General features: G+C 38.9%; 2 protein-coding genes across 11 annotated transcripts; one reads left to right on the forward strand and one right to left on the reverse strand.

Annotated features, from left to right (window-relative positions):
- Positions 1-5,073: 5,073 nt before the first annotated feature.
- On the forward strand, positions 5,074-103,039 carry GAS2 (growth arrest specific 2). 10 transcript variants are annotated; one of them, XM_063331522.1, is made up of 9 exons: positions 5,668-5,993; positions 15,176-15,211; positions 15,478-15,639; positions 23,820-23,944; positions 44,057-44,198; positions 54,211-54,274; positions 59,046-59,190; positions 62,561-62,668; positions 101,673-103,038. In XM_063331522.1, the coding sequence occupies exons 3-9, from the start codon at positions 15,498-15,500 to the stop codon at positions 101,889-101,891; spliced, it is 945 nt and encodes a 314-aa protein (XP_063187592.1). In that variant the 5' UTR covers positions 5,668-5,993; positions 15,176-15,211; positions 15,478-15,497; the 3' UTR covers positions 101,892-103,038. The 10 variants fall into 10 exon arrangements, with proteins under 10 accessions (XP_063187591.1, XP_063187593.1, XP_063187590.1 ...); XM_063331521.1 differs by lacking the exons at positions 5,668-5,993; positions 15,176-15,211 and adding an exon at positions 5,074-5,206; XM_063331523.1 differs by lacking the exons at positions 5,668-5,993; positions 15,176-15,211 and adding an exon at positions 5,230-5,501.
- A 4,479-nt stretch (positions 103,040-107,518) lies between these two features.
- Positions 107,519-114,252, reverse strand: SVIP (small VCP interacting protein). The gene is made up of 4 exons (XM_063331531.1): positions 114,055-114,252; positions 112,476-112,526; positions 109,854-109,967; positions 107,519-109,046 (listed from the first exon to the last, which is right to left on the reverse strand). The coding sequence occupies exons 1-4, from the start codon at positions 114,238-114,240 to the stop codon at positions 109,032-109,034; spliced, it is 366 nt and encodes a 121-aa protein (XP_063187601.1). The 5' UTR covers positions 114,241-114,252; the 3' UTR covers positions 107,519-109,031.
- Between the last annotated feature and the right edge of the window lie 7,571 nt (positions 114,253-121,823).

The following is a 121,823-nucleotide window of genomic DNA, read 5'->3' on the forward strand; positions in this document are numbered from 1 at the left end:
TCTGATGCTTCTATGTGATCTTAGATAGCATCTTATTTAATGACTTTTCCATCCCAATTAGAAATCAAGCACAAAATCTGGGGGTCTTGCAAAATAAAAGGAACAGGAACAGAGATAAATAAACAGATATGCATTTTTCCCATCACTTTATTTACATTTGGGCTAGTTCTGGCAGGTATTTGAGTTAGTTTCAGTTGCTATATGGTCTCCTGAGTCACTTTCAGTTGCTACATTGTCTGGTGGAGAAGGCAGTGCAGTATGAGTTATAGTTAGACAATTCTGAGTTCTTTAAGTATCACTGATTTCACTTGAAGAAGGAAGGAAGGTGTCTTGAGGCCGATCAGACCTATGTAGGCATTTAAATGATCTTTACTAATGTAGTATCTGAGATCCTCATATTTAAGAAACAAATAATAATAACATTCTGCCGTGTTAATGTTTAAGGCACCGGTTTGTTTAGAGACAGACCATTACACTTTAATTATCAAACAGAACATAGACTTTGCCCTGCTAATCATTGTGTCAACTCCAGTATTTTTCTTGTCATGTCAACTGCATGCTCTGTATCCATAAATGAACTATTATGACACTCAGCCAAAAAATTGCTTTCTACATAAATCAGAATTGTGATCACTTCGTGCCAGTGGTGCATATTTCATAATATATGTCCCAGTGATGCACGTACTATACACCTGTAGCTTCTGGGCAGTCTATATATGCTGGTGCATAGTAAGTCAATTCAAGTATGTGTACTCCATGATGATAGAAAACTGTCTGTTATTGGGTCAGGTTTCATCCAGGTGTTTTCGCTGACACTGAGGAAGATTACTACAAAAGATTAGAAGTAGATGTGTTTTAGTAAATATGATGCAAAAGAAACAGTTAACTTCTATATAGGCTTACAATGATGAAAACTTGTGGGTCTTTTTTCAGAGTACAGCAGTTAGTTTCACATTTAAGATTAAAACCAAAAAAAGTTTCATGAAAACTGTGATTATTTTAAGTCATGTACAATTATATGAATAAAAGTAAATTTCTGGCATAGTAAGTTTACAACGTGGAAAGACAAACCATACTACTTTTATGGTGAAGGAATTGTTTGCAATTTATTAGTAGAGCTTTAAAATAGGTATTCCACTGCAGGTCTGGTAAAAGTTCAATTGATTGCAAAATCATTGTATGCATTGAACTGAATTATCAGATGATGTAACTAACTTACAACATGCCTTATCTTCATGGTAATTAAAATAGAAAATCATGCATGACTGCATTAATTTTGTTTTACCCATTCATGCTTTTCCCACATATTCTTCAAATTGCCAAACACGGGACACATTGTAACTGTGATTTATATATTATATTCCAACTGTTTTAGCAAAACTGTAAAATTAGGTGGTATCTGCCACCTGTCAGTGAGCTCCACAAGGATATATTTATCGATCATGGGCCCATAGGGCAGACATGGAAATCTTTTTGCAAAGGAAGTAGTATAATATTGGGACAATGCTAGGTCATTTATGAAACACGTTCTGTGCTCGTTGTGGCTGCTCCATAGAGTTTTCATGTTCTAGCAAGAAAATCAACAGGTATGACATTCTCTACTCAATTTACACTATTCATCATTTCTGCTACTCACCTCAGTTGTTCTCTCCCACTTCTGTTCTCTTAGCTGACCAAGGTATGTCCTGTTTAATGGCCATATGTGCTTTAAGAGTTGATGTATAATTGGGATGCCAGTCATGAATTACATTGTATCCATTATATTTCACTCCTATTATAATGGTCAGTTGTGACACTAATTACATACTGAAGAAAGGAGTATTTGGGGAATTTGGAAAATCACCAGGGAAACATGACCTAGAGATACACCAAACCAGATACCTGTGTCTCTGCCCACTGAGAACTTCAACCTCCTCTCTACATTCTCCCTCTCCTGCTCTCTTTTCTTCCTCCCCTTTAATGACTGTTGCTTCAGCTCCCCGTGCATTGACAACCCTTCTAGGTAATTTTCTCTCCACATTTGTAAGTCACCTGCAAGCCACCTTCTTAAGAAAATCCTGATAATGCCACAGAATGATATAGCATCCGCAAATCACGAGAGATGGTGATTATAAGACAGTTTTCTTAGAAAAGAGCTAAGGAATTTCATGGTTAAAAATGGGCCATTGTGATCATCCTTGCTGACCTCATGCTCCAGAATTTAATCTCTAATTATCTATGCATTGGGATTTATAATGTGTAACCAAGTTAGAGTAAATCTTTCAGAATCATTAATCCTGAACTGTTGTCACAAATCATAGAAAGTTTATGACATCCCTAGATCTTTAGATCTTTGCTGCATCTCAGCCAACTAGACACATAGAATCATAGGGTTGGAAAGAACCCTCTTCTATTTATTTTGAGAGTTAATATTCCCTTCCTATTGTTAAAATTATTTAAATGACAATGTGTAGAACCATTTTGTCCTAGTCATGGTAATAATTTTGCTCAGGCTCCCTGCACGTGCATATGACTCCCAGACAAGCTTTACCTTCCTCACTGTAACTCCTCACTCCCTTTCTCTCTTCTCTTTCCCATGTCTGTCTTCAAATCATCATTTATTCCTATGCCACTCATCCTCTTATCTGTTTGGAAGTAGGCTGTGTCAAAAATATTATCAGAACACATGGACAGTGGAAGTTGGAAGTGTGGGGAGCTAAGATTGTGTGTGTAGAGGAATAGTGAAGAAATTGATAGCATTACACAAGGAAACTTTTGTGTATTTACGTTACAAAGTTTAGCAAGGATGTTATTGAAATAACCTTATGTAGAAAATTTATTTGTGCTGTGGCTCCGAAGTTACTGCGTCAAATTTGAAAGCCACATTCTAATGTTTAAGTGTGAAACAGAAAAGTAGTCCTGCTTGAAGTGTGAATCTCAGTGCATTCATAACTGTGGCGTCACTACTGAAACTTCCACAGCATTTATATAATGTACATTTCAGACGCACACTTGGCACTGTGTTCCACTCAGTCTTGCTTGTATAGGATTTGATATAACATTCAGGTTTTTGTTTTGCTTAACTGTTGTACTGGGTGTTGCATATTGCTAGTCTACTGTCAATTCTTTACGAAGTGATGGTAATAAACTGATGACTGAAATAATAAAAGGCAGGACATGTATCTATGAATGCATGCTCTTCTACTACCAGTTGATGTTAGATTATTCTTTGTTACAAACTGACCGTATCGAGGAGTGCACAACCAACTTTGTCTTCAAAATCTTCCAACTGTTTTTTCAGCCCTTCCATGTAAATGCACATACAAGATTTATTGCATGACACCTGGAAAAGCCTCAGCTTAACTCCCTATGTAGAGTTGCTCCTAAACTTCGTAGGAATCTTGTAACTTCAAGAGTACACGTGAACCTTGAGAAGCTTTTACTGGAGATGTAACTGCTGCTTAGGGGAATGTTTTCCAACTCCTCTATGGAGTGCCAGGACTTTTAAATATAGAAGATGCCTTAATAGAATTGGTCTTCTCATATCAAGCTGTTTTTTGTACTGAGGTGACACAGAAATTGGGTTTAAATAGCTGCTCATTAGTGAAAGGTCAGACAAACCCTCTGTAAGATAATTAAGTGCATACAGGAATCTGCTTATCTGTTCCACACCAGTGTTTTTTAGGACACTTGAGGGCTTTTTTCTTCAATTTCTTGTTCAGAAAAAAAAATGAGCCAAAGAAAACCATCATTCCCAGGGGCATTCAAATGTTGCTAACCATTGATGCTAACCATAGGAGTTCCTTTAAATCTGTACTGTTACTCACATAGTACATGGCTAGAGCTCATCATACTTAAATACATCAGCGTGCTGATGAAATGCTCTCATTTAAGTAGCACTCATCACAGCAGTTAATAGGCCATCAGAACAGCATAATATGAGTATAGGAATACAATAAATTACAAAATATGTGTGTATTCTGATTGGCCAGAAATGAACATCTGCTACTCAGAGAACAGGAATTTGCTTACAGTGCAATTATTGAGGAATAGCCCGGCATTAATGGTGCAAATCAAGTTTTCCCAGCAGATCAGAGTACAAAGAAATTAATGTAAATAAAAAATACGGGTCAGTTTGATGTGTGTTTCAGCAATCAGGTTAAAACAATTCTTTCAGTATAATTATATGTAATGTTCTTCGGCTAGAACAATTTAATTAAGTGGATCTACACTGTGAAAGAAAAAAATAAGTGTGCTGTTTGACTGGAGTGCTCTTATGGAAAGTGATAACATGATACCATTAGGAAACTCAACAAGACAATCTACATCCATGCATTAAGAGAAGCAGAAGTCTGAACATCTGTTTCCCGCTATTGAATTCACGAAAGGGGCTTCTCTGTGCAGGGAATAAGCGAATAAACAACAGTTGGAGAAGGTTATCTCTGACATTTAACAAAATGTTGAAATGTCATGAAAATGAAATAAGGTGAGAATGAAATGACTGAAATGAAGGTGTGCTAAGAGTTAGCTTGGCAAACGAAGCACAGACGTACAAGAGCAAACAAAACCTCTACCCACCACTCTTCTAGAAGTGTAACGTAAGAATGATTAATTTATGAACAGCATACTTTTTTGTTCAAAATAGACTGCAAGGTGGCATCAAATCGTCTTGGAGAAATATGTGATAAAGCAAAGCTCCCTAAGAAGTTCCTTTAGCCAGAAAAAAAAAAGTGACAATTAAAAGAAGTGCTATTAAGTATTAAAAGATTCCAGAGACAACTAGTCAAATTAAAGAAAAAGAGAGTTTTATCTTGCATGTGAAATTTTCCCCCCCTTTTTTTTTTCTTTTTCCATAATCAAGAGTCTTGGAAAGGAGTAATGATAATAAAAGAGAAACGGACCCAAGCACCAACTTGCTGCCAAGGGCTGTAATACAATATCTCAGCATTTCAAGGGTAAATCAGTGTGAACTGCGTTTGCCGTCCCTCTGAAAAAAAGTAAGTATTTAACTTCCGTTCAGTCTGTGCGGACTGCTGAAATATAGGAAATAGGTTTCGGAGAGGAAAAAAAAAAATTGAAAAAAAAAAAAAAAAAAAAAAAAAGAAGGGTTTCCCAAAGAGAGCAGGGAGCGGAGCGGACAGAAGTATGAAGAGCAGCAGCGCGGCTGCTGCTGGTCTGCTCAGCTCAGCGCGGGGGGACGGCGGCGGCTGCCGGAGGCGGGGGGACGGTGAGTGCACCCCGGGAGCCCTGCCTGCCCCGGGGGAGGGGGACCCCTGCCTGCCTCGGCGACGGGGGGAGCCCTGCCGGGAGCCCTGGCTGACTCCCTGCTCGTCCCGGCGGCGGGGGGAGCCCTGCCTGCCCAGCGGGGCTCGCTGCCGACCCCACGGCGGAGCCCGCAGCCCGGGCTCCTTTAAATTGAGAGCGTTTCTTGCGTCTCGCCGGCTGCCTTCGAGTTTAAAGCGCAAGGGGCCGGGGAGAGAAGCGGGAAAGGTGAGCTTCGCTCGGCGGCTCCTTGCTGTGGAGTAGGTGCTTTTGTTTCTTTCTCACCCGCCCCGTGTCCCCCGGGCGGCGGTGGGGGTCCCGCGGGGGAAGCGGCAGGGCTCGGTGGCGGGCACCGCGCTGCGGGGGCCGGGGGTGTGTGTGTGTTCTTTCTGCTTGTGGGGTTTTGTGTTTGGTTTTATTACTTTTTTTTTCCTCCCGCTCTGTCTGTCTGGAGTTTGAAAGCATCGCGGAGACGGAATGAGAGCGTGCGTGGGTGTGTGGTGCAGCTCTATGAGCGGTTCACCGGGGGCTCGCCGCGGTTAGCCCGGGGCTTGCTTGGCTGGACCGCCCCGGGCTATCCCGCCGAGGGGCCGGGGGCCGTGGCGGGTTTGCTTGGTCCTGCCCCCGAGGGGCAGACCTGGGAGCAGCGCTTCCAGCACTCATGGCAAAGCCATTAGCTCAGCCTTGCCGTGGAGGGGCCCCGAGGAGGACAAACGCATCCCGACGCAGCGCAGAGCCGGGCTCCGCGGCGGGTGAGAGCGGGGGAGGGGGGCACGGCTGCCGGGCGCTCGGAGCGATGCGGGCAAAACGAGGGGGGATTCCCCTTGCGAGGCGGCGTCGCGTTTCCAGCCCGTCTTTGGGGTAGTTCCTACTCGCTGTGTGCTTCGCCCCCCTCAACAACTGGCTTATCTTTCGGGCCGCTCCGCGTAGCCGCGGGTTGGTTGCTGGCTGGAGGAGAGGGAGAGGAGGACGGGGTTTGTACGTTTTGCAGCTCTCGTGGGAAATGCGAGCGCCCGCATCGGAGGCTGCGGCAAGTGGTGGGTGGGAGGCGGCCAAAGCCCTGCCGCCGGGTGGGTGGCTGCTCTGGGGCGCTCCAGGCCTGCCCCCTCCGCTGCCCCAAAGGGCAGGAGGGATGAGACCTCTGTTATTCCAAAAATCCATCCTTCCAGGTTCTTGCTTTCCTCTTCAGGCTCTAGATTCAAATCTCAGGAGGGCAAAGTTTGACTTTAAGAGGGCTCTGTTTTTTTACTAGCGCTTTACTTATAAGAAATGAAGGTTGATGTCTTCCTTATCTAGGATTGCTGTCAGCATCCTGCTGCAGTGGTGTGTGTCAGCTGAGCCTGCTGGCTTTACTGGTTTTGCGTGCTCCTAGGGGAGAAGGGCTCGTGGGGCATCAGGAAGGATGCACTGTGGGCTCCCCAGTGCAGTTCCAGCACAGTTCTGACATAACTCTGAAATTAAAAATGAACAAAAGAAGTATTCTTCAGTTTCTATGTATACTAAATTATGAATGGTTTCTTCACTATGGAGTAGATGCTGGGCCAAGTGTAATGGTTTTATGATGGTTTTGTGATTTAATAGGAAATTAGCTGACATTCCTAAATTCGTATCATATGGTACCATAGGCCATCTGATCAGTATTATACCATGGTACCCTAGTTGTAACCGCAACCAAACCAAATCTAGATGGAGGTGGTGAGGTGAGGAGGAGTCAGTATTATCCTCAAGTTTCTGGCTCTTACTCACTTTAGGCTACTGACTTATTTGGTCACTTTATTTATTTTACCTTCAGTCTTATTTAAATTGGCACTCTTACTATCCAAAATACCTCTTTGACTCCACTTCGCACCCCTCAGTTAAGCTTCACGCTAATTTCAGGAGAGGATTTGGAAATGGAACTTCCTAATTAAAAGCAAAGCTGATGATTGGGAGTCAGCTTGTAATACCGTGTGCATAGTGTGCTTGCAGCAAGAGACACGCTTATACTCCTCGTAACATGTGATATGTCAGTTTAAATATGTATTTCCTTTTCTAGTTGGTGGAGGTTGAAACTTATTTTGTATTAATTTTTAGTGTCTATTTTGCTTAGACAAGCAGAAAAACATGCAGTAAGAGCCAGGCAAAGAGAAATCAACTTGAAAGTTTTTGGGCTGTGTTAGGAATCGGGCTCAGTTTCCAGAAGTTATAATTTTATGAGCAAGTAGATATTGAACATTCCTAAAGTTTTGTTTTGGTCTGTGTGAGAAGGATTCTTTGCTTTCCTTTTGGTAGAGGAGACATTATCAAGGCAACAAAATTGTTTCTCCTAGGCATAGTCCTGAAAACGTCTAGGCTTCCAATGATTAGCTCAGATTTTTAAGTGCGGTTAACTTCATTCTGGTCTGGCTTCAGACCAAGGGCCTTACAGGTCTAAAGTATCGGTAAGCTGTTGTGCCAGGTTCTCTATCCTCCACTCAAAGTACTGCACACATTTGTAACAAGTATATTCATAACGTAAAGGACAAAGGCTTCTTGTGATTAAAGTTTACTTTATCAGTGTAGATCACATTTTGATGTAAGCCCTTAAAAATTCTAATTGATTAATGAGTTTCAGATGGTGGTTCCCCTCCAGTGCCCCTCCCCCTGCTCCTAACATGTACAGTATGCTCCAAGTTAATCTGGGAAAGCTCCAGAAACCTTGGGCTAAATTGGTTGTGGTATAGTTTATAAGGATAATAAAATAACTAGAAAAATTGAATTTCCTTACAAAAATATGCTTGCTGCATTTGTGAGCTTATGCTTTATCTGCTTGTTTATGGTAGTGAGAAAACTAAGATTACAGCTATAGGTATCTAGGATGATGCAGACAAGAATGACCTGGTGTTTCTTACAGAAGGGAGAGCTCTATAATAGCACTTGAAGAGAAGCAATGTGATGTAGTAGCAGAATCACTTTAAGAGTGATTGTGTTTGTTTTTACATTGGCATGGGGCGAAATGAGTGTGATTACTGTTTTGTAGCAAACTGGAAATTGCAGATGGTAAAGATTGACTGAGTAACTACCAGTGAGTGACAGGTCTCTGGTTTTTTTTTTCTATTGCTTCTTTTAGTCGATTTTAAGGATTTCAAGTAGGGGAGCTTTCATGGTTTCACTTGGGGAAATTATTCCACTGTCTAGCAGGTCTCACCATAGGGAACAGTTTCCTGACAGTAAAAATATCAATTACAGAAATTGTTAGTTACCTCTGTGGCTCTCAAAGGAAGACATTCATATATCTTCCCCCCCCCCCCCCCCCCTTTCTGCGTATGTGTGTGTGTATACACATATGTATGTACATGGGTGAGTGGGTGGAAAAACAAGAGCAGCCTTTAGCCTGTCAACTAACGATATACTCTCCAAACCTGAAAAATACACCAACACCGAGGGAGGAAAAACTGCAATCAGTTTTCAAATGTGAACATATTTATGCTCGGATGTGCTATGTGTGTAAAACTGGCACTTGCTTATGTGAAAGTGGTGATTGCAGATATAAGTCTCAAATTGTGGGCAGCCTCACTTCTGCTTGCACAAATGTGCATTTTGTTGCTGCAACTTAATCTGTTTATGAACATTGACTGTTTTATTTAAGCCTCTTTTGCACCCAACTTGTAGTTACAGTAAGTGAATGCTTTGCACAGTCCACTTAAACTCCAGTAAAGTTTCAAAAGTTCTGTTCTTTTCCATCTGCTTGAGGTGATTAGAACTAGCAGGGAGATCCAGCAGAGACCCTTGCCAGATACTCATGAGCTCTGTTCTGGCTTTTGATCCTCTGTCTCCTCTCTTTCCAGGATGGCTGCTTTCCAATAGCATTACCTTCTCTCTAAGACAGCAGGAGATTGTCTGCAGTTATAGCCGATACCCCTCTGTCAAAGCCAATGTGCAGTCTAGTGCTCAAGTTCCAGTTCCTTCAGAGGAAACTATTGCTGCTCTTGTCTAAGTTGCTGTCTGCTCTCTCTGCTGCTGACAGTAAAGCTATTGCACATTTGTGTGCGTGAAGTTTTGTTTCTTCTACAACTGATAGCTAACGTGCTTCCTCAATCATATTACAAGAGACCTCATTTCACAAGCTTAAAGCCAGCATATTTAATTATATGAGGATTTTATGAAATAGTCTTTGAATCCAGCATCCAAGGCAGAGTTATGCCATCTTCTGTTCCAGTTGTTCCAGCTTTGTAGAGCAACTGGGCCACCGAATTGGCATATGTGCAAATCTTGAGTCCTGGATGACTCTGTTTTAACTGCCAACAGAACAGAGCCAGTCAATTAGCTCGCCTGCTAGGCAATGGTACCTGGGTGGGCCAAAACAGATATCTGTTGCCCAGTGTCACAGTCAAGCTGGTATGATACAAAGGGGACATCGTATATGACCTTTGCATCAGAAATTCTTTGACTGGTGTCTAAACACAGTTCTGTATTTGCTTCATAGTTGTTTTTTTTTTCCCCTCCATAGACACTTTTAATATATTTTTATTCTTTTCTAACTGAATACACATAGAAGGAAAAATGCTTCTGTTGCTGGATACTGAATTTCTATGCTAATTCTTAAGCCTAGTCATAAAGAGCAAGTGACTGAGCAAGTCTTCTTCATCCCTGACCTGGAAGTATTGAATCCAGGAGCAAGTTGAAAGGGGTGGTCCAAGCCTCCTTTTGTTTGAGAATTAATGCATGTGTTGTAAGTAGGAATAAGGCTGAAGCGACAATGAAACTAGGGTAATATAGAGAGGACTGCATAACCAGGAACCACTCAGTATAAGCCATTATGTATATATGCTGGAACTGTCTGGGTAATTTGGAGTAAAAATTTACTGGTTTGTATCATTAATTCATAGGGTGGAGCATGTGTATTTTCTGTGTATGTATATCTGTGCATACATGCACACATTTGTATACACATTTTCACTATCTAGAATAATTTTTTCCTCCTGATTATACTTGCCTTTGGTTGAAGACTACCATTATCACAATTTTACAGGTAAGGAAGGTGGTTGGAATAGGAAATGGAATTGAATCCAGGGATCTGCAACTGTGAGTGCCTAATTGTGTGGCCAGTTTTACTTTCTGGATCAAACAGTCTTTGCCTCCTGTGTGTTTTAAGTATAGAGTCTATAATTCTTGAATCCTTTTGTTCTACCAGTTAATCCCAACAAAAGCCAGTGGAATTACAGAAGATTACTTGTTTGATTCTCATTGCTTTCACCTGATGATCACTGACAACAGTCAGCAGGTAGTGTAAGTTACACTGCTGGCAAAATACAAGCAGTGAGCTACAATACACCGAAAACTAAATGTACTACTGTAAAGCAAAATAAAAACTTCACTGTTTGGTAGAAGGATGCAGAGAGAAGAATAACCTTTCAGTGTGTTGAATCTGTTACATGTCACTGAGCGTACTGTAAACTATCCCACACTGAATTCTTGAGCTAGACAATAAGTCTAAGAATTTGAGATGTCGTCCTCTTTTTGAGAGAGGTGGAAAAAAAGGCTGTGCTGCATAAATATGACCTGTAACAAAACAGAATGAAAAGTAGTTAAAGACCTTTCCTTGTCTGCCTTCAGAATAGTAGGGAGAAGAAGTAACTTTTTGAGGAACAAAGCATTTAGAGGTAAGTTTTGAAAATGCTTGTGCATATCTCAAGTCAGACTCAATCGTTTATAGAGAAGTGTAACATTCTATAAAATATTTGACATGTTTGTGTTGGCTAGTTTTAAAGAGCTATATATATGATGATTTGATGTTGCTGTTAGAAAGCAGTGAGATTAGGAAAACCAATATTTTTTTGGCTACTTTGTTCATACTTTACATCTGCCAAAAGGAAAGGATGAAATAGTTGTTGGAGCCAAAGAGGCTTGCCTCAGCTGTGGTGATGTATCCTTCAATGCTACTGTCTATCTCTGTGGCAAGTTAGTCCATTTCTCTGACCAAATTCCTCACTGCTAAATTGCCAATAAACTTTTCTCCAGCTCCCCAGAAAATAAATAATGTTAAGACATTTTAAGGGGGTGAGTTGATGAATAAGCGAAGAATCAAGAGCCTGGCCTTGACTGCAGGTAGAATCTTCAAAGGGGTCTTGAAGGAGATCAGGACTCAACTGCTCTCGCCTTCACCGAACTATCTTAGTTCAGCTTCTTCACAGAGCCCAGCCAGTGTGTGATAAAGTTTTAATAGTTACTGTATAGTCTATTACAATTAATGAAGTAGATGAATATTTTAATGAAGCTTAGGTACTTCAGCACTGAAGTATCGTGGAGGCTTAAGTTAAACTTGGAAGTTCAGTTTGTGGTCAGTGTTCGCGTAAAGAATGATTAAGAGTTTGATAGCTTTTGGTGCTTGCAGTTTGATAACTGACCCACAATATCACTTGTAGAATTTGTGACAGTAGCTACAGGTAATAAATTGTGCTCTGCTCCTTGAAGGCTGGTTTTGATTGTGTTTTGTTTTTGTTTGTTTTGTTTTGTTTTTTAATTTTAAAAATCCAAGGTAGAAATTTTCTTGCTCTGATTCTAACAAAAAAGTATTTTACTGAAGTGTAGGACGTGTTTTCAGAGTAGTGGGGAAGGGGAAAATTCTTTCTTATCAGAAGTGAAATTAAAGAAAATTTACGCAGAGGTAAGGTTGGATTGTATGTGATTCATCTGTGATTCTTCAGGGTTCTTCCCAGTGGAGACTCTTCATCAGTGTTAACTTTCTCAATCCTTGCTTTGCATGCCTGCTTCACAAATTAACGCAGACATTATTGTTAATTCAGGGCTACTATATCAAGCAAACCTAGTCCCGGTACAGAGATGCCTGAGTCCTTTTCATCTTCTAGGGATTTTTGTCACCTGTCTATCTGACTTTCCTTGTCATTCCTAGTTTTCTGTTCTGAAAACCTGTGTCCTATTAAAACTACCTTAAACTCAGAATACCTTTCTTGTCTCTGGATCTTCTCTGTTTTTACCACCACAGTTACTACCAAACTAAAGCACCCATGCATCCTCTGAAATCCGAGCTCTTTATTCTCCCAGTTTTCTTCTTTCAGTGAGTCTCAAAAATTCCTTGAGACCTTTGCACAGTCTGGTTGCTGAGTTTTATGAAACAAGAGGTAGGTCAGTATGGAATATATTTCAAGACAGCCCTGTATGTAAGAGCCAAACTGAAGTAACATCTCAAATCCCCCAATTCTCTGTCTGTGTCTCCACAGAGATTAGCGTGAAGCATAAACAGACTGCAGTACTAGTTTCACAGACTGATGGGGAAACCCAGGCTGCCTCCATGTAGCTGCTCCAGAAGCCTTTCCTCTTCTTTTTTATTTTTTTTTTTCCCCCTCTAGTCTTAAAGAAATGCAACTTTCAGACCTTAGAATTACTTCAGCTCCATTGGTGGCAGCACCCTGTATCATATCTGGCTGGCTGTCAGGTGTATTAGAATGTTGTTGGTTATTTATTAGCTTCAGGCTTCACAGGGCACTTCGTATACGCGGTCTGGGCAGTGACAAGGTAGGTGGACCTTTCCTGAGATGAGAGAGAAGGATGTTGTCTCTATAGTTTTCCTGTGAACCCAGCTCAGCGTGTGTGCCATGTCTTATACTCCTAGCAGGGCAGAGCCCACTTATGGTCCCAGGATGAATGTTGCTGTGTGCATCCTTGAAATATAAAATTACAGAATAATTTAGGTTGGAAGGAACCTCTGGGGGTCATCTAGTTTAACCACTTTCTCAAAGCATGTATGAACTGTGAAATTATTTCCAGTGAAGAGGTGTAGTGTCAAAGTGCTTCCTTTAGTACAGTAGTGCTTCTTTGTTCAGGTAGATTTTTCCAATCTGTGTATCAAAAGAAACAAATTGCAGGATTTTGTTTTCTAAATATTTAGATACATAGGTATTAATAAACTGTAAAAATGATGCCAAAAAATGGTGTATTTCAACTTTGCTTTATTTGCATATTGTATATGAAGTGAACATCCAGGAATGAGAAACTTTTTTTTTATTACTTTTTACCGACATAATTTCAGAGGTAATTCAAGAAAATAAACTAGTTTCAGTTCTGGTTCTTGCCTTATCAATAGAGTTTATAGACTCCAGAAATCAGTCAAAAAATTATTTTAATGCTTTTTCCTGGAAATAAAGTACATGACAGAGATATTTATATCTGATTTTTTCCCATACAATCTTTGAAGACATGGTGGTGTCAATTATCTTTCTTGCTTCTGTTTCCATTTGTCCAAAATAAAGCAGTGATATGAAGCACCAAATTGTGTGGTTCAGAGAGACTTGAAGCAACTTTAAGCGTACTGTCATTGTAACTCCTTAGCTGTTACTATCATCTAGTCCAAAGGAATCTATTTAGAAAGTGACATTCCAGATTGATTTTTTTGCAGAGCTAATAGCCTAATTCTTCTCCTTCCATGCCCTTACAGCCCGCCCCAAATTAACAGGTATGATTTGGATTTAATCAACCAGGAAACCATAAATCCAAGCTGACATTTTTACAAAGTCAGTTTTCAGAACAGAGCTGTGCTTAAATTACATACTTTAGTCTATCTTAAACTCTGCTTCCAAAGGAACTTTCATACGTAAGGATCTCTTTTGTTAGAAAAACCGTAAAATCTACTGATAATTCAGAAATGTGTATTTATGCAAGGGAGTAGAGTCTTTTTACATCTATTTTCCCCCCTCCCCAACTGAAAAAAATCATCTAATTTCAGTAAGAAGTATATTTGTGGTGAAAGCTGTGTCTTTCTCGAGGGCAAGTTGAACTTCAGGATTTGGAGTGAGGTACTCTCAACAAGAGCTTAAGCATATCTTTTTGCAAACAAGTTTAGTTACCCAGGGTATGGTTAAAAAAATGCCGGAGTATTTTAATGTAAGCATTAAAATATCCCAAATAGCACTTCATATATTTTGAAATGTCAGTTACCGCACAATTTTATGGAAAGGCAATTGCTTTTTACATTCAGTAAACATTTTCCTTTTTTTGGCAAAGGTATTGGTTTTAGTATTCTTGTTATTCCAGGCCACAATGGAACAGTATAACAAATTGTTCTTTTTTGCTGTTGTTTTCGAGGTCACTATTACCTCTTACTGGACTTGAAAGGTATGCAAAGGACAGAAAGAAACAGCGTTTTTTGGAATCTACTATGAGCTGAAGCCAGCTGACAGGTGTAACCACGCCTGGTGTGGATCAGCTGGTTGACAATAGGCAAAGAACTTTTCCTTAGGGACCTCCCATCCCAGTTAATGTCTGTCTAGTGCCACCTGTGTAAGACCTTGTGAGTGCTAGTTGGTGTGACTGGGCCTTCAGCAGGCTACAGCCTGCCAGGTGAGAAAATAACTCAGCTCATTGGTACAAGCAATGGGGTGCAGATCTGACTTTCTTTTCAGAGAGAAAAATAACCTCCTTTCCTTAGCACAATTACACCACAGATGGAGGAATTAGTCCTTCAGGAGCAGAGATATAGGTCCAGTGGGCCTAACGTCTCTGACTGCTGCAAAAGTCACAACACTTAACTAATATTTAACACATGACGTATTGTCTTACCTGAAACTAAAGTTTCAGTAAGTTGTCACTGGAGCAGAGGAGTATTTGTATAAAAGGTGCAACTGGGAAGTGTGGGTGACCAGCACTAGCTGTTGTGCTGCTTTCTGAAGAAATAATGCTATTCGGTAAATATATTTGGTGTGGTTTTTTTTTTTTCTCTTTAATTATTGTAAAGCTGTAGAATAGACCGATTCTGTTTGGTAACTGCATTTGTTACTTGTTAATAAGTTTGCTGTAGTAGCATAACTCAGTTGTTTCTGTGTTTTTCTTGGGCCTGATCCAAAAATTTTTGAAGCTTTCCATTTATTTTGAATGGATTTTGGATCAGGCACCTTAGCGAGTTGTTATCTTTATGTAAAATGTTTATTTATTTTGATTTGATTTTAATCATTCCTTGCAGAATATTTGGTTATGTGTTGGCAACAAGTGTAGCTTGGTGAGTACAAATGAAGTTGACGTTTATCTATGATTTAATCACTTGCAGTGTGATCCATTAACAAAACAAAACTTCAGTCATCGATGTTGTATTCGTGTGTTAGATCCACATCTGTTTGTCTGACATCTGATTTCTTAGAATCATGGTTACTGTTCTCTTCTACAATTCTAAAAAGAGAATTTGTGAAACTCGATTTGGTATATATGAAGTACTTATTTTTTCTTTTTTTTTCTTTCTTTTTTTTTTAATCTTATATAATAAAACAGGTCCAACAAGCGGATAAGCAATGTGCACTGCTCTGAGCCCGAAGGCACGTGGGCCCGGCCTCTCTGATATGCATCAATACAGTCAGTGGCTTGCAAGTAGACATGAGGCCAACTTGCTGCCGATGAAAGAGGATTTGGCCCTGTGGCTCACAAACCTCCTGGGTAAGATACAATAAGGTAAAATAAAGATACTGGACAGTAAGAGAACTCTGTATGCTCTTAGCTGGGTACTCAGTCCTTCAGACTTTTTTGAGTTTCAAAAATAAAGGTAGTTTTGTTTAGGTAGCTACCTCCATATAGGGCAACTGTTAGCAAGGTCAGAAAAGCTAATAAGTAGTTTGCCTCCGCAGCATTCTTGGGAGTTGCATCATTGAACTTTATTATTCATTTTGTGTTTATTTTTCCTCAAATTTCCTTTTAAATGTTCTTTTGCCCATGTTGTCTGTATTAATACCGTTAAGCTGAATGGTGCTAATTACTGCCATTACCTCCTCCATTTTTATTGGTAGGCCTCCTAAAGAGTATGGTGTACTGATTGTTTTGAACGGAAGGAGCCATTAAATAGCTCTTTGCTGAGCAAGCAGCCTAGTGATTGATGATTGCCGCTCAAGGTGATGCCTGCTAAGACTTGTGGAAGTCTGTGCATAGAGGGGTCTGATCTAGTGGCTGCAGCTGGGACCTGGGGATTTACTGGTTGCAGCTGTGTGTCTTGGTGTGCAAAGCTGAAACATGTCGTTGATGAAAAAGGATGCAAACCAAAAGTCAAGAAAAAACAGGTAGATGTGAAAAGAAAATGAGAGTAGGTCCCTGGCAGGAAGGAAAGAAATGGTTCTTTGGGATATACCACTCATTCAAGAAGGCAGCATTTAGAAACTATGAGCCAGGAAATAGTATGTTGTTTGCTGAGAGCATTCAGGGAAAATGGCTTTTGTGTGATCTCTGTAAGTCAAAAGGATTCTACCAAAGAAATACTTGACTTACACAATACCTCATCCTAAGGGAAACGCGCCAGTAATTAAACAAAGAAGAGAAAATACTTTAGAGGAGGTGATGTTTACATTAAACTTTTGCTGATGTTATTTTGGAGGAAAACTTTGAGCATTTTTAAGTGTGTGGTTTTTGGGGTCTTGTGGGTTTTTTTTTGTTGTTGTTGTTTGTTTGTTTGTTTTTTTCTGGAAGTCTGTTCTGGTGAACAGTCCCTTCCAGCACAGGAGAGACATGGACCTGTTGGAGCAGGTCCAGAGAAGGGCCACAAAAATGATCAGAGGGCTGGAGCACCTCTGCTATGAGGACAGGCTGAGAGAGTTGGGGTTCTTCAGCCTGGAGGGGTTCAGCCTGGAAGGCTCTGGGGGGACCTTATTGTGGCCTTTCAGTACTTAAAGGGGGCTTACAGGAAAGATGGGGACAGACTTTTTAGCAGGGCCTGTTGCAATAGGACAAGGCGTAATGTTTTTAAACTAAAGGAGGGTAGATTTAGACTAGATATAAGGAAGAAATTTTTTTACAATGAGGGTAAACAAAATCCAGAAATCCTGACTCTGCATTCCAGTTACCACAAGACAACAATCCAAAGGACTATTTTTTGAATCATAAGAAGCACGTTCCATTAAGGATTTAATATATTGTTTAAATGTTTTAAACAATGAAGTTTTAGTGAGGCACGCTAAAACAAATAGAAGCTTGTTTGCAGTTCATAACAGAGTTCTCACAGTGACAAGTTTAGGAATGAGGTCACTTTTTTAGCAAGAAAGTAGCAACCAGCAGGAGGTTCTGAAATGCCAACTATAATTAAAAATCTGATTTTTCATATGGACACCAAATTCTGCAGTGCAGAACTAAACGGGCACAACCTTCTTTTAATTAAGCAGCATACACAGTTCATTTGCTTAATGCATTCCCCCACACCTTCTCACACCAAGCTCTGCTTTTCTCAGAGTTTGTCCTGAAGAACTGAAATGATAGTGATTTGTTAAACTGCTTTGAATTCCTTTGTAGACATTGTTATTCAAATTAATAATTCCATTAAGTTAAAATTCATATTCAAAATAAAGTGTAAATGAATTAAAGTAATTAATTTATATAAATATATTAACTCAGAATTCAAATTTTGTTTAATTACTGTATAATTTAGGTTAATTTTTAATGAGAGGAGGGACATGTGACAATGTTGCAGTAAGATAAAATAGGTATGAATTTATAGCATGCTGTTACCTTGTTTGTATTCTCTCACTTTTCAGCATCCAAGAGGATATGCAGGACTCTTGTTTGTTTGTTTTGTTGTGGTATTTTTTGTTGTTTTTTTCCTCCATGGGAGAAAATATGTACTTTGCATTAATGGTCAGTAGATTTTCATGTACATGGATGTGTAGATAACACTGAGCAGATAAGATTCTGTGTATCTACACCCTAGTTTGCTCTGTGCTATAATTCGTTTGGCCTCCATGGTGAGTGTCTTTATGCCAGTTTTAATGCAATAGGATTTCTCAATTTATAAAGAAAATTAGTATGCATTTAATTTAACTTTTGCCGTGTTGGATTGTGTTTTGTTTCATCTGTATTTTGTTCATTCATTTGTACTATGACTCAACAAGGATACATGAACTGTTCAAATAAATGTAGATTTTTTTATTTTTTATTTTTAAAAATCATAGAAAGTATTTTAGGCAAGAATAGAGCCGAACATCTCTGAGGCAGTTTGATCAAGTGATGGTATTTTTGGAAAGTTTTGTGGAGAGGCAAATAGGTCCTACACAGTGCTACTGGAAGTTAAAATGGTGACAGTTTTGCAGCAGCAAAGCCTGGTATGGGTTCGAAATTACAAACTAGAAAACACTAGAAGGATATTGCGCTTTATAATATGAATGAAGGGTTTTGATATTAGATGGAAATTAGGCATAGCTAGAATCTGAGAATCTGACCTTAACCTGAGTGACAAATTGGAATACTGAGACGCATGGTGCAGCTGAAAAATAATGCTGTAAGAATTTTTAACCCTGAGACTTTGGACATTTTATTCTAATTTAGCATGGACATTGTCGTGGGTTTTTTTTGTTTTTTTTTTTTTTTTTTTAGTAATAACTAGTACTTTTGTAGGCATTTTGCTCGTTATTTTTGCAACCATGTCAGAGAAACTCGGAACTTCTGAGAGGACAATTTGTCATTACAGCTCCATTGCTGAATAGATTTTATCTGCCTGTGTTCTGGGGGCTGGAAAAAGGACATTGCAGATGAAATCAATGCATCAGATGGGATTGACTCATACAATACTGTACATTATAGCACCCTCAAAGTAGGACATGTTAGCATTGCAGAGGTGGGGGGGTTGTATGCTGGAGAGGACAATTTGAGCTATGGATGTTGTATCTCTTCCCCTCATTTCGCTCAGCTGAGCTCTGGTGGCTCAGTTGAGAAATCCTTGCAGTGGCAAAGTTAAGGAGATGTGTTGACCCAGCTGTCTTGCAAATCATGATCATCTCTCAGCCTTGTTTTTATTATGTATAGAGCCAGCAAAACACTCAGCAATGCTTTCACTGCTGGGACACTCCAAATTTGCGAGATGATGTATACGCTTATTTTAGTAGAATGCTCTTGTGGATACCGAAAACTTCACATGGGAATTAGCACAGTTGACACAGTTGGGCCATAGTAATCTTCTAGCAGAGGCAAAATGGCAATTTGAAAGCAAATAGGGTTTGCTTGACTGCTGTACTCTTCAGTGCTGTCTTGTTTTCTCTTGTGTGTCTGCAGAGGGGAAAGGGCTGGCATCAGGAAGAGTGGGCCTCATCACCGGTCTGTAGTTTAGGACAGGTAAAGGGGGATGGTTTCTCTGTTTCCCCTTTGGCTATTGTGTAGAGCGCTGATCTTTTTTCACGTTCTCAGAGCCCATTTACCAGCTGCAGAGGCTTATGATATTGCTGCTTATTCCATCCAACTTCATTTAGCACATGGGACGTGTAAGATGTGCCCTAGGCACATGTCTGGACTCCAAGGTTGCAGTGTTGAGGCCTCTTCCTAACAGAGCTTTCTGGGCTTCAGAAGCTCATAGGTAAGGAGCCGGAGAATGCAAGATGCTGAGGAATTGGACATGTAAACATTGAATGCTGCATGAGGCATGTAAAAGTTGCTTGGGTGCGAAAGTGAAGTAGGCTTGGAGAAACGGAACAGAGAGGTAAGGATGTCAGGAGAGGCACTGAGCTGAAGACCAGGTGTGGCATTTAAAGGCATGTTGAAGGAGAAGAAAAGTTTGGGGGCGATGAAGGGTGGGAAGTCTTCTCCAAGAAAACTGTCGTTCTTAGATTCTGAATTAAAGCAAAACCTGCTTCAGCTCAGTGTTCTTGCTCGTTTTGCTGTTTAAGAGGATTCCGTAGCAGCGCCTTTATTTTCAACATCAGTGTGTTCAGCTCAAGCCAGTGGGAAACGCAGAATTTAAATATCCGAATATCAATACATTCATGATACTTCTACTAATTCTGCTGTCAGTGATGCAGTTTATTATTTGAGGCTTTATAATTTTCTTTATAACTTTCTCTTCTTCAGTTGAGAGGCTTTATAATTTTCTTTAATATCAGCATGCCTTTGAGATTGTTTATATGTCCAATTTCAAGAAAGTGATAATGTCTCAATGCTATCAAAACTATTTCTTTTGCTGTCAGCTAATGAAGGAAACAGAGTAGCCTTATCAGAAAAGAACCAGTTTTGCATGTGCATAAAATCACTGGCCTTTGTTTTCTGTATTTTTATTGTGTTTTGTTATTGTGGGTTTAAATACCACACAATTTGAGAGGATCAGGAGGTTGTTGCACTGGTGCCTCAGTGTTATAGAAGCTCATCCTTCTGCTGATGTGTTTCAGAGATTTACAAGTGAGATATTTCTATTTGTAAACTAGTAGTTTTGTGTTACCACTTTAGCAAACAATTAAAATAGTCCATCAGCTAGGTGAGAGGCTGGAGTCGGTGTCTTGCATTGTAGTTATTAAACTAAGTGTGGAAGAACCCACTGTAATAATACAGGAATCAACCAGATTTTTGGGACTTTGTTTTAGTCTTTGAGTCCCTCCTCCTTGTCCTGAAGGTTGTCTGAGACGGCCCTTAAGGAATGCTTTACCTTTGGCCTCTTGGGCTCGTGCGCTGGGCATGGGCTCTTTTTAGTTGTTCTTTCATTCACCTCCCAGTCTGGTGTCATTAGGGCCCCCAGGAATAGGTGGCCTTAGAGATAGCTGCCCACAGTTTCCAAGTCGTAGGTGTTCAGGTCAAACAGTTTGTCTTCTTAAGGGGCATCTGGCAATTGTGGTAAAAGAGAGGGTAAGCAATGCTTGGAGGTTTGAGACAGCCTTCATACTCCTGGGTTTTTTTTTTTCATACTTTTAGTGTTGTTTTTTTATTATACTTAATGTTATTACCATTCTATAAAAACATTGCAACTGCTTTCTTGTAATTGTAGGGGGAGTTATACATTTTTAATGGAGTTTAATGTTTTTCCCATACAAATATACAGAGCCATTTTTTTCCTCAGGCTATGAACATTACTCTCATTTGAATCAATACATTTCAACTGTTAAATATGTCAGAGTGTCTGTTTTAGCAAAGAAATGCCACCTTTTGGAGCCATAAAATACAGTGAATTGAAAGCTGACACCTAATATATTTTTCATTGGATACAGATGTTCAATGCAAAACTCATTCTTTCAGCTTTCATAAAAGTGAACAGAACTAAAATACTCTGGCTTAGTGTACAATACGCAGTGACCAAACTGCTAATGCAATTCAGCATTTAAAATAATATAAATGTATTGTTAAATAGCATAAGAAGATAGAAGAATTTTTCCATGCTGTGTAATGAGAAAAATGCCTCTAAATAGGTTTTGGGGTGGGGGGGTTAATGCTTGACCAGTGAAATAATTAATCTATAAATCATAGGACACAATAGATACGTAGAATATGATTTTTCTTTTACCTGTATGTAAAAAAAAAACAACAAAAAACCAAAAATAAAACCAAAAAAACCTATAAACAACCTTTCCAAAACAAAATAAAAATGTTGACTAGGCTAAAAATATTTGAAATACAATAAATTATAAAATGCAATACTGTATTAAAAATAAAGCATTTCCTATAACATAGTCATTTTTCAATTTTAGCTTTCTAATGGCTTTATAGCTTTTTGCCAAAAATGCTGATGGGGCAAATGGGAAGATATCTAGGTTTGAATGGTAACGAAGGTTTTTGAGGTGCTGAGATGGTCAATTTTTCTGTCTGTGGGCTATTATAGTTTCAGTCCTGGCTTCAGCTGAGCTGGAGGCACCGCTGAAATGTTGTCAGTTAATGCACAAGCTACCACTGAATGTCTGCAGTGCTGCTACTGCTCTTTGGCCTGGAGAAGTCATTTAGGTATGCAGGAACTATAAAGCGGCCTATATGGCAGAGAGAATTAAGGAGGAATAAAAAGGGGAAAAAAACCCCCTTCATGTTAAACAGGTATGTCTGAAGTAGAAATGTGTTAGAAAAAAAAATTTAACTTCAACTAAAAGTACTGTTGTACCTGAAGATGATGTCCTGCAAAGATATCATCTTAGTCTTTGATTTTAACTGATGAAACTGAAAAGACTCACAGTTTTTTTGCTGAAAGCTTGCTGAAGTATTTAAAAGTTTTCAGGCAAGAGCTTAGAGAAATCAACCTTCCTTTAGCATATTTGTAATCGTATTGCTTTATAATACTGCTGTCTTTAGTGTTATAAGTGACATTGGCTATCAGACTACAATGTATGAGTGAAATAATGCAAAAGTAAAATGTTCATTTTTTTATTATCTACTTCATTTTTGTTACTTTTGAGTGTTAGTTTTCCCCTGTCTTCTGAATGAAAAGGTACAGAAAAGCTTTACTTCGCTCTTTAAAATACTCTTTTCCTAGCGTTTTTTGACAAAAAACGTTCTGAATGTGTTCTAAGCAGATTAATGTTTTCAGTTTCCAGGCATCTCATGGGAAATAAATTTCTTCAAACTAATTGGAAAAACAAAAAAAGCCCTAAAACGTTCTAGTCAAGCAGCTGCATGTTGGTCAAAAATCTGTGGCAAAAACCCCCAACCAGCAGTGGGCAGCCTTCTACCTGCTGTCCTGCTGCAAACAAGCCACATCTGGATGGGATGAAGAACTGCTCTCACTTCAGATTTCTTTTTTTTTTTTAAATTTTATTATTTTTTGGCATGGTAGAGAACTGTTACTGATGATTGCTGTCTAAAAGCCAATGAAAAATGAGTTGATACTGTTATTCCCATTCCCAAATGGTATATGTAATTACTATCTTAGTAGGAAGAGCAAGAATTAGTCCTTGATGCTCTCTTGATATTGGTAGAAGTTGAGAGAGCTGAAGAATACAGCTGCTGGGTCAAAAAAGTGTCCAAGGAGAAGGCAAATTTTCCAATACAAATGTGAAAATGGAAACCTTTCAATAAGAAATAGGAATATTTTTACCTGGAAATGATGTTAAGATGCTGGAAGTTTAGTTTAGGGTGGTAAATGATTCTTTTTTCATCTGGCCTGTCCAGCCTGGTCAGAATGCACATCTCATCGTGGGACTCATGATCTCCTCTGCCAGGAGGATGTGTAATGGCAGGTCATCTGGTCTGCTGTAGCCAGCGAGGGCAATCTGTGGCAGCTGAAGTACAGCATCATATAGGAAGATAATAATTGATGTATTATGAAATAAAGTGTTTTGGTTTTGTTCTTTGGGTGAAAATTTTAATCTGTGTGGCAAGTAGACACATGACATGACATTTCACTCTCTCGCTTTTTTTAGTGTACCTAACTTTATTTCTGAAAAAGCTCTTTCAAAGGAGCATTGCAGTCACTGTACTATCGTGTCATCTTCTTGCAGGATCTCATCTTAAAGTCTTTAAAAAAAAAATACAGTCCTTTCTTTCTTGACGTGGTTTTCTACTTCTGTTACAAACTAAGCTGCAGTAGCGTTAGCAACTCTTACGCTATAGCTACCCAGGCACGCTGATGCAAACCACTTGCCTGCTGCACTCTGTCTTTTAAAGCACTATGTTAAAAGCACTGGAATTTCATAAATAAAATGAGATATGTGGAGTCTGATATGCTAGAATTATTTTTGAAATAGTGCATGCCTTCCCAAAGCAAGCCTGTTATTTTTGAATAATTTGCCGTATGTCTACCAGTAAAGTAGTAGTGAGGTTATTCACTAAATATTCAAAGCAATGCAAGTTTTTCAGTTAAAGCATATTTCAAATTGTTGTCAAGATTTCTGTTGATTTCTCTCTTTACATAGATGCAGTCTATACTATTGCATGCTTTCTGCCATGTTAACTTTCTGTTTGCTGTTCAGGTAGAGAAATAACAGCAGAAACCTTTATGGAGAAATTGGATAACGGTGCCTTGCTTTGTCGGTTAGCCGAGACCCTGCAGGAGAAATTTAAAGAAAACAGCTTTGATGCAAACAAGCCTGGCAAAGTAAGTGTCGGTAAATGTTCTAGCATGTATTATCAGTATCTGACTGGTTTGGTACTGAACTTTTTTGGGCAGTTAAGAGATTTAATTTGTGGAGGTTCTGCAAATGGGCAGGGAGGTAATTGCACTGCGTAGAAAAATTACAATATAGAATTGGGGAGTTAATACTTCTTGGGTAATTATTGAGGTAACTATGAGAGGCAGTTACTCAAAAAATGACTTGTAACATGAGGATAAGACATAGAACAACATCCAGCAGTGTGATGTGGTAGCTAATAGAGAAAATGTGATCCTTGTATTTATTTGCAAGGGGAATATTAAGTAGCTGTGGGAGGTGCCTTTTCCTCTATAAACGGCTCTAGGGAGGCCAATGATAAAATTCTATAGTTTGTTTTGGTGCCTTGAGTTTAAAGGTCCTGTTGATGTACTGGAAGACATTCAGTAAAGAGTTGCAGGGATGATGTGGAAAATGTGAATATTCAGAAGACACTGAATAGCTTTGCAAAAATCAGATTAAGATTTTGCTTGACTAGAACCTCCCTTTAATTTAAATTAATTTCATAGGACAATCTTATTGGGAGAAATTAAAGAGTGCAGCAAGTTTCTTTCTGGGAGAAGTTAAATTAAGTGGTTGACATATACATTAATGCTTTTACTGTGAAACTGTTTTTATTTTTCTTGTTGAATTCAGATACATCTTCCTTGACAGCTAAAACAGGTAAAAAAAAAAAGCCTAAGAGGTGAAATCACATAATGCATCTTCTATTCTTTATGTTTTCATAACTAGTCTGTAGCAGAAATTAGGGCACAGCATAAATTTTATCGTCAGTTCTGAGAACTGACAGCCTTGTGTCAGCTGCAGCTGCGTAAGTTTTTCTTGGTTCCAAGCTCATAATTGTTGTTGCAGAAGAACTTGTGGGGACTAAGGCAGGCTTTATTTAATTATTTTTAACCTGCTGTGGGCTGAGGGGAATGAGCGAGCAGGGGGTGTTGTTTGCTTGCTTTGTTGTTTCTTTTGTTTGTTTGTTTGTTTTTTTTTCCCTAAAGAGAAAGGAAGAGATAGCTGGGAAGAAAGATAAGTAAAGTAGAGAAGGAAGGAAGCCTTCCTCCACAAAGGAAGAAAAGACAGCTGGAACTCATATTTCATATTTCAAATTATAATCAGGGTTTGGTTAGTAGAAGTACTGGATGACTTCCGAGTTCCTCTTTATAATACAGTCCAGCTTGTCTTCACTTAAGTGGTGGCCTGTTAGTGTCACGTAGCTTCCAAGTTAAGAAAACACTTATCTCAGTCTTTTTGATTGAGCCTAGGAACTAGCTAGGCAGAAAAAAGGGTTGCTTGTTTTTTGTTTTTTATTTTTTGTTTTTTTTAATCCTTACCAAACAAATAAACTAAAGGTACTATTATTGATAAAAACTACTAAAAGCTACAGTGAATACCCAAAAGGTAAACTTGACTACATAGTTATAAAACATTCCCTTTTCATATCTTGTTCAGATGGCATACTAGAAAATCAATTAAATCACAAAGTGTAAAGCATTATTTTTTTTTTTTTTTTACACACTGACATCTCAGAAAGCCTTGTCTGTTTAATATAAAATTCTCAGGAAAATAGTCATAAATTCTACTATGAAGTTCTAATGAATATTCAGAAATTCAAACAGTATGTTTTTGTTAGATATCTAACTAATGCTTTCTGGGGTTTTGGTTGTTTTGTTTGTTCTGTTTTTGTTTTTGTTTTTTTTTTAAATAATCAGACTTTTGTCTGACAGTGGCGCATTTGGAGAGAGCTACCATTTGGAAAGCTAACCCAGAAATGTACCAAAGTTTGGTACTTCTGTGTTTTGCCACTGAAAAGAGGTAGAGGTCCTTTCTTGTATTAACTTCCTCATCTGAGAATATGACCTTCCTTACTTCAATTAGCTGATTCCCTTTTTCTTTTTGAATCTAACTTACATTAGAAGCCAATTAGACATCTGTAACCCCATATGGTGTAATTACTTGTTGGTCTTTTATTTGACAAACTGGTATAACAGGCAATGCAATTAAAGGGAAAACATTCTGCTCCACTGCTATTTTCTCAATGTATATTATTTCATACTTAGTACAGTAAGACTTCAAAGAAATGGCAGACTAATAGATTTGTGTCATTCTAGACTATTAGGGAGTTGTTAATCCTTTCAGATCTTATTTCCCTGTGTAGCAGTCCTAGTCTACACATTGGAATATCTGACTTGTGGTGCCAAGGAAATTAGTAAGTAGATTATACTATATGAAATTTAGCATAGTAAGAATTCCACAATCCTCCCCTACATCATTATTATGTATTCTGTTAATAATACATGTGGAATTTTGAAGCCAGTTGGCCATTTCTCTGTGCACAGCAAAACAGAAATATTATGGTCTTTCACCCAGGTGCCCTGGTGACTTCCTTGGCAGCTGGAAGAAGCTGCTGACTTCTATAGAGTTTAGCCTCTAGCAAAGTAGATAACATGCTTTTCTATCCATATATGTAACTTTTCCTTTTTTCAGATAGAAGCAGACTGATATAAAATGAGTGGCTGCCAGAAGGATCAGCTTGCAGGCAGCACCAGGTTGCAGCTGAGTGAGGGAGACAGGATAAGGCTATAGATAATGGGGGGGTGTGCGTTACTAAGTCTCTCCAGAAACTTGAAGATTTGGTCCGTTTTCATAAGTGAAGTTTTTCCTTGTATATGAACTGCTTCCTAGATGGCAAAGCTCCATAAAATATTTTGGGTTTAGTTTTTGTCTTAGAGGAAGATGATATATCCTGTTCTGCTTGATATTTACTACTGATCATGAATTAACTTGTGCAGCTCTTTGGGGCTGTCTGGCCAGTTTAGCAGCTGTAGCAACGCATGTAAGAAGACATTAAAAAAAACCCTAATATTGCATAGAGTGACTCATCAGTTGTTTGCCATAATTCCTTAAGATTATATTGCAATACTCTACAAAATGGCAGAGGTTAAATCCTGCTGCTTGTGCAATATGTTTCTACTCACTGTAAGTTTTGCCCTTTGTTTCTTACCAGAACTGTATCATCCCCTTTCTTATTAGGGAGGACTGAACTGACCCCCTGGATCAGCCTCAGCCTTTTTGAGTGTGGAACAAATCAGGAAAGCATAAACCAAAAGAGTTGTTTTCCAGATCTGGAAGGAAGGTGGTGGCATTGATGTAAACACTCCCTTTTGTGTCATGTGGAGACACCTGTGCATACTGGGAGCATTTTCAAAAGGGTTAGGAAACTACTGGTAATAGGACTTGGGAATACAGCTTTAAGGAACTGAAAAGGAGATTAAAAGTGTGCAATGCAGAAGTAAAGTCTTCTTTCCTTAAGATTCAGAGGAAGGCAATGAAGGAGTGACTTTTTTGTGAGTGAAGGAGATCAATGGAGTAGCTTTTTATGAGTGACTGAGTAGGTTAGGAGTCTTCAGTGGGGAAAGAGGTAGCCTGGGCGCATATAATGGAACCTGCAAAATCAGGAATGGAATGGTAGATGTTCAGTCTTTTCTGTACAAAAACTATGGGACATCAAATGAAGCTAGTAGGAACCAACCAAACAAAAGGGGGTCCTTGTTTACAAACAGGGGTTGGAAATTTCTTGCCAATGAGTGTTAAAGTTTACCTGGGTTCAAGAAAACACTGAATAAGGTAATGGAAGAGAGAGCTCTTGGAACGCTGAATACACAGGAACCCCATACAGATGAGGAAGTCCCCGGAGCTGAAAACGGTTGGAGCTTGGGAAAAGTATTGAGAGGTGTAACATGTTTGCTATGGTCTTGGTCTTCCCTAGATATTTACGGACAGTCTGTATCTGTGTTAGATGAAGCTTTAGCTGACCCAGTAGGGTCACTCTTATGTTCCGTGCGTTATTGCTTCTTGGGGCTGAATACCTTGCTGCTTGTGCAGGTGGACATGGGCAAATCTATCCTTTCTCAAGGGTCAAACTTCAAAAGAATTATTTTAAATTAAATCTGTACTTTTTCTTTCTATATAAAGATACCTCTTTAGGACTGAATCCCTACAGCTAAAAATAGCAGTCGAGTTGTGCTCTGCTTTGGTATTTGTTATCCAGGGGAGTAATGTGTGATTGAGAGCACTGGAGGCTGGCAGCCTCTGGTGCCATTTACACAGTCTCTGCTCATTGCCCTTCTGAGCTTAATGTCATAATAGGCACTTTTGGATATCATAATAGATACTCTGAATGCATCTTCCACAAGTCTAGCTCCCTAGCCTTGTGGTGTTTCATTTGTTAATCATTCAGTAATAAGTTATTAAAAGCATTTCAGTTTCTAAAGATGAAGCACTTGACAGTTGCTCATTTCAAAGTTGTTAGGTGCTAGGTTCTTTTGCAAGTCCCAGAAGACAATATTCTTTATTGTTAAGCAGCTAAACCATGCTTCAAAACCTGATGATTCTGAAAACATCAGTGTTGTATCCGATCCTTTCTACAGACAGGTAAAACTTTGTGAGTTTTAAATGAAAATGGAAACTTTAAACAGGGAGGGCAGTATTAGACTGGTGTGACTGTATGCTGTATTTTTTAAAGAAGTAATTTTTTCCCCTTTTTGGAGATTTCACAGTCATAAATAAATCTAATCATGTATATTTATAAAGTGACAAGGAGATGACTGATATCAATCTTAATAAATGCTCAAGATTTGTATGGTAGTTAGTTGTTGGAACTACCTGTGCTGCTGCTGCTAATGATCTACTGTCTAGAAACTACAGACTTATTATTATAGCAGGAGTTATTCCGTAAAAGTGATTCATGTCACAGGATGCCATTTTGTAATTTTCTCCCATTGGCTTGGATTTCATCTCCATGCTCTCCTGGCTGTATTTTACTTTTCCTGACAGATAGTTAATTTGAGAATTTCACAGCTGTGTAAACAAATTCAAAGCATCAAGGCATGTGCAGTATGCACAGAGCCCATATTTGCTTGGGCTTAGTTTAGTAAGCCCATTAATTAAGATTTTAAAATAAACATAAATAAATTGTGTTAATAGTTATCACCATTTTAATAGGCAGGGCATAACAGTCTGCCCACCATCCTTGAAGCTGCCTATGTATTTATGAACATTCCACTGAAAACAACGTTCTCATGGCAAATGAATGAAAACAGTTTGAAGCTGGATCATCTTTTTTTCTCTGAGCTCTCAGAGATTAATCAGATAAATCTCAACTCAAATCTCTCTTAGAAATACTTTTGAATAATGAACTGGAATCTAAAATTGAACCTCATTTTCAGGAAGCTGGGATCTAGGTTTGATTTGGCCTATAAAAGAAATAGAAGTAAGTACAAAAAAAAATCCAGATGCAAATATTTCTTAAGTCCTAGAATGTTTACTTCAAATATGCATTTAATTTTATTCTTCCAATGGGAGCAGATTTAATAACATTAAACCAAATGTGCACGGAAATAAAGCTATTGTGTAGAAAATAGTGAGCATTTTGTCCTTGGATGTTGATGTGCACTTCCATTGAAACTGTATATGAAACCAGTAACTTATGCATACACACATTATGTATGTCCTAAGACTAAGAGATTCTGTCCACATCTTACCCATAGTCCTAGTATTTGAAGTGTGTTTTGCAGTTGTTCCGTATCCAAAGCTTTCATTTGCTCCTGGGAAATATTACTTAGTGAATCTGATAGTTGGTGGGTGTAGATCACTGGGGCAGCATTGGCTTCTCAGAGTCATGCAGGTTTGTGTGAGATTTTTGGCCTAGTGAGAGAATTTTGAGAGTCACATCATGCATTTTGAGAGTTACAATTAAGAGAACCAAACAGCTTTGGGACGGAAGTTTTTTTGCCCTTAATTAAGCTCTAATGTTGAAGTTGGATCTCAGAGGCAAAAAAATTCAGCAGTTCCACAAAAAAACCCAACCAAACAAATTTAAAACAAACTCACAATTTGTTTTAAATTTCAAGATGTTTATGTTTCTAAAGAGAATGATGTATCTGTGGAAGTAGAGGCAGAATCTTGTAAACTAAAGGACTTGAAAATCCAGGGAATTGACTTGAATTCTGTCAATATTGAAAGAAGGTGCCGGTGGTAAAAGAACAAGATTATAAACTGATGGCCAAGTTAATTTCCCGTCTCCGCTGTAAGCGTATTGTTTGCTTTTGGGAGAATACATCTCTGTGCATTCATTTTCCCCATCTGTAACCTGGGAATAGTGTTCACTGTACAGTAGTGGCTTGATTTGTGAACATTGTAAAGTGCTTTGAGCACTTTGAGTATGGCTGCCCCCTTTGGTGAGCTGTGGTTAGCATTAGGTAGTTCCCATTACGAAAACAAATTTATATTTGACTTTGCTCATTTACAAGAAACGTGGGAACTCATGATTCTCTAAATGTAGATAGGAGATGGAACTTTGCTTGTGAAACTACTCCTTCAAAGAGCTTTGTGTCTGCTCTGCAACGGGACCACAAGCAAATGTAGGGAACCTAGTCCTCCTAAAGTAGAGAATCTGGACAGAATCCCCAACCACTGAAAGCTGGGATTGAGTAACAGCTCTGTGATTGCTCTAACAGTTTCTAAGAACAAAAGATATGTTTAAGCTTGTTCTTTCTTTTCAGTCATTCCTTTGTATAAAGGGAATTACGTGAATGGAGAAATTATCAGAATCCTGGAGATTCACAAATGGAGGAGTAACATATGCCTCTGAGTCTTCAAGGCAAGCATCATCAAAGAAAGCAAAGTGTCTGGCGGCAGTTTAGAAATGGGGAAATTTGTTTTTAGAAAAAAATCTTATGTATCTTCATACGGATATATTATCACATAGGTTAAATGACAAATGAATATGCTACTGTAACCCTCATTTGTAAGTAATTCAGGAAGACCAGTTCAAGTCTTGGGCAAGGTGAGACACTTGTACAGATACTGTATGGTTAAATTGTTGGTTTTGTTTACAGAAGACCATACATATCTGACAAACTGTAGAAGATATAATAGATCATGTTAGTATATTTTCACCGAAACTGATGAAATATCAAACCAGGAAGAGAACTGAGAAAATATTTAATAATTTCCCAAGGCAGCTACCTTGCCTGGTGGACAGGAGGACAGGCGGTGCTTGGCATAATTCAAAGGCTCAGTAGTCGGTTTGAGATCTAACTAAACCTGAATAAAGTATTAAAGACCACAGTATTTTTGAAGGGCTCTTGAAAATGAGAAGGCTAGTAAAAAATTCTTTGGGCTAGATATTATGTTTTATAAAATCAACATCAAAGGTCTTTGAGCTTCCCTTACTGGAATTGTCAAAAAGTGGGTGTGCATCAAAATTATTCAGGATATTAAAATGCAAAAAATATGCCAAAACACATAACTTTCTTTTTCTTCTTCAAGTAGAAAGGGTCCTGCCCTAAGGAAAGCTTCCTCTCGACAAATGAGTGAGGTGCTGCACAAGGAAAATCAGTAACTTCCTTTCATTTGGTCTTTCTGAAATATAATAATACTTTTTGAACTTACTGCATCAAAGTATTCTCAATTAAGAATAAGATTAACAGATTCCTAAACAGAATCAGATATGTGTGATTGCTGTGAGAGCATCCATAGGTACAATAGAGTTGCTTCAATGTCTTTTTAAATTTGGAACACGTATAAATTTTCATGCCTGAAGGTGTAATTCAAGTTCAAATGGAAACAACTAAGAATAAATTTTCTCTCTGGACAGTCTCTTCTATTTTTTATCTGCTTTGAAGTATTTTCCTTTGAAGCATGTGGATCTTGCTCTTCTTAGACCCTGGATGGCCAAGCTGAAAGTCTGATCTAATCAATATGGTGGTTTTATTTTTACTGTGGGCTTCAATTTCTCAAGGTTATCCGTGCCCCATAATGGTGTGGATTCCCAGCAATACGGTGTTCCGTAAGCTGGATGCCTTGAGCCTGTCTGCCCAGTGTAAAGAGTCCTCAGCTATAGCAGAGCCATACTCAGGTGCTCTCTGTAAGTTATAAATCTGACTCTCCAGTTGAGAATTGCATGAATGTGGTTAGGCTATGAACAGATTCTTTGTGGTCTGGGGCAGCAATTTGCTTGTCTGCACACTTGTACTTTCTGGAGACTTTTGTTTTGCAGTGAAAGCTCATGGAGACAATTTCTAATTGTATACAATATAGATATGTCCCTCAGTTAGTTGAGAGGGAAAAAAAACACAACAGCATTGTCTTTTTCTGTATTAATCATTATAGTGACAGACTGATGTGGATATGAGAGGAAAAGAATAATCTTGCGAAATGACTCACAAGTGCTGACCCATCTGGAAGGAATCATTTCCACAAGACTGTAAAGCTGTTTGTTAGAGAATTCCTTGTACCTTTCTCAGACATGCCAATAGCTTGCTGAGCTCATGTTCAACTAGATTGCTACCAGGTTTCTTGCAGATACTCTAAGATTTGCCTGCAACAGGTCACGTGGACAAACCCTATATGCCTCAGCAAATAATTCTTACAACTAAGGCTATTCTGCTTGCAGGAGGATTGCATGGTAGGATAGAGTTCTGTTTCTCACCAGACCATAAAAGGAGATTTCTGAAATAAATTTAGGATATTCTGTGGTTGTCTGCTTGGCACCTTCCAGGTGAATACATTGAAGAACTTTTCATAAGCTTTTAGGTACACTCGAAGCCACGCACTGTGGTGGGGGCAGAGCTACACAATCCTGGAAGGAGCACTGAGACATCATGTCTCTCCAGATCCTTCTTCATGCTGATACTTCTCATCCTTGGGAAAGCCGGGTTTGTTCCCTCACTTGGCTGGAGCACGTTTGTCTGTGTGAACTGGCCTTGCTCTTGTCAGTGAACGTGAGGTAGGGATTCCCCTGCGTACCCCTCCCTCCGCTCCTATTTGACATTGCAGAAATAATCAGAATCTGCATCTCAAGGCAGTTGTCATGGAAATGCAGTCCAGATTTAAGCAGTTAACTGCCTGTTAGATCCTGCTTTGGAAAATGTCCTTGTGATTCAGACTGCAATTCAAGTCAAGAGGAGAACCAAACTGTGATTTCTAATAATATCATTTAACTAGAAGACATCTCAAGACTTTTTAATTAACATTGGTTTTGTAGGGAATAGTAATACTTAAACACTTCATAAAATTTGTATTAAAACTAGAAGTTTTCATTACATTTTTACCATTACTTCAGTCCAGGTATTGCAAATAGGGATGGCATATTTTCTGAGAGAAATAGAGAAATGTATAAACTGCCATTTTTAGATTTGCTGCATTTTGCCTTTTATGTGAAATGCGTTGTAACAATCCTATTATTTATTTTGTTAAGTCTTCAAAGCAAACTGTAAAAATCTTTGTAACAGATCTTTCTATGGGGCTTTTTATTTAGATTATTAGGAATAGTCTGGAACAGTAAATGTAAGATTAGGGACTTGAATGGAAATTAACATATATTTTTTTAAAGGCTTGAGGAAATATATTTGAGACCAACTATCTTCAGCTTAATTGTGTAATTCTAAGGTCAAACTTAGGGTTAGTAGTTTTTAGGGAATAATGAATAAGAAAGAATTATGGAATTTGCTCCATTTACCAAAAGCAAGTCTTGAATTTAAAATAATGAGCCAAATTTTCTGAAACAATGGGAATACTGAATATACAACCGTAAGTGATGACTGCAATGCAGAAGGAGAAAACACAAGTAACTTGCAGGCATAGTCACCAATTTATAGATATCATAATTATGTCTAATTTTTTTATTTAAATAAACATTATTCCCATTTGGGCTTGTATATGTAAATTGGCCCCAAATGCCTCAAGTATACAGTAAAGCTTTGTTCGCAACTTTAGAGGCTGATTTAAGGCTGGTTTGGAAATTTGGCTGTATAGATTAACATTCCAACATGTTTTTCAAATCATGGACACTTTTAAATTCTACGCCAGCTTAGAATTCCCAGGGCTCTAGCAGTTTCCTTGTGGTTTCTAATTGGAAAACTCACAGAAAATCAGATTCTTTATCATAAAGGCAAAGATGCAATTTTTCTTAAAAAATGAACATACAGGCCTTTGGAGAATCAGACTTACCTGCAGTGAGCTACATGTGAAATTCTTTCTGAAAGTTTTCAGCATCTGCATAAAGATTGTATCTTTGTTAAACATCTGGAAATCCAAGAAGCGAACAGATAAAGCATGTGAAAAAATTCTGTCTTCCTTTAGGCTGTGTAGACCTTTATCACAGTCTTCCTTGACACTTGGCTCATGTTAGGTAAAGCACCATTTGGAACTAATCTTACAGAAAGGGCTGGGAACCCCCCACCCCGCCTGACACTTCTAAAGGTCACCAAGTGTGAGATTCATCACTGAGAGAAGAACAGGAGGAAAAGGAAGAGGAGGCATGACTGTCATACAGCAGTATACCCAGTGTTATTACATCAAGGTATTTGAATGACTTCTTAAATTTGTTATTCAGACTGCCAGGGAAACGTTATCCGCTATAATTCCATAGATCAAAGAAATATGTTGGTTATTTGAACTATATTACACCACACTGTAAGTGAAATTATGGAAATATCTTTCAATATGAAATTTTAGACCCTACAACGTCTCTTGATGGAGTTCAGCTATTCTGACTGAAATTTTCTAAGCATTGTCCTTAGCTTGGGTTCCTCTGGAATGATTAAGGGGAAAAAGTGATTTTGAAATTTCTGAGACTAAAATGAGTTGTTTTTGCCAAAATTTAATATTTTTCATCTTTAACTTTATTTTGAGAGAATCATATCCCTTTCAAGAATGTGATGTTTGATAAGACACGATCTTAATAAGATGCTTTTTGAAATATGTCCTGTGAAAAGCCACTCAAATTTGACCAGTTGATATCTCATGGAAAAATTGCTGCTTATGCATGTAGTTGCCGTGTTCATTCACAGCTCCTGCTGTGTTACAATGAAATAGCCAAAACCAACTTACTCAAATGCAATCCTCCTACTTGTTTCATTAAATTATGATATAAATCGGGGAAATTCAGAAACTAGGATTCTTCAATACGTTAATCCAGCTCTGGCTTCAGTGGTTGTGGTAGGGAAAAGCTCACAATCACGTAACAAAGATAAGATGTAATTATCCTCTGAAAGGGCAACTGTGAGAATTGCCTCGTTCTGTTCTAATCAGATATTATCTAAGAAACCTATTATGAAATGCCAATTTCAAAAATCCCCATCGAAATGTAGATTCTGAAAACCAGAAGTCTAAAGACAGAGCATTTACTGAATGCGATCGAACTTTGGAATCCCAGGCTTTGCCCCTTGTGTTTGTTTTCAGGAACGCTGCAAGGAGGTCTTTGCTGTGACTTATCTTAGTGTCCCTGTCTTAGTTTCTCTGTTTATAAAATTTTAAGAAACTTCTTTTCCTCTTTATTTTGATTCTAGTCTCTCTCTTTAATGCTATTTAATGGTAATCTCTCTCCTTAATGCTATTACAGCATTAGAAAAAAAACAAGCCACCTTTAATTTTTGTATTTGTCCGGGTAGCATTTTAAGATTGTAGATAAGTAGAAGTAATGGCTTTTAATTTGTGGTGCATACATGCCTGGAGTTTGTAAATTACTTTCAAGATATCTGAAAGACTATTAATAAAAGTGAATTTGTCAGTAGGCATAGATATGTTATACAGTTAGGGGTCCAGAAATTTTGAAAGTCAATTTGTAGATCTCTACCAGACTTTAGACTATAGTGACTTAACCCCATCCTCAATTACACAAATAGAGTGGGCAGGAATAGGGTCTGACATCTGTTTAAATGGGTTCTTTGTTGTCAGCTTCCATTAATTGTGCCTCACCTACTCTCTGATGGAAGGTTTCTGGTTGTTAGTCTCTGTGTTACCCACCTGCGCGATAGCCAGCCTCTCATAGGTGGTCTTCTGATTCAGTCACGACTTGTCCTGCAGGTTTCTTCCTCTAGTTTCTCTTTCCAGACATTTTCAGGTAATTCAGTTGCCAAATATCAGTTGAACCTTAACAGAAGTTAATCACATGTCATATTTTATGGAGGCTTTTGCTTTCAGTTAGATATATGTCACTTATTCTGGCAAACATCGTGATTTTGCCTCCACATGTTGAAATGGACAAGTCCCTTGGCTGCATTTGAATTAGTTATTAGTCAAATAATCAAATGTGTTTAAGCTGGTGAAGGAAGCTTCTGCCTCGCCAATTTTTGAAATTATTTACTTCTGGGTATCCCAGTTGCCTGGTGCATTGATGTGAATTGAATCATCTCTTGTATTCCTTGGCTTTCTAACACACTGCTAGAAGTAGGAGTTGCAGTGTTACTGTTAAATTAGTTTTTCAGAACTATTTATTAACCCCATCTTTTTTGGAATGATAATTAATGTTTTCATCTTTTGCTGTGTGACCAGCAAGCTGTGTCTTAGAGCACGTAGACGAACAAAACCATGAACAAAATCTTAACTTTTAAAACTACATTGTTGTTAAATTAAGCTTATTCTCCCACCTATGCTTACTCTTAAGAAGTTAAAACTAATGCTACGTGGAAGAACAGGGAGAATGTATTCTACTTTGACAGTAATAGCATAGCTAAACCATTCGCTTAGTTTTGTATTTATTTTAACATTATAGTCTGTATGTTGATATAAAGCCTTGATGATGTTAATTATTTTTATTGGCAAATCATAAATCTGTTACGTATTCCAAAGTGATCACAAATGCTCTCTTAGAATCTAGGAAGTTGATAATGAGTGATTTTTGGCTTTTGATGATCTCTGCAGTGATTACACAGGGTAAAAATCTGGTCAACACATGAACTTTAGCATGAAATCCAACCTGTTATTCTGTTAAAATGACATCTCTCTACAGTACTTAATATGACAGTGCAAAGACTGTATTTCACTGAAGGACAATATTTTGCCAATTGTTAAGTGAATTGCTCAGGGATGCTTTCTTTGTTGTAAGTGCAATGTCATTTTTCATCAATCTGGAAGCTGTTCCTGGTGCTGTGACTGTTGAAAAGTTTGGCAATTTTTACTGATGTCTCCTAAGCCTTCAAAATTTCCATGTTGAGTTTTTGTTTTTTAAATTTTCCTGGATTTTAACTTCTATTGCAGCTTTGGGAGGGATGTGTTTGGTTTTTTGTTTTTTGTTTTGCTTTTTTTTCCCCTTAGGATTTGTCTTTTTGCAGTGGGAAGTGCTTAATTTTAAATTCTATGTAAGTATTTCCATATTCAGAGTTCCTTCTATCCATTTTGCATATGCATTTAGCACATTCTTTTGATTGTTGGTCCAGTTGTTGTATTTGGAAAGTGTTCTCTCCCATAATAAATCAGGTAGGGGGAAAACAAAACTGTGCCCACCTTGACAAGGAGTATTTATTTTACCTTGTAGTTATTACAGTTTCATTTATTTAATGTCTACTTCGTCCTTGTCAATACTTTATCACTACTCACTAAACCTGAATTCTGGCACTGCAAAGCAGTCTAAGGTAAACTTCATTTTCCTTTGCTGAATTGATCGTCTGGGGCACCAATGCTGTGATTTATAAATGGGATCTGAAGCATTTTATGTTTGAGTTCCTGAAGAATTCGGAATAGCAACTGGATACATGATGGTTGGCAAGGGGTATTGTCATTCTGGTGAGGTGAATTGTAACAGCTCAATAAGAGTAAGTTCTTGTAGCAATGAGCTTCAGTTCACCTATGTTTAACAAATTAATACAAGGCAAGGAGAAAAATAGTATTTACAGAGAAGATTGTGGCAGAACTTCTCTTTTGTATTCCCTGTTCTAAAGAGCTAATTCAGATTCTACAAGGGGAAGGAAGTTCCCCTTTTGCATAGGAAGTTCCACCTAAACATGAGGAACTTCTTTCCTTTGAGGGTGGCAGAGCCCTGGCACAGGCTGCCCAGAGAGGTGGTGGAGTCTCCAACTCTGGAGATATTTAAAACCCACCTGGACGCGTTCCTGTGTAACCTGCTCTGGGTGACCCTGCTCTGGCAGGGGGTTGGACTAGATGATCTCCAGAGGTCCCTTCCAACCCTATGATTCTAAGGAGGGCTTTCCTGAGAATACCTGAGCAAAATGAGTGAAGAATTTAAGGAGGAGAAGAATATCTCTGTGGCCAGTAGCAAAGTTAAAGGCAAAATTGTTAGAAGTTCTAGAATAGATGCATGTTCTGTCTAGCTGATATACTCAAATTTCAGTATGAATTTATGTTGACGTAACACTAGTTACACGAGAGACACCACTGTAGTCTCCAGAGTGTAATTCCCCTCCCCCTTTTTGGTTAATGTAGGTCATCAGGCGATAAAATAAATTTTTTCCTATGAGTGCCTGGCTAACTGTAACCCTCTTCCATAACAAACAAAATTGCTAATCTTTTTCCTTTTATTCAATTGCGAGTGACAGTTCAAAAAATTATGAAATCATCTATTCAAAGAGCGGGGTATGATTAGGGATCTTCAGAAAGTGGCTCAAGTGTGCGATAAAAAAATTGGTGTTTCTAACATATATTTGTGGACCCTCATTTTGTAAAAACAGTACAAAAAAAAAATACATTTTTCCATGTGACTTCAGAGCATCGGTGTAAGAGAGTCCCTTTTGGGTTTAGAAGTGAACCTGACAGCATTTTTCCAGGATTGCATCATATGTTTCACTCACACTTTCACATCCTGCATTAAACCACATGCATGCACATCAACAAGACAAGATTGTAAAAGGAGTGTAACTGGGGAACTGTTTTCATGATATTTGATAGGAGTAATTGCGGCCACTGCTGTTTCAAAGCAACTGCGGTTATACTATACTGTGTCAACAAAAGTCACTTTTGCCATATGGAAAGCTAATTACTTCAGAATGATCTGTTAGAAAGCACTTTTGAGATAGTCAGGCCATTCATACAAATCAGTAAAAAATACTTGTGCATGAAACCTTTCTTAAATAAGAGCTTTCATGTGTTACAGGTTGAACATTACAGTGATAGCTTTGGAAATATTAAAAGAAGTGGACTTCTATTTAAAAGGTGGTAGGGAAATTTATGAGGTGATAAGAAAATATGAGTATTTCCCTATGATTTCTGTGATAAACCTGATTGTGCTATTGCTGAATGGAGAGGAGGTTGTTTTGCTGTTCTCTTCAGCAAGACCCTAATATTGTGGGAAATGGGATGAAATATGGAATGCTATGTTTCAGTGAGATCATGTGATGCCAGGGGTATTTATCTATGTAGTATTTGTTCCATAAAAATGGCTTAAAGTTTTGTTTTTTGTTTTACTTCCTCTCCTTCAATAATGTAGGGTTTTTTCCCTTCTGTAGTCCAGGACATGCCTTGTTTTTACATTTGGGTGTTTGTCACTTCTGAGCTATTTAGGGCACCCGTTAGTCAGACGTATTTTTTCTGTCACTATGAAACTAGAGAATATCACAAGTTTGATTAGTTAAGTGTGATAGTTCTGTACCTAGACTCCCATTATTTGGTGTCAGTAGCTGTTACTACAAAAATGTACTTCTAAAAGACACTGTAATCTTTATAATTGTAAAAGAAATGTTGCGAGCTCCATGAATGTCTGAGTTTCACAGTGGAGCTAGGTTGACTGATGTGTTTAAATGTCTGTCTTAGTTGTCAAGGCATAGAAGTGTAATTTATGGATAGTCTGTTACGTACATGAAGTTTTAGATGGTTTATTTGCTGACTCTAACTGCATAGATTTCTGACACATAAACCATCTGTTCTGAATTTCTTTTCTTGAAAGCATTTCTATATTCAGTCATTATGTTCTACCTAAATCAGAAGACATAAAATATTTTAGAAGCAGATTTATTCATGTGTTGTTAGTACTGGGGAGCAGCAGCGACTCAAGGGAAAACTGGAGTTCTCTGCATTCCTGCCAGGCATTGCAGTGCCTTCCCAACAGCCCCTTATAAGAAAGGCAGGGTAGGTTCTCCTGGCTATCTCCTTGCTTCTAGCTGCTTTTGTACTGCTGAGGGCATCTGTGCCAAGGAGCAGCTCCTGCCCTCCAGGACCAGTGCTGTAGACTTGCTCATGCCCTCTGGGCTCAGGGCCGAGGAGAGCAGATTGGTCGTGCCCGCACTGGGTCCAAGTCTCCTCTGATTGCCAGATGGCAACCACCAGCTATATAGCACAATATTTCTCTTTTTTGTGTGTGGGTTTTTTTTTTTCCCTAGTTCAAATTTCCTGAAATAATACAAGGGTTTTATCACAGACTTCAAGAAATTGTTTAATACCCTTAGCATGACATGAAAGAATATAGGCTGGTTATTGGGGAATGTGGCAGGACAAAGTAGTTTAAAGGCAGAAAATCTGCTGGGCTGGAGTTGGAGAACTGAGTGGAAGGAAACAAACCTGGTATGATTCCACCTGTAATGCCCCTCTGAGCTGTTCCTGGAGTTATTATTATCTCCTCCTTCTTCCTCAGAGAAGACTCGCAAGTTTTCTGCAAAGGAAAGCTTGGGAGCAAAGTAACGGATAGGCACTGTGGAAAATCCAGAGATAAGAACTGAGGAGTGAACATGATTTGACACTGCAAGGCTGCTTTCAGACAAAATGTAACTGTAGCTTTATCTCCTTTCCATGTTCTCTGCAGTAGCTTATGCACAAGTCTGCAAGTGCCAAGAACACTGGAGCTGGCTTCTTGTCATCTTGTTCCTGTCACAGTGCTGCTATCTGTTATATGGTCATCCAGGATTTGTGCTTTAAAATGTGACAGTCATTCAGAAATTCCAAAGTCAGATATTATATTAACCTGTTAACTATGTTGGTTCATCACAGAATCATAGAATGGTTTGGGTTGGAAGGGACATTAAAAATCATCTAGTTTGCACCGCCCTGTGATGGGCAGGGACACCTCCCACTAGACCAGGCTGCTCAAAGCTCCATCCAGCCTGGCCTTGAACACTTCCATGCATCACTGCCTTGAGCATCACGCTTCCTTGAACATCCATGCATCACTTCAGATACTCTGGTCCAAGGTACTATGGGAAAAGAATTCAGTTCTGTTTGATTTTAATGGTGTTAAACCAATTTATAGTTGCTGGTAATTTGGTGAGAATATGATCAAGTTTGTTGTATGTACAATGGATTTTTTTTAATGTAATCAGATTAACATACAAATGCTGCATTACTTCTTCCTAAAGGCTGGAAGTCACAAGGGGAAATTCGTTGTGTGAAGCAGTCTGTAGAGTATAATGAGAATTTGCCTCAGGGCACAGATACGCATTTTCATTCAAGTCTAGAAATGTGTCTAGCGCTAATAGCTTTTGTGGTTTGTTTTTTTTTTTTTTTTTTTTTTTTTGTGGGGGGGGGAGGTGCTCCCCACCCTTTCTTTTTTGTTTGTTTTGAAGAAAAAAGAAAGCCCTGGTCTGTGAGGAACTGAGCACTTTTATCTTTTTTTTTTTTCCCCACAGAAGAATGGAAAGGGATTTAAAATAATGGTTAACAACTTCCTTGTGCTCTGGTCTGTAAGGTTGTTCCATATCTAGAGCCCCTTGGAAGAATTCAGGTTTGGGGTATTTATTTATTTATTTATTCTGGCTTTAGTGAATAGTTGTCTTCCCTGCTTTCTTCCTCTTCCTCTTCTCTTGTTCCAGGATGGCCTAGGAGGTGATGTGGTATCTATGACACAAGATTTACTTGGATTTCTCTTTAAAATATCATGTAAAACTGGTCCGTGTTTTCTGCTAATACAATATAGACAAGTATTCATAGAATCATCACAGAGTCATAGAATGGTTTGGGTTGGAAGGGGCCTTAAAGATCATCCAGTTCCAACCCCCCTGCCCTGGGCAGGGACACCTCCCACCAGCCCAGGTTGCTCAAAGCCCCATCCAGCCTGGCCTTGAACACCTCCAGGGATGGGGCAGCCACAGCTTCTCTGGGCAACCTGTTCCGGTGTCTCACCACCCTCACAGGAAAGGATTTCTTCCCAATATCCAATCTAAATCTCCCCTCTTTCAGTTTAAAACTGTTACCACTTGTCCTATTGCTACACGCCCTCATAAAGAGTCCCTCCCTATCCTTCCTGTAGGTACCCTTTAGGGACTGGAAGGGGCTATATATAAGGTCTCCCCGAAGCCTTCTCTTCTCCAGGTTGAGCAACCCCAACTCTCTCAGCCTGTCCTCATAGGAGAGGTGCTCCAGCCCTCTGATCATCTTAGTGGCCCTCCTCTGGACCTGTTCCAACAGGTCCATGTCCTTCTTGTGTTGGGGGCCCCAGAGCTGCATGCATTTGCGGTGGGGTCTCACCATAGCGGAGTAGAGGGGCAGAATCACCTCCCTCGACCTGCTGGCCACGCTGCTTTTGATGCAGCCCAGGATGTGGTTGGCTTTCTGGGCTGCACGTGCACATTGACGGCTCGTGTTAAGCTTCTCATGAACCAGCACCCTTAAGTCCTTCTCCTCAGGGCTGCTCTCAATCCATTCCCTGCCCAGCCTGTAGTTGTGTTTGGGATTGCCCCGACCAGCATGCAGGACCTTGCACTTGGTCTTGTTGAACTTCATGAGGTTCACATGGGCCCACCTCTCAAGCCTGCCCAGGTCCCTCTGGATGGCATCGCTTCCCTACAGCGTGTTGACTGCACCACACAGCTTGGTGTTGTCGACAAACTTGCTGAGGGTGCACTCCATCCCACTGTCCATGTGGCCGGCAAAGATGTTAAACAGCGCTGGTCCCAATACTGACCTCTGAGGGATGCTGCTTGTCACTGGTCTCCACTTGGACATCAAGCCATTGACTGCAACTGTTTGAGTGAGATTAATATTGTAAATACTAATGTAGTAAAATATAAAAATATAATACATATTTTTATATAAAATATAAAAATTAATAATAATAAAATTAATATCGTAAATATTTTGAAACGTAAGCATAATTTTTGCAGAACAAGGAAATGTAAAAAAAGTGCAGTTGGAGTAAGAATCATGGGTGAATGAGAGCTAGATGGTGATCTGAGGAATAGGTGTTGCTGTGTTTATGTCTAAGACAATTTGTAAACTCCCGTTGACATATTGATGAAATAAATAGATGGTGTTTACCTCTGTAGCCATTCTCTTTGCAGTTTATTTGGTTTATCAGCTATATAGAGGGTGAGTAGTTCTGTGTAAGTATATTTATTTTCCAATTACATTATTGATATCATACCTCTAACATAAAATCACATCTCATCGCTTTCTAAACTGCCTTTAAATACTGGTATTAGTATTCTACCAGCAGCTGTTATAAGGATAAACCTACTCTGGTGTCGTCTTTTCCCTCCCCACACTTCCTCCATGAATTTCTCCATGATTTGGAGATTTCTAAACTTATGTAATAACAATGTTTCAGTCTTTCTTCATTTTGCCGCGAACAACATCTATTTTTCATTTGAGGAACAGAAACCTTAAATAAGAACTAAATGCTTTTTTATATATATAAAAATTTTTTTTTGTGTCTCGCTAAATGTAGCAATACAAGCAAAAAGCTTGCTGTGGTAATTACTCTGCTTCAGATATTGATATGTCGTATCAGCAGCATCTCCTCTGATATTGAAATCCTGTAAATGGAACTACTCTGGTACAATGAGAGCGTGGCTGTGTGTTAGACCTTGGTCTTGTAGTTTCTAGATTACATTTGCTGTGGACAGGGTGCTTCCATGTGTTGTTAAGGGGATACAGTGGTGTTTCTAAAGTATTTACGGTCTTTAGTCCTCAAGACCTATTGCTTTATACTATAATTGCCTCCTAACATAGACCTGAAACTAACTGACCCTTAATTTTGCAAAAGTTCAGTTCTGGTTTAAAGTCTGTCTTTATAAATATTTTTTTTTTCCATGATCTGTACCAAACACTAAATCCCAAAATTGTAGTTGCTAATATTGCTGAAAAGTTACTAACACTGATTCAGCTCTGAACTTCACATCCGCGTAGCCGATCATGATTCTTTGAAAAGACTTTGTGGTTGATAACTTTGTGCCATCAAATTTACTTCTCATTCTCCTCTGTCTGGAATTCTTTAATGGACAAGGAAATATGTTGGTGGCTCTGTAGTCATCCATCTATGCAAAACTTGCATATTGACTTAGGAGCACTTAAGTACTTATGCTTGTAGGTATCATTTATCTAAATAGACAACTTCTGTTTTTCAGACCTTACCAGTACGGAAGATTCCATGCAAAGCCAATGCTCCTTCAGGGTCTTTTTTTGCACGGGACAACACAGCAAATTTCTTATCCTGGTGCAGAGATGTGGGGGTGGATGATACCTGCCTGTTTGAGTCAGAAGGTTTGGGTATGTATTTATTTATATAACAGTTGGTAATTTTAAATAACTTTCCTATTTTGCCTTGAAAGACAGAATGGCTCTCAATAGATCCTGCCTCTAAATCTGACCTGTGTCTGGTTGTTAGTTCTGTCCCTTATCTGAAGCATGAACAAATCAAGTACGCATCACTTAAAATTCATTTAAGTCAATTTTAAGAGGAGCTTAAATGAGACCAAAATCTTGCTATGATTTCTTGCACACTGATGTTTTTTCACCCTACACACACTTTGTTGACCATGGAATGCTGTTCCTTAGTTTGATGTATAAAATGGTGCTTTTCTGTTTCAGGAGAGTAGGATACAAGTGCATACTCAGTTTTGGCTGCAGACATTTAGTTATTTGTGCAGATTCAAAGGGTTGCTCAGGACGCAAGAAAAATGAAATTTTTCTCTGCGTCCTATACTGACCTTTTTTGCAGCTGATTCAAAAGGATTGGACTGCTTAGGAAATCACTGTTCCAATAGCACGTGTTCTTCATTATTTTAACTCTTCTCTCTTCGAAGGAAAAGCTATGAATCTTACCTCGAGAGTTTGTTTCAGCCAAATATCATCAAATGAAGAGAATCAAGTGTTTGTTATCTGAACTCAGATAAAAGTGTAAAGCAGTTGTGATGATAGACAGCTCGGTTTCTATGGAAGGCAAATGAACACATGGTACTGAATCAAGAGACTTCTTTGTTCTGTTGCTCAAAAGGCCTTTGACTGCCCAGTTGAAGTTCTTATCTGTGTTGCAACTGATCTATTCCCCTTCTTTTACAGCCTTGCTCTTCTAGCACAACTATTTCTGAAGCAATTTTTTTCATTTATCTGTTCTTTTATCTTGTGAGGTTTTTTTAATTAAACTAAATAATTTTATATTCCCAGGAGAAAATGCTTGGCAGAGAAGAAATTAGTATCACAAAGGTGACAAATAGTAAGGAAGATATATGTATTGTCTCTGTTTTTGTTAATTAAATCCTCAACATGAAATTTTTATTGGATGTGGTAAATCATGTGGAAGATGAACAATAATTGTATTTCCAAAGATTTGAACTGATTGAGAAGTTGGACATTACCTAGGACAAAAAAACTTGCAAACACAAGTAGGAAGGAGACACAGACCTCCAGTGTCTCACATAAGCAGAAGAACCTGTGGTTAATCCAATGCTTAAATTAATTTAGACTTTGTACTGCTGTGGTAAACTAAGCAATTTACCATTTTTCCAATAATACGTTAACTGTGTAATTGAGAGCATGTTTATAAGGAATTTTCTTGTGCATTGTTAAAGAAAAAGAAAACAGATCTTGTTTAGAGATTAAATTGGCATAGCTGAAATACTGACATTCCCCGGATAAGTTAATTTTTATATGTTCACAGTGCTTTGCCTGCCACAGTATAACACTGGGTGCAAACACACCTGGAAAGTTGATGTTCCTCACCACTTCCTTGCTTGGAAAAGAGAAATGAGTTATGCCCAGATACACAGTGCACAATGTATATGACTATATTGGATTTGTTTGATTAGTGACTGATTTTGCTTCACTGAAAATTAGGTTCTGGTTTTTTCCTTCTCTGGGTGTTACTGTTTATAGATGCGCATATTGAAAAAACTTATGGTGCTGGAAACAGGATGAGGACTTGATAATATTTTGACCTATTTTTCTGAACTTGAGAGTGGGGTAGTGATCATGACATTTCTAAAAAAAAGATAAAAATAGAGGCTACTATTCTGCCTCAGTTTGAGCTAGAACTCTTAAAGGTTTTGATTTCATTTGAGGTTTTACTAATGCATTAGAAATAACGCTGAATCATAACAGTTGCCAATCTAAAGCTTTTATGTTCCTCTGTCACCCATAAATCACTTCTTCACTGCTTAGGAAATAAAAACTCATCAAAAGTAAGGAATATCAAAGGCTTCTATTCAAAGTGATGAGAAACGTGTGTGAATGACATCTAAGTGTTTGCGCTACCTCATGGAAGTCTGCTGTATTTTTGATAATAAATAATTGTGATGAAATGATGATTACAGAGGTATCTGACTTTTATGTTTTCTTGTGTTTTTTTCCTCCATGGCTAGTAAACTGTATTGATATGTAAATTGCTAGTGATAAAACACCTATTTTCTCTCTATAGTGATGAGCCTTACTATGTTAATGTTCTTCATTGATTTGATTTTTATCCTCCCTTTTTACTGTATTCTGTCTGCCTTATTGTATACAAACACTTTATTATTTAATTAGATGCACACAGTGATATTTTCTTCATGTTATTGTATCACATAAAACGTTCCTGAGGCTTTATTTCTCGTAGATTTCTGTTCTAACATTGTAAGAGTAATTTTTAAGATTTATCGCACTGAAACATTTGATGGATTTATGACACTATTGATTTAAAAAAAAAAAAAGTCTGAAGTCTGTTCGGAGATCAGCAAAATTAGATACATATTAGCTAAGAAATTATTAATTACTTAAAAATATGTTCTCACGCTGATGAGTTTTGAACTCTTTGAAATCTTGCAAGTATAACTGCACACCGATGCATCCGACACTTGTTTAGCACTCAGATTAAAGTCATACGGAGGTATTCCTCGCTGGGATGGAACTGTGTCAAACAGACTTTGTAGCAGATAGGTGCAGTCCATGCCTGAGGAGTGTGGAGGCAAGTGATATTAATGGGAATCTTGAGTGTTCCTAGGAGCTTGGTTCTGCAAAGGTTTAACATTCTAGGGCTGATCCAGATGAGCAAGTGAGTAGACCTACTCATGTCACTTCCATGTCCTTGTTCATCAGTTGTGGACTAATTTAATTATTTAAAGTTAAGTCTGGGTTCAGTTGCTTTGTTGGATTTGGGCTATCCAGCTGAGCTAAACAAGGAAACAGGATCAAAACCTTTCTTCAAAATAAATAGAAGAAAAAACCCTGGTATTTTTTATGCTGGTAGATATGATTATGCCTTCTGATCCATAGAGTTACTTTAAAGATCCTTGAAAGAGATAGCTCAGAAGTTTGAAAACAATGCACTTGTACTACTAACTAGTTATTAGTAGTCTATAATATGATGTGTTTTGTTCTGCTGAATGTTATGATGTTTAACATATTGGAAATTGGAAATACAGTTTTCTGTAAAGACTTATAATACAGCCAGAGCTGACTGGTAGCAATTGATATGTATTTTTCCTTTGCACTTATCTTAATGCAGAGACGTGGCAGTAAAGTCTCAGAATTAATGCCTCTGCGAAGAAAAGGTGGATCCTGTGCCTGCAGAAAAAACATTAGCATCTCTAACAAATATAGCAACACGTTACGTAGGGATAATCCTGAACGCTGCAAGATAGATGGTTACTCTGTATGCTCCCTGCACGTATTGACCAATTTAGCATGCTTTTCTTAATTGTTACTTTTATAGTTAGTGTATTATTTTTGTTGATACCCAAAACTATGATCTGAAGTCCAGACTTTCATTATCTGGGCAAATCTTGAAGCATGCTGTCTTTGAATGGGTTTCTTAGATATATCAGAAGTCAAAATTCGTCTCATATCTAGGGCTTGGAACATAAAGCGCTAGCTCTTTTCAGTCTAAGAAAAGTGATACTGTCTGTAACTACTCTGTTCCCATGATATGTATATTTTGTAAGTTCCCCTTTGTAGGTTTTAGGGCAGCAGATCCACACAGCTGTGGTAGTTCTATTTGTAGAAGCATTCTTGATGGAGAAATTTGTAATTATGGTGCTCAAGCCTGAAGAGTGTAATACTTGAAAAAAACTCTTCTTGGCCAAATAGTAAGAATGGTAAGACTTTCTATGATTGCTTTAGTGAAGTGAATTTAAACATAAGTTATGAACTCTTTGTTGGTAATGTAGTGTTGTTGGATGATTATAGGATTTGGAACCAATGAATATTCTGCATCTCTTCTGTGATAAAGACTCCACCCAGCGAGGAAATGGTTTGCCACCAAGTGTGCCAGCATGCCAACGTGTGTTGTTTGTTTTGGGAGTTGTTGGATGATATTGTTGCATTAATGTTTTGTGCTTGTATATTCTGTAACCGTGCGTGTGTACACACAATATATGACATGGACTTCTTTTGATGCAACTTATTGATTATAGAGTTTAATGGACAGATTCCCTAAACAAAGGCCTCTAGTGTTTTAGTGGAAATAATTAGACTTAAACACCTCTGATCTCTATTCTAATGTGGGTTTTTAAAGTTTGTTTGTTTTTTTTTTTTTAAGAAAAAACAAACACTCAAATGTTGATTGCTTGTTGAAAATATTTTATGCATGGGGCAAATGATTTTTTTAATTAATACTCTAATTTATGTAATTTCATGTTACAAGACAGAAGTACACTTTTCACTGTTCTTTCACAGTGACACATTTACAGCTTGTGATAGCGTGTTAAATTTTCCATGTAGTTGCATCAGAAGAAGGCTTTGTCCTGTGTTTCACAACATTTTACTAAACAACTCATACTATTGTTGAATATGTCTTGTTTTGAGGACTATAAAAGCATCCTGGACACTGTGTTATTACTGTTGGATTAGCATCTTAAATTAATGAATTCCAGTAAATTATTAGTGTTTAGGTGATTTCTGTATTCATTCTAGATTAATGCTTTACTATTCATAGATCTACTGTGTTTGAAACGTTAATTGTGTTGAGACTTCCGTAAGTGATAGTGCTGAAACTGGGTGGGGGGGGGTGGAACACAGCTCCTTGATTTAAATATGTCATAGTATAACTCTTTGATGCAGAAACAAGGATATGTTTGGGATAAGTTGAACAGAGTAAGTGTTGTCAAAGCAACTTTACAAAAGAAAAAAAAAAAGACTACTGCAGGATCAGAAGAAAAAGTACTAAAAGAGAAAGTGAAAGACAATAGAAAGAAGGATCAAAGGATCAACCTTCTGAAAAACCTTCCTTAAACATATGTGAATTCTAATGGCAATTGGAAGGCTATGGTAAAAAATACTTAACCCCTTTAGAAAAATCTCTTGGTTTCTAGTGAGTAAAAAAAATGCTTTAGAAGCAGAAATTGTATTCACTTTTTTGATTTTGTTATGCCTGAGATCTTTAAAAGTTTACATTCAGAAGAAAAACTGACTCCACTAATAATAGTTTATAAAAATGTTAGGAGCCAAGGCTTGAAACTTGGCAGGGAGGTGTAAGAACCCCGCCCTCACATTTCTTATTGTGAACACTCTCAGTTTAAATGTGCTTGGCAGACACATGCTTTCCATGTGCAGGGTGCATTCTGTCACCTCGCAGCCCCAGGGGCTGATCAGCACGGAAAGCAGAAGCTGTTCCTCCTCTGCTTCTCCTGGTAGCATCCAGGCACTGGGGAAGGGCGCGGTGAAGGATGCAGAAATGTGAAGAAAAGTAGGTAGGGAAGAAATAAAGTTACAAGGAAGGGGAACAAGCGGTGAGTGATCAGGAGAGGAGGACCTGAATGTAAAAGGAGAAAGGGGCGGCAACAAGATGGAAGCAGTGTGGAGAAAGAAGTTATAGGCAAAGAGGAGCAGGGGTAAAAGCTTGCTAGGAGCTAGAAAGGAAGTACTGTTAAAAAAGAGTGGCTGGAAGTAGCTTGAAAAGATGCAGGCAAAGAGGACAGCAAATAAGAAGGATTTGAAATGAATGAGATGGAAAGCAAAAGGGTCTGTAACTGACACCTAAAATAAACTGGACTTACATGCACTATTTCTAAATCTTCACGTTGCTTTCTTGTCAAGCAAAATCATCAGTGAGATTCTCTGGCAAGGTGGATATTTCCATTCATCTTTTGCAGTAGATCTGTGTAGCGTATGTGTCTTCTACATTTACGAATTGCTACTTGCTTATAATCACCTACACGGATAATTGACCTTGCTAATGTTTGATAGGGGAGGACTCACCAATGATTCTCCAGGAATATTGTTTTCTTCTATATATGAAAGCATGAAGAATTACAGGAAACTGCATATAGAAAACGTATTGGTGCTGCAAAGTGAAGTACTTAAGGTATAATTAAGGCTGGCTGTACTACCTTAGTTAAACTGTTTAATTGTTATGATACACCTATGAACTTTTCATGTGCTCATGAGCTACTTTTTCCCCTGGAAGAGCTGTGTTCTCTTTAGGATGGACCTTGCTCTGACGCTATCGTGGTATGGTATGGTTCATGAAGTAAAGAAACTCTTATTGCTATGTTATTTTCTCCTCACGCCTCATTTGTTGCAAAAATCCGAAGATGTCTGGAGAATGATGCAAGCTGCTATTTTGATGTTGCTACTGAATGGCGTAGGCAGAAGTGACTATGGCTCTATCACATAGCTCCTACATGCAGCAGGAGGATCCGTATGAGACTGTAACAGGTCACTTGTTCTGTTGGCTTTCATTTCATACAAAATGTAGGATTAGGAAACTCAAAAGTACCCTGGAGATCAGGCAGTAAGTATTTTAGAATAGCACCTAGACAAGTGTACTTCTTTGTATGTAGTACCTATACCTTAATTCCATGCATGGCATGGGGATAATAATACTCCTTACCTCATAGAAGTGTTAGAAAAATCTTCATTTTTGCTTTTTCTTTGAATCCTTTATAGCATACAGTAGCACTGTTGTGGCTGCGGACTTTAAACGATGTGGAGTGAATTATGTATGTGGCTGTAGATAGAATGAAGATGGTTTCTCAAAATCATTTTTCAGCTTCCCCTCCTCACCAAGTCTAACTGCACATAAATTGCTACAATTACAGAAAATGCGTTGCTTAGCAAATGTCTGTTTGCCATATAGGATAGATATCTGGGATTAAGTAACTGGTCAGGTCAAAAAGTTGAGGTGGTGCCTATTACTGAAATGCGACTATTAATACAGATTATAGTAAGTAATTCAGGGAATGGTAGATGTAGTTCTCACAGGATACAACAGAGTACCGTGGGCACAGGTGTTGTAGTTGAACCGGAGCTTGTAACCAATCACTTCAGAAGGAATTGCTTGTAGTCCTCAAATGATTAGTTATTACCGTGTGTGTGCGTGTACGATTACATGTTTATAAAACCGCTTACATGTATGTAGTGTAGTTAGCCAGGAACTGCAGTACAGTCAGTACTGTAAATGTGAATTTAAATTTACACTACAGTGAGAGATTGAAGTGTGAATTATAAGGACTTCTACCAATTTTCTGTTTTAGTGGCATACTTATTTTAAATAATGAAATAAGTGATTTTGGTGCTGTGTAGAGCGTTTGAAATAGTTTTTGCCATCTCTTCTATCAGATGTCTTGAAGTGCTTCAAAATTATTGATTGACTCAACTTCTATAAGTAAAACTAAGAAAGGAAATATAAGAAATGTTTCTCTTTCTGTACCTCTAGATGGAAAAGGTACCTTTTTTTTTTTTTGAAAAGGCTTAGGAGGCAGCCTTTTGAAAGTGACTGTAAATATCTAGTTATTTCAGTTATTGTGGAATATCACGAAACAAAAAGTATCTCAAAATAAGTACTCAAAAATCAGGGCACTTAAAAGTGCTACTTGTTCCAAAAGGCAATGGTCTTATTTGCTTGCTCAAAGTTATACTGAATGTTTGAGACTAAGATAGGTGTGGAGATGCAGTCTTGTGCCTCTGTGGCTTTTGCTGTAACTCCTGACCGTTCTCTTGAGAGGTGGTAGCTCATTAAACAGCTGTGCTTTTGGGGAAAAAAAATAATGAAAATTTTGGTTTGAGAATCTAAGTTATTTGCAGTGGGTATTGCAGTATACAAAATAACATTTGTTTGTCTCTGAAGTTCCCGAATACGTATGCTGGTATAGTCCTCAGGAATGCTAACATTTTCGTGTCAGAAGCACTGTGTCACCGTCCTCTTATCAGATGACAAGATGTTTGTTTTCGTGGCTGCTTATTGCCTGCACAGCTCTTCATCCTCTAACAATGATTTCACTGTGTCACGTTGTTCGATGTGAAATGCATGAAATGTCTAGATTATGTTGGGTCAGATTTGCTAAAGGACTTTGAATTTTCTTTGGGTAGAGGAGCTTTAAGCGTCGACAGAAAAACATTTTACCTTTCTTAATCAAATCCTCTTCCAATTCTACGTATGGATCTTTTTGCACGTCATATTACTTGAGCCTTTGTTTTCCTCCTCCCTTCCACAAGTAATTCAGAAGTGTACATGTGTGAATTGCAATTTAGAAATATTGGCCTCCCTTTGTCTATTCCAAAACTAGTTTATTCCATTTTTATTTTGGAGGATGCCTTATTTCTTAAAATCAAGTTTTATTTTGGGGCAGTCCCAACTGCTTTAGAACCAAAGCAACAGAATACATTTCTAGAGTCATGAATGTAGCACTTTAAAAATTATGATTACTAGTGAAGATTAAATGTTTCATAAAATTACTGTTCTGTGGCCAGGAAGAATACTGAGAATAACTAAATGTCCAAGTCTGCATCTTATCGTCCTAATAACAGGCGGCTGAAGGATAAAAAATACTTTTCATAGAGCGGTGCCATTTTAGTTTTCATGCTCTGCAGTTTCACTTCCGGAAATATATTTGGATGAGAAGAATGCATACATCTCAAAGTGCTACAGCTAGTACAAGATGCCTAGTAAAAGTTATTGGGATGAGCATTCAACTCACACAATTTACCATACACTTATTCTAGTCAGTGGAGCTGGAAGATGAAGTTGCAGAAGCTGAAGATCTGCCCCGGTAGGCATTAGTTATGTTTAAGCCTGTGGATTCCCATTCTGGGTCTCATACGTACAGTATAGGACAAAGCAATCGCTTTCAGAGTTTTAACTAGACATTGAAATATCTTTTTCAGGTATGGTATTTTTTTCTTCATGCATTTGAGTTACGTGAGTCTTTAGATAACCAAAATGTTTATACAGCAGGCGTATTCACCTTAACTCATTAAAAACAAATCAATTTTGTTGCTGTTTTTATTTTTCTGATTTAGACAAATATTCACACAATTATTTTTTGGTGTCAATTCAATCTGAATTATAAGGTACAAATCTTATGATTGTTGTGGAAATTTCTAAACCCTGAGTTTTATCCACAACACGAGGATTTTACTGCAATAGGTATTTCTGGAGAGAAGATGGCAATGCATTCATAATTCCTTTTTTCCTTTTTCTTCTTTTTTTCCTTTCTTTTTTGGACTTTTTGGGAGTTGATTATGCAAACAGCCACAGGCCTACCTTCATCTATTGATTTTGGATTTTGCTTATATATTTTGATGGATTTCTCTACAGAACATTACCTATCTGAATTGTGGGGAAAAGAGAATTGTCTCGGATTGTGGTGGTATTTCTTACTGAGAAGTTCATGCTGTGTTACAGCTGCTTCTGAAGCTTAAAAACTACAGGTCTTGTGTGGAATCCAGGCATAAAAACTTGCATATATATGTGTATATATACAGAAGACAAGTTTTTTGTTTGGTTGAATTTTGTTTTATGATGAGCTGAATTCCTAAATTATTCAAGTTTCATATTTGTTTTAAGAGTAGATGTACAACAAATTCAGGACCAAATTTATAATGAGATATATCTTTGTGAGTGCAATTTTGTTATTTTTGTGATTTAAATAGGCAAGGAAAATAGTGATCTAAAGGACAGGAATTCTCCTAGTTTGTAGAAAGAAAAGCATTACTTCAATATTATTAATTTATTTTTCATATTCTACTAGTTTAGTGTTCTGTCAGAGCTCTTGATTATTTTTAAATAGTTGTGGACTGCTTGTGGGTTACCAAATAGCCCAAATAATTACTCAGTGATTTAGATTTAGAATGGTATTTTCAAAGGAACTAAAGGATAACTAAATGGGAACTTCCTAAATCATCTGCACTCTGAGAACCACTCCTCAATCCCATCCTTTTTATTCCAGTAAAACTCCACTACAAGCCAAAGAAAAACACGTTTTATCTGAGTCAAGATTTACAAATGTTGATTAGGTTCCATTCATCACTAAGTTCTTTAAAATACTTTTATTTATAAATGTTTTCTGTCTTCATTTTGCTCTTCCAGTTCTCCACAAGCAGCCAAGAGAAGTGTGCCTTTGTCTGCTGGAACTTGGAAGGATTGCAGCAAGGTAGGTGAAAATATTTAAAGAATGAAGAAATATTTACATTCTTGACAGCGGTGGCTATTGAGAGACTTGTTAAATCAGCACATCTCAAGCGAACTTTTATGCTCGTTAGGTTCAAGGAGAACGCTTGTCTTGATGTCACTCAAGAATATCTTGTGGGCAGTTGTGACGGTACAAAAATCTTATTATATTTGTTAACCTCAATGAAGGTATTTGTTGGCTACCCTCATATTTAGGAGGAAGAGGAGTTGAGAATTTTTTTCTAAATAAAGCTTTGAGCTGTTTCTCCTTCAACAGTCAGGTCTCTTTATAAACAACTGAGACTTCATTAACTTTACTGATAATAAATTGATCTTCAGATGACATAAATCTGACTGAAGCAACACTGATGCTTATCTTATTTATTTAAATGATTTTATCTCTGGTTTTCACCAACAGAAACAATACAAGAATTGAGTTAACAGTCTGTGTTCTGTCTCTGTCAGATGATTCTAGACAGGTTGGACCTTCAATACATTGCAGCTTGATCTTTGATGTCAAGACAACAGTGACTTTTGCTAGACAATCAAAACGACAGGAATTAGAATGTGATGTTTTCCCGTTTTTGCAGATGCAGATTTCACCAGCTTAGCGCACAAGATTTGCTACAAAATACACAAATAGCAGTGCTGCTGCCCAGTCTTGCATGTAAATTGCAGTTGCATTCATCCATGTGTGTCAAATTGAAGTGCCTTGCTATTCAAATAGTTTCATTAATTTCAGAAGAATTCCTTGTGGTTATAATCAATGCAAAGGACACCTCTGTTTATTCCTAGCTTAAGGACTAGTATTTTCATGTTATAATTGCGTTATGGATATTTTGTGAATCCAACTCACTTGAGAAGCTGCTTGACTAGAAATTTATCTGTTGGTCAAGCTTCAGAAAAGCCCTGGCTGTCAGTGGAAGCTTGCATAGGAATAGCATTGGACAGACAAAGAGTTTATTTCCAGTTTCCAGGAATGTTCTTACCGTCAAAACTTGGGTTCAGTCCAACATGGACCAAAAAAAAAAAAAAAAAAAGGGAAAAAATTAACTTTCCATGAATAAGAAAGTATTCTGATCTGTAAGTGCTCAATGAAATTGATTTTCATTAAAATCTTAAAAATCTTAATTTACCTGAGCAAACAAATAGTGCTTTCAGAGCTTGGAGATAGTCCTTCCATCATCCAAAGGACCCTACACCCAGGGCGTATCTGTCAGGAATGTCTGTCCCAGTTTGATTATTAGTAGTAACCAGCTTCCTCAGGGAATGCAGGTCAGTGGTTAGGCAGTGTTGGATTCTGCTACAGTTGGTTGAGTTAGATGAATCTCATTTTGCAATGAGATTTGATTTCTCAACAGATCTACATGGGAATTAAGGTAGAATCTGACCCTTCATATTTTTTGTCTTAAGCTTCAATGTCTCAGATGTTCTGTGTAACAGGCATGAAAACAAATACTGAACCAATAAATGAACCATGTTTTCATTTATCATGCATATCTATCCCTTTGCCTTTAAAATATTTTTATTTTTTATCTATAATACATGTATATACAGTAGTATACACTGATACAGCCAAGTACCAGTAATATATATTATATTTATGTTACCGTATTTTAGTTTATAGCTTAGGAGTCAAATAATGTATGTCTGCCTACTTGTTCCTACTCTAGTATCTCTTAAAAAACAGACAAAAACCCATTTATAACCTTGTAAGTGTCCAAAGTGCACAAAAACTGCAAGGGGAACATCAGGTTAATGTAAGTGAAAAGCAAATATGTGATGCCAATTTTGCCTGACATGTGCTACACTAGAACTATATGGAAAGGGAGAATAGGTAGTTACTTCCACTAAGCATAGGAAAGAGCACATCAAAGTGACCTTGTTTTTGTGCTGCTTTAAAATGGAGATATCAGTTGTATGCTTGCTTTGTAAAGCAAACTGGGTCTGTTGACAGTCTTAGGGGCCTGCTTTCCAGAACAGGAGCTGCAGAGATCTTTGAAAAGGTGCCTCAGTATGTTTTTAAAGAAAGAAAAGAGTAAGAGACGCTGCATAACATTACTTTTCTTTTGCTTTTCTGTTTTAGAAGCAGAAAGATATGTTCAAAGTGGTTTAGTCATCACAAGCAGCCAGCTACTGGCACACTTTGCCCGGCTAGATTACTGTTAGTCGTCAGGGTCTGTAATTCCCATAAATCAGCCTAGGTCTTCTTAAGGAAATAGGCTTGGGATTGAGGCACCAGTGAGTGGGAAGGGGGATTGTTTCAGGTGGAGATAGAATTGAGCTCTGCCCTACTAAACTTGAACCCATTCAACACATACTCTGTGGATGAAGGGAAAAAGTTGATAATTTACTTATGCTTTAGCATATTCTCCCCGAGTGTTCTTTTAGCCAAATTAGAGAGAGATGGAGTGGATGGATGGACTACACAGTGAGCGGAAGACTGGTGTGACCAGTTGGCTCAGACTGGCAATTTAAAGCTCAGGTACTAATAAAAACAGAATAGCCTGATAAACTATCCTGGATTTCAGTTGTTCAGGTAATCTGTGAAATTTCAATAGCTAAAATAAACCACTGTGTACACCAGCAGATGTCATGAGAACGTTTATGAGAGAGGGAAGTGTCCTACAGGATGAAACTGAGCCTTAACAATACACAGGGCTGTGGCAGTGGCTTGCACAGCTCCAACATTCTCCCAAAGTGTTTTAACGTCAGAGCGAATCATTTGAAATAAAGTGATGTGAGGACAGAATCGATCACTGTGTAATCTTCGTAATCAAGACATCACGGAAAATGTAATTATTTGCAAATATATGTATGTGTGCTGTCTGTGTGTATGTTTAAAGAGAGATTATACAATGGAAAACAGCCAAATTATCTTTTCTGCAGAAAGAATGAAGTTCTTGGCTAACTATTAAACTCTGGAGAGTTAAACAACCCCCACAGGTCTTTTGAATTTACTCTTGGGCAATATCAAGATCTTTCTGCTATTGTACTCAATTTTTCCTTGGTAAAAATGGGAAGTGGTGCTCTAAGAAGTCTAGTGGAGATCAGGTTACAGTCCAATGCTGCTTCATTTGTAGTTATGAGAAGGCAGGCTAGAAAAGAGCAGAAAAGGAAATTCTCAGCATACCTTCCAGACTAGAGTTTGCACCTCTACCCCTCCCAGAAAAGATGTGGGTTTTACCATTTCAGCTTTGCAGCAACTTTACTGCAGGTTGATGCAATATGTGGAAAAAACTGTGTATATGTTTGTTCATTCGTTTTATTTTTCAACTCCGCATCAGAGGAATTAAAAATACTGGAAATACAGGGAACTTTAAAAGTCTGTCACAATGACAAAAATTGGAGATTATGAAAAGCAGTAGAAGCAACATTGCTTAGAGTGGAAGAGTTTTATTTGATGAGTAAGGCTGCATGCAGGTGTAGGCTTAGACCCCAGTGGGAATTTAATGATTTACAGCCTGTCGGCACCTGCAGACAGACAGGAAGTAAATGGATTGTATATAAGTGCTTGCTTCAATGTTGGATGACTTTTCATTAGGCAGACTGCACCAGTTAGAAGCCAATACAAGCACAGATTTGGTTCTTGGTTTTCTTTATATTAATTTTCTAGGTGGTAGTGTGATTAAATTAAAAGTTATCATAAAAATACAAAAGAGTATATGCGCTTTTGCACTTTCTCTGTACACTTTTAATATTATTATGGTATTTAGCTTAGATTTTCATAATATATTTGTTGCTGCTCAATATTTTACTGTCCAGATCTTTGCCTAGATAAGTCAGCATAGTTCTGCATCTGGGCTATGGACTCTTCTACTACAAAAGAAAATATGGTTTCATTTATACAAGTAGTTTGCTAGGAGAAGCCTACCTGGCATAATAACTTTTCCAAGTTGAAGTTCTTCTCTGAAAAAGGAAATCTTTCTATTCTTCTGGGTTTTGTTCAGTGCTGGCAAAGAAAAAAAAAAACAGAGGGGAATTATCAGTGATCAGGAAAATGGGATGGGCTCTTAGACTTCTGACATCTGTCCAAGCTCTGCTGCTTGCTGTGAGATACTGACTTAATCACTTGCCATAAAGCTTTCAAAAGCAGGCATTGTTTTAAAGAACCTCACTCTCCAAGTGCTGTGTTTGACGTGCTCCATGCCAAAGTTGCATGTATTTTGTTTTAGTTGGAGCTACAAGTGTTTTGCCACTGGAAACAGAGATCTGAAGATTGGATGTCAAAAATTGGTTAGAAAGAGCATTAGCCACTTCTGAAAAAATATGGGCCATGTGTCAATTTTTTTATCTATAAATTCAGCGCAATATTTGAGACCAGGATAAGCTTTAATCCCTTTTCATATGGATTTCTTTGGAAAGTACTAACACAAAATAAAAGTTGTCAAGTAATTTGAAAGGATCTCGTTTGAGGAGTGGTGGTGGGGAAGTGAATCTCTCCTGCATGGTGTAGCCTAGTGTCGTTCATAAATTAGTCATTCACCAACATACATGTTACCAGAGAAGTTGAGAACAACCTGTACTTCCTGTAAATTTGGTCAACTGAGAGATTTCATCTAAATTAATTTTTTGTATTAATTTGGAATGATGACATTAATGATGGCTATATTTTATACATGCTTACTAATGTCTGTAGCATTCTATTATTGCACAATAGTGCAATACAGAAAGTATACATTCTTGCCACTGTTTTCTTTTAAAATACATAATACTGTAGAAGGACTTGTAATTTGTTTGCATGTTTCCAAAAGGTTTGGGGTGGAGCCTCCTGGGTTAATAAAGCTGGAAAAAGAGATTGAACAAGAGGAAACGCTCTCAGCCCCCCTTCCATCTCCTTCACCGTCACCAACGAAGTCTCCTGGGAAAAAGAGCACAGGGAAACTGTTGGATGATGCTGTAAGTTGAGGGAGGAAGCTTCTTCCTTTCTGACCTGTTTTGGTATGCACTTACTTGCAAAGCACACAGAAGCCTGAGTTTAGCATCTCACTGTATTTTAAAGATTTGCAGACTGATAGAGTCAATTTATTTTTGACCACAATTATTTATGCCTGAAGTTTGGAAAAAATGTCGCACTGTGTAGGAGATCTGCAGTTTAGCCTAGCTTTGTGCTTAGGGCCAAGTTCCCTTCTTATTACTCTGTTTTCTTTTTCTGTTCACTTTTTATTCATCAACTCCCACTTAGTGTTTTGTCTGAGAAAGGACTGAGTCAGGAGTAGGAGATTTGGCCCATACTGACTTGTACAGATTGTTAACAAACACTTTCAAGTTATCTCAGCCTAATTTTTATGCTGCTATTCTGCATGTTTATCATGTGGTAAAAAAGCAAGCATTTTTCCCTCATTGTTAGAAAGAAAGTATCTTGCTTTGAATTTCATTAAACTCTTTGCGCTATACTGTAGTGTTCATTTCTCTGTTGGAAACCCTACAGGGGTTCATTTGAAACAGCTGGAATCAGATGAAAAGGACACGTTTTGAGACAATGAAGAGGTTAAACTTGAAAAGTACAAATATATTCTATAAAAAGAAGGAGTTGCTATAGTAACCACTATATTACAAGGTAGATGTGCCACCTGGGAGTTACAAAGCACTTCTTGAAAAATCCATGTGCCACTTTTTTGTTACAAATAGCAGATGGAATATAATGTTCATTCATTTTATTGAAATAGCTTGTACTATTTGATGCAAATAATTACATTTAAGTTTTTTTACATTTTGTATTTCTTTCTTAGCTTTGCAAAACCACCCACTTATGTTTCAACAGAATTAAGAAAGAACAGTTATGTGTAGAAGGAGAGTGGTGACTGCATATCTTGTAGGAACAGAAGAGAGTATGAAGGTTGTCTCTAACCACCTCCTTTAATTTAGAAAGTAGTAAGGATAGAAACAGAATGGAATTCATCCAGCTAGATTCCTGACCCACACTGCCCCAGACACTCACACCATAAAATAACAGCAGTGCTCATATAGTCCAGACACAAAATAAAATAGGATATAATTCTTCCCTCTGCTTCCTTATTTGATTTCCAAATTCCACTCAATAACACTTCTGTGTCCTTTGGGGTAGTAAGGTAATGGAAGCCTTCAATAGCAGGATCAGCAGTGAAGGTCTCATTATCCTGTTTTACACCAGTATAAGTCTGTTGGCTTTCATTCTCCACAGGACTATGAGGGCTCCATTTTGCTTACACTGTTCAAAACAACCTTGAAACTGTAAGGTCCGACTGCTCTGGGTTTCTGCTTGCTTAGATGAACCCTAGTAGATGCAGCTAATAAGGCATAGTTCACATTATCCGTTTTCAGCTTTGAATTTCAAGAGTGTCTCCAGGGGTGATAACTGCCACAGGTTATTATGTCAGAAACTGCTGATTATTGGTCAATGTTCAGAGAGCCATTGCCAAATAGTCCTCTAAGCACAATCCCAGTCTTAGTACCACATTCCAAGAGATACAGGAATGCACCTTTTGCATCCTCAGCAACCTGCACTTGGATTTAAGTCATTCACCATTGACTTTATTCTTATTGTACACTAACTATCTAAATAGTTTGATTCTCCAGAAATGGAGGCGAACACTCAGCCATTTGTTCATAAAAATCACTGGAATAATTAATGTTGAAATAATTCAGTGATTCAAACTGAGGACAACTCATCTAATACACACAAAGTGTTTCTCAAGTAAAATACATGTAGAGTTCTTCTGCTAAATGTTATTTTCAAATGAAATTTTTCACAAAAATATCATTCCCTCATTTAAAAAAAGACAAACAAACAAAACCAACCAACCAAACAAAACCCCCAAAACAAAAGAATAATTATAAAAAATTATTCCATGAAGTAAAAAAAGTTATTCAGATAACAACATTGAACAATTTCAGAAATATTTGGGAAGCCTTTAAATTGATCAACTGGACTAGTTTCAAAAGCATTTTTGCTACCCATTCTAGTATAGAAACATGGTATGGTTAACTTTTAATTTCTTTGTGGTTTATTTAACATACTATAAATTTATTTTGAAAGGAGATCTGAAAAACATTTGTTGTCCTTCAGGAGCCTTACCTGTTCATTTATTGAAGATAAGCAAAACACCTATCAGAGTGCCATAGCTTTGCCGTGATTTTTTTTTTTTTTTCTGAAACAGTTTAAGACTTTTATTTGTTAGCTATTCTGAGAATATTCTTCCCTGGACTTCAGACCGTTTTTCAGGCCTTGGTTTACAAACTGGATTTGAAAAGGTCTTTGGAATATTATTTGAAGTGGAGAAAACCTCTAGGAATTTCCTCCAGCATTTTGCATTGTTTGACATGCTAGGTCAGCATTCATCCAAGAAAACCGCAGTATATGAAAATGCTGCACTTGTTATTGCTGTTCCTATGCAGTAGTGCGATTTGAATGTCAAATAAGAGTTTCTCAAGCAGATCTGCTCTTCTGGCATTGACGGTTGTGCTACTTTCCAGTCACTGACGAGTACCAAATATATTTTTACTAAGCATTAAAGTCTTTGGTAGCACGTGCAAGACCAAGTTTTCACAAGAGGCTGAAGTCAAGCTGATGCAGCTGATAAAAAGTAGGAAAGCAGTTTTCATCTGTATTTTCTCAGCCCTTATTGTTGGCAATGATAAAGTAGAACACTATTGAGGCCCCTTTAAATTAGACTCGATTGCACTAATGCCCTCAGGTGGAGATCATCAAAGGGTGGTTAGCAATACTGGGGAGCATCTTGGCATGGATTTGTGATTATGTCACAGTATTCTCTGTATGCTCTCTTTTAAGGTGTAAATGCACTATTTGAAAGTGCGAAGTGAAGGTATTGGGAAGGGCCTTCTATTGATAAGCAAGATGCTTCTGTATTTATTATATTTATTTAGAAGGGAAAACACATCATTATGACATCTTCATTTTGCCTGTCAGCTATGCTAGCTCTTTGACAGTTGAGCTGATTCACCATAAAATACTGAGAACACATCTACAAAAGCTTGATGCTAAACTAAAATTAAGAAACTGTGTGTCTTCAGTTAAACAGTGCAAATTTTATGTTGAACTGAGTGAAACTCGTCTCTATTTTTACCTCATCACAGCTGTAAAATCATTCTTGGCATTGGAAGCACCATAGTCTGGGATTACAGAAATATTAAGAAAATTAAGAAAAACTAAGAAAATATCATCAATGAAGACTTAGATTAGTGATATATTATGGCAAATATCTTCCTGAATGTTTTCCTGCACATGTTATTTTAAACAGTTTCTATTAATAATGTCCGTGCTTTTCAGGTTAAACACATTTCTGAAGATCCACCTTGTAAATGCCCTAATAAGTTCTGTGTGGAGCGTCTTTCACAAGGAAGATACAGAGTTGGAGAGAAGATCCTCTTTATTAGGGTAAAAGTTTTATTTTTTATTTTGTAATGGATTGCTAGTATATGCTACCTTCCACTTTGCAAATGATATAATTGATTAAAAGGAGAAAATATTTTCTTATTAACCAGCATGTTTTTATGACGCTGTTGGGGAATAAACTACAGTGGGTTAACTGACTCAAGGATTTATTAGCATGTGGTAGATCCTTCTAACTTTAGGTCATTGAATTTGCTGTGTCTTTGATCAATGGCAACCAAAAGTCTTCACAAACAGATGATGATTTCCTCTCAGTTTGGTTTGAAAGAACATCCACTTCATTGAAACAACCATTCTCCCACTTTGCTTTGACTGGTAGTATTTGACAGGTCAGGAAACGGATCAAAGACTTCATGATCATTGAGTTGCCAAGTCATGACTGAGATATATTACTCAAGTAGAGTGAGCAAAACATTAATGTCCGTAGTACTTCATTTGATCAACAGATATTTCCAAACCCAGTGCTGTATTTCAGACTTTGTACGTAGTATATTAACTTCCATAGCACAAAGTTAATCATTAATGTAAATATTTGCTAGCGTTAGTATCTGGCTGAATTTAGCACAAATATGCTATCCAAACTTAATTTTGAACCTCTTAATCGTCTCTATATATGCTTATGGTAATAATAATTAAAATATGCTAATCATATTATTCTGTACTAGTAGGTTGAGAATCTGATTCATGCTATGCTTCTTTCCATTTTCCTCACTGCGTGTGCTGTCCTTGAGTAATGACTTGACAAAATGATAGCTCTTGCCTTCAAATAACTGTTATCCCTATTTTGCTAAAGGCATACTGCGGCCTGATAAAACTGAGGATTTAGCACTTGTGAGAACAAAAGAAGTCAGAGGGACTCCTTCCCATCTGTAGAAGTCAAGTTCCTAGTTCAACAAAACACCAGAGTGCTTGCTCTGCAATATACTTCTGCTTAACTTATAATGAAGTATAATTTAGATAAGGATTTAGGTTTTCTCATGTGTATAAGGTTGAGAACAGTTTAAGTATTGTGTTGAATAAGGATTGGAAACTCCCAATTAATTCAGTAATAGTTCAGAAAGAAAAAGAAATGCAGGATTTGTCACAGATAGTTTGAGATGTAACATGCTAGTATAAAGGATTAATAGCTCTTCTGTTTTGTAGCCAGTGAGACTTTTTTAAATTCTGCAGTATTTATAGGTACTAGCTTCAAACATCTTTGAAGAAGGTAATGTTCATTAACCAAAGATCCCAGTAATCTGGCATGGTTCAACACTTCTGTTATCTTCCTTTTGATTTTCATTTCAAATAACAATATCAAAGTATTTTTAATCTTCTACTTTTGATAAACTAAGTTTTTCTGCCAGAATGGTGAGTGTCAAATTCCCTTTAGCTGGCTTCTTTATTGTGCAATCTAGTCCAAGTCAGATTTCATTCCAAGTTTGCAAACAAAACACCCTTTTCATATCACGCTACTGCATTCCAAGTTGAATTGTTCCAAAAAATAACAGTAATATAGATTAGACATTAAACTACAGTATTAGAGATCATTCCTACAATGCTGCTATCAGTGGAAACTTGCCATGAACTTCAGTGGGAGCAAGCCCATATTCCTAGGTTTTAAAAGTCAGTTGTCTTTTGGTTTTGGTTAGTTTGAACCTCATTTTGGAATGCTTCACTGGATCACAGTAAGTTTTTACTCTTCATTCTACATGCTCTTATTGTGTACATAAGTAGATTTATTAGCCTTTCCTTGGAATCCTTTGGACACTTGTGAGGAAACACATTTGAGATGCATAGCTGACTTTTAATTTTGTTGATATTTGGCACCCTATTTGATACTGCTGAGATAGTTCCACCTATGTTATATGTTCTTTACACAGCACGACACAGTCAGATATATGCCACTTGTTTATAACCCAACGCGTTCCAGTTGAATCGAGATTGAAAATGTCATTGTTTTAAGTTGGCGTAGTATACCCATTACTGCCTCTATTGGCGTTCTCCAGTAACCTATATAGGACTTAAAACCTATATAGTTTCAGTGATGTTACAAGTCTGCCGTATGATAAAACATTATAAATGCTAAGTTTAAATTGGAGTTAACACCTGTTAATTGATAGTTAAGCTTTTTTTTTCAGAAAAGATTTAATTATATTTTATTATATTATATGGGTAATATTTGTTTTATTATAGTTCTACAAGTTCTGTTAAAAAAAAAAAAGTGTCCAAGTCCCTCTTTTTCTTAACTTATATCTGTATACGAAACAAGTGAAAAAGGAATGTCAAAGAAAAATAAAACCTGGCAGAACATAGAAGTAATGCAAAAAAATCACACATGTCAATCTAAAGCAATATTAAGGAAAAACCCCCACTTTGGAATATGTAGCAAAATGCAGGGGGGAATGGTCCTTCAAAATTTCTCTTGTATCGTAGTAGCTTCTTAAGGTAATGGTCCTATTAAAATCACTTGAATAAAGATTATTTTTTTTTAACATGGAAAAATGTTTAAATTTGAGATGAAAATAAACCATGGAAATTCACGAAGTAATGGAAATGATGAAAATCCATGAAAACATTAAGATACTTAAGTCTGCTGGTAAAAATGTTTGTCACAAAAGTAGTTCTTCACGCATGAAGTAGTTTCATAATGCATGAATGGAACATGATTACCATAATGCTGTGGCTGGCTTGGATGCTAAACATTTATTTTCCATAAAAATTTATCTGCTCATGAATTCTTTTTCCTTCCTGCTGCATAGGAATGAAAGTGTCTAAATTCTACTTACACAGAACTGTTGGAAGACACGTTTTACAGTAATGGATTATGTTAATAACTTGAAGTAAATTAAGTGACCGGCTTATTTGTATTGGTTTAGAATTAGTGTGATCTCTATTATGTGTGCCGTATACAATCAATTATTTGCCTATTCACTCTTAGATTGTACAGTTATGCCGTGAAGTAGTTTAGGGAACAAGACTTAATCTTTCCAAGTAGAACTGAGTTAGTAAGACTATTTTTAAAAACAAAGAATTAGCAAGTCATGAAAACTTACCTTGCACAAATGCATATAACTTGGAAAAAAAAAATCACAGAGTTTGAAGTGCTTACTTCTTGCAGAAGGCAGTAAAGGCGTTATTTAGATTAATAGAGATTTTTATAGTAAGAAATGTCAGTCAGGCCTTAAAAAAAAAATTATATTTCAGTGGCAAGTATTCTTATTTCAAGTTATCATGTGTTTATTACATTACATATGTGGATGTACACTTTCCACAATCTAGCAAGCTTCTCTCAAAAGATCTGTCCTGTTGCTTGGTACATTCAAATCGCTGGATGCCATTCAAATCGTTGGGTTCTGCACAGTGGAAAAATTATTTCTTCGTGCAACTGGAGTCAGATTGGATGATAAAATGGGTCCTGGCTTTAAAGCCTGTAATTTTTCCTATAACTTCCAGGTGTTCTCTACCTTGCAGACTAGATGATAAGCATGTGATTGCTCTTACACTTTTTGACCTTGGACTTTTAATCATTAATATCACTTAGCATTATTTTGCTGTAGAAATAATAAAGTGCTTGTTTAATATTAACTTCGTCTAAATCCAAGGAAATGAAAGGCATTATTTGCCTGCTACAGCACCCGTGTAGAAACTTTATTTTGGGATTCACTATCAAAATGTGTGTGTGTATATGTGTGTATAGACACTCTACAGACAGTCTGGTGTCCGATATTCCGCTATTGCCTTTTCCTGGTGGGAAAAATCTACTCATGTATAAATATGGAAGCATGCTTTACTCCAAACCATCAAGGTTGGGATGATACACCATCTAAGAACTGGCAATAATGAAAAATGGAAACCAGGCTGATTATACAGCTCTCAAGACTCAAATGTCTTATTCTGCTTTTCCAATCCAAATACATAAGTCATGCTCATAGCTCTTGCTTGGTGTGCTTCTGTGTTTTGTTTTTTCCTCAGCATCATTTACCTGGCTTTTATTGTCTTCCTTATTCCACGGTTTTTAACAGTTCTGCTTTTCTCAGACCCATTCACTTCTAGTCTACAAAATGAGTTTACTTTTTTAGCACTGAAATTCCTTACCTAGAGCTTTATTGACATCAAATACCTTTCAGGGATGTTTAAAATGTCAAAAACATACGCAGATCAGGAGTTTTAATTGAACTAACTCCAAAGGAGATGCAGCAGGATGCCTGGGAGTCCTCTTGTTGAGTGAGTTCTGAAAACACGTCTCGGGCCTCAGGACAGTGGCAGCCGTTGGCCGCGGCTTTGGGCTTCTAATCTCAGTCTGCTCGTGCTTATAGACGAACATACTAATTCTCAACTCTAGACTGCAAAAGACCCAGGGAAAGGCATGTCTAAAGTCCAGCCCTAATTTATGTGCCAGGTGTAAGATGTTTTTGGAGACCTTCCAGCAGTGGGTGGCTGGACACTTTTTTTACTATGTGTCAATTCCTCTCCAACTGCTTTATGCTCACAGAGTAGCTGGCACATTTCAGTCGTACTTGTGCTAGGGAAGGTGGAATTCTTCTCAGCCTTCTCAGGTGGTTTTGTTTGTTTGTCTGTTTTTTAAAAAAGCCTTAAAGGGACGGTAGAATTCAGTCCACAAGACTCAAAAGCTCTTGGACAAACAGTGACACCGAACATGTCAGTGGGGGACTGGAGTCCCGTGCTGCCTATAGGACGGTCAGGAAATCGGTTTTCTTTTTCACTCTGCCATTAATCTGTTGAGTGACATTAGGCAGACCCCAGCCCTCTACCAACTGGTTACAGCTTGCTTGTTCTCAATGTTACACTTTCTCTCCTGCTTCTCCTTTTTTCTCTTTATTTTTTTTCCTCCGTGGTGCCTTGAACTTTTCGTATTCAGGCCTAGCAGCCTTCGTGCAGTGAGAAGCCCATGGACATCTCTCTGTTGACTTTGTACTAGATGCTGCTGTGTTTGTGCTGAGCACAAGAGCAGCTACAGTTCCACTATCTGGTTCTGTGAAGACTTGACAATTTCTAGTTAAATGGTTGACAGACTTTCACTGAGGGTTAGCCAAACCCATAAAGTACTAGAAATTAAATATTTTTCCCCCCCTCTTGATTTAGTTCCTGTATTTTTTCCTTCACTTGCTTCTTTTGCATTGCCATCCATGTTAATTTACCGTCTAGAACTTGTGTGTGCTGGGGTAGTTTGGAACACATATTGTGATCAAATATGCTTTGAAAGGGTTCGTTGTAAACTTTACAAAAAAGCTGTGTAAGTCAAATTCTTAGATGCTAATTTAATGATAAAGTGATGGAGTCACCCCTTTTTGCTTTCATTCTAATGGTGTTCTCGTTAGTCTCGGTTGAAAATGTTTTGACAGAACGTATCTCCAGTGCAATACTCTGATTCAGTGGAACTGACAGGCTGTGCAATAGCTTAGCAGCTTTTCTCACTAGCTTAGATTGTTTGCTTTAGTGACCTCCTTCTGTTGAGAATTAAATATTGTGTTGTCTTTAATTCCCAGCGTCTCCCTCTATGCAATATTGCTCAATAAGAACTCCACTTGGGTGTTTGAAAAATCTTTAGCAAATTATATTGTACTTTTGTAAGATGTAATGCATCTTCAAGAAGTGTCACATTCTAGTTCTTGAAATGACTAATACACCTGCAGCAATTTCCTGCCAAGGTCTTTATAATTTAGACTCCTAGAGTCCAAGTTACAACAATATAAGGTTCCATGTATTTGGTGGAAAGAGAAATCTCCCTTGGGAGGTGGCTCAGAACAGGAGGGCAGGGTAGGGTATTCTGAAGCCATCCATGTAATATCTTTAAAAGCACCACCGAAAAATTGTGAAACTGTGATTCAGGATTAGGAAGCCTTTGGTGTGTACTTAATGCAGCCAGTGCCTGCAAGAGCTGAAGACTGCAAAGTGAGACCTCCCTGGGTGACAGTTTGCTCTCTGGCAGGGATGCGCCAGGGTAAAATCGCTCTGCATGCCGGCATCAGCAGTGTTTTCTCCATAGTAACTAATTATACAAAAAATTTCTCAATGCTTTACAGGTAAATAAAGATGAGTAAAGATGCTAGGTGAATATGTTATGTATTACAGATCTCCCTATTTCAGGCTTGCTTGCTTTTTTTTTTTTCCCCTTAGAATGCTGAGCATAAAAATAGACCAAATTATGTAACTCTGCTCCTGTTTGCCTCCCTCCCCCCCCTCCCCCCCCGGCTTTTTTTTTCTGCTCCTCTGACCCCTTTTATATGAAAGGTACTGGATCAGCATCTGCATATCCAAGAGCACACACTGCTAATCCACTTCACCCTTAGTCTACAGACAAAAATTACTTTGCAAAATGAAAAAGCTTTTAGAGTTTATTATTGAGAACTACAGATTGGGTCCCGTAAGATTATACTGAACGTGTTAACAGGGGCAAGTATTCCCTTCTTGTTCAGTCATTTTCTTGTGGTTCTGTTTCATAGATTAATAATTTTGTAAGAATCCATTTTACACTTCCGAGACATTAATAAATTTTACATTAAAGATGAGACAGGAGTTCAAGATTGCATTTTGGAACTAGTAAGTCAGATGCATTAGAACTGGAGATGCAGCTAGTCGTGGTGTTGCTCTTGAGGGACAGTAACACAAAGCTTTGCATTTTGTTATTTAACCTCCTTCCTGCTGAGGTGAAAAGGTCTTGTATGACAGTAACGTAGATAATATTTAACACAGTCGAGGTGAGCACATCTGTCTTTTATAGGACAATGCTGCAATATTTTATGGGGTGAATTAAAGTTGATATTCTTCACTGTAGCTTTAGATAATTAGTATACAATGCTAATGAAAAAGAAAAAAAAAAACAACAAACCAACACTGATTCTTAGTTGTAATATACTTTGTGTACAGTATACTTCTACACTATCAACATAACTCATGCTACCATCTAGAGAAATGACGATAAATGATGATGTGGTGGCAGTAAACTGAAGTTTCTGCAGTGTTCATCAGAGATTCTCATTAAACATTTAGGATTCAGCCATAAAAGTACATCAATTATCTATTGCAGTATTCTTTACCTTTAGGGTAATATTATTAAAGAACTTGCAGCTTACATGAGAATTTCCAACTGGGCTTTCTATCTTGACTCAGGAATGATGTTTCTACATAGAGCTGAATTGGCAATGATTTAACAGAAATGGTATGTAGGCTTTTTAAATATTTCATACTATGTGGTTTGGCCTTTCCATTCCTGAAATAACAGGAAAATGTTAGTGCATTTTAAAACGTGTTTTATTTCTTTATCGTTCTCTTATCAGTATGAAAGCAATGGTTTTTTCCTCCTGTTGCATCCAGTTACACTTTGTATGCATTCATGTTGTTCACTAAAAACTATTCATATCTACTGTATTTTATTTTGAAATTAAGCTTCATTGCACCTCTGTGGCAACGTGCAAGATGAATGTAAAGTGCTTTTTACCATAAATAAAGGAGGCAGGATTTTATCCCATGTGTTTATTTATGAGTTTGTCTTCTCTGCTGCCTTCTAATTCCAACCAGTAAAAAGTAGTAAATGCTCTGTTTCCAAATCCTCTTTTCCACGTTGAAATACAGAACGTTGTATTTTGACATTGTAGCACGAGAGTATTCATGACTTGCATACCAATGAATATATCAACCATTCTGTTCCACTAAGATTTTTATTTTTTTTTCTAGCAGAATTTGTGAGATGCCCACACTTCCTGAAGAGACTAGGGGGAGCTGAGATTTTATTTTTGGTTTTTGTTCTCTTAAAAAATGAATATTGTTTTTAGAGTCTGTGGTGTGGATTCATCTCACCTAGGTTTGCTGCCTACAGGGTTGTTTTCAGTGAGGAGGAGCACGTAATTCCTCACTATTTCTATTATGTTGATTAAATGGATTGTTAATCAATTTACAGAATTACATGGTATATTATATTATTTATCTCATAGGTTAAAAAAATAAACTGTCCATTTGAGATATTCTTTGTTCTAAATTATGTTACGGGGGATTTTTTTACATTGATTTTTCAAGATTTGACCTTGAGATGTTATGTTCTAATTTTAAAAGAAAACAAAACAAAACTTCAGCTGCATGTCTGTGAGTCAATAGGAATTGATTTCTCTTTCAAAACCCAAAATTTATCAAGAATAATTTTATTCTGGTGGAGAAAGGATAAAACAGTGAGACATTTATCTGTAACAGTTAGGTCCTTGAATTATTTATTAACCTGTCTAGGAGCCAAAAACTATGAAATAGTCATGATAATTTGGTGTGTCTCTCTTATATATGCAATGGCGAAGAAATAATACTGTTAGGATATAGTGAGCAAGTGGAGGTTTTTAGATTTTATGTAACTACAATGTAATATTTTTTTCCTTTGAAATGTAATTTGCTGTTAATAATTTAGCACAGTATTAATAGTTAATTTTACTTCATGTTTTAAAATTCATTTGCTAAGTTAATAATTCTAAAAAATGGTTGGTAAATGTTCTTGCTTACAGTAAAAGAAAATTAAGGAAAGAGGTTTTGAGGATCTGTGCACTCAAATTTGATTGTATATTTTGCTCTGATAACTTGCCTGTTCAAGCTGTTTGTGCAGAACACATATAAAATTTAGTTTATTATCAAAATACATGAACAGATTAAAATATAGGTTTTACTAGTTCTTCCGGGTAACCGTCAGACCCTAGATTAGACTGTATCAGTTACTGTCTCTGCTTCTTTAATGTGTGACCTCTTTGTATGGTCACAAACAGAAAGAGTTGCAGCAAACAACTGCCAGTTCACGTGGGACCAAAATGATGCTTCCATGGCTCCTGCTCTCATCAACAGAAATTGCAAGTGCTCGACCAAGGTCAGCATTTGAGCCTGACTTTATTTGTTTAATTTTTTCTTCGCCTTAGAAGTAGCATTTTTGAGTCCAATTCCAATGATATACTTCTGTGAAAATTCATTAATTTATGCACAGAGTTATTTTCTACATAGTTTTACTCCTTTAGCAATGAAACATTAAAAAGCTATAATTGCCACATTTTTTTGCTGTTATGAAAAGTTTATTAGTTATCACATGAACACTACAGAGTAAGTGACAACTTAAGGACATAGATGTAAGTTGGTGGACAAACACAGCAGTCAGTGGTAGCCCACAAAAGCCAAGGGAGAAAACTTCTAGCAACTCCAAATGTGGAATTTGGAATTAAGACTGCATATGAGGTTCTGTTAAAACATATACCCAGTGCCATTGTTTAAGCTTTTCTGAAAACAATGTTGTTTTCTATCCGTAAGTCCAGAAGTGATTTCTTGTGATTGTCTTGTAGTAATGAGCTATTTCATGAAGGGATAGCTGTATGTGAAAAAAGTTTTTACCATATATTTTGATTTTAAAAATGGTGAAGACACAAATTTCTAAAAAACTTTTTAAAAAAAGTTTAAAATAATCTTGTTCTGCAAATCTCATTGAGATCTAATCTGTGTAAAAGTGATATAAAACTTTTGAAAAGATGTTGTACTTTTTTTAACAGAAGATTAGGAGCATCTCTCCTGCTCTTTTTTTGTCATTAATTTTTGAAACTCGGAGCAAAACAAGAAGAATCTGTTGCTCTAAGGAAGTATTAAATATAGCAAACGTTTTCTTTGGCAAAGTTTAGTAAACTCTAGAGATCCCAGACTCGAGTATTTATCAGAAGGGTATTTTCCAAAAACCAACAACTATTAAACTGAAGACCAGATATAGATTGTTCCTCAAGTCATAAATCAGTGTCAGTTGATTCAGACTGCTTTGTGGTGTGCTATTGTGCCTTGTTTTCAACTTGCCAGAAATTGATTTACCTTAAGGTTTAAAAAACAACCCAAAACTCCTCAGAAAGTCACCATACCAGATCATTAAAATTGTAGTATTTTACCAAGTTAGTATTTCAGTCATGGCAGCAGATGTCAAAATGCTTTAGTTGTTATAAACACTCTGTTTAGATAAATACATGCTGAAATCAGAACTGAATAGATCATTTTAGGTTTTGCTGTCAAAAACAGGCCTTTTGTCTTCTCAACCATTTGCACTTCTAAAAAGTCAAAAGAGAGGCAGAACCATTGCCCTAAACACGCCATTTACTGTTAGTTATGAGGTTGGGATTGCTTTTGTAAACAATGCTGAAATATCATTAAGTAACTTTTTAATTTGCATTAAGATCTTCTTTTAAACTCTACCACAAAGGGAAAAGGAGCTCCTTCCTCTGCTGTATTTACTACCTAAAGCCTTTGCCAGTCTGGCTTTTCGCATACCATCTTAAACATGTGACCGTCTTAAATACAGCAATGTTCCTGTGAAGTTAAGAGTAATTATTTATTCATAAGGAGATGTGTTTATAACTATTTGTCCAATGCATAGCTATAATACGTTCCTGTCTCATTTGAAGGAAGACTTAACAGTCTTAAAGACTTCCTAAATACAAAGGAAGTGTGTTTGTGCCTCAGTCTCCAAGTTTTACGTGTGTTAGACTACCTCTGCTTCATGTGAAGGAACTGGTTTCCAGCTCTGCTGTGTTCTGTCCCAGCAGTCCCCAATCCAAACCCTTTCCTTCCCCTGGATTTTTAATTTTTCTTTTGAGTGACATAAAGGTGTAATCCTCAATCTCTACACATCTGAATTTCAGCCTTGATCCCAGGCACAATTTGGAATCTTGCCATTACAGCAATGATGCATTTAAATGTGCTTGATGCAAATGGTTCTGGTGTTGCAGGGAGGCCCAAAGACATGTGGCCTTTTGGCTTAGCAACTGCCAGCTTCCTGGTCCCCTACTACTAGTGTTATTTTACATGGAGCTTATTAGTAGGTCAGCTAAGTCATAAAATGAGAGTTTCTATTATTTTATTTTTCTATCAAAAGCATGGAAAAAGCAAGTCTATAAAAGGGCTTTACATGGGATGAAGAAGTAGAATCCAGCATAAATCCATCAGAATTATCACTCTTCCTGGTCCGATACTCTGCTAGCTGGCTGAGATTTATCAAGGAAGCAGGGAAGGTAGTATGCAACTGGAATGTTTTAGTTAGGCAAATGTAAACATAAAGTGAACAACAGCAACTCCCGTTTTCTCTTTTTGCTAGTGTAAAATTTTCAAACTGCTTTGGTTAGCTTTTAAACGTGGTAGTTCTTCTGTTCCAGGATAAATTTTCAATGTGGAAACCACAACAGATATTCACTAAACTTGTTGCGAAACTCAGTGGATTTTTCTAACCAAACGTTGATTAGACCATCTTTAATTGCGTAATCTAATTATGCTGTATATGGGAAAGCATAGCAAAAGTTAAAAAGTGCGCCACGTTGACTTTGGGCTGCCCAAGTGTTCCTGGCTGGTACAGCAGCCCATTAAATGCCAACAGGTTATAATTTCCACTTGTAAATAAGGTAAACTTCTCTCTTTTGGCATGATTAGAATGGTGTCCACTTTCTATGTTCCATCAAATATATTTCCAGTCTGTTCCCTATTCAAACACAAAAAATTTCGTGAAAGCCAAAGAGATCTGCAAGTGGGAAGTAAAATTAATACCTAAAAGTAAACTGCAGGCCAGTTTACAGCTTGAGCTAAAAAAAAAAAAAACAACAAAAAAACACCAAACAAAAACAGCCCCCACAGACCCCCTCTGATGTCAAGGCATAATTACTATTGTGATTTATTCTCTGTATATATGTAAACCACAGACATCTGTTACAAAGAACACATGGATAATCCTGTCTGGCCTGAAAAAATCTTCTTTGCAAAAAGTCTGTATTTTAAATATCATTATTCTGTTGTGTCTAAGGTCTAGAACTACAGTGGTGTTCAGAATTCTATGTGAAACCTTCTAACTAGAGTCACATAAATCAGGTAAAATGACAGGCTGGCATTTTAGTTAAACCAGGTTTTCAGAAATGACTATGCTGTTTGTGCTAATTTCTTGGTTCACGTTACTTAACTACTTCCCTGTGATTTACTGAGGGGCAAGAGGGAGAAGAAGTCATTTGGTGTTTCATAAGGGTACAAAGAACCCTGTTTCTGTTTCCTTCCCTCCTCCCCACCCCAGTCTCTCAAAGTATATATATTAGCAAGCCAAAGAATGATATCATGGCGCTTTCGTGCTGAAAGTGTACATTGTTCTCAAGTCTCCCTCCTTCTCTTTAGTCTGCTTTGGTAGAGTGGTGGGGTTTTTTTTTGTTTAAATTAAATATAGTGTTTGCAAAAGAAACTATATGGAGTCCCACATAAGTAACTGTGAGCATAAGCCCTGATTTTGCAGGGGTCAGTGAAAGCCTGGTCTGCGTGTAGTGATAATTGTGTTTCATCATCTTACAGATTCAGGTATAAGGTATCTAATTTGCTTGGGGTTAATGTTTCACTGGCCTAATTTTAGAACACATTTTCCGACTAAGGAAAAGTAATAGAAAAGTGAGGTATTTTGTTCATTTTGGATTTTTTTATCAGATATTATAATTTGATACTGTAAATGACGTAGCCCTGACTCCCTTGCAAGCAGTGGGGGGAAAAAAAATTAAAAAAAAAAAAAAAATCTCTGTGAAGTTGGTTCTCAGTGCTTCAGCAAATCCCATCAGTACAAAAAAAAGCTAGTAAGGATAAGTGAGCTGCCAGTGGGTTAGCAGCACCTGAATACGTGCGGAAGAGTAGGGGAAAGACCTTTTGTTAAATGTCCTAAGCATCCAGATCCCTTGTTTCAGCTAGTGAAAAGCATTGCAAAATGTCCTTAACATACTGACTAGGCTTGTGATACTGCTTTTTTTTTTTTTTTTTTTTTTTTATTTTATTTAACTCCTCTGTCTTTTCTCCACCGTGGTTTCAATTTTGTCCAAAAAGCTGGCCTGAAGGTTAGGCTAGATGAGACGCCTTCAAGCTCAAAGCTTTATGCTGTGTAATATGATGTCTGTGGTATGAAATCTTTGCTGTAGGAAATGCGGAGATCAAGTGTTCGATCCAGGTCTGGCAATGTATCTCTATCTGCATAAACGGTTGGTCAATGAATTCTTCTCTAAAGCCAAGAGTCTGGCTGCATTTGGCTTAGAGCCATCAAGGAATTTTTTGCAGATTCTAGTGAATATTAATATATTGCCATTTAATACTTCAGGAGGTGTTACAGAATATCCCCATTTTGCTAATAGTGAAGTAAAGAATCCTATGCAAAAACACAACTATACTGATGATGAGAGATGATGTTGACATGAAAGTAGAAATCATGACATTTTAACACTGTCATCTTCACAAGAGGAATTCATTCATGTTTCATGGCTGTTAAAAATCCGTAGTACCTGCTTTGGAGATATTTTGGGCAGAAAACAGTATGGTAAGCATTTCTTGGAACTGGGGCTTGGCATTAGCAGTGCTAGTCTAAGGGGAAGGTCTGTGTAGCTTTGTCTCTGTCTAGGACTACTGCTTGGGGTTATCTATGACCAGGTAAGAAATTAAACACAACAGTCTTACCCTAACAATTAGTTTCCACTTTCAAGATAAACCTAATAACAAAAAACTGCTTTAAAAGCAGAACCCTTTTAGAAGGAATGCTAAAATTAGCTTAATAGATTCTCCAGCTTGAAGAAGCTTTGTTTTACAACACGATTCTTTGGCTTTAGTCATAATGCAGAAGTGGAAAAGAATGTTATGAAAATATTTTATGAACCAGTTGACCCACCACCCAAATACATGTGTTTGCATTTAGGAACTCTCGTCTGCTTTATACACCATGTTACCTGGCCACAGTGTACTTTGCATATTTTATGTGAGGGAGCACATGTGTGTACACACCTACACATGGATGTGTACTAACACACATGTGCCACACTCTTTTGTGACTCTAAACAATAGTCCTCTGACTAAAATTCATATGATGCCAACTCAAGATAAATCAAAGAGTGGTAGCGTCCATCTGATGGTTTGACTTGCTGAACGACAACTGTAGTTCAGATCAAAGCGCAAGGCAGACCCTGAACTGGAACTGCGTGTCAGACTGCACCTTCACTTACCGTGTGCACGTTTGTACATGCTCCCAGGTATAATTCCTCTGTCAACTGGGTGGTTCTGTGTTTCCACTCTGTGCTGTACTTTGGTGGTAGTTGTAGGGCCAATTGTGAACTTAGTAAGATAGAGGTTGAGAAGACTAATAAGTTTAAATTTAGAAATATTCTCTTTCCTTTTCCTGGTGCTTGAAACTCACCACTCCTTCTCCAGTGTTTATCACTGTTTTTCATTTATTCCCCCAGTCTCCCAAGTGTAGATATTTTCCTTCTCACCTATCCTAAGGGCATGCTTACTGCCCTAACTGCTCCACAAAATGCCTATGGCTTTAAGCAAGTTCAGGCTACCTGACCTCCTGCTTCTCCACGTAAGCTGGTCACTTGAATGCACTGACTGACCTGAGTTTGTTGTTCCCTCCTCTTGGTGTCATCTGACCCTGCCAAATTCCAGCCTTGAAGAGATGAGAATATGCATGTGGTGAGAGACACTGTGAAGACAGTAAAAATTAATCTCCCCAGTGCCAGTTGGCAAAATGATTTCTCACAAACGGTACCCGTGAAGTAAGACCTGATTTCTTTTAAAAGATAGATGCCACCAGGGTCTGCTTTCAAGCAGATATGGCTTAGTAACTGTCTCTAACTTGCCATGCAGTTGCAATGGATTTCTTTGCAGGACTCAGGGCATGAAGATTTTAGTATGTCCTTTGAAAGGATGCATTCATTCATTTCACTGTTTAATATGTTACATTTGTAGAATTTCAGTATGTGGTTTCAAGAAGTCAAGGATTGTTATACTTTGTTCTTAAATTATGTGTATATTTTAATAATTTATTCACTGTGGATGGCCTAAGGGATCATAAGAAGGCTTTAGGGATTTAACAGACCTGTAGATTCAACTAAGATTTGTAGGAACTGCAACAGTAGTTCCTTGTAGGCAGCTCTGACTATGTTTAGATTATCAAATAGATGTTATTTTGGATACACGGCCTTTCTTGGATGTCCGGATTGAGTATGCAGCTAGAGCCTGTTGTGGCTTCTCTTCTGTGGAAACCTGAAGATAAGAGGAGAGAGAAGGTTAAAAAAATTGTCTTGTTTCTTGTGGATTAAGATGTGGCCAGGGCACACCATACAGGTGTGGAACATAGGAAATGTTTTCTACCCCACAATTCAGATGTAGCACCGATGAATGAGAGAGACTATTTGAGAAGGCATTTCAGCCAAGTTTCAGGCTTTACTTGGAGCATCACCATGTCACCTTAAGGGAAAAAAACTTAAAAAAGCACCAAAAACCAACACAAACCCCTCAGCCCCCTCCCCACATAGTCATTCATATAAATGTCATCACTGTGCAAGGTCATCTTGTAAACGTTCATTAAATTCTCTGTTGGAGCACTATCAAAGGAAAATCTGTTATGCTGACAGTAAGCAAAAAGCACCTCTCTGAAGGAGAGAGGTCTAAGGATGAAGTATTGAAGTACGCAAGTATCCTTGCATACTGCGTTTCTCTAAAGGTAATTCTTCCTTTTCTTAGAAAGACTTCTTTTTAAGGACTTTTCCATAGTTCTTGCTATTGAAATCATGGTTCAAAAGCATACATGCAATAAAAGTATTGTTTCTGTCCCTATCTTGTGTGTGCGCGCTGTCTCCTGCCACGTAGGACTAAATGGTATAAAACTCATTTCTGCTTCTGAGTGAGTGAAAACTGTCTTGTGTCTTCTAAGACAATAGAGCCGCGCATGGTCCAGCTGTGCACAAACTAGCAGTGAGGAAAACACCTTTGCCAGGAGAGTCGGTTCTAAATCAGAAACAAGTTTACATATTAAAAGGAAAAGGATAGAAACTCCAGGCTACTCTGTTACAGTAATCAGTGCCTATTTGGCAACTAGCACGTTTTCCCATTCCAAGATCTTTGCCAGAACCTAAAAAGATCTTTCTTCTGGTATTTGCGGAAAGATATAAAACTGATGAGTGCAAAGAGATCCAACATACTAGAATATATACAACAGGGGATTTCCATGTGACTAAATCTAAGTGCCGTCAGGTTACAGCTGGCAGCTATCAAAACTAAACTAAATTACTAACACTAACTTTAAATAATTCATTCCTGTGTCAAGAGAGTTATCAAGTCCTAAAATTATTAAATACCCTAAAGAAAAAGAGCACCACATGAAAAATCTGTGAGCTGTTTAAGTCCGATTTCTTCTCCCCTTGACCCCATCGGTTCTCTATCTTGACTTCCACACCAAGGAAGTGGCTTTTTTTTGGTAGCACTCACAGCTCTTAAATGGATTTCAGGGCTTGGCACCTGGTCAGCCACTCACGAGTGTCATAAAAATCCAGTACAGTAAACTGTCCTAGAATGCATTCCAAAGATAAACTTGGAATTCTGCAGAACAAAAGTGATAGTGTTACCATGATTTTTTCCTGGATCTGTCCCATGGAAAAGTGAGGATTAGGCACAAAGTTAATATCAGATGTGCTGTCTAAGTAGTGCTGAGGAGAATGAAACCATCGGTGTTTACTGTTTTATCACCCAAATTTACCAAACTGTTAAACCTTGGCAGTTTCATGTCCATGTAAAATGTATTGTCTTGTGTCAAAACAATTAAAAAGTAAACATTACACCCCAAACTAGATAAGACTATGATTTCAGCTGAATTTCACTTAGGGCTAAACTGTTTTAAAAGAAATGCCTGATTAAAAAAAAACACTCAGATGATTCATATGTGTACAATTTAGAACATTAGAGATATTTTTTTTTAATGTTACTGAGAACTGAAATCACTCGAATTTCTATGTTCAGATATGATCAGTAGGGATGGAGTAATGGTGTAAGACTATATATGGGGTGTTGGTAAGGAGGTCCAAAAATGAGTGTAATGACTGTGACAAAGTGGTTATGTGTGTGAAATGAAATAGTCAAGTTCAATATGTAAAATTCATACGTTTTGTAAGCTGAAATGCAGATCCTTCATTTCTCCATGGCACTATAATTTCAGAGTAAACCCACTTTAGATTCAAATGCATTGGAAATTTGATTCAAGATGACTGCAAGTGCTAATCTGATCCCAGAAAGAAAGGAAAAAGGTGGAGCAAGAAACATTGGTAATAGTGAAATATTGTGCAGCCATATTGTTCATAGGTTAATTTGTGCTTGTGCTACCCTCATCGATGCAATTAAATCACCTCTGATTTGCATTTGGATTACTGTTTTTAGAAGCTGGGAGAGTGACCAGATGTGGATTTCCTGCATTCACATTTTATCAGGAGTAAATTTTGTCCACTTGACGTGCTAGTTTAAATTCTCCAACCATTTTCACTCTTCCCCAGTTGTTGTACCTGGTATGTAATTTCCAGTATTATTTATACTTTGACCAAATTGGGCCCAAAGACTTCCATTCAAGCTGCAGTCACTTGAACTATGGTGGATTTGAATTTAGGTAATAGACTACAGATTTCACTTGACTGGGTTTGACTCTATAGCTAAATATATAGATATTAGGATCTATATTCAAGACTGATGATTGCCGTCTCAGATAAATAATTTCTGGTCTGTAATATCTTAATTTTATTCAAAGTTGTTTATTCCATTCAGATTGTTTTCACAATTTTTTAACACATTAGTAGAGCTTTGGTTCGTTACTTACAATGTTGCTTTCATAGATTTGCAGTGACATAACTTCATTCCAACATTGTAACATCATACCCCATAGACTCACACTGACATCATTTTGAAAACTTTGAGAGGATGCTTTGTACTATTTAAAGGAAATTAAGCCTAAGTATAAACATTATTGAAATTATGCTACCCTCGTTCTCCCCTCATTATCCCAGTGCAAATTAGAAGACATTTAAATGATTTAAATGAAACCCATGGAGTTAAATAAATTCATTTCAGGCCTGTCCATTTAAAAAAATAATCTGTAGTCTTAATTCAAGCAAGATCTGATAAAATAATCTGTCTGTAGATACTTTCCAAATGTAATTTTCTCGGTTATGCATGTAGCTCTGTTGATTTAAAAAACAGAGGATGGAGGTAGGAGGCAGTTTCCAAATCTCTGCATCTTACTTCAGGACATCTGTGACTGTTTTCATAATTTTGGTGTTACCCTGAACTGTTCATATATGGGACTGTGGAAAACAATTTTTGAGACTTTTGTGTTCTTTGTCTGTTAGATCTTATCTAAAAGCACGTGGACTAAGGTTTCCAGCATAACCAAGAGTCACAAAACAGAAGCAATCTGGGGCAGCCAACCAGTATCCCGGGCTACTTATGCTTTGCACGAGTTTTCTGAAATATCTGAGAGAATCCTGACAGTTCTTGTGAATGAAATCAGTCAGGGGTGGTTGCAGGAATGTTACCTGAATATTGCCAGCTCACAGATACGTTTTATTGTAAGCCCTTTATAGGTGCTAGTAACCAAAAGATGCGTCTCAGATAATTTTCCCGTAGGAGCTATAGCCGTGCCACTTCCAGTGATAGGTCAATGTAAGCAGTCACACAGCAGGATAGAGTTGGCTGTGTACTTACCGCTTGGGATCTTAGATCCTTAGATAGTGTTTATCCCCTTATTGTGTTATTTAATTCCAATTTACATGAAACTTTGAAAATTGTTTGTATTTAGACTGTACCACATATGTAATCTGAAAAGAAATTGAGCTGGAATTTGACAACAATGAGAACATTGTGTTGCTAGAAGAGATAAATTGGGGGGGGAATTGACAGCAGAGTGAGGCCGTGGGACAATTACAGTGCAGAGACTCGCTGGCACTCAGGACTAAGATAGAGAGAGAATGTGAAGAAGAGTGAAATAAAATATACAAATGATGCATATTTTCAAATACGACTGCTGTACAAGTAAAATAGCCCATATAAACCTAGACTGAAATTAAAAAAGAATAGCTGTTAGAATGAGTGTATAATATACTGGTATTCAGTATAATTAAGTATTGTTAAATATCAATTGGTAACTACTATCTGTTCACCAGATACATGACAAATAATAGAGGAGATATAGACATATGCGTATCATGACCTTTAATCTTAAATGTTGGTCAGCTCGTGTTTTTTACCTTACCGTGCTCTGCCTACAGGGTGTATGAATCTAGGAGGGCATTTTTCAAACAAGGAAAAAGACACCTAGTTGAATGGAGCCGTAGAGTTGGAACTGTATAATTTTGAGAAAAAGAAAAAAAAAAAAGTCGGGGAAAAAAAAAAAAGTCTTTTTCTCTTCTTAACTATTCTGTCCGTTATTTATCCTTTTGTCCATGTACCCTTCTTTATATACGTGACATACCCCGGATGAGGCAGGAGTGGTGCTGGTCTGAAGCCCAGAGTTCCTTACTGCTTATGATAAGTAGTGAGGGTGCAAGGTGCTTAATGCAATGTGGTGCTCTCCTGCAACTCATCAAGGCAAGGAGGTGGAGCCTGGAGCGGTGGAAACATTCCTGCCAGAGAGACCGTGAGTGGGAGGAGATGGGATTACAGCTCCTGCCGCACTACACCATGGGGGGAAGCAATCAGAGGCCAAGCCACAGTCCAGAACTTTTTGGAAGATAGTCAAACTAGAAGATCTGTTTCAGTATATTAGGAATTAATTTACATCTCTATAGAGTTAGATTATGCTACTTAGATTTTTAGGCAAATTAACCAAGTTACTTTTAAGGTGTGAGTTAGCAGCATGTCAACTACCCCACGAGTCAGTCTTTCACCTTTAAAGTAAATGTTAAGCAATAGTCCCTACTGCACTGGTACTAAATTATATTGCACATATTTGAGGAATGTTCTGGCCTCAGAATACCAGAGAGCCTGGAGACTGAGGTGAGAACAGTTCCTTGTTTTCTTCTCCTTGCCATTTTGGAGTAGGGGATTGCCATGGGCACTTGTAAAGAGAAGGCTTGTGCCCTTCTCCATTTCTCTACTTGTTCCTTTGTGCTTCCATTCTTTGGCAGGTTTTAATTTTCTCTTGCCTGTAATGAAGAGAGCAGATTTCCCTAAAGCTTGTGGGTTGTGGAAAGTGAAGGAAAAACCATCCTGTAGAGGAAAGATGGATGGATTAAATTATTGAAATGTAACCCACCCTTTAACATGATAAACGTACTCAGTAGTGTTTACTAATTCCTCTTGCTATTACAAGAGACTTTGTAAGCAATATCCTCAATCTAGCCACATTTTAATGAGTCTTTTTCATAGAGACTAGTATAAAGGAATAGTTTCTTTCTAACAGACTGCATTATTAAATATATTTAATGATAAGACTAGACAGTAACATGTAACCTTTTGAATTAGTCAGAATAAAGGCCCAATTCATTTCTTTACATCTCTATTCTAGGATCACTAAGCAACCAAGGACAAATGGCTTTATGTCGGGCTGGTATATTGTATTGCTTTTAAAAAGAACATTAGTTCTTTGGCACAGGGATAAATGGATTGTAAGTATATTATAGCTCCTCTTGAATCAGGACACATTTCTAGGTTTTGGCACGTGATCACCCCGGGCCAGTGTATTCACATGGCTGGGGCTTCCTCAGTTTTAGGCTTCTCATTTTAATTAAACTTCATAACTCTCATAATTACAATGCATTGTGTTGGTGTTGGTCTTTTAAGTTTGTTTGCTGACTTTTTTATTTTTATTTTTTTAATAAGCTGCAGTCACGCTGAGATAGGGGCTTAGTGCACATTGATATGATGCACTACAGTTGCTGCATCTTTGGGCATGTGTAGGCGGCTAGATAAGCACAGACCAATTTCATCTGCAAGCATTCAGTGAGGAGCCGTGGTAATGCATGTCTTAGTCTTAAAAACTGCTTTTAATTTCAACCATTGCTACTATCTGATTGCTTTACATCAGTTATTGGAAACTGTACTTTCTAATTGTGATGTTTTATCCACATATATTCAAAGATCCTATTTTTGAATAGCCAGCAAGCCAGTACACAGAAGAAATGGAAAAAATAAGTCTTGTTATGCCCAGCCTAGAGACTTGAAGTATAGAATTATAGTATATTTACTTGCTGAAGGTCATGAGAAAAATACATCTTAGAGCTTATAACTAAAACTACATCTGTCATAGATTTGAGGAAGTGAAATGGTATTATAGTCATTGTATATTATTTACTCCTATGGGTTGGATCGGACACCCCAGCACCCTGCCAGTCCTGAAAGTAATGCCATGAAGAGGTTAAAAATCTGAGTAATAAAGGCATTATTGAACTTCTCATAAAAAAAAATTCTAGGCAACTTCTGCACTTGAAAATGGATGGTTATTCTGAGAATGTTCAGAAAAATACAAATGTTACTGGCATTCTTTTGTTGGGGCCCTCACTGCAGAGTGCTTTGTAGGGTTTTTGTTTGGGTGTTATTGTTGCTTTCTTGGAAAAAGACGTAATGAAATAAGTTGATCTAGTTGAAGATGTCCCTGCTTACTGCAGGGGGCTTGGACTAGATGAACTTTAAAGGTCTCTTCCAACCCAATGCATTCTATGATTCTATGACTTCCTATGTAAATTCCAAAGGCAATGTCACCTCAGAATAGCACCGTATGGAGGAGACACAGAAATGCTGGTAGATGCAGCAGAGAACACTATGGTTGTGAGAACTTCCCTTGGTACAGCAGCAAGCTTTTCATGGTGGATAACTAAGCCCAGACCACACAGCAGGAGCTGTTGCCATCAGCTTCAAGTTCAGTATAACCGTTCTTGCCTGGTGATTGTTACTTGTGACATAATTTAGCTTGTAGAAATCAAATGTATGGATACAGGAAGAGAGAAATAATCTTTTTCAAAAACCTCTTTGAACTAAAGGTAAGCCTGAATGGAAACTGAAAATAGGGACATGCCTACCTACCCTTTTAGGTATCTGTACTGGAAACAATGGATTTGTGTTCTGATTTTCCTCTGTTTCCAATGATCAAACAAAATTTATATCCTCTTTTCCATCCTAGGAGCACACAGTCTTTGTGATCTCTGTCTCATAGATAAGATACAAGGCATGTTGCCACCGTGCACTCCATTTCCCTTTTCTCCATTCTACAAAACACCTCAGACTATTGCCTTTCCTTTCACTTCCTTGGTAGTGTCAACCAAACGAGGAACACTAATACCAAGTGAGCTCATAGCCTGCAGAAAATTGTCTAAAGTCAAGGTGCTGGTTATACTACTGATTGGTGCAGAAGACTTCTGCAGTGTCAAATATTTTTTAGTTCTTCACAAAGATACATCTGCAAATCTAAAATACGTGGCGTTCAGTTTCTTGTAATTTGTTAAGGTGTCTGGAAACTTTTAGTTTTCATTACACTTGCAAGCGAAAAAGTTCTAACTATCCTTTGTGGGATCTTCACCTGTCCTGAACATCCTTTTTTTGTTCCTCTCATGCATTTAACTGATTGTGGTGTTTGTCTGCCTCCTTGTGATTTCTTTTATAATTGCAATCCTGATGTGTTCTGTGGTTTTGGTTTGGGTTTTTTTTGTTTTTCTTTTGCATAGGCCATGCTAAGCAATTGAACTGTATTGCAGTGACTCTAGCCATGCCATTTTTTAGTTCTCAGAAACACATAAGAATGATACCCTTGAGAGGCTCGTTAATGAGCAGACGAGCGTGATCCCATACTCTGTCATCATTTTTCCTTCGTGTAAGCGATAGCTGATGCTATCATACCTTCCCATTGCTGACTAGGGTTTTAATCTTGTGACTCAGTAAGACATTACACTATCCTAAAAGTGACTTCATCTTGTGTGTGGCATTTTGCTACTCCAGGCAACAACATTTTCTATTTTAAGTAATGATGTATTTGTAGTATGGGATGCACAACTATGGAAAGTAGCTGTTTCACCAAAAAAGAGATTGAAAGTTGAAAAAGAGTTGAAAGAGAGTTGAAGGGTTGAAAAAGAAATAGTTTGAACCAAATCCAACTGTAAAAAATCCCGAAATTTGGGAATTGTAAATAAATTTTTCTGTTATATGTCTGTTTGTTTAAAGGTTGAGACAGATTGGTGATACTTTTGCAAATCTATGGTTTGCAGCATAAGAAAATGGGGTAGTTCTGTTTTTTAACTGCATTAACATTATGCGTTCTGGTTTTATTCTGTAGTGAAGTCTGCAGGACCTAAAGAAGATCAGGTTTCATGTTAGACATTGTTAAAACTCATACTAAAAGCTGACTCAGTTTAGGTTTTCAGATGATCAGACTAGGCATAGTAAATGGAAGTGTAGTGAAAGAAAAAGGAGTGTGTTCATGGAATTAATATGTCGAGGTCATGGAGAAGGTCATCATACAAATTGGAATAATGGCCAGTCATGCATCCAGTTCTTGATCCGTCCTGTCTCGGTGACCTGCTTGGACCTGAGGTCTGTAGAAGCTCAGAAAGGCAGCTAGGAAAAATGTTTAAAAGCACTAGCTGTTGGGGTTATGCTTTAATGTTGGGGTTTGCGGTTTGGGTTTTTTCTTCCATAGTATTATGACTTTGGATTTAAACTGAAATCCTGACAGCCAACTCGAGAACGTTGCCATGCCTATCTCAACTGAAATTAATTTTGAATGTTGGGTAAATCAAACTATCTTAAACATAATTTTTAAATTTATGGGTCATGATTATTACCACTAAGGGAGCTGACAGCATCTTTATTTCAATAGGAAGCAAAAGATGGGCATATTATTTTTCAACACAACATGGTTTCAACTGAAAGAAAATCCAGACTTGCAAGTGGGAAAGGGATGAGGGGACCAGAATTATGGAGGGCAATGTGAACTGCCTTTAGGTGCTGGTGGTTTAAAACAGCTGCTAGTGAATGAAAGTATGTGAAATGCAGTTGGAACTCCCATTGTTTGAGGTAAAGTAAGAGATTTCACCTTCTGTCTCTGAGCAATTTATGCTTATGAATGCTTTATAGCAGTATCTCTGTGTGTTAGGAAAAATATAATTACAGATGCTGAAAGCTTTATTTCAGCAAAATATGTTCAGCTACTTTACTCGAATGTTTTTCTGCTCAAGGACATTCCCATCTCCACACGCACCTGACTGTCATATGCTTTAAGTGGAATGAATGACTTCTAATAATGAAATTTCCCTCCTTCTTCCTCCATGTCTGTGAGAAACTTGTTTGCTTTCTGCACTTCGGGTGCAGAAGTTCCGCACAAGTTTTCCACTTGTTTGCTTTTCTGCACTTTGGGTGTGCTCCTGCTGCAACACTGCTTCTGAAAGCATCCTTTTAGATTTACTGTCTAGAGAGGTCAGAGCCTGTCTTCTCCACTGAGGAAAATAGTGGTTTGGGGGAAAATGGCCTACAATCACTTTTGTGACAAATATTACATAGATCACAACTGCAGGGAAGTTATTGCTGGGTCTGCTGTATTGGTATCCCTGAGGATGTGGGTGCACAAAGAAGGAAGCAAATTAAACATTTTTAACTCCAGCTTCTGCATTAATCTTGCATATACTTGAAAGTAGCTGTTTAAAGCAATTTGGAAGGTTAAAAAAAAAAAAAAAAATCCAGGCAGAGTTAGGGAAACGTTATATGTTGCTGCAGCTGGATGCATGTGATAAATCAATCTGTGCTACACTTATAACATGTCTGTTTTGCTTACCACATGCACATCACTTCCATAGGCAGGCATTGAGAATTCTGTAGATGAAGGTAGGTTTTTTAATTTGGTTGCGGGTAATATTTTCTTTTATTTGGCTGTTTTGAGGCTGTTATTCAGGAAATTAAGAGAGACAGAATGAGTCTTGAGGAAAAAAGCTAGAAAACAGATGGCACTTCAGGGTTCAAAAGAACATTTTCATGTACTTCTGCAATGCTATAACACGAGCGTGTTCACATGCAACCCACGCACATTTGCATGGTGAAATCCTAGATTCACTGAATTCAATGGCAAAATCTAAAGGGATGATCAGTCTGTGCATGAATACACTCTGTAAATGACTCAGTATACTTAAAAGAATGTGAATTAGGAGAATCTTGGTCGTCTGGGTAAAATGAATTCTTTTTGTACTTGGAGATGTTTCTGTTTTAAATTTGTGCACTATTTGTAAGCAGAACTCATTTTTATTTCTCATTAAATTTTCCTTCTCTAACTCATTCTGAGCAGTATCTCACTGCTCCAATGTATGATTTCAGTGGTATTCCTTGAGGGGTAGAAACTTCCTTAACTGTAGAAGGTGAAACAGAGTTGTCCCCTTAGCTAATTGTTTTTAAGAGAGCTTGTCCAAAGCTCAAAATGCTAATAGAAACGTTAAATATCTACAATTAAATTATTTATATTTTTCTTAATTCGAAGGTAAGAGCAAAGCCTTTTCTTTCTTTTTAAGCAATCACTTATAGATTTATTTTGGCAGCCTCATGCTTATGTTTTTGAAATGTTTTTTTCTGAAAGACAGTCTTTCCCTCCCCCCATTATTTGATGTTAGTACATCTGGTTTTCCATGTCTCCATCCAGAGACAGCATTTGCCGGTTTATGCTTTCTCTTCCACTTAACCTCATAAACTCTGTCTGATTTCTTTTTCTGTATTTAATCTGTTTGCCATATCATCTCTTCTGCTGAGCGTTGCATAAAAAATTTCTTAGGAGTCAGTGCCGTAGCTAGAAACAACTACATTTCTGTGAAATATCACACATTTCAGTTGATAGGGACTAGGTGGTCTTTGTGGCTGGCCAACACATAAATGTCTGGAGGAGAAGCAACAAGCATCACCCTTATTGTCCCCAAAGTCAACCAGATGCAGGGTCTCACCTAAAGTGCTTAGAAATGCACAGTCCCTTTACCTACAAATGCCATTCTGAACAAGACTCCCACATCTAATTAATTCTCCTCGACAGTATTCCTCCTTGTCCAAGAAATAAAAGCCTCCACTTGTCAGAAATTCACTTGTCTTTTAATGAATAAACAAGTGTGTTTACTTCTATCTGCATCTGAGTCATTTCTCGCACACAAAGTCCTCGCCTACGCAGGATGCTTTTTTCAAACAGCAGCCGAGGTCTAGTGTTAATTAGACACCAAACGTGTACTATTCCCAAATTCTATAAAATTGTGTCAGACGGAAGCTAAAAGTAAGGTTTGAGGGAAAGTTTAATCAAGACTGAGAATCCCAAATGTCCAAAGTCTCATGTTATTTATATCAGTACACATCCAAAGACGTATCTTGACTTCAGTTAGTTGGGCAGGAATACTTTGACTAATTATTTTAATGAGTCTGCTATATTTACATGCTATATATAACATTTGTGCTATGGACAATACTTTAATTGGACCTTCTCCAGTGCTTTCCTTTTATAAAAATGCTTTATCCAATTTTGCCTTTTCCTTCACGTCTAGAGGTCAACAAGCTGTTGACCTTAGGGTGTCTGTGCCGTGCAGGATTGACATGGCTGTGGCTTCACCCTCTAAGCCAGTTCCTGGCTTCTTCAGGTGTGTGAAAAGTGGCTAAACTTCTGTTCTGTTACAATCTAGAGCTCTGCAAACAAGGCTGGCTCCCTGCACGTGTATTCAATCCGGAGCTGAACCAGTGGAACAGGCAATTTTCTTCAGTAGTTTCTATCACATGCATTAGTGTTTTAAGCCATTATACCAAGCATATTCACTGCATCTCTTGCCAAGAACAAATACAGGAAGGAGGCTGCATTTTTGCAAGGTGAAAGGGGAAAAATTCCAGTTTCCTTGCTTAATGATTTCTTTTGTAGAAGGCAAGATGTTATTTCATGGATTCTAAGCACCTTTAATGGTGGAATCACAGCGGAAATGCTACTCCTCAAGCTGGGACCTCTACACTAATCAACTGCGTGTTCTTCAGTGCCTCAAGCTAATGAGATCTTTCCATTCACTTCACTGTGCAAGTGCACTCTTCTTCTTTCCCACCCCATTCCTATAAAATTCTCAGTTCCACTGACACCGCCTTCCCTCTATGTCTATGTATCTCTCTCAGGTCCAGATGCCAGGTATAACATCCAGTTCTCTTGATCACTGCTCCGTAGTTTCAATCTCCACTGTCTCTTCAGGTAATTGGGTGTCAGCTAAAAATCATCTCTATGCCAGATCCCGTCATTTATGGGACCGTGTTGTCACTCACACTTCCAGTTTGTCCTTTCAATCTCTAAATTGTCTTTCAACAGTTTCAGTAATTACTGTTACTTGCCCCAAGATCTCCCTCTCCATCCTTTAGTATTCCGTGTATCACATCAGTTCAGGGTTTCAGTATGCTGCTTGATTCTTGCTTACTTTTAGATGCCTGCTGGAAAGAAACTTTCTTTCCCCTGGCTCTTACGTACTGCTGTTTCTAATGTTTCCGTGGGTGTTTCTGGGTCACCCATTTGTTATCATCTCATTCATCCCCACATCCTGGGACACCTTTTTTTCTAACTCTCCCATTCTGTCACCACCCTTCTGTTAACGTACTTGTGATAAATCCACAATTGCTGATCTTCGTTGTTTCCCCTGTACGCTGTTAGATTAGATTTACAGGAGTGTTGTTTTCAGCAAGTGCCACTGCCCCTTTTGGGAGGCTGTGTGCTGTTCTAGTATGCTCTGCTGCGGAAATATCAAATGGAAAAATCTTCCGGCATGTCATGCCTGGTACCAGTGTAAACATGCCATTTGCCTGTTCTCTGACTGCTTTGAGTGGAGGTCATGGTCCTAGCTATCCTCCTGTCCTCTGTATTTCCCTCAGATTGTATGGGACTTTAGTCATTGACCGTTCTATTTATTCTGTTTTCTTGGATACCCTGGGTCTTCATGCTCAAATGTATGTTCCCTGGCTTCTTTCAGACCTTTATAAACTGCCCACTTTGAGCAACTGTTTGTTATAAATGAGGATGTAACTAAGAAGCCATCTCAACATTTCCACGTACGTACCTCAACGAGGGGAAAGCTCTAGGAACAATTTATAAACTCTTTCCCCTTGGTATTGGGTTTCTAACCTGATTACATGCTAGTTTGCTGAGCTGTGACTGAATCAAAATGAATTTTTGGTTTCATTTCATATTGCTGTGATGCTTGGTGAGAAGGATTTGCCTCCCGCATAAACAATAACAGAGGAGCGGGATTTAGCTCTATGTAAGGGTGAAAGGCAGAGCCTTGAGGTACTTGTTAGCACTGTCCGCAGATTTTGAAAGGGTTATTCAAGTTCCACCTGCCTTCCTGCTAGAGGGAATTTACAATCATGTATGAATTATATGTCATTTAAGCAGTGTTAGAGCATTTTAACTTTTTTCAGCAGATGACCGGGTAATATAGGTCATGCCAACAAGATATGTTAATATATGAAGGCCTTGTTTTTGATCTCCAGCAGTCTGATTTCAGTTGAATCATGAGACACTTATTTTTATGCCCCTCTGCCTTCAGCAGGATACAGATGTCTGCAGTTCCCAGTTGCATTGTGAGCCCTGTGCTGAAAATGTGACATCCTATAACAGTGTTTCATAAGCACTATAAAGAAGAAGTTTTGACTGATAAGATAGTTTAGCAACTTGCCTAAGTGTTGGAAAAATAAATTGACAAGTTGTGAGGTGGAAATCTCAAATGAGGTCCAAAGAACCTCTAGCAGGAACTTGCAAATGGAATAAAGAAGGGTTGAAAAGAAACGGAGTCCCAAGAGGCAGGGGTGTTCTCATTTCAGGTTAGCTTTTATTTGCCCACTTTTTGCTTAAGTTTTTCATGGGAAGGAGTATTTTGGCAAGTGGAAGCCGTTGCCAAATGGACAGTCGATGAATGGACAGTAATGTCAGTCTAGAAAAAGGAGAAATAAACATGCAAGCAAAATGACTGATTAATTAAGTAGGGATGAGTTGGATAAAAGCAATTCACTTCCTATTCTAAAAGAAGAGAACTCTCCAGTGTCACTTAGTGAAGTAAAAAAGTTGCTGTTATGCTTCTTTTCATAGAAATATCTGTGGGGTGAAAAGGAGGATGAGAGGTCTGCTTTGTAAGGCATGGATTTAATTAACAAAGGACATGGTGGATGTGGTTTTAAAGCCCTTATCCATGGGGCTTCTTCAGAAGAGAAAAATAAAAATTATTTATTTTAGCAAAAGGGTTGGGTTCAGATTTCAGGAAAAGATGGTGCAAAATACATTTTGAAGAATTGGATAAATTCCCATTGAGTTCAGTAGGAACTGTATCAGTCACTTAATGAAAATGTTGTGTAACAGGTCTCATTCAGTTTTGTTAGATCTCATTATGTTTCCTCTGAGACCTTTTGGTGCATATGTTAGTTAATCTGCTAGGAGACCAGCAGTTAACTTATGTACCTCACATGGATCACTTTAATGTCAACGTTTCAGTATTTGGAAGCTTGCAAGCATTATACTGTAAGTATTGTTAGTGAGCCTTCTGGTTTTAGAAACATAGAGTGGTTTGAGTTGGAAAGGACCTTAAAGATCGTCTAGTTGCAATCCCCCTGCCCTGGGCAGGGATGCCTCCCCCCAGACCAGGCTGCTCCAAGCCCCATCCAGCCTGGCCTTGAACACCTCCAGGGATGGGGCAGCCACAGCTTCTCTGGGCAACCTGAGCCAGTGCCTCACCACCCTCACAGGAAAGGATTTCTTCCTAATATCTAATCTAAATCTCCCCTCTTTCAGTGTAAAACCGTTACCCCTTGTCCTATCGCTCCCCTCCCTGATCAAGAGTCCCTCCCCATCTCTCCTGTAGGCCCCCTTTAGGTACTGGAAGGCCGCTATAAGGTCTCCTTGGAGCCTTCTCTTCTCCAGGCTGAACAACCCCAACTCTCTCAGCCTGTCCTCCCAGCAGAGGTGTTCCAGCCCTCTGATCGTCTTCGTGGCCTCCTCTGGACCTGCTCCAGCAGGTCCATGTCCTTCTGATGTTGGTGGCCCCAGAGCTGGACACAGTACTGCAGGGGAGGGTCTCACCAGGGTGGAGTAGAAGGGCAGAGTCAAACCCTCGACCTGCTGGCCGTGCTTTTATGGCAAAGTAGTAATGCGTCTTCATATTTCAAACATCTTTCCCTTTGCTGCTTGAAGATCGGCATTTTCATGTTGATGTGTAACAATCTTAAAAAGTCAAGTTCTATTATCACAGGAAAAAACCCTGTGAGCAAGGGAGGATACGTAAATAACACAGTCAAATAATGTAATACCTGTAATGCCCCCCTTTTGAAGAACAGAAATTAGAGGCAACTTTGTCTTTTAAAACTTCCTCTGTCAGACTGGCAAAGGCCTAAATTAGCAGCATCATTTTGAGGAACAGGAGTTCAGACTAGCCACGTCTGTGATCTTTTTCACTAACATCATCAATAAGAAAACATGATTTACAATTGGGCAATGGCCCTCAGCTTTGAGACCACCAGCCGTCTCACAAGACCCGCACAGACTTACATGTTTCAGATCAGATTTGAATAAGCACAGCAGAAGAAAATCTCTATATACTGTCTACCCAAACTCACTACATTCTGTGCCAAGTTTTACATTTATTAATTCCTAGTTTAATCCTTCCTGAAAACAAACAAACAAACAAACAAAAAACCTTAATCAAAGAGGAGCATCAGTCTCATTGATGTTAAACTTCTTTTCTTATTGGAACGCATTGTGGTTTGGCTTTTTTTTCCGATCACAAAGGGAAAAAGATACTAAGTCCTACTAATTTTGGAAAAGGAATAGGAGATAAAAATGTATCTGTTGTTGAGCAGGCTTCCGAAATTTGGAGAGTGGATCTTCACTTTATTTCTATACTTAACCATTTCCATTTCTACTTTACTGCAAAATCTGTTAGTAGATTTAAGTGTGAAACAATAGGTAATACCTATTTAATTTAATACTATACTGCAATAATACCTATTTAATTTAATACTATACTACAGCAATACTATATTATAATAATAAATTTAGTACATAATATTATATCGTATAATAATACTATACACTGATACCCCGTTAGAAATGATGAAGAATTTCTACATCATTTTTGAGGATCAACTGTGTAATAGAAAACTGACAAATGTCTTGGTAGACAAGACAATTTAATGAAAACACAGTTTAAAAATAATTCAAAATCAAACATTTTTGCCCTCAATAGAATAGTAGCTGTTAAAGGTGTCTGATTGCCCACTAAACTTTATGAGTGTGTCATCGAGACTTGAAGATAGGTGGCTTTTTAAAAAAGGTAAGTCTCGCTATTAACATGAGTCGTGTGTGTCTGAAGCATTTGGAGTTGAATATGGTAAATGGTACCAAAATATGTCATTGTACCCTAAATCCTTATTTGTTGTGTGATAATACTTTTGGGCACCAGGCACAGCTCAGGGTTACTGCCACATATATATATATATATAATGTAAGATAATGTTTATCTTACAGATGACACCATAGTATATGACAACCACTAACATTCCTTCTTGTATCTTTATCACTCTAATATAATAATAGTTCTTGCCTAGGAGAATGTATGGAAATTAGTATTCAGCTCAGAAAGCCTCACTTACTAGATTTTAGCTTCAAACCAGAAAAGGATAAGCTTAAAACCACTGTCTTTACTGTGGCTGACCTCCTAAATGAAAGTCCCATCTGCAGAGAGAGAAGTCTATAGTACTCTCTGATGAATTTCGAGTGAGTGAAGTGATAGCCAAATTTTGAAAAGGAGAAAAGCAGATACTGCCACCTGCCATTTTCTGTTTCATACTTCTCATGTTTAAATTGCCTTTTGGGTATTTACGTGTGCAAATGATGATTTAGATGCCTTTTGCATTTGCAAACACAAAGTCTGCTCCTTCTTTTGATATGAAAGAAACTTTGAAAAAACAACTCAATGAATTATAGGAGGCTTGTGATCGATATTTAGTGTAAGGCCTGGTCTATATATGCTTTGAAGCCTCTCTGGCTGCCTCACCTGGAAAATCTATTGGGCTTCAGTGACTGATCAGCAGCCACTGAAAATCATTCCAGCTGGAACTATACTGATAGAATTTTTTCTACCACCTATTTAAGTCAATACTTCTTTCAGTGTCATCCTCCCCCATATATCAGTCAATAGACATGAGCAATATAATTGTGATGGTGTTGCTGAAGCGATTGGGAACTTTATGAAAACTGAGCTCCTTGTTCAGTGAGAAATATCACTCGCCACAAAGAAATAAAAGTTATTCTGCCCAAAAATGGAGATTTAGGGCTTCTGATGAATGCCTCCATTCTGTTTTATTTTCCACCATTAATATTTACTGTAAGAATCAGGAATGTTTGCATTTGATTTGTTTCAGGAATACAGACTTGAACCAACGAAGCTTATAAATAATTTATCAAGTATCATTCTATCCCATTCTTTGTTTATACAACATAGTATAAGAGATTGTTTCAATAAACTGTGCGGAGACCTGTTAATGCGTTTGATACAGCCCAGGATATAACATTAAAATAAAATTCTTTATAATTCAGAAAGTGTGTTAATTATCAAACTCAACTGCAGCACAGCTAGAAATATTGTGACAAGTAATTAATCATACGAGCATGCTCTTGACATCTATTTTTCAAGCTGAGCTTTTTTTATAATGCTTTTTCCAGCTAAGTGAGATTCATTTAGTGTGATTTACTACATACAAATCCCTGAAAATGAGCGGGAGATGTTAATCCAGCGAGCTGTCTCTTTTCCATGTCGTTATCACGGTGTCTGCGGAGAGGGGAAGTGCAGGCTCCTTTATTGGGGTTTTAGAACGACAACGCAGAAACTCAGCGGAGGTCCCTAAACAAAGCCATATGCAGTGACTGGGGTGATACAAGTTGCATCGTTGGGAACTTTTAAAACTAGTAAACATAATCCAAAACAGTTTTGTAGAATTCTATATGAAGAGAGGTCCTAGGCAAAATGTGACTTAATGAGGGATGACAGGGAAAAATGAGGAGTGCATTTTTCCTGGTTTTCAGGCAGGGAAGGATTTTTTTAATTTTTTTTTTTTTTCTTAATACAATCAGATCATAGGATAATTCAGGTTGGAAGGGACTAAAATAGTATTGCCTGCCAAAATGCACATTAATATGCTATAAGTAGATTACTTCAGTGTGGGTGAATAATTAATATCTGGAATTGGCTACATAATTTGCACTTGTTCAGATTTGCAGAGTTGAGGTCTGAGTTCCTTAGACGTGCACTTAGGCACATAAGTGAGCTCTTGTAAGTCTAAAATAAGCTTTATGTTTTATCAGACTCAAACTTTTCTCTAAGAAGACAACACACACAAATTCAATGACAAAAGGTGAATGAAAGCCAGGAATAAGAATAGTTGGAGGGAAGCTTTCTAGCTTTCCAGCTGGAAGCTGGTTTTCTTCCGTATCCTCTTGGGAATTGCTCCCACGATCCCTTGTGTCCGTAAGGGTGAACTCTATGTATGTAGCAGCAGTAATACCTTTTATAAAATGTATGCTACAGTGGCCGTAAACTTCTTAAAATAGGAATGTATCTAAATCCAACCTGACTGGTGTTCAAATCTGGTGGTACTGCAGGATTTTGCAATAAATTTTACAATGAACTCTAGTGATGAAGTTGTGTAACCTCTGCTAACAAGGTATTTTTAACGTCTGTAATTACGTGGCTTGCAGCAATTCATCAGGAGACTATTATGCATTCTTGATGGTGTTTTCAGGTCACTGAATTCTCAGAGAAGTAGAAAAACTCCATATAGCAACAGTTACCTACAAACTTCTGAAAATTCACTTCCCCATTTGAGTGGATTTAGAAGACTTGGTGTAAATGCCGACTACTGCACTCGCTGCACTGGAAATGAGTAAACTGCCAATATGATAACAGAAATATGAGCTTGCTGTGCATCGTGATTAAGGATCACTAATCCACGGTCCACAGGGCAGCACTGCAGCTTTTTTTCTTTTGGCCAATGCCCTTGCACTTGCTCCTGTGAGGTCCCCTCAAAACCTCCACGGAACAAGCAGGAGTCTGAACTCCAGTCTGCTACTGGCTTGCCCCATCAGATGCACTCTCAGCACATGCGTCACATCTGTGTAGTTTCCCTCAATTTCTTTTTTAATCAAACACATTTTCAGACCAGTTGTCAGACCTTTATCAGACCAATGGTCAGTACCCATTCAGGTCTCCTCAGTGTCCTCCTCTTGGACAGTCACCACCTGTTTGAATGGAGTATCGGCATTATCTGTTAATGTGAACTTTTGTATGTTCTGGTGACTGTCAGGGATGTTGAATTAATATCGTCGGAGCTTCTCTGAAGGCATACAGCTAGATAGGCTTCTCTGCATGTTGCCAGTCTTTCACAGAGTCTTTCTCAGGGCCTGACTAGGCTAGACCTTCTCCACATTAAATGGTGTGAGAATTTCCAGTGGTGAGCTTCGAGAGGCCTAGGTAACTGCTAAGCATCAAAATTGCTGGGGAATTTGAGGACTGTATTTGTGGACTTTAGAGCTTTACCGTTACGTTTGTTTTGCTGTGAGACAGAGTAAAATTTTGACATTTGACAACACAGGCTTTGTTCTTTGAAGCAATAGTCTCTCAAGTCCCGAAATAATAGTTTTTTTCTTTTCCATATAAATACACATACCAAATTCCAAGAAGAATTCACCTTCTGTCAGCCACACACACAGCCACAGGCTGCAAGTTCTCTCCTAATGTCAGTTACTAGGAAGATGCCGAGGGAGACCACAGTCTCTTGTATGGAAGAGATGTCCTACTCCATGAAATGTCCTCATGAGCTGTGCCCTGTGGGACAATTCGTCATTACTTGACAATACCATATTCTAGATACAGGCTCAGACGCTTATTAGGGAAGGCTGGTAGCCCAGATCTGGGTCCTGTTCTTGGTCTAAGTGTTGTGCTCTGCCCTCACCTTCTTTTTACCAAGACTGGTCAGTGAATAACTAATTTTTTGCATAGACAGGAGGGTAGATCATCAACATAAATGGTACAGACAAGCTGGAGCAAAATGACTCCTAAGTAGCATCATCTGGGCTTGCAGCACAAACATATAGTAGGGGTGCCATGTCTGAGTGTACCGTGTGTGTACTTACCTCAGGCCTTGAAGGGTAGTGGTCTGACACAATAATGCGGATAAGTCTAAACAACAGTGGGCTTTCCTTAATGTTGGCCTGCGATGTCTCTGGGATCAGTGTAAAAATACATTGATGTAGAAGCCCGTTTCCTGGGCTGAACACCTCTCAAAGAAGGTCCTCTAAATTCTAAGGTATGAGAAACAAGGGTTATATCTACTGATGACAGTGAGTCTAAGTGGCTCATATTCAGTAAAAATTAATTGATGTGTTTTCAATTCTTCTCTCTCCCAATCATTCACGTTTCACTTTTGGAGCGCATTATTTGCTTTGCACAGCCACTGGTGCAATGCACTGCGTTGTTTTGCCAAACACCTTTGGATTTTATAGCCAATATGCTCTGAGTATGTAGCCTACATCGGTTCTGAAGTTGGCCTAAAATCACACCAAGGAACACCAGGCTATCATTTGCTTTAGGTTGCTGCGTTTGGCTTCCAGAGGCCAGCCCAGGTTCCTTTCGAGTCAGTAGGATTCTTTCCGTTGGCTTTTGCAGTACTTGGATCAGATCCATAGTGTGTAATTGCTCCTCCTGCTTCCCCTCCCCTCCCTGAAATAGTCTTCATGAAAGTTATAATATAATCTGAATAACAAGAATATTGGGCCAGATTTTCGGTTCCTGTAAAACAGAATAGATTTTTTCCAAGTCAGTAAAACTATGCTCATTTATACGAGCTTAATATCTTTACATACCACCTAATATCTCTTTAATAAACCATAAAGCTCTCTAAACTTACTTATGTGAAAACCAGAACCGTTTAGACTATATTTCACTTTGATGCCAAAGTCCTATGCGACGGCAGCTTAGTTGACCTAACTTTTATTGGGTATTTTTCGTGTTATCTCTTGATACAGCCTTAACGCATACCAAACCAATCGATAATGTCTCCCCCTGCGATGCGATTGTCTGGTCATCTACTTCGCCATAGGTTCAACCTACCCGCAGATTCTAGAGGGAACCGCTTTAGCGACAGCCCTGCTTCAGACACAGCTGGTATAATGACGATTTACGGCAGTCGTAAACATGTTTGATTTATTTTACAGGAAGGGTTTTCTCATTTTCAATTGGCTGGATAGCAGTGTGAAAATGCATGCATGTCATCAATTTATTTACATTGATAACTGGCTGATAAACTTTATTATTGTAGAATCCAACTTTTTCTTTCTCAGAGATCTCATGCAATGGAAAAGCTGAATGGGGTGAATCATAAAATCTCAAAAGTTTCATCTTCAGCTAAAGTATGTCAGGAGAAAACTGCTTTTTCAGTTAGAAAGTAGAGCAAGTTATTTTATTCTTTTTTTTCTTTTCTTGGTGAGAATTCTTTTATACTTCTGTGAACCTGGAGCAATTCTGAAGGTAGCAGAATTATTCGGGATTTGTGCTGCTATTACTAAAATCAAAATATGGCCGCAGGAGTAAAATGGTGCTTTTGTGGCACAGCACAGCGTGAACAATGACTATATTTAGGACGCAGGAAAACCCAGTCTCTATAGAAAGCAAGCATTCAGTGAATTTTATAATAGTATAATAATACAAAGAGAAAGCAAAAAGAGGGGAAAACCAGAAGATGTACGTTTAACCTGAGCATCAGGAAATAACGTACCAGCAGTAGGTTTTATTTGTCTGCACAGTAGTCCCTAAGGGCAATTGAACCAAATACACTTTTTGCTAACTTTCCATTCCCAACTCTTAATCAAAAGTCCAGATACTCGCTGCTTCTGGAACGTGAACCCCCCCGTGACAATATGTGGAAGCTGAAATTCAGCAGCAGTTAACTCCTTCCCACAGCCGCATCGCGCGCCGCAGTGGACCGAAGTTGGGCTTTAAATATATTAACGTGAAAAGTTTTGGGGGCATTGCTCAAATGCTTTTTTAGATATTCAAAGAGGAGAAAGTTTCTAAATAAAATTCTGCAGGCACTTTTGTCTCAAGGCTGTGTCGCCACTTGAACTGCCGTTTTCAAACTTGATGTAAAAACCATTTGCTTCTTCCATGATATATTGTCCAGACTAAAGACTTGGTTCAAATCTCATGCCGCAGAAGGCTGATCGTACCGTCGTCAGTTCAAAATGAAGTCTTGAAACTAAAATACGAAGCTTGAGTGGAAAGAGAAAAAGCGTGATTGATGAAGATGTCAGTCTGAGTATTTCATACCCTTGTAAATCTAGAGCAAAACCTCACTGGTGTATAGCTATTGCAGAGGCAAACGCTCCGACAACCCACAGCAACAGCACAGGCAGCTTCAGCTGCTGAGAGATGTTAATTAAACTGAGAGTATTTAAGTGTGCTCTCGTTAGGATGGATCAGAAGTAACATTATTTTTCACTGTCTGTAAAGCTGATTTGACTTCCCACCGTGTTTCACGTAAAAAACAAAATGCAGAAACAAGAATTTTCTTGCATTAAAATGTTTTAAATGAAAACTTTCTAACATGAATTCATTTGCAGCTGCTTATTTAAACCAAGAGTTTGCTTCTTGGTAAGCTTATCCTGATTTTCAAACTTGAGAAAGTTGCACGGCTTTCCGTGCTTTCTTCGCTCCAGGTGGATCTGTCACCTCACGTGACAGAAGTCAAACCACTTATTTTTAGGCTGAGCTGTTGGTTTGTTGGTTGGTGTGCTTTTTTCTTTTTGGAAGAGTTGCATTTTTGCCTTTTATTTTCTGTGATTTTGTTTGATCGGGCATTTTTCTTGTTTTGTTGTCTATGCTATGTGTGCTAATCTGAATCGTGCTGTTACCAAAGGTTTATGTGCCACCTAAGTCTCAACTGCAAATACCCTCAAGGGCCCTGGAGGGAGTTTTGGACGTGTAGAAGAGCCCATATACATGTCACAGCCGTAAATCCAACCGTCGTTACCCAGACTACGTTAAACATCTTCTGGCATGCCTTTTACAGGGCCAATTTTTAATTCCTGCCACTACGGCTAAATGATGTTCAGCATTTCATAAGATGTACTAATCAAAGCACTTTTCAACGCGTGATTTATGGTGCGGCTTCTATGGCGTATGCTGCTTTATGATACCTCACTGGTATTTGTTTGGCTGTTGTGCGTGGAGAGCCGGAGCAGGGAAATGACAGTGAAATTGCTGACTGAAATCACAGGTGCAGACGCGGGAGAAGTTGCATTTGTACTTGGGGAAAAGTTTTGTTGGATTTCAGTCAAAAAATGAGTGTGGATCTGGAGGATATACGTTAGAGACAGGTTCCTAATTTGGCAGTTAGATGCCCCTCTCAACGTGAAACTGCTCTGTAGGTCAGGCCCAGTGTTTCTGGAATAAAGAGAGCAAGGGTAAGCAGTACTGAGCTTTCCCGCTACTAAGAGCCTGGGGACTTTTCTTGTATTTTCTTTCTTAATTCAGCATAAATTCAGGTGTCTCCAAACACTTCCAGATACAGTATTTCTCATGTCCCTCATTAGACTAACTTCATTACAACATCAGGCTATTTTAGTTAGAATGTATGTCAGCAATACTAAATTGTTAAACTAAGTGGTACTTCATTTCCTTAAATAATTATTTTGATATTTTAGGTGATAGAGGTGATTGTTTGGGTTGATTGTCTCTCACTACTCCATTTCTATAGATCCGTAGCTTATAAAGAAAAGCCAGTTTCAAGACATACAAAACGGTGTCTTTACTAACACTTCTTCAAAAAATTAATCTGAAAAACATTCATGTTTCCTAACTGAACGCATGAAGAATAGGATCACTCAGTGCTGCGGGACAAGAAAAACATGTAGCACTGTTTACATAAAATAGGAAAATCTTTAGTTTTAAATCCTACCTAATATGCTTACAGTTTTTATAATTTGCTTACTGAATTCAAGTAAAAACCATTCTACTATTTCTTTTCTTTTCCTTTTATTACAAAGCAGACTACTAACATATGCCTGTGACTTTTAATTAAAGTAAGCACAGCCTTTCCCAGTAGAAAAAGAGCGTGGTTTCCCAGTGAACCGTTCACTTTCAAGAGTTTTTGTGGGTTTTTTCTCCTGTCTGTGTAATTTCAGATGCTGCACAACAAACACGTGATGGTCCGTGTTGGAGGAGGATGGGAGACTTTTGCAGGTTACTTACTGAAGCACGACCCGTGCCGAATGTTGCAGATCTCCCGAGTGGATGGGAAAACTTCTCCGATCCAGAGCAAGTCTCCGACCCTCAGGGACATGAATCCAGACAATTATCTGGTGGTTTCTGCCCATTACAAAACCAAGAAGGAGATTAAGTGAAATAAGCTTCTCATGTGATCGGGACTCTATGTATGTAGGTCCAAATTGTTTTCTCAAGTGTAGTAAATTTAGTTTATGCTTTAAAAGGACTTTGGAAAATTTAAGACAGACTGGAAATGGCAACCCGTTTTGAAGATCTTTGAATTGTAGAACTATTTATTTCTAGTACTATATCTTTTATAGCAAATTACCCTCGATAGGCTAATTACTACAATCAGATAAGAAATAGACATATATTTTTAGCCAAATTATTACTCTTTAATATGTGAATGTATACTTAGAGTTACATAAAGGAGCAGATCCTGTTAATGGAAGAAAATACACAATACAATATATTTGTATGAAAATCTTATTACATTGAATCCTTGACTGTTAGGCTAGTTGAAAAATATATATGCAGGTGGAAAAAGAATATTTGTGGGAATTATTTGGTAATGCCTCTTGAAATGAAGTAAAAATTGACTTTTTATGGGTTGCAAGATTTTCTTAACCAGTAGAACATAAAGACTTTTTGCATGCCAAACAACTTCCCAAAGCGATTATTTTATAAAGAAAAAGCCCGAGAAAAAAACCCCCACACCTTCTACTCTTTAAAGCTGAAGACAATGCTCGGGGCTAGATCTGTACGTAAATCCTTCCTGTTTTTCACCAAGTTGCCCGATATAGAAGCACGGGGAAGTTGAGAGGTTGCCCCTTCCTCTGTCAGACAATGGCCATGGCCAGTTGCGTTGGGGGTTGATGTACCACGAGGGGAAGCAGGCAGAGATGCGCAGCCCTTTGACCCAGGGAGGAGCTTCAGAAGATGCTGACTCCCAAAACACTCCACTCTTCTGGAATCTGAGCTTTTCTTTCCCCTTATTTTTAATTTTCTTGGTCATGCCGAATGTGAAATATGCATTACCTTGTCAGTAGAGTGATTCACATTCTTGTAAATCATTCACACACCTCTAAAATAGCTAAAGGCATATGGGGGCTTAGTTCATTATTTTGGCTACTTTTCTATGTTTATATTTGGTAATTTATGTGCCTTGTAATGTCCTAGAAAAATCATTTTATAGGATTATTTCACTGACTGTATAAATTTGAGCAGAACTCAGTTGTTTCATTAAAAATGAAATAAACTTTTTTAAAATACTCATACCTTTTGAAAGTCTTATTTATTATCCGTAATCTGCGTTCCCGCACTTCGCTGCTACTGACTGGATGCAGTAGATATGTGTAGTACACAATAGCTAATACTGCTCGCTAACTTAATTCTGAGGTACGCAGTGAATGGGGCGAGCACGCACTCACTACGGAGGGCACAGAAATACCTGGATGTTAGTGAAAATTAATTTTCCTTCGCAGGGAAAGAAAAAATTGAAAGCGTTCTTGCTCATTTTTGAAGTACCAACCGGTCTTTTTCTGTATTTTTTGAGGTTTCGTTTTAAAACATAGCCTTAAGGTCTGCTCCTGTGGTCTGTTAAAATTAACTGCAAAATATCTACTGGCCCGACAGGATCGAGCCCTCCTTCTTTCATGTTCCACACCTTCTTAAAGTCAGCACGTTGTATCTCGCTCCCGTGGCACCACCTGTAAATATCCGCTCCATACAAACACTTCACAATTCCTTGGTGCACCATGCTAAGTAGCAGGACATAATTCCAAATGTTTTTAGGACAAAAAAATTGCAGCCTTTTATTCTTATTTTGAGACCTTTTCTAGGAAGATTAAACATATAGTCAAGCAGTAAATCCTTTGCAAAGCCATAGGAAAACCCAGTTCTCATAGAAGCGACATATGCAGCCCTTCTGGGAGCGGAGAACAGACGACAGGCACCATTATTTTTAAAAATACAGCACAGCTGAAAAAAACCACCCATGTTCTTAATATATGCACCGAGAAACCTGTTTTCAAATGAACAGAGAAGAAAAAAAAATCACTTGTGAAGGTGTCAAATGTTATATTTTGAAATAATGGCTATTCTTTTAAACATAAATAGTTGTATTTCCATTATCCAGGATTCAGTTTGCATTACTGTTATGTTTTTTCTTTAAAATATTTGAAGGTGCTTACATGTTAATAAATAAAGAACAGATACTAGTATTATAAAAAAAAAGTATTCTTTGGTTTACTTTAATGCTAAACTTCAACAAATAATCCTGGTAAATCCAAACCAAGGCTTCAAATTAAACACGAACGGCTTTATGCGCTTGGACTGTAGCTATCAGAATAGTCTTCTTTGATTCAGGGCACTCAAGCATCTTAAAAAAAAAAAAAAAATCACATTAAAACACTTCCTGACTTAAAACTTCAACTTCACCAGTTCCAGAATGGGACACCTATACAGGATTTTTTTTTTTTTTTTAAAGTATTGGCACTACCACCTAATCTGTGTCAGAGGCTTGCAGGTGGGACTTACTGCATCTGATCCACCTGGTGCGGGCGTGGATACCAGGGGAGGAAATTAAAGCAGGAGCATCAATAAAACAACCAAAAATAAATAAATAAATAATGCAGTAAGTTGGCTAGCTCTGGAGGAGGGGGCTTGGCAATATCTGACTCTGAAGGTAAGTGTTGCTAATTAGATAAATGGCATTTTCTCAGCGCGTCGGAGCCTGTAGCAATGTAGGAGTTGGGGAATGTCTCATCATTCAGCCTGCTCAGAGGAGTTAGGAGCCGAAGGCTCAATTTCAAAAGCCAAAGCTGAGCAGCAAGGTCTTGCTTGAATGGGTTTGGCCCCTGCTGCTTGTAACAGGGATGGGGACAGGACAGGCTTCTTCACGGAGATGGTACGTGGGGAGGAGACCCCCCCACACACCTTTTGACCAGCTGGCTGTAGTGCATGACTGCTCAGGGTTCTATGCCACGGCCTGTCTATTAAGGTATTCAGTGCAGATTTTTAGCAGGCTAAACTGAATGGTAGAGTACAACGGGGAAGACCTGCAGCTCTTGTGCCCCCAGGGGAGGGGAAAGCTGAGGCTGTGAAATAGTTTCTTACTAACAGAGCGGCTGATGAGATGCTGAAATGTTGAACTCGCCCTGGAAGCGGACTGTAAGGGAGGGCGCCATGTAGTGATTTTTAGCTTACTCTGTTGCTGCGTAACTCAGCTGAGGAGGCTGAAAGTCCTAAAAAGCTGAACTGCAAGGAAGCCTCTTCTCGAAGCCCTCGTTGGGCCATAGAACAAACCCCACGGCAGCTCCCGCTGGCTGTGAACAAGTAACTCTGCTAAAACAAAACTCAAGATGGTTAAATTATGTAAGACCGCTTTTAAAAACCATTATAATAATGTCAAATAAGCATTTCCATGCTGGAAGTAATTCAGAATTAGTTTGGAAATGTAACTGTAACATCTGCTATTGCTCTTTACAGGAGGTACCTTCTGTCACCAAGCTGATCATATATCACCTGGAATTTTTCTTCCAAGTAGGATTATTTACATAACTGATTGAGGATAGGCTTTTTTTTTTCTTATCTTTATTATAGTGATAATTGCTCCTTCTTTTGCATTACCACCTTTTTTCCAACAGCAGTTCAGAGATGATACGTAATATCTACGGAAATTAGTTCAGGGGCTGTTGGTGGGGAAGGGTGAAATAGGGAGGTGCCAATACACGTGTGGGGGAAGGTACAGCAAGGTTCTTGTAACTTAAGACCCAACACCGAATTCATTACATGTGTTCATTTCCGATCAGGGAGATGAGCTGTTTCCCGCATCGTGGTGTTACAGAAGCATCTGGTTGCACTTACGAGGCTCACGAGGATGGGTTTCTTTTGGGTTTCTTTTGGGTTTCTTTTGGGTTTCTTTTGGGTTTCTTTTGGGTCTTATGTTCTGTAGTGCCTGGCTGGCTGCTGCTACGCGGTACCTGTCGGGGAAGGAGGCAGAGTGCTGCTGCTTGGCTTTGCATCTCCTACTTCCTTAGCCTGTGGTATGTTAGGAATCTAAAGTAAGGTGAAACAGAGACGTGGGATCACGCGAACATTTATGGGGCTGGAGAGGTTTTTCCACCCCGGTCCAACTCCTGGCACCACCTGTGCCTGATGAGCGGCGGCCCAAGGACTTGGTCTGTCGCCCGGCCAAATCCACATGCTGAAGTCACCTGCTTTCCTGAGGGCCTGCAGTGGTGCCACCTGCCCTCATGGAGACCCAGCTTCTGTGTCCTCCCGAGCCTCAGGGAGTTCTGCCCCAAACGCGCTCTCCCTGGCATAATCTCTGTATTTTAACAATGTGCAGTAGCGGCTGGTTTCATTTTCTGTTACTGCCCCGAAGGTTCTGCTCTGGCAGGCAGCGTCAGCCCCAGCAGTTCAGCTTGGGAGCGCTCCTCTTGGACTGCCGGCAGCTCTTCAAGTGATCTGCAAGAAACTGAAAAAGCTTTCGGAAGGTGGAGAAAAGAGGAATAGCGGTACTTGCTGTAGAGCAAACAAAACGCCAACTGCCTACGTAATCTATGTGAATGGATGCATTTTAACAGCCTCTGAGGTGAAGTAAACATCTAGGATTGGGGGAAACAAGGACAAAATTCCTACTGTGTTTCAGATTTACTTGGTGCAGCACCGCGTGGTAAGAACGAGCGGGGAGGCAGCTATTTCTACAAGGACGGAGCAGCTCTAACAGCATAGCTCTCAGCCTTACCATTTAATGGTACACTTCGGGTAGCTGACAGTTGTATATTGCTGAACTGCAGTATCTTCTGCTTTCCACTCTCAACTGAGATTATTGTTACCAAAAAACTTAAAACAATGAGAGGTGTTTTTATTTACCCAAATCATTTCCCAGATTCAGTTCAGACCGGCCATCTGAACAGTTAGATGGGTAGGTTATGGAAACTTCCTTTAAAAATAGCTTCATCAATCGGTGATTTGTAACAGAGAACTACGGACCCCCAAATCCTGGCATGTTTTTTAGCTGTAGGAGTTAATCTGACTTTCAAAACAGGGACTCTTAAGAAGCAGAGCGATATCTGTTCTTTACTTAAAGGATGGAGAGAGAGAAGAGCAGTATTTTCTTCTACTGTAATTCTACGTTGCAAGAATTGCCTCTTAAATACAAGGTCCACTCCCTCTGAGGCGGTTCAGACCTTCCAGAAAAGCTGCCAGGCAGCCAGCCGCCAGCACGCCAACCCTCTTCCCAGGAGGAAGAGCCGGATGAGGAGCAGCGTGGGTGGTCAACTCTCACTCGAAGGCAGAGCACGACTGGTGACAGACCCAGGGCGGAACAGGCTTCCCTGGGGCTGCGGAGCCAGGGTGGGCAGCGCAGCACGTCCCAGCCCAGCAGGACGGGCGCTTCACACCGCAGACTCCGCCAGTGTGGACAGCATCGAAATAGCAACAGGTGACCCTGGAACTGTGATTTCTTTCACCAGGTTATTTATTTCCACTGTTTTAAATGAAAGTCTTCACGATGCCAGCTGAGGCGCAGACTCCGGTGCTAGCTCTTTTACAGGGTAAGGGCTTGGATGGAAAGAGCCTGGTGGTTGTTTCCTCCCCTTTATGGCTTCCGGGGAACAGTAGGACGGAGAGGAGAGTGGAAAGAACAATGTATGAAGTTCAAAATACCCCAAGTGACCAACCAGGTGTTAAGTGCTGCTTAAGTGTCTTTGTGGGACACCCACCGTGACAGACGTTGGAGTGAAATTCACATTTCAAATTAACATTTAGTACATTTTATTATATTTCGATGCATTTTCATTAGAATTTGCTATGACCAAGTAATACACTAAAGAGAGCAATTGCCAGCAATCAGAGGAAACTGTAGGTATTCATCTGCCAAGGATGCAGCATTTTAGCTCAGACGCCATGACATTAATATTGGAAAAGTCTCCCTTCTCAACTCAATTCTGACAGCCAAGCCAGGAAACTCATTGTGTCAGGACTGCGCTCCTAAGACAGCGTGAGACGCTATTTGGGGAGGTAAAGGAAGAAATATTTAGGTTTTCTTAAAAAAAAAAAAAAAAAAAAAGCCTCTGTATGCTAAACTAGGTCAAAAATGGGGCCAGTAACATACTGAGGCCAAGCATAATGCTCTCCAGGGAAAATAAGATCCAGATTCCCGGTGTGGATCACGCTGCAACAAACGTCCCTCATCTCTCAAAGCAGTGGCTCGAGGCCGCTAGTTTGAAAGCCCAGTTGTAACCCTTAGGTAGCTTAGGTAGCTCTAACTCATCAAAGGCAGCTTCACCCTGGGGAAGGGGATTACAGACATTGCTGAATATGGAAGAAAAGTGACAGAGCTGTGGGCATTTGGCAAATGTTACTGCACTGTAACGAACCCACCGAGATAACGCAGAAGCTTCAGGAAATGAACTATCCAAGGGATGACGCAGTGAAGGCTTTTGCCGTTTGTTTTTCAAAATCCTCAGAAGTGCAGCATTGCCCTCTTGTGGTAATAAAGGAGAACAACTAATAACAGTATTTTTAATTTAATGTTTAACTTCCAGTATTCATTATAAATACTTACAGACTCAAAAGAAATCCACATCAGAAAATCAGAACAATTATTAGACTCAGAATAAAACAGCTTGCTTCTTATAAGTATACAGGGTTTACCAAGGTTTCTATTTTTTTTTTTTTTTAACTAGTGTCACAAAATGCTTCCATTTGTAAGGACCCACCATGAATCTGCTTTCTTTTTTGAAAAAGGCACTAAATCCCTAAGCAGTTCAAAAGTCATTAGGAAACGGAAGAGAAATGCTGTCACCCACGTATTCAAATATATTTATGAACAGCTTTCTACATGAGGATGTAAAGAAGGGCTTAATTGTGGAGCTTGAAATAAGCATCAGAAACAACACATGGGCACCAGAGCTGTGCCTAAGCCAGTCATACGCAGACAGACAGACATCGATCGACCAGACAGCACACGTACACTGGCTGACTACAGGTGAGGAGGCCACTTCCACGTGCGAAAACCCATCTCACTCCCTTGGCAGGGAAGCAACAAAACACGCACATAAAACAAACAAAACAAATTTGGCCAAAACTTAGTGTTCAGAGTTAGTTCTCGGGTTTCTTAGTGTATGTTTCCACTTCTGTCCTCCCACAATGGCAAAGTACTGCTGAGTCTTCATACGCAAACAGCAAAAGCCACACGACGAGCAACTGCCACTCTGCTGCAGAAACTGGCAAGTTATTGGCAGTAAACATCAATCTTCTCTTCAGATTTATCCAACCTGCCACTGAAGACAAAAACAACAAGATGCACCACAGGTTTGTACAAAGATAGGGATAAGAAAAAGAAAAAAAAACCAAGGAAAACAACAACAAAACCACCACAAGGTTGTCTAAAGACAATAAACTCCCTGTTATAGCACCGTTTATATCCAGCAAGTGAAGGACATGCAGCCCAGCAGCTTATACAAACTCTTGCCCCCTGAGTCATATATAGCAACAAAGGAAAGAGGTTCCAAAGCCTGTGTTTCAATAACCAGGTGCATCTATTGCTTTGCAGAGATTCCAATTCTTAATTACACCTCCGTCTGGCCTTCTGAGACTAAGTTTACATTAGAAAAGTAGTAGTAGTGAAGTTCATCAGTATCTATGCCAACACTGTACGTTTCTTTTGTAAAGAGAGACATATACATGGAACCCAAAGCCATTACCCTACTTAGTTCAAACATCTTCTGTAGCACCTCTTCCCTCAGAGGTTCTCCCAACCAGTGGTGAAAAGGGACACTGAGTACAGGTCAACTCAGTGAGGAGTGTCCCCAGTGCCGAGAGTACCGTAGAACTGACACAATGTCGGTGCAGAAACTGGGGAGAAAGAAGGGGGGTGGCAAACACTCTCTGCCATCCTTGCTGTCTTTGCGTCCCAGAAACGAAGTCTCATTAGGAACGCTGTGTGATAATGACACAGCCTTCCATTTCTATTCCATTTCCCTTCCTCTTGGTTTTTATTCGTTAGTCAATCTTGTAGATGACAACAAAACAGGATTTTCTCAGTGAATGTAAGGACAGCTGCATCATGTTTCTTTGTTTAAACTTACTCTCAGTCCTCCTTCTCCTCCAGAACCCGAAGCTGCAATTCTTTTTTCTATTTCTTCCTGTTTCTTTTTCTTCTGCTCTACAGAGTAAACGTTCTTAATACCTCGAGAGGAAGCCTGGGAGAAAACACATGTGGGTAAGAGCAGTTGCTGTTTTTCGGGATATAAACCAAACTCCAAGTCTTGACACCACCATTTTGTGAACTCTGGTTTGCAAGAAAAGACTGAAACATTAAGCAATGCTACTATTACACAATCCCAGACCTTTCAGGGTACTTCTTCATACTGTGAGCTCTTGGTCCTGTAGGTATGTGAGGGTGATTTTGTTTCACATTGTTGTTACACCCAGGTGAACGTATTTAATGCAATTACATGTACCTGCTTTGCATCCTAAGATGCAGAACCAAAACTTCCCTTTCCGAAAGTCCTGTAAATTTTTAGTCTGTGTTTTTTCCAGCGTCAGGGCCTACTCTTGCCCCCACAAACAGAATTAACTGGGAAGAGACAATTTGGGCAGCCAGAACTTCTAAGAACTTGAAGCTGTTTCATCATCCATTCACTTCTTCCACCCCTTTTTATCAAAAGGCTACCCAGAGATAGGATACAGATGATGGAAATCATAATGACAACTACTATTCCAACACTCAATAAGCAGACAGAGAAAGTCATAAGCTCTGTATAGCTACAGGAAAAAAAAAAAAACAAACCATCAATGGGAACTTTACATGCAGGGGAGAAAAAAAGGTCGCGTTAATAATGCTAGCCCAGGCTGCCAGAAATCCAACTTCTAAATTGTGATCTGTGACAAATAACCTGTGTGACCATCTACCCTTCAAACTTCACAGGACGTGTGCATAGCAGTAGTACAGCACTAGCGAGAAATTTGTTGTCAACTGTCTGCTTCATACCCTCATGCTGATGGTCTAATGAGGACCTAGACTAGATGGTAGGAGTATCAGAACTACAGACAAACGGTTAACACTGCTAACTTAGGAAGAGGATGTTTTGAAAACTAATTCTTGGGTAAGTTTAGAGTTACGATACTACAGCATAAAGCTATGCAAAAGATGTTAAAATCTTTCAAAATCTGTTAAAACAGCAACGCTCTCACCCGAAATTCAAGGCCCTGATGACAAACACAATTCTCAATGGGCTACTAAGGCAAATCTTACCAACAAACACTAACATACTTAGACCCTGTGATTTCTCACTTTTAGGCAACTGGCATTCCAAGCGAGTTAGGCACCTGGATTGTCTCTACCGCACCCCAAAAGGAAGAACACCTCACGTGATTTCAGGCTGAATAACAAGCAGTTAAGCAGCATGTACAGGAAATCACTAAGCAGGGATGGACATCTGAGCTTCTCCCTTGTCCCTTACGAGGAAACTGAATTAGGCTACTTGCAAGACGTCTCTACTACCCAACGTGCAGAGGCTGAAATGCTCTCAAAGATAGTCCTGAAAAATCCTGGTAGATGTTTTATCTACAAAACAAGAAAGTAACAAGAGTGTGATGCTTCCATTTTTCTTTAACGGCTACTACAGAACTTCAAAGCCATCTATAAGGCAAGTTGCTTCATTTCTCCGTCCTCCCAGGAAAGCTTTTTAGCAATTTAAGAGCTAGATGGGGACATTTCCCTTGCACATGCTTCTCAAAAGTATGTTTCCTATAGTTATGCTTAAAGAGCCCTTTGCGACTTAAGATTACATGTGAATTGCTTTTAGTTTGTAGTCTGACACAAAATCAAGAGTTTTTAAAAGGACTCCAAAGCATCACTCAGCTGTTGCTCCAATTATTCACCAAACTCCCTTAAAACCAGCTCAACATGGCCCTCGTCAATAATGGTCGATTTTTAATTCGATATCTAACGTCACTAACACTCATACAAACAACATATTCCCCTCTCTCCACAGTTCAGCTCTGGTGTCCATGATACACTTTTTACTTATCATAGATTTTGCATGGTGTATTTTATAAGCCTTTTTTGAGAAGCACGGAAAAGAAAAAATAGGCTGGCTATTTCTACATTCTGCTAGGACGTTTGCATCCTACCTCTCCTAACTTTAAGGATATTTAAGTGGTTAAAGCTTAGTAAACTTAAAAAGCTAGAAGAACAAGTTAACACTTCTTTGCTGGAATCTGAGTTGAGAAGTGTGCTCAATTGTTGCCGCATTGATAAACTGAACATGGAAGTGCCCATAACCCACATTTGTAAGAGAAGTACAAGTGCAATACCACTTGAAATTGCCACCAAAACAATTGTTTGAAAGATCTGGTTTGAAATATTTCTCAATCTTTTGTTTTCAAGTCTTAGGGGGGGGGGAAATAATGTGGAACCTGCTCTTCAGTTCTTAGGTTGTTTTATAACTACTGCAAAACTTCCAAACAACTTGTTATCTTGCAACGGTCTTCCAGCACCTACCTCACTGTGAAAACTCTACTGTATATAGATATTTTAAAAAATGGTAAAACATTAATAATACTATGAAAGTATTCAATGACAATTCCCACAATGCAGGCACGATATCCAGTGTTCCCACAGAAGCCCTAGTTATTTTCCCCATAAACCTGTGGGGGTTATATTTTGATATACTTTGAATAAATGGCATTTTATCAGACATTACCTCCATCTGCCTCCTTTCAGCAGCTTCTGCTAGCTGTCTTCTTTTTATTTCCTAAATAAAATGTGAAAGACAGTGAAATTCTCTTCCAATACAGTCTGTACATTCGTTTGAAAGTCTTAGTTTTTAAATATGACTCAAATCTGTAATGTAAACTGCCACAAAATGCCAACCTTAAGTCAATTAGCATCATCTTTCCCTCCACTGCCATTCTGCAAGAACAAAGTGGCTGCAGTGACTAATATGCTAGAAGAGCAGCTGCTGACATATCTAGTCAAACCCCACCAGAAATCCATATTCAGCTGTCTGCGTGACGCCTTCACTCCAAAAAATTCAGACTGGAATGAGAAGGCACGCAGTGTGTGAAACGTCCTTTTGAAGTTTCAAAAGGGGAAAAAGCTCTCTTCCAGGCCGAATGGGCTCCTCTTCTTCTCCCCCACAAAATCCTCAGCTGAGGGGTAAAAAAGCATGGGGATGGGTTCCTACCCGTGTAGGAAAAATTTCATCCTATGAAGGTTAGTTAGAAGCAAGCAGCACTGTGCACTAGAGAGAAAAGCACAGTTTTCATAGAATGGTTTGGGTTGGAAGGGACCTTAAAGATCATGTAGTTCCAACCCCCCTGCCATGGGGACACCTCCCACCAGACCAGGCTGCTCCAAGCCCCATCCAGCCTGGCCTTGGACACCTCCAGGGATGGGGCAGCCACGGCTTCTCTGGGCAACCTGGGCCAGGGGCTCACCACCCTCACAGGAAAGGATTTCTTCTTAGTATCCCATCTAAATCTCCCTTCTTTCAGTTTAAAACCATTCCCCGATGTACTATCACTATGCTCCCTGATAAAGGGTCCCTCCCCAGCTTTCCTGGAGCCCCTTTAGGGACTGGAAGGGGCTCTAAGGTCTCCCCGGAGCCTTCTCTTCTCCAGGCTGAACACCACAAATTCTCTCAGCCTGTCCTCACAGCAGAGGGGCTCCAGCCCTCGGATCACCTCCACGGCCTCCTCTGGCCCCGCTCCAACAGGTCCATGTCCTTCTTGTGTTGGTGGCCCCAGAGGTGGAGGCAGCGCTGCAGGCGGGGCCCCAAACACCGGAGCGAGCAGAGGGACAGAGTCCCCTCCCTCCACCTGCTGGTCACGCTGCTTTTGACGCAGCCCAAGATGCGGGTGGCTTTTTGGCTGCAAGCGCTGTTTTTGCCGTTTCTGGTTAAAACGCGGGTCATCTTGGCCTCAACTGTGCCACAAACCCCCCCTTCACGGGAGACCCCCCCTTCACGGGAGACCCCCCCCCAGTCCCCGCGCAAGCGCCCGCCACCGAGAGGCGGGACGGAACCGGAGGAGGCCGCGGGCGGCGGCCCCGGCAGCTCCCCCAGGACAAGGTTCCCCGGCCCAGCCGCTGCCTCAGGCGCGGCGACAGCCACAAGGCTTTTACCCGGGGCTGCTGTGGAGCCCCGGCCTCCATTTTAAGGAAGGCGGCCCGTCCTCTTAGCCCCCTCCCGCGAGGGCCGGTGCCGGTGGGCGTCACCGCCCGCTTACAAACAACCGGGCGGAAGGAGGGAGGAACGGAGGGAAACTGGAGCAGCAACTCACCGGGTCGGGCGTCTCCACCACGTCCTTGACGGCGCCCCCCATGCAGGGCAGGCACAGCCCCATGGCGGGCCCCACCGCCGGCAGGGCTGGCCAGCGTTGGCGAGGAGGCGGCGGCCGCGGCCCCGGCCCCGGCCCCGCCCGCGGCCCCCGCCAGGCGCCGCGCTCCGGTAGGGCCCGCCCCGTCATGGGGCTGGCGGCCCGGCGTGTGGCCGGGGGCGGGCATGGCTGGCCGGGGGCCGGTGGGGAGGCAAGCCTGCGCTAGTTCCGTTGCCCCCCCCGGCGAATTAAGCTAAATTAAATTAATTCTATTAGGGCAAAAGAGACGCCGGTCTAATTAATTTCCAGCTCGCCCCTGGTAAAGCTGGCAGAGGGATTCGGAGCCTGCTGGAAGCGCGGTGCGGCGGCGGGGAGGGCTTCCATGCCCTGAGGCGGGGCTGCCATCCCCTGGCGGCCGGTGCTGCGGGGGAGCTGGGCCCTCATGGCAGGTGTCACCCCCTGCCTTTGAAGGTCTAACGCGGTTCTGGTGTCTCAAATCTTCTTTTGAACGCTACTGCCCATTTGCCTATTGCCAAACCCATAAGTGCCCTCATACGGTTGTAGCCTGCAGCCATCTCATCAGTAAGTGCCGAAAGCAGCTGCGTGCACGGCTTTTTCCTGAAGAATCATCGAATGGTTTGGGTTGGAAGGGACCATAAAGATCATCCAGTTCCAACCCCCCTGCCCTGGGCAGGGACACCTCCCACCAGACCAGGTTGCTCCAAGCCCCGTCCAGCCTGGCCTCGGACACCTCCAGGGATGGGGCAGCCACAGCTTCTCTGGGCAACCTGGGCCAGGGGCTCACCACCCTCACAGCAAATAATTTCTTCCTAATATCCAATCTAAATCTCCCCTCTTTCAGTTTAAAACCATTCCCCCTTGTCCTATCATTACACTCCCTGATAAAAAGAGTCCCTCCCCACCTTCTCCTGTAGCCCCTTTAGGGACTGGAAGGGACTCTAAGGGCTCCCTGGAGCTTTCTCCAGGCTGAACACTCCTAGCTCTCTCAGCCTGTCCTCATAGCAGAGGTGCTCCAGCCCTCGGATCATCTTGGCCTCCTCTGGACCCGTTCCAACAGCTCCACATCCTTCTTGTGTTGGTGGCCCCAGACCAGGACACAGTACTCCTGGTGGGGTCTCAAACCCGAGAACAGCTTCACCTGCGTGAAGGCATATGATGAGAACACAGGGCTGGGAGGGGATGGCATGGACCTGTGCAGCCCATTGCAAGACTCGTATCTGTCTTACCCATCAGCCTTCAGCCTTTTTGACTTGCCTGTGTAGCCAAGGAAAACATTATTTACATTTCTTTGCTAATAATTTATGTTCATCCTGAGGTGTATGTGGGGTTTTTCCTATTTTAATATTTTTGAATGCTCATGTCATTTACAAAGCACATGGTTTTCGATGGATTAATGCTTTATTTCGCATTCAGTCTTTTGTCCTCTTTGAAATGGTTTGCTGTGCCTTAGTGCCAGGAACTGCCGTGCAAGAATTTCTGCCCTTGCTGTCCTTCATTGGTTTCCTGAGTTTACTGATACTGAGTTTTCCAAAAGTCTTTTCCTGTTTTCTGGATCTTCTGCTTCTCTTTCCTAAAATTTTGCCACCTTCTCTTCTAGTTATTTGTAATAGACCCCAGCATTATCCTGTTCAACAGCATTTCCCAAATTTGGGTGTTGGTGTGTACATCCCTCCCCCAGGATTATGTGAATAATATGTGTTCTTCATAAACAATGCAACATCTACCCAGCTTCTTTCTCGCCTCTGTGATTTTGAACAAGGTATGTCTTTTTGCACCAATGTTCTTGTCCTGCGATTTATTCCATGAGTCCATGATGCCCTACATTATTGTAAAGTACTCCTTTAAATTCTTGTGTTTGTTCCCTGCAGCTATAATTAGCCACCAGAGAAGATTATCGCGTTGCTGAACTAAGTACTGTACATGAGTCACAACATGCTCCTGAGCTTTCTGAACCGGACCTCAAAAGTCTCACTGTCATGGTGGGAGATGAATCAGGCTTGTGGAAGGGGGAGCAGGAGGAGGCTCACCTGACACCCATCCCTGGCTAGCGAGGCCGAGATTGTCTGCAGGAGCGCACAAAAGCTCTACCACACACAGCTGGGCTCTGGTGTCTTGTCCTAGGAGCTGCAGCATGGTGTAGTGTGTTGTAATTTAACTTTGTGCTTTGTAATGACAGTGTTATTTTCTTTTTATCATTTTTAAAGTGTTAAGATGCTTTGGTTTCGTGGTTATGTGCATTGAGTGCTAAGTGTTTGTCAAGCTTCAGATTAGAATTGAGGGGTTCTCGGCTTGTTGCAGTTCCCTGGTTGACCCATTGGATGATAATCCCTGAGCGCAGCTAAAATACACTTTAGGGGAAGACTGAAGCACACTTGGACAGAACTCTGCATAGAGAAAGAGCGCAGCTTGCTGTTAGTATGAGCTGCTAAGACACATCCCTGAAAAGGTGAGTGATTCAAGCAAAACTTAGTTCTTTAGAAGTGCCTGCATAAGGTAGTCAGAATGTTATGTATTGAGAACTAGCAGGAAATATGGTAACAACTTTTTGTTCTATAACAAAGGGCTCATAGGTTATCACTGAGGGTTTGAAAACCCTCAGGCTTATGTTTGTACTGATGAAGTTTTAGGGACAAGCTTTTGGTAAAGTCACTTAGTTTGAGGTTGTTCAATAACTGATTCTTCTTGAGACTTCACGGAATGAGCTTAAATTCTGAGTATATGCAGTTTGAAATGAAATCAACAGGATCCTGGTGTGCTAAGATACACTGATAACCAGTGATAGCTTGAAAAATAAATACAAATTCATGGTTTTGGGGTAATTTGGGCTTTCTATGAGCAAGGACCTAGCCTTGCTGTATTCCAAGAGCCAGGTGTGAGGATTGATAAAGAACTTTCTGGCCTGGAGCAGCTGATTCCTTGGGGTGCGTGTGTGATCGCGCTAGTAAAACACAGACCTGTCCTGCAGTTTTTGGCTGAATTCATCTGCGTTGCCTCAGGAAGCATATTTGAAAACATGCAGTTTCAGTTAACTGTATTTTCTTTCTTAAGAGAGAGTCTCGTCATCCTTACCACTGAAGCTCTGCTTTCCTTTCCCCTGGAAACTTACTCCATGTTGGGTATGAACAGTGCAGAGCATCCCTCTCTCCTCTGCCTGGAGAAGGGGCAAAGCTCATCTTCATAAACGCAGCAGTGATCGCTTGACAGAGTGAAGCATGCTCTTCTCAATTACGGGTTGCTCTTTCATTAATTATGGGCTGAGTATTTGTTGATGCTGGGAGATCAGAAATATTAATGCCTGGTAGCTCGTTACTAATAGATGGAAGGAGATTTTTGGTTGTTAGTTTTAGTGGATTGGGGTTTGTTTTGTCCACTTCCCCACCCTGCCAAATAATATTGTAGTGGAATAATGCATTAGTTATGTAATTAACTTTTTTCTTAAAACAAACAAACAAAAAAAAAAAACAAACAAAAAAAACCCCAGACTTAACACTGAAATTAATAGTAGTAGCACATTACTTTTAAATGGAGCTACTAGACTAACCGATTTGATTTTTTTTTTATTCATGTGATGAATTGTGTGCAGTGAGTTTTGAATATCTGATTTAACAAGAAATACATCTTTAAAATGTCACTGACTTTTCTGCAGGTTTTTTGGCAGCTCATTAGGAGATCTGGCAATTTGTTATCGGTTCATTTGTAATGGTTTAGTTAAGGTGGCATTTGTGCAAGAATGGTATTGAATTCCATCTTAGCCTGACTTTTATCAATGTTGATTAGTCTCTATCTCTCCTATCTTCTGGAAATCCAGCAGGTGGTACTGTTGACACAAAAATTTCCTGTTATTTCCCAAATGTATAACTGCACCTCCGATTTATTGTTTTGTTTTGATATTACTGGCAGCGTGGCTTTGAATAGGAATGCAGATGCTACTGTCTGCTATGTTTCTGGAAATGTCAGAAGGCTTTTTACGATAACCATCAGGGACTGTGGAGAGGAAAAAAAGGCAGATTTAACCTTCGCTGTGGTGCGTGCAGGATAATGCAGGTACAAGGAAAATTGCTTCAAGAACCCTGGCCGAGTGACTCACAGGCTCATGACTTTCACTTACAGGATGAAAATTAGCCTTTATGTGTACTCATTCTGTCCCATAAATGTCTTTTTCAATACCACTGTATTCTGAAACAGTTTGTGTTGTTACACCGCTGCAGAAGAGAATCTGTTGAGTACGAGGTCAAGAGGGGCACAGCAATTGTGGGGTTGATCTTTGAACGTGGGAACTTAATGATAATGGAGGATTCATACTGTTGTTATTGCACATAAACTTCGAGAGTGAATCCATTTCTGACTAATAGTTTAGCAAGTTATTATGCTCATTTAATTATTTAGAAAGAAAACTTATTGCCGATTTAAATTATAGTTGGGAACTAACTCGGGGATGTTTAGTTACTTATCATACCTCTCTTCCAGCTAATAGAAATATTCATTTGCATTTTAAATGTTGGGAATCTTTCTTCAAGGAAAGGCACGTGACTGTAAGCGTGGTTGTGACTCAATGTGGTTTGGGACTCAGCAGTACTTCCTTTTGTCGTAGGCAGCTTTTGAAGCAAGAAAGAGACAGAGCCCTTTCCACGAACGTCGCGTCACGCAAGAGCTTAGTGTCAGGCTACCTACTGGAAAAGTAACTGCAGCATTTCTGGACATTTATATAAGCCTTTGTGGCCCTGACATATGTTACTCTATCGTTGTTAGCCATCGGTTTAAATATCAATAGGAAAGGACTGAAGCTAATCAATACGAAGGCTGTTGTTGACTTCCATGAGAGCAGGCGCGGTCCTGACGGGCGGTGATGCGCAGCGGGCGTCTGTCAGGTTTGGTTAGCAAGCCTCCAGGTCTGATGCTCTCCACAGCAGTTCTACTCAGTCAGTTCCGCTTAACTTGTTTCTTCTCTGGCTCTACTGTTGTATGCCACTATCCTCTCAGAGTAGTGAATTAAAGGGGAAAATCAATTTCTGGTTGTAGAAGAGTTCTTATCTCTGTGTAAATGCCACCTGCAATACAGGGGAACATGCTTATGGAGTCCTGTCAGTTACAGAACAGCAAGTTGGGCTGGAAGGCAGCATTTCCACCTCTGTCCTGTCCTCTTCAGGGCCATTTAAATGCTCTATAAAATATGTATAACCCAGCCAATACATGGTTAGCCACAAGAAACGGGTGGGCCTTAGGCATGCTGACTATTTTGAGGTTGGCAATGGTGCTGGTTTCACATCCTCGGCTGCTTTATTCTGGCTCATTCCTTCTCAGGGGGGTTCAAGAGCAGCCGTGCGTGGAAAGCCTTCCGTCCAAAGGGCTGTAAACAGAGATGCAGCCTGTAAGTTCTGGTGTAAGGAATTAATAAACAGTGCAACTCTGATGTGTCTCATTCATAATGTTTTATTTATATATGGGGAGGTGATTCCCACCACGGAGATCATGAAATCTTAAGATGTAAGTTCATTCTCAACTCAGTACCTTAAGTTCCATCAGAGTTCATGTCAAAAAAAGATAAGGGTCGTTTCTTACTGTTGCGAAATTAAGGTCTTAATTATTATGCTTGATTGTGGGCCAAGAGAAAAGCAACAGTTGCATAGGAATAGCACAATTTAGTGACTTAGTTTTTTGTGTCTTTATTGGATGTAACTCTTGAGATACAGAACTATAAGAACTTTAGATTTGTACCTGTCTGGAAACATATGACAAGAAAAATGTGTAGTCGGTGTCTGGTTTTGGACAATTTAGAAAACTAGCTCTTAAATCACTAACTTTAGACAAAAGATATTTTATATACGTGCATAGTAGAATATTAGCAGTGAAATAATAATGAACTTTAATTTTTCCCTCTACTTAAATGTATATAATTCCACATAAAATGTAGGGAAGGGCATGTGATCCGTAAGGAGCAGTTAGGTGCAAGTACACAATTAATGCTTCATAACAGTAAATGTACTAGTTCTCGACATCATTGAAAGTTTGAGGATTTTTTTAAAGAATGTAGCAAAGCTGGTTGTTTGGGTTTTTTTTAATTTATTTATTGTTCTAACCAGAGGTGTGCAAATATAGCATAGTGCTTAATTATAGATTCTGGATGCAGATGTTCAGTGTTCAATTCATGAGTTTCCTCAGATTTGTTTTTATATTTTAGCTTAGGGATTGCTGGGAATGTCAGACTGCAATCCAAGCTCTGTATGATCTCTGAGACTACAGCTTTTGTTGAGGTCCATGACAGTGAGCTTTTTTTAAGCTATCGCTTAACTTCAGAAGCTTGCAGCTAATCTTGGTAGTTTTCCTTCATTAGCAATGAATCCTTTTCCATTAGTTGCTCATCTTTCCTCATGGCTTGTCACGATCTGCTCCGCAGAAGCAAGACAGCTTTTCTGATTTAAGGATGTTGCTGTTTGCTCACTAAAAACTCGTGTACTGCATACAAGCCTTCTGTCTATACATTTTCCTTCTGTGCAAAAAACTGTACACATGAAGCACTGAAACTTCTGTGAAAATTCAGTGTACAACTCAGTAGCATCACGTCCTTGAATAAAATCTGTAAAAGCACATGGAAATCCTGCCCAGTTGACTGTCCAGCATCTGATGACGAACTCTGAATCCTGATGAAGGTCCTTCCAGTTTCTTTTCTAGCTAAAACAAAGGATGCTTTTAGGTACTGTGCTGAGCATGTTCATACGATGCATTTATCAGCTCAGTATACCTCAGTTAGACAGTAATTAGTGACTGCCAAAAGAACATCTGTTTACAGTCACCACTTCTAAGGATAAATTTGCTTGAGTACAAGGGCAATTAAAAATGAGAAGGAAGATTTCGCTGCTTTTTAAGGTCAGATTGCACACTGCTTGCCTTTGTGCCTCTATGCAGTTTGAAAAAATCACTGATTCCTCCACAAGACACACAGCAATGCGTATGCTTCCTCCCTCTAGCGTGTTAGCAGAGATAGGCTTTGAGGTATTGGGCACAAAATAACTACAAAACAAGTAAAATGCAGACCGTGTTCCCACAATTGGATAAGGATGGCAGCAGAGGATTCTTGGCCTCTGTACGTTCAGCTTAGTTTCTGCAGGCACCTGATATTCTCTAGCCCTGGCTGGGGTGCCAGTTTCATATCTTGGGTACAGAACAGAAGTAAGCTCTCACACGTCTGGCTTCTGTGTGTCGAATAGCCCTCACCAATTGGAGGAGCGGTTCACAATCTGTTCCCTGCCACAATGTCTCCGTTCCCGGAGACTGGTACAGCTTCAACGTACCTTATTAAAAGATTATATTCTTGCTGAAATTTTGTCCTGCTCAAAATTGGCTTGATACAGCTGCTTTAACACTTTCCTGTTTGGGTCTTTTACTGGTTGACCACTCACTAACCTGGGTCATGCTGTAGAGTTGCCTTTTCAGACTTGAGAAATGCTTTGGCCCTTGACATACAAAGAGCAAGGCTGTGGGAGCAGGGACATCCTACAGTTTTCTACAAGGCTATGGTATTTTCATACCTAAGTGCACTTGTACTATTTGTGAGTGTGTTTTGTTTTCTTTTTAAAAAAAAAAAAACCCTCTTGCACCTGCTCAGTGAGGAACACTAGGATACACTTCTGCATTTTAAATCAGTGTTGTGGCGGGGGGAACCCGAAAGGTGAAGGACACTAAGATGCATTTCTCTTTGTCTTATCCTGGAAATG

This window comes from Chroicocephalus ridibundus, chromosome 4, assembly GCF_963924245.1.
Source record: "Chroicocephalus ridibundus chromosome 4, bChrRid1.1, whole genome shotgun sequence".
Lineage (NCBI taxonomy): Eukaryota > Metazoa > Chordata > Aves > Charadriiformes > Laridae > Chroicocephalus > Chroicocephalus ridibundus.

Bases quoted from the DNA above. Each gene is read 5' to 3' on its own strand.
- GAS2 (XM_063331521.1), top strand. From the start codon at position 15,498: ATGTGCACTGCTCTGAGCCCGAAGGCACGTGGGCCCGGCCTCTCTGAT. The intron at 23,945-44,056 runs GTAAGTGTCGGT...TCTGTTTTTCAG, and splicing joins ATGCAAACAAGCCTGGCAAA to ACCTTACCAGTACGGAAGAT. The intron at 54,275-59,045 runs GTAGGTGAAAAT...TGTTTCCAAAAG, and splicing joins CTTGGAAGGATTGCAGCAAG to GTTTGGGGTGGAGCCTCCTG.
- SVIP (XM_063331531.1), bottom strand. From the start codon at position 114,240: ATGACGGGGCGGGCCCTACCGGAGCGCGGCGCCTGGCGGGGGCCGCGG. The intron at 112,527-114,054 runs GTGAGTTGCTGC...CATTTTATTTAG, and splicing joins TGGTGGAGACGCCCGACCCG to GAAATAAAAAGAAGACAGCT. The intron at 109,968-112,475 runs GTAATGTCTGAT...GTTTTCTCCCAG, and splicing joins CTGAAAGGAGGCAGATGGAG to GCTTCCTCTCGAGGTATTAA.